At 41.9% G+C, this 144,179-nt stretch overlaps 1 protein-coding gene and 1 pseudogene across 2 annotated transcripts; one reads left to right on the forward strand and one right to left on the reverse strand.

Annotated features, from left to right (window-relative positions):
* Positions 1 to 10,305: 10,305 nt before the first annotated feature.
* Positions 10,306 to 11,516, reverse strand: LOC114212243 (SERPINE1 mRNA-binding protein 1 pseudogene; annotated as a pseudogene).
* A 17,656-nt stretch (positions 11,517 to 29,172) lies between these two features.
* On the forward strand, positions 29,173 to 109,671 carry SCN11A (sodium voltage-gated channel alpha subunit 11). 2 transcript variants are annotated; one of them, XM_088021405.1, is made up of 26 exons: positions 29,173 to 29,445; positions 32,097 to 32,215; positions 33,688 to 33,789; positions 40,545 to 40,673; positions 42,178 to 42,281; positions 46,798 to 46,971; positions 47,721 to 47,784; positions 52,295 to 52,436; positions 52,957 to 53,154; positions 54,003 to 54,176; positions 56,870 to 56,999; positions 58,048 to 58,286; positions 61,898 to 62,083; positions 64,098 to 64,466; positions 66,168 to 66,556; positions 77,168 to 77,288; positions 78,020 to 78,134; positions 80,344 to 80,498; positions 83,493 to 83,666; positions 88,767 to 88,868; positions 89,358 to 89,627; positions 90,317 to 90,370; positions 93,369 to 93,510; positions 100,754 to 100,854; positions 105,364 to 105,634; positions 108,641 to 109,671. In XM_088021405.1, exons 1-26 carry the CDS (start codon positions 29,173 to 29,175, stop codon positions 109,669 to 109,671), a joined length of 5,328 nt encoding a protein of 1,775 aa, XP_087877531.1. The 2 variants fall into 2 exon arrangements, with proteins under 2 accessions (XP_087877531.1, XP_027962911.2); XM_028107110.2 differs by having other exon boundaries at positions 29,179 to 29,445; positions 66,168 to 66,557; positions 77,175 to 77,288.
* The last annotated feature ends 34,508 nt before the right edge of the window (positions 109,672 to 144,179 follow it).

Here is a 144,179-nt window from a genome sequence, read left to right on the forward strand (position 1 = left end):
CCTTGCTGCTCCTTGATGATGTTCCCCCCTCAAGGTCTTTGCATTTACTGTTGCCTTCCTAGAACGCTTCTTCCCAATCCTTTGCCTGCCTTGTTTGCATACTTTATTGAAGGCTCAGCAGAAATGCCACCTCCTTAGAAAGGCCTTTCTTGACCATTCAATATAACCAACTGCCTTTCACCATCTACTCTCTTGCCCTCACCAGTGAGGTACCATATTGAAGCTAGGGTTCTTGGGTTGGAAGAAGTAAAACCAGTTCTTTCCCATTTTTTTTTATTTTTTTGGTGGGGGGTGGAAGGGGCAGAGGGAGAGGGAGAAAGGGAATCTTAAGCAGCCTCCGTGCCCAACATGGGGCTCGATCTCACAATCCTAACATCATGACCTGAGCCAAAATCAAGAGTTGGATGCTTAACCAACTGAGCCACCCAGGTGCCCCAACTCTTTCCTATTTAAACTAAAATAGCAATTATGGGAATCCAGGGGGCGCACATTTGATTAAAGGCAGTGTTGAAGAGCCAGGAAGAAGCAGGTATGGGGCAGCTCTGAACAGGCAGTTTCTGAATAGAGTACCTGCTTCAATACAAGGGCCTCAGTTGAAGAATGAGTAAACCCAACTGGAGAAATGTGGTTTGGGACAGCTGCTAATGAAAAGAACCCATTGGTCACAAAGCAAGACTGCTCCAGGATTCCTCCTATGGCTCGGTAGTAGAGGAGGGGAAGCAGAGAAGAAAGGAATAGAGCTTGGGGAAGGATGACTGCTGTAGAAACCTTCCCAAAACAATTGGACTAAAAAGAATTAAAAATGTGATGAGCAGGACTTCATTTTGCCCCATTCTTCTGGGAAAAAATGAGTAAACTGTTCATTATCTGTACCAGAGACCCATTTAGGAAGAGAGCAATGGAAAAAGCACACAGACCTGAAGGATTTGTAATGTGTCAGTTCATCTCTAAGTAGTTTCTGTTTCTAACTTCCTGGTGGGTGGAACCCAATACAAGCTAGCTTAAGCAGAAAGGGTTTATTATTTATTATTTATTTTTATTTTTTATTAGAGAGATATCATTCTTTTATGAACCCACAGGTATCTCATTATGGCCGAAGGACTGGGACCAGAAACTTCAGAATTTTTAGCAACCCATAGACATTCTTCCTCTGCTTCTTATATCCTCCCTATGAGGTAGGGACTGTTATTAACTTACAGGCGAGGAAACCAAGGCACAGAGAAATTGAGTAACTTGCCTTAGGATAGGAAGGTCCTTGTTCATCCTAGCACAGTCCTTGGGGGTTTCAGAATGTCCTTGTTCATTCTTCTGCTACTTCCTCTCCCCATTCAAATGAGATCAAGTTCCTGGCTCAGGGGAAGGCAAGCTGCAGAGAGCCCAGCGTCCACTGAAACTCCATTTCACAGGGCACAGTAGCACCCGCTCTCAGTCCCCAGCACTCCTGCTTCCTAAGAGTCCTCGAAGGGGGGACAGTTTCCAGCATCTGCTATCTGAGGGCTGATTGTTGAGGAATGGCCTGGCCACTCTGGGCAGGCTGACATGGAACAAAGAACATCAACTCTCAGGGGTAGAGGAGGGATCATTAAGACCATTGAATCCAGGGGCCACAAGCCCACTTGCTGCAAGAACCATTCAGGTACCATAAACAAAATAAACAGTATGAAAGGAGTGTGACAGTGACGGTGTGGCTAATGGTCTCACCTAAAACAGCATGGCTTCTATTCAGCTCTGAGTTTTTCTGCCGTGTTGGACTGGTGCCCAACATTGTCGGACTTCCTGATTTTTTTCAGAGAAGTCAGAAATGTTCTTCTCCTACCTCATCAGATCATCGTGACAATTAAATGAAATAACCTGCATGAGGTGCTTGGAGCATGTATCTAGCATTTGGAAGAAGCTTTCAATAAGCGTCGATTGCTATTATTATTATTACAGCAACTTCACAGATGTGGAAACCAAGGCCCAGAAGGGGCTCCCCCAAAATTACAGTTAGTGGTAGGGTTTACATGACAACCCAGGCTCCTGACCCTGGGCCAGGGTCCTCCTTCTTGGCTTCCCTCTCCTGCCCCGACCCCTTTCCTGAGCCATCAAACGTCTTTATTATATAGCAATGACACATTTCAGGTAATCAGGTAATGCTTTGCTGTTGTACCTTTCATGCAGTATTTCTGTTGATTCCCTACTTTCACAGAACTCTCCTTCCCTTAGTAGATGAAACTGTTCTTTAAGCTTATTCCAGTAGAACAGTCCATAGCGTTATGTCCCTTTAGGTTCATATGGGAGTAGCAGCTTTAAAGTAGCTCCCCACCCTACTTTATTAGCTCTGTGAGGTTGTATTCAATAAACTTAGACTTTTCCATTTAAATCAGGGGCTCACCTATTGTTTACCCAGGGCCCATTAAACCATTAAGAAAAGCGATGTTTAGCAGGCCAGGATGATTTGTGCACTTCGTTGGGAGTAAAGCTCTTTTCCTCTTGCCCTATAGAAAATACCCTTTACTCTCATTGAAAGTTCCAGGAATTCTGCATCCTGAGCTGGTCCAGGTGTGGTCCCAACAGAGCTGGCAGCAGGGCTACCATTTCTTCTGGAGTACTCAGCTTTTTGGCCCTCCCTCCCAGCTCTAAATAGGGCCTGGTGTTGACCCTAGTCCCTACTTTTGTCTTATATTCATTCCAATAGTTCTGAGTCAATGCTGTCTCACTTTGCACTCTGTGTCAGATTCATCTCACTCATTGGAAAGTCTGAGTCCAAGTGGGGCCATTCCCTGTCCCTCAGGTTTTTTGAACTGGAATTTTCCTGTTGATTGCCCTGTTGCTAACCTCATTCTTTGCCTTAGGATGGCCACTGTGGCACTTGACTTCAAAAATCTGCCATAAATTGATGGCCTGCTGCCCTTTCCCAAGACCGTGGGTGAGAATGCAGAAAGAGAGACTCAAGACTGATTCCTAAAGACACCCACATAGGTCTGGGCCTGGGAAGCACTGGCTGCCTTGGTTTTCAGTTCTCAGCTGACAGAGCTCTGATTCATACTAGAACTGACTCGAAGCCATTTTCCAGGTCTGAGTTTATGAACTACTTCTCGGAAATGTAATTAAGGTGCAAGGGGAGACAGTTGCACCCTATGCATTTGTCCATCAGGTGAGGAGAGACACCTCTGGGTAACAAGAATTTCCCTAGTAGATGGGAAGCCCAACTCTAGAGAAGGCTTGTAAACACATGGTTGATTTGAGATTAGGGTTTTTTTCTATTGAGGAAGATAAGGAGCCACATCAAATAAACTGTCACCTTGGAAACAGTGACATGGTAATAGACGCAGGCGGAAGGGTGGAAGTCTACAGAGGAGTAGACAAAGGAAGACTGGAGAAAACCAACATCAAGGTTTATTCAGTTGCAGCCCAGGGAGTGAGGCACTGTGTCTGGCATTCTGGTGTATCTCACCCTGGGTTTTAGGCACACCAGTTCTCTACTGCATCAGAATTTTCAGGCTCTGTGTAAGTTTTGGGTATAAAGCAAAACAAAAAATGTGCCTACAACTGTCTGGTCCCCTTTGCCTCACTTCCACCCCCAGTGAATAAACTTCTGGTTACTAATTTGGCTTCCCTGGAATCCTGATGCTGGGAAGAGCCTGCCCAGGATAGCAATCACAACTGTTGTATTAAATAAATGAAATGTTTCTGATGCATCGAAGCTCAGGACCACATTCTGGGTCTGAGCTGGTCCAACTGTGAGATCCTCCCTGCTAGACACCACCACCTACTAGAAACTCTGAAAAGGCCCCCAAATCTCCCGGGCTCAGAAGCCTGGTTACAGTTATAGCACCCTCTCACACATTGCCCCTTGTCCTCCTGCCTTTCCAATGGCATTCAGTTTACAATCTGCATGGTACAGTCTTGGAGAGGGTAGTGACCTGTCTGTGCTCCTGCAGTGAGAGCGTGTGGTAGCTGTGACCCCTAACTCCCATTAAGGACTAAGATCACCATGCCATACTTGCCTGCAGTGGTTCTGGGTCTTTTGTTGCACTGCTCGCCCATTAATTTCCCTTCCTGGAAAGATGTTTTAAAAACCACTTTGCCTCTGGAAGTGAGCCCCTTCTTCTTCAGTCTTCTGAGTACAGTGCTCCATGGTTTCTCCATATGAAATAAATGGTTCTGTTCTTTCAAAGTAAATTGGTCATTTTTTTTCCTCAAAGAAAGCAGAAAGAGATCCTTTCATTCACATCCAGAGTCAAGCTGAAAAGGATGCCTGCCCCCAGCACTTTTTGCCCTGAGCAGCCTGTTCTGCCTCTTTCTCTGAGCATCTCCTCAGGTGTGACTCGGACTCACACACAGCCCCCTTCTGCCTGGTCCCCAGTGCGGGACACTGCAGTGCACGTGGTGTGCACTGTAGGTAGGCTACAGGCCTGGGCTCTGTCTCAGGGTGACCACAGAACAGCGTTCTCCCTTGTGGAGCAAAGAGGCTGAATGCAAGGTTGGGGCCATGCTGAAGAGGACTTTAACTGTTTGCCAGGGAAGTTTTGAGATTTTGGAGGGAGCTGGAGATTTAGGTTTTTTCAGCTAAGAGGCAGCCTGCTCATACATGAATTTTAGACAGTCTAGAGAATCGGTTAAAGAAGACAGGGGCTGGAGGGATGTGTTATAATGGTCCAGAGGCCAGAGGACGGGGGCATGCTTTAGAGATTGGCAGTGGAGATGGGAAAACCAAGTCAGAAAAGGTTTTGGAGAAGCACCATGCAGACTTGGCAGAGAAGAGTTTTAGGAAGGGTGACATTTAAAGGTTCAGGGAAGTCCATTTTAAACTTTATTAGTTGTGTGTTTATTTCACATATTGAATTCCCTGCCTGTCATAGGCTCATCTGAATGACATGGAGCAGGTCTGCAGAGAATGAACATGGTAATGGCAGTACCTGGAGGATTCAGAAGGTTCAGAAAGCTCTGACTCTCAAAACCTGTTAGCAACAGGTCATGCTCTGCCTCCGTGATCCCAGAAAGCAGTTGTAGCCTCATTGGAGAGAGCTTGCAGTATCTCCCATGACTCATTGTCAAATCGAAACACAGAAGCTGAGTAAGGAAGAGAAGACTTACACCTACAAGGAATTGCAAGACTTTACTACTTGATATTTCAAAAATCTAGGAATCTAGGAACTATTCATTCATTCATTCAGAAAATACCATTAACAATGCTTGATTCTAGAAATTCAGTGGTGAGCAGAACCAACAGTGTTCATAGCCCTGGTGGAATTACATAATCCAGAGAGAAAGACCAGATGTTATTGGATCCCATAAACAAATGGAAAAGCGTGGCTGGGAGAAATGCTGAGGAGAGACCTGCAGTGCTCTGAGACTCCAGATTGGGGGGTTTGGTCCACTCAGGAGGTCTGTGAAGGTTTTCCCAAGGAAATATCTTACACTGGTATTTGGAAGGCTAGAAGGAGTTTAAATAAGCTATGAGGGTAGGGAAGAGTGTTCTGAGCAGGAGAACAGCATGTGCAAATACCCTGTGGCTTCAGGAGGCATGGTAAGCAATAAGGACAAAAAGCAAACTGTTGTGGCCAGAGTGGAAAGGGCAGGGGAAGAATGAAGGGACCCAAGGCTGGAGGCACAGGTCAGATACCTTCATGGTATTATTATTGAGGATTACTTTCTATTTATGGCAAGTGTTATTAGGTTTTGTTTTTGTTTTTTTAAAAGATTTTATTTATTTATTTGACAAAGACATAGTGAGAGAGGGAACACAAGCAGGGAGAGTGGGAGAGCAAGAAGCAGGCCTCCTGCTGAGCAGGGAGCCCGATGCGGGGCTCGATCCCAGGACCCTGGGATCATGACCTGAGCCAAAGGCAGACGCTTAACGACTGAGCCACCCAGGTGCCTCAGTGTTACTAGTTTTTAATGGATAGTAGTAACATTCAGATTTTTTTGGAAGAACATATTTGAGATTAAAAATTGACTTGATTTAAGTAAAAATAGTAAGTTAATAGCTATACAGGTGATAAACAGAACTGGCAACAATTGCAAATATGGCTCAGAGACAATTCTCGTGGAATGAGTATAGGTGCTAGGGGAAACAGACCTGATTTGAAATCCTGGTCCTCCACCACTAGCTCAGTGACCTTGGCAATGAGTATCAGTTTTTAAAATAGGGATGGTAATACCTGCGTTATGTGGGTGCTTGCAATGAGTAATGAAATATTGTAAAAGGTTCTGGCAGTGCTTGGCACATCATAGGTAATCAGAGAATGTTCTTCTAAGAAGGAGAGAATTTTTTTGGAAGCATCAAAGATGGTGATATTGGTGGGAAGAAGCTGAAGATGGTTTGACTATTCAAATGTTCCTGGCTGGAAATGATACAGATTTGATATAGGATAGTAGCAGGAAGAGGAAGTCTGGAGAGAACTTGAGTTAGGGAATTAGAGTAACGCTTGAGTTATGCCTTTAAAAAATGACTTATCTACTATTAACCAATATGTAGAGAGAAAACCTATGTATCCAAGTGGAAATTACAGAGTGAGCCAAAGTACAGAAATGGGAACTCATAGGCATATTTGGGGGGGGGAGTGGAGTCACAGTGGGAAATGAGTCTAGAAAGGCAGGTGAGGATAGGGCCATAGTGTGCAGCTTTATCTGCAGTGTGGACAGTTGTGACCAAAACAAGACAGAACAAAAAAATAACATAAACAGTAGTAACGACTGACATTTGTTGAGTGCTTATGATGTGTCAGGCAATGTTTGAAATGCTTCACAAATGCTAACTCTTCATTCTTATATCAACCTCATGCCTCATGTAAGTTATTGTTTTCTATAACTTACAGATGAAGAACCTGAGGCACAGAGAGGTTAAGTGACATGTTCAAGGTTGTGTAACTCTTATTCAATAGCTACCGGGGAGTCCTCCAAGCCATCTGAGCAGCTCTGGTCTCAGAACTGGCATGGGTAGGACAGATGGAGGGGAGGAGGAATGGAGGCAGGCTGGCCAGGGGAGAAACCGTGGCAACATTTCAGACAAACTACGAGAGCTGGACTAGCCTGGAGAAATTCACAGTGAAGCAGAAACCCACTCTTTTTGTTTTGTTTTGAGTAATCACTGTGTACTCAGCAATGATTTTATTCACGTCATTTTCTTTTTCTTTTCTTTTTTTTTTTTTTAGCAGATGCACATGGATCCAAATCTACCATAGGACATCTGATTAAGAGGGCCTGAAGGGAAATTTTCAGAGGGTTTGCTTCTCAACCCTGTTTAGGAACAACTGCTCTCAAAGGGTCCACACTCTGAGCAGTATTGGATATTAAATTATTTCCCCAGATACTTCTAATTCTACATGTAATCATAAATCACTTCCTTTCGAGGAGGAAGGCTCCTCTGGGTTTGGACAGAGGGACTGGAGAAAGCTGAGTTGCTTGGAATGAAGAGCAGGGAGAATTGGAGACCCTGGTTGTCAAAGAGAGGGGTGGGGTGGAGGGAGAAGGATTAAGCCAGTGGGGTCACAGGAGGCCTGGGGCTTTGAGGGGTGACAGAAGGACTGTTCAGATCAGGAGTGTACAATCTTTGATTTGAAGAGGTTTGTATTTCTGTAATGTACAGGCCCTGCCACCATCTCCCAGGCTTTCAGTAAGGTCCCCTGCATGCAGAAATGTCTTATGTGATGTGTGAGTGGATGCTTTGATTGTTAAAAAACTGAGAAACCTCATAAATATGGAAACTTGGTTTGTGACAGTATGTGTATTTTCGTTCTTTGACTTTCAGTATTTGTTTCCTTATGTTTTAATTATGTCTCATAACAAGCCTACAACTGGATTTTTAATTTTAAATCAAATATGACAACATTGTTTGAAAGTGGAGAGCTCTATTAACCTTTATAGTGATTACTGATATACTAAGATATATTTCTACTACCTTATTTTTTTCTTTTTATAATGTACTCTTTTCTAATTTGTTAAAACAGTCTCTATTCTTTTTTTCTTTTTTAAAAAAATTGTGGTAAAATACACATAACATAAAATTTTACCATCAACTACTTATGTATACAGTTCAGGTGTTAAGTACATTCACATTGTCATGAGACCAATCTCCAGAACTCTTTTCATCTTGCAAAACTGAAACTCTATATCCATTAAACAACAACCCCCTACTTTCCCCTCCCTCCAGCCCCTGGCAACTGCCATTCTTCTTTCTGTCTCTATGAATTCACTACCCTAGGTACCTTGTGTTTGTGGAATCTTTTTGTGATTGACTTATTTCACTTAGCATAATGTCCAACAATCTCCATCCTTGCCTTTTTTTCTTTTTCTTACTAAAATTTTCTTCTCAACTTGTTTGCAAGTTATGCACTCTGTGTCTATTTCTTAGCAAGTTATTTTAACGTGCCTACACTAGTTTAATGTTAATCAACATTTGAATCCTACTTAATTACAATCCAAGGATCTAAGAATGCTTAAATCCCTCTCCCTGATATCCAGTATTTTATTTCTAAACTACCTTTCACCCCTCAAATTAAGCATTTTATTGTTACTGTTATTATTACTAATTTTAAAGTCAGTGTTTGTTTAGCTTTACCCACATATAAACATATTTTTTTATGTTTGTAAGTATAAAATTATAGTAGACATTTACACTAGTGTGGAACATGCTCAGCATCGTAAGTTCCAAAACACCAGCACAAAATTTATCCATCATTAAAAACCAATTATTTCCTTCCTAAGATGTCAAACTAGCAGGTAACTAGATTAATTAATCTAATCCAAATGAATAAGTCTTATACTATGCAATTTCTCTTTTAGAAGTATATGGGAGAATGAATCAGCCAAATAGCAGACATTTTATGATTTAAGATCATCAATATTTTAAAAACTGGATATTACCGTACACAGGTAGAAAATACTGAGTGACAAAAGATCTTTAAAACTGTACATGAGATTCCTTTCTTGTTTACCAATAAGTGTGGCATAAGGCTAAAAAAAAAAGATCCTAGAAAATCTATTTGTTGATAATTCTCTCCATGTATGTTTTCAAAAGTGGTGATGCTCCCATTCAAGGAATCCATTAGCCTCATTTTCTAATGGAGGAAGAGGTAAAAGATACTTACTTAGCACTTTCTGTGGAACAGGCATCTATCAACTTAAAACCAAAATTAATAGTAATATAGGAAATTCGGAAACAGTCAGATTTTTGGTTTATATTTCATGGATGGTGCAGCTTTATAAAGTAAGGCTGCCTGCTTTCCAAATTCCAAAAATTAACATACTCCCCCATCCTACCATACAAACCAGTGCCCTTTGGTTTCTTTAGAAAAAGGAAGGGCTAAAGGGTTGTTGATCACGGAAGAACAATTTTGATTTGGGACCTTCCACACACACAGATCATGCTGAGTGGCCACTTATTTTACATTGCAATTTAAATATTATGCAGTACCCAAATCATCTTGTTCCATCCACCCTTTGGAGGGTTGAAAAACCCAACACGCATAAAACTACTTCTCTTGATAGGATGTGTATCGATAATAAGTAGCTTAAACTTTCACCAACAAAGTGTCTAATTTGGTTTTTAAAATGGGAAAGTCACACATTTTAAAAGTAAATGTAGTTAAAATTGTGAATCAATTATAATTTTGAACTTAATGAACCATGAAGGAGCAAGGGTTAATAAACCAATGTGCTTTGAATTTGTTCAAGTACTAATATTTCTGTATATAAAGATTTAGCATAGATAACAGCTATCATGAGAAGTGAAAAAGATTTTCCCCAGAAATGAAAATATTAAAACTAAGTTAAAATACTAAAGTAGTATTAAAGTAGTATTAGTATTCCACACAGCATAAAATTTGACAAATCAAAGTTTACATGAGCCCCCAATTGACCATGTATGAAAATGCAAAGCAGGTATTAAAACTGATATTATGTCCAGTATTTAAAACCAGTTTGTGATTGGGAGAACATCTAAATCCTTAATTAAGTAACAAGTGAAACAGAACCTTTAAACTGGGATACACTGTTCATGCATGTATTTCAAGTTTGGATATGCATATTTGCAAGCAGCAATACAAAAGTATTCACGAAGAATGCATAATCTCTGAAAATTATGAAAATATCCCTGCTACCAATACATTTCTAAACACAAAACTGACTACCATATTGTCACTTCTGTGTAGTGAGAGAAATTCATTTTCAAAACAGGTAAAATTCAGTCTTTAGGTGTGAATGGTATGAATGACAGTATTTTTTTTTTTTTTAATTCTTAAGGTGTTTGGGATCCTTAAGCATGCAAAACCTCAGATGGGAGGGTCTACAAGAAAACCAGGGTTGTCTTATGGCATCCAGTTAAGGCAGAGCTGAGAATGCCTCAGGGTCATCTACATCAGGAGCAGAAGTACTTGACTTGTCAGTTCTGCTGCTATGGTTTGGGGTTTAGATGTCCACCATGCCCAAGGCCATATCATCCTCCCCTGCCACCATGTTCTGAGTGGCCAAAGTCTCCAAAACTTACCTCCAGCTGAGATGTTGTATCATTTGCTGGCTTCTGGAAATGATGGTCCATAATCCAGTCTTCAGCATGAGCCTCTTCACTCTTTGATTTAGGAAAAACAAATCCCTTCTTCCACTACCCATCAGCACCTTCATTTAGTTTTCAGATATTAAATTCTCCTTTTGCCGGTTCTTATTCTGAACAGCTTTCCACTCATCCAAAGTCATTTCTTTTGGACCCTCTTCCTTTATTTCTTCAACTTCATTCTCCTTTTTGTCAGTGTTTGCAACTGGATGTTCTTCACCTTCTGGTGTTTCCTCAGTCACACTTGATTGATCCAAGTTACTGCAGTTATAACATATTTGTTTGAATGTATTTTGGGGACTCTATTAATTCATCTTGATGGTTCTCCTGTTGTGAGATCTGCTACCTCCACATTTGTCCTTGTGCTTCAAGCCACTGTAATGTCACTTCCATGGTGCTTATCAAGTTCACGTTTGTCACCAGAATCAAATCCATTTCCTTGGCCCATTCCATGTCCCCAGCCTCCTCAACCTCTTCCAAGACCACCACAGCCTCAGATAGGCCAGTCAATAATCTGTCCATCAACTGAAAAGTCTCCTCCTTCATCCTTTTCTTCAAGTGGCTTTTCAAATCGTCGTTCATGAGGTGGTCACCTTTCTGGTTTCCTGTTAATTATTCTCCCTTCATGCTGCAGTTGTTTATCAGGTCTTCTTCTAGCACCTCTTATTCCTTCTTTCTTAAGCGCCGTGGGCAACTGTGTCTCCTCTTTCTTGTCAACCATGCCAACATTGAGGGGGCAGTGGGTTCTTGCGGTCTTTGTGGGACTCTTTAGGCAGCTGTTTGCCTGCTGCCTTGGAGTTGGTCTGGGCTGTGGCTTGAACTGCCCTCTTGGCCCCAGGGCCCCCAGTACCATCCCTGCTGGCTTCTTTTTTCTTGTTCTCTGCTGCTTCAATACCTCAAAGGGGTCTGATTCTTCATCAAATAACCAGTTGAATCAGTTGGTGACCATGCAGCCAAAGCCTTTCTGTAAGTGCCCAGGCATGATGGTGGCTCAGTGGCACATTCCTCCACAGATTGCAACAGGCAGTGCTGAGCCAAGAGCACATGCTTGAGTCTTCTCACAAGATGGCTGGGCCCCGTATTAACATATTTTTACTCAGCATCCTTTCATGTGTCTCAGACTTTCCATCTGGGAAAATTTTTCTTCAGCTTGAGGTATATTTTTAGTGAGGATCTTTTGTTGATAAACTCTTCTTAGTTTTTGTCCAAATTGTCTCTATTTCACTGTTGTTCTTGAAAGATATATTTGTTAACATGGAATTTTAGATTGACTGTTCTCTCCCTCTCTTGTTCCATTGGACATTTTATTCTGTTCCTTTCTGGATTTTTTTATTACTGTTGAGGTGTCAGCCATCAATTTAATTACCATCCATTAGTACATGATTTGTCTTTTCTCCATAGAAGCTTTTAGAATCTAGTCACTTTTGATGTTCTGAATTTTTTTTATTAAAAAATTTTTTCCCTTCTTTGGGTTTATTGAGATTCTTGGACTTGAAGATTGATCTTTTCTAACAATCCTGGGAATTTCTCCACTATTATTATATACTTTGAATGTTCTTTTCTTCATTCTATTACTTCCTTATGAAACTTCAATTTGAACTTATATTAGGCTTAATCTATCTTCCGTTCCTCCTAACCTGTCTTAATAATTTTGTATCCTGTGCTGCACTTTAGTCTAATTTCCTTATATATATCTTCCAGTTTTAAAATTTTTTCTTCATATATGTCTAATCTGCTGTTTTATTGTGTATTGCATTTCTAATTGCAGTTACTAAATATTTTACTTTCTAGATATTCTTTTTGATTCATTTTAAAATTTGCAAAGATCATTATTTATAGTCTCTTGTTCCCTCATATTTTTAAGCTTTTTTATTAGTTCCTGAATTTTCTGTAAGATAATTCTAGAAACTAAAATCTTTGTGTTGTCTGTTGCTTTGATTGGTCCTCACTCATGGTGACTTATTTCCTTGTGTGTTTTGTGATTTTGATTGTGGACTGCTAAATTTTATTAAAACATTATTGTGGGAATTGCTTGAGGTCCTGGATCACAGTGGAATTTCTCCAGAAAGGATTTGTGTTTACTTCTGCCAGTCTCCTTCTAGAGGCAGATTATATTTCTTGTTCACCTCGCATTATGGGCATAAGCCCTTTGATGCTCCCATCTTACACAGTGGACTACTCTTAGATATCGCACTTTAGATGGGCCCTAGGCTTTCTGGCCTGTCCCACACACTGTGCAACCATCTATTGGAAACATAAGGTCTCTAAGGCTTGGCAGAGATCCATTAGGTAAAAGCTGGTTCCAACACTTTTCCATTCAAGGGTTTCTGTTTTGTCTTTATCTGTAGAGTTCTCAGAGCTTTTTAAATGTTTTAATTTTCCATCTTTTATTTTTATTTTATCTTTTTTAAGAAAGAGAGTAAGAGCGGGGGAGAGGCAGAAAGAGAATCTTAAGCAGGCTCCATGCTCAGTGTGGAGCCTGACACAGGGCTCAATCTCACGACCCTGAGATCATGACTCAAGCTGAACTCAAGACTTTGGTGCTTAACTGACTGAGGCACCCAGGTGCTCCCAATTCTTCATCTTTTATGATTTTATCCAGTATATTAGTTGTTTCAACTGCAAAAAAATTTTCAAGGTATCTAACTCTCCATACTGATGGAAATGCTGCTGCAGGGTCTTCTTTAAGCTCACATTTTCTAACACAAAAACCGTATTTCGTTCTTTGTTAGCAGTTTAATTCTGAGATGTATGTGTGTGTGTGTGTGTAGTGTATATATATATAATCACTTTTTTTCCTGTACTGATTCCTGACTCTAAGAAGAGCTTGTAAGCCTCTAATTAACAGTCTTGTGAAAAAGCTTTTTCTCCTGAGATAACATTTATTTACACAAAAACTTAATGAAAGGAGTATAGCAATTAAAACTTTTTCTTGTGGTAAAACTGAAGGTTGAGAATAGTCTTTAAACATAAGATTAAATATAAATTTAAATTCATGTTTAGGAAAAGGGACACGGTCTTCAAACTTACACTTGTGTTATATCTTTATAACCCTCTTTTGCTATTTCTGTAACCATAAAGATGTCTCTTGATAGTATTTGTTAAATTATCTTGTAGACATGTAGACTTCAACATTTGAATGTTGTCTTCCATATCATGTAACTATAACTCCCAAGCCTTGTTAATTAATTGTCATGTAAACATTACTTGTGAAATTCTAGTCTTTAATAGTTCTATATGTTTCTAAATTTCTTTCTTTGCTGATGTTATCAGGCTCACTTTGCCTGCTTCTTCTCCCTTTGGCCACAGGATTATTAATAAAATCCCAGCCTCTAACAGATTCTTTGTCTTAAATTAAGTGTTAGAAAGATTATTTTTTTTTTTCTATGAAGCCCACAGTGAGTTCAATGTCTGTTCTCTCAACTGAGTAAAGGCAGAAGCTGTGTCTTACTCATTTCTGGGTCTCCTTAACCCTCTCCCCCACTAAGTGCTTTATAATTTGGCAGGAACTTAAGATATATATATAGTGAATAGAATAGAAACATAAGAAAAAAACCTGTCAAAATCCAAGTTTTTGACCAGAGATTAAATCTGTTGTTGAGGCTACCTGGCTTTCTTTAGGGTGAGAGACATCTGAGTGGGGCCCTGTGGGGGCAAGTTTGGTGTTCAGAGCCTAAGGGATCATAAGGTAACCTCCTGCCTCTCAGACCACCCCTCTGACTCTCCCTCCTTTAGGACACTTGGCTGCAAACAGCTACAGCCCACAGGGGACCAGAGTGTGGATAATGGGACTGGGCCACTGCAGGGGGCTAGGGAGTGAGGTTGGCCCCATGCTTGTCATCCCTGTGTGATGGCTTTGTGGTCCTGGAGAAGCTGCAAGCCTGTGACTGCTGCCACCTCCCATCCGGTTCAGCCAGGCTCAGTGTTTTGTTCCCTCCAATTAACTGTGCATAACAACAAGGAGTGAAACCAAGTGATTTAAGCAATAATTTATCATATTCAGTTCACCATTAACAGCCATCTAGTGTTTCCTTTGCCCTTTTAAATGAGTCTTTGTTCTGGTGCTCAGCTCTTCTGTGTATTCCATATGCTTTTAGTGAGCCTTTCCCCCCCTCTCTCCCACCCTCCTCCTGCTTTCCTCGAGCTCTGAAGCACAAGTGTCTTTCTGGAAGCAGCTGAGCCATCTCTCATCTAGCTTCCTTCATTCCATTTAATAGGGAGCTTGAATGTTAATTTATGAGCATGAACTCCAGGCTGGGTGCTGCCTGATGCAAGGGAAGAGGACACAGTCTTTGCCCTGGACCAACCTTCAATGTAACTGGGGTGATGAGGCTCATCCAACATGAAATGGTCAAAGGAGGAAGTGGGGGACAGCTGATGTCACCAAAGTAAGACCTTGCTATGAGAAAAGCTCCCTAGAGGAGAGGGCTTCAGCTGAGTTCTGAATTTCGGTGTGGATTCTGAGGAGAGGGCAATCCATGCAGGGGCCTACAGGAGCACAGGTGTGGATTTGGGCATGAGCCTCCAATGACATAAGAGTAGGTAAGTAAGGTCAGGGAAGTGAACCTTGGCCAGGCCAGTGCCACTCAGGGTGGCCATTTGCCTGCTTGCTGGTTTGTCTCCTCTTTGGGATCACCAGGTCTGTGAGCCTCCCTTTCTTAACCCCATGGTGTTTGGGGGTGTGGGGAGCCCAACCTTACAGAAGAAATCAGGTAGTGGCCCCAATGAAACTAGGTTTTCTGGGTCATATTCACTTTCACATCTCTGTTCTGCTGGGTTCTTGCTCTGTGTATGTATGTATGTATGAGTGAGTGTGAATGTATACCTGGGTTCTCAGGGACTCTCATCAGCCACTTGTGTTCTGGATTTGGGCCTGGGGTGGTAATAATAGAATTGGGGCAACAGGGGCTATAACTTTGAGTCACTGAGGCTGTGAGACCCTCAGCCCCCCACAGGGACCCTGGTAGCAGCTCTGTCCTCATGTTGAGTTCTGTTGGGCTCCCTGATGGTGGAAGATGTACCCAAGGATGTGGAGGTAGGGAAGCCTGGGCCTTCAGAGGGGCTGAAGGAGACCCACACAGGCCCTTTCTCTTGAGCAAGGTCCCAAGGCTCTGGGAGTACATCGAAGTTCCCATGGTCAGGGTGTGCCTACTGCCCTCTAACCTGACCCACCTTCTAAGAAGAAAATTCATGCTGGGTGCTGTGGATGAGTGGTCTCACTGGCCTTAAGGGGCAGAGATGCTGATAGGTTTGACTGGGCAAGGCATAGATAATTCCAGAGAGTGGAGAGGAGCAGAGGGGGGGAAGCTGCAGAGGGACCCCAATAGTCTGACTCTCCAGGAATCTAGAAACCTGTACCTACATACTCACTTCATGGTGTCTTTTAAGACTAAACTGTCTTAAAAATAAGGCCTCAAAAAATTAGTTAAAATTTCTGGTATCCATTTTAATTTCTAAAATTAAATGTAAAATTGACAGCAAACAAAATAAGACAGTATTACCTTTAATTCCCAAATTATGGCAATCCAATCAGGTGGAGACATACTTCTTTACTAAACTTTCTTTTGCAGAGAACATATTATTTATTTGAAAGAAATACTCAGATAAATTGCCTGAGATGGCAGATGAGACCCAAGGGCATGCATTTTTAAAAAAATAGGGAACATCTTTCAAACTGTTATGCTCAAGGCATGGAAAGAAATTTGCCTCATTCTTGAGAGGAAAGATGGTAGGAAATTGAAGTGAATAAAAAGAATTGAGGGCCCAATGGGGCTGGGGAAGGCCAAGAGAGATTCCCCCAGGGCCAGAAGCAAGAGACAGCAGGAGTGGGTCCAGGAGACAGCAGAGGGACAGACAGCTAACATCTGTGCTACAGATAAAAAGATACATTCTTTAGATAGCCACTGATGGCCACAGGCTCAAGTACTTCCAGAGGTTTGGGTTAGGCCACCTTTTACGGAGGTAGCCAGAGTTGCTACTGGGCCCACGATTTTAAAGAGAACCGAGTGGGGCACCTGGGTGGCTCAGTCGTTAAGCGTCTGCCTTCAGCTCAGGTCATGATCCCAGGGTTCTGGGATCGAGCCCCGCATCGGGCTCTCTGCTCGGCAGGAAGCCTGCTTCTCCCTCTCCCACTCCCCCTGCTTGTGTTCCCTCTCTCGCTTTCTCTGTCAAATAAATAAATAAAATCTTTAAAAATAAATAAATAAAGAGAAGTGAGTATCATCAAGTTTAGGTTTTGGTGTGAAGCACTTAACCTGAGATGCAACAGAGGAGGAGGGTCTTCCAACTCCTCCTGTGACACCCAGTCATTCTGTTTCTGAACTTGAACCTCAGAAGACCTTGTTTCTCTTCTGTACACATTGTGAATTCATTTCCAGATGGCTTTAAATTTGCTCCAGAAATACCAACATCCATTTTCTGCTCAGTCAGGAAAAAGCATAGAAAAAGCTGAAATGACAAAACAACTAGGGCATCATGAGGCAAACCTGCCTGAATTCTTCAAGGGATACTCAGCTGTAGCCCTGAGACTACTTTCAGCCTCTAGGGTATTAAGGGCTCCTGGAGAGAAGCATTGAGGAGGGGGGCTGGGATGGGTGGTGGGGAGGGAGGTCAGGCAAAGCAGTTTCATAGGTCAGATATATTTCTTCCTGGCACTACAGCTCAACTCCCTTCCTCTCTGTGTTCTCTGAGGAGTGGCTACACAGAGGTCTGATGTCAGGCAAGCCACTGAGTGTTTGTTTAAAGCCTACACCGGTTCCTCTTGTTTACAGGCTTGGGAGTGCTGTCTCTTTAAGATTTTTCCTTGCCTTTTTCCTTTCCCTTCCTCCTCAACAAGGGCAAACCGAGAAGAATGAAGCCAGGGTAAATTGAGAAAATATTTGAAACCTATTAAGTGTGGCTACAAGTTTATTGTGATTCTTAAGTTAATTATATCCTTTTTGACTTCCAGCCAGTCCCTTTACTGGGCTTGCATATAGACTTGGCCACCTATCCCAGCCTCAGCCTGGCGGCATGCCTGTCTGCCTGCCTTGTTCTCTCCCTTCCTCCCTCCCTTCCTCCACCTATTCCCCTCTCCCTCCTACGCAAATAAGTTAGCAATCCACTGTAGCTACTACTTGCTGGAGCTTAAGTGTGGTAGGGACTATGGTGGGTATAAAGACTTTGGAGTGTGTGTATTTCTATCTGTGGGGGTGGGGTGGTAAGGACACTGTAGTTAGGGGGGGACCACATGTGTGAACACTGACTCTTACCACAACCACTTACATTTATTTTAGCTTATAATTTGCAGTTCACGAAGTGGTAGAATCCCCTGATCATTTAAATCTCATGAATGCTGTGGACAGTAGATGTTATCAGTGCCATTTCTGGATGAAGAAACCAAGATTTAGAGAAATTTTAAAAAGAGATCACATAGCTTTTACATGTAGGTAGGATTCAAGTCCAGGTCTTTTGGTTCCCAAAGAACCATAAAGTTGTATCTTTGTATAATATTTAAGAGTGTATGAAGAGAAGTTCATACATGTTGCCTCATTTAATCCTTAAAACATTGTGATGTTGGTGCTCTCCCCATTTGGGTGTCCTTTAGGAGTTGCTCTTCCTGGATCCATCCTCAGGTTGGCAGTGAGAGCTGCCTGATCTCCAACTCCCTGAACTCTGTTGATTGGTTCAGAGTCAGGCCCTGGAGCCAAGTGTGATGATTCAGGTCCTTCCCCAGGGATTTTTGTATCACAGAATGAAAGGGCTTTGCATTTAAACACAGAAGTTGAGAATGGCCATTTTCTGTTAGGTCCACTAGGACCACAGAAACGTAGTGTACAGTAGAAAAAGGGAGCATAGAGCTGGGGAATAGCAACAGAAACAGGAGATGAAGAGAGACAGAGCTTCCTGAGTTTCCTTCAGGTCTTCGGTTTTGGGTTCTATTCCATGAGGGTCCATAGCATTTCTTCCCTCGGATTCCATGTGAACACCTGTGATCCTTGCCAATAAAGTCTCTGCTTATACTGTATACTAGGGTTAAGATTTTGTTACTTGCAACCAAAAGACTCCTCAATATTACATATCAGAAATACACATCATATCAGCATACATACCAGAAAGTGGAATCACAGTGAACTAAATGCTAAATGCAGGTGCCAGGAAAGAACTGTGGAAGTTAGAGGATGGAGCAGTCTTCACTCTTGTGTTGCAAGAGACCTCAGGAACTGGACATTGAAACCTTTGCTCAGTCTCTACATGCATGTGCAAGCCTTTGGCTGACCCTGTGGCATCAGGGGAGGGCAGAACATGCAGGAACCAGCTTTTAGGAGGTTTCTGAGTAGAGCAGCTGCTTTTGGTACCACTGCTACAATTCCTCAGGCCATCTCTGACTTCAGAGATGACTATAAATCAGTCACAGCCAGTTAGTTCCCCTTGGTTGGTTTGCTCCCTCCAAATTTCCCCACAAACGTTCCATTCACTTCAGCTGCCACACCTGCTATGGTGTATGTCACTACCCTCGGCATTATCCATGAACATTGTTTACTTGCATGTCAGTGAGACACCAGTAGTAGTGCACATCAGGGAAACAGAAGACTTGGTGGTTATATATTATCAGAAGCTTAAGATTATGCCAGTACCATGCCTGTGACTCCATACAAGTCCAAATTTAAGCTGCTTAGTTGTGTTCAAGTGGTATGCAAGGCCATGCAAAACCTCCTCTTCTTTTGTGTTCCTCTCTTTGTCACCTGTCCATCCTCATAGAACCACTTGAGATTCTCTACACATGGCCTGTCCTTCCAGGCTTGTGTGTCCTTGCTCAGGCTTTTCCTGGAAAGTCCATCCCTACTTGCTCTGCATATTGAGTTCTCATTCATTATCTCAGCCTCAGCTCAAATCCTACCTCCTCTTGGAAATCTTCCCAAAATGCATTGCTCCCTGATCCCTTCTGTGGAGACCTCTGTTTGCATCTTGCTTGCAGCTCCCTGATGCCCTCTTTCTTGCTTATAGTTCTTTGTACATCTTTCTCATGCAGCAGACTCCATGCTCCTTAAGGACTCAGGTCTTGTTTTGGTATTTTCAGATGTTCTGAATAGTGGAGGTTCAATGTCATCTTTGCTAAATAAACAGATGGGCGTGTGGCTGCTGCTAAAGCTGATGATTCTGACTTGGCCACTGATGTCGAAGCTGGTCAGCTTATCAGATGGCAAGACTGAGACCACCAGGGTCTTGCTGCCTGCTAGCACCCAAGAGAGGTGACAATGCTGAATGGCTTCAGGAATGCAAATGTGGTCCATCCTGACCCTGTGCTGATGTTAGCATCCTCTTATTATGAGGACTCAACACAGGGATTCTGCTTCAGCTTTCAAACGCATATTTGCCTTCCCCAAGTTCTCCACAGGAGAGGTGAGTCTGGGGAAAGTCCTGAATGCAAACCCCATACTGCTCAGGTGGCCTGTGTTGGTGTGTTACTCTTCAGAAGTCCTTACATTTGGAATCATTTGCATTTACCTTGAAGATGAAGCTAGGATGTTCTCTGAACCTTCAGAGTCAGAAGTCAGAAAATGACTTAATAGCTGAGGAAAATAATATTTGCAAAGAGTTTATATTTAAAAAGGCCAGGACCTTTTAAGATAATGGATTTAGAGGCTTCCTTTACCTTTTCAGACACACACATTTTTATCCATATAAAAAATGCTTATTTATTGTGTAAGACTGTTGAATCACAGATCTGTACCTCTGAAACAAATAATGCAACATATTTTAAGAAAAAAGAAAAAGAAGAAGATAGCAGGAGAGGAAGAATGAAGGGGAGTAAGTCAGAGGGGGAGACGAACCAGGAGAGATGATGGACTCTGAAAAACAAACTGAGGTTTCTAGAGGGGAGGAGGGTAGGGGGATGGGTTAGCCTGGTGATGGGTATTAAAGAGGGCACGTTCTGCATGGAGCACTGGGTGTTATACGCAAACAATGAATCATGGAACACTACATCAAAAACTAATGATGTAATATATGGTGATTAACATAACAATAAAAAAGTAAAAAAAATGCTTATTTATTAACTCTAAGTACTTGTCCTATTCTTTGGTCTTCTGTTATTCTGAGAATCACTCTGAAATCAGACAGGGGTTTAGAATTTCTGATCCCTGCTTTAAAAAGTCAGGGCATATTCATTGTGCCAAGCCTGGTACTAATCCCATGCCTGTGATTTCAGTTTCTCTGCGTGGGATCTAGGTGTTGAGTCAGTTGGGGGAGAAAAGCAACCAGGCCTTTTCCCTCTTAAAAATGAAGATACTTATATCCAGTATTTGCAGAGTGTTTTTATAGCTATGATCACATTTGCTTCTTAAGACTAAGGAGGTTTGAAAGAATTATCCCATTTTATGCAAAGAAAATTAAGGCTCGGAGAAATTGCGTGCTTCATCCAATACCATGCAGCTTTAGTGGTAGAGCTGGGATTTATGCCCAGTTCTTTTGACTAGTGTTCAGTGCCACTTCTGGCAGGACCCAAATCTGCCTGTAATTCTACTTCAACACTCCTTTAAACCTACTTCCTACCTCCTGCCCCCATGTAAACACCCATCTTGCATTGTTTATCCCTGTTGGCTGTCAGCTAGCCTCTGGAAGGTGACAATGGCTGAAAATAGCTTATGGTGTGACACTTTCCAAAGAGATCTAAGTTGTCCTCGAGAATTAACAAAAACTAACTTGGGGGAGTTCAGGGCTTGAGGACAGATCCTTTATGGAGTTGCTTTGGAGGCCAAAGGGTTTTCTTGGTGTCCTTTATGACAACCACATAAGCAAGCCTGTGTTTTCATAGGTTGGAAACCCCAGTGTTGATGACACAAGAAAAAAGAAAGGAAGAGCAGCTGACTGGCTGCCTTATGAACAATTTCACATTGTGGGCCTTAGTAGGTCCTGGGGGGCGAAACCTCAGTGCGCCTGGGTTAGGTGGCCTACAGGCTAAGCTGCTTGCAGAAGCCCAGCATGGCTTTTCAGATAGACTCTTTGCTGTTCTCTCACCCACTTGGATGAGGCCAAAGAAAAAAAAACAACCTGTTTCTTTATTAATGATGCTTTCTGCAGAGTTAGATTAAGCGCTGATTAAAGGCAGATGCTTCCAAAGTATAAATGTAAGTACCATCTCAGTCACTTCTCCGGTTACAGGGTTTCCTACACGATTCTTTAAAATCACTTTGGCTGTGTTCCCATTTGCCTTCCTCACGCTCTCCACCCAGCTTCCGAGCCGCCCCTCCCAGAAGGCCTCCAACTGCCAGGAGCAGGAGCTCAGACTCTGAGAGACTTGCTCCGTGGAGAGCTTTGAGAGGTGCCACTGGGACTGCTGTCTGGAGCCAGCTTACCAAGGCAGGTGAGTCCTCTGGCCTGGGGGCAGCCCTATTCTTCTGTGCTTTCAAGGCTAGACCTGTCACTATGGAACTTGCTCTGTTTTTTTCCATCAGGATGGGGTACAGACCTTTTGTAATCATTCCTGCTCAACTCAGAGTCAGGAACCAGTCGCAAGATGCATGGCTCAGGTGATGGGGTCCGTGGGGGTAGTTCCCCTCCTTTCAAGTGCTCTGAGAAGGCCTGGGGCCATGGGGACAGGAGACAGCTACCTGGCCTGACAGGTGCTCACAACACTGGACTTCATGTCAGGTATTGGGTTTTTCTAGAAAAGATATGTTCAAGTCTTATATCCTGAGACTATCGTGCAAATCCTCCAAATAGTTTCTGAGTTCACTGTGGCCAATTAAACTTAATCAGAAATTAATGTACACTTAAATTTTTTTTTTTTTCTGACGAGCTAATCAATCTGGGATTGAATTTTGGATTGAGATCAATTGTGTCAAAATCTGTTAATGTTCATTTGCTTTCTGATTTTCTTATGGGATATTATTTTTTTGTAACCCGCGTTAATGGACATGGCTTCTGTGTCACCAAAATTAAGATCTTGTTGTTTAGACACCACCCAAAATGGACAAAGGGGCATCTTACAGCGTACATTACCGTTGGGCTGTCTGGGTTGGGTGGGTGGGAGGGTGTCATGGTGGGGGCGGTGGAATGCCTGTGGGAGTGACAGGTGCATGAAGAGGTGGGAATGAGGCTGATGTTCTGGGAAGCACATCACACAGTGAGGGTGTCATAGACCCCGCCCAGCCCAGCTGGGAGGTGTGTGGCTTTCTCATCCTGACTCCCTTGTCTCACTTCCATGAGATGTCTTAGCGTAGGCAGGTAGGTGTATTACATGGTGGTGATTACTTGGGATTGAGATTCTCTAGCACTTCCTTATGTGACCATAGGCAAGTCTCTCAATTTCTTTGAGCCCTTATGTTTTCTTCTGTAGAAGGTGGATGATAAAACAATATCCACCTTGTAGATTTCCTGGGAAGTTAAGAGAGATTATGAGAGATAATCCATTTAAAGCATTTGACCCAGTGCTTAGCCCATGGTTTATAGCTCTTATTAACCTCAGTGTGGTGTTTCAGGTTCAGATCCACATCGAAATGTTTTGGGCATGCAGTTACAAACCTCTGGTGACTTCCCCAGTGACTTCCCTTACTGGTTAGGGTAAAGTGTGAGGATCACGTTGTCCAGTTTGGCTTCTTACTGACAGAGAAAATTGGAGAGAGACACTAGTCTAAGAAGGTATAAAGTTAAAACCCCTGCCTCCTAAGAGAAGGCCACTAATAATTTACCTTCATTCCAGATGAGTATTTCGTTTCAGAAAGCCCCCAAGGATAATATTTATCTCATGAGGTTGTTCTGAGGATTAAATGAGATAATGTAATATTAACACCCTTAAAATTTTACCTGAAACAGGGTAGATGCCATTAAATGATAACTATCATTGTAAAAATGTTTGTAATATCGCATTAATTGAAAAGTTCATGAGGTAAAATTGCATATGTGTGACAATGCCAGCTATGTAAACATATGGACATAAAGACTGCTGAAAAGAAATATACCAAAATGTTAAAACTTGCATGTGCTAGGTGACTTTGGTTTGTGGGTAATCATTTCCTTTTCTTGTTTTCTAAATTTTATTTACTGGATGATTCCATCAGCCAGAGCCCTGGCAGGAAACAGATGGTACATTCAAAATGGGCATTTTGAAGGTATTTTATTAAAGTGATATTTTTTAAAAGCAGGCAGAGTTCAGTAACAGGAATCCGTGAGGAGGCAGTTTTCAGGTGTGGTGAGAATGGGGTGCCCTTACACTCACATCTGAAGGGGCCAGGAGAGGGAGGTTCTACAGAACCAGAGAGAGCCCTGTGGACGGGCCAGCTGGCAGGAGCTGTGGTGCATGGCAGCCACTGGGCGGAGGGGTGGGGAGGAAAACCCTGACCTCACTCTCCACCATTCCCTGGGTATCTTGCTGGTACCTTCCATCAGCCAAACCCAACCAGAAGCCAGAGTTCAGGGCATCCAACTGAGGGGTCCATGTGAATTAGCTGCATAGGCACTGAGCAGGGAGGAGAAGGATGGGGAGAGGTCTGGTGGGCAAACTGCCGATGTGTGGCATAGCAAAGTTATGCAACTTTTATAACAGCTGGTAGAGTCATAAATAAGAAACAAAAGCCCTTTGCTGCCCTCAGTGTTTTCACACATGCGCACACCTCCTGTTGTCCTACCAGCTCAATGATTCCTGATTCTTCATTACCACTGTGTCCTCTGGGCTCCCACAGCACCTGAAGTTCCCCCCTAGTGCAGCCACCCTCACTGTGTGGTTTCATCCTCCATCCTTGACTCACCTAATTCCCCACATCTTTTTAAGAACCTCAAGGGCTGGGACGGTGTTTTAAATCATTTTGCACTTCCAGCGCCCATTGCATGAATGAGTGAGCAATTGGGAGTTCAGATCTAATGCCTCTATAAGGCTTGTAGATTGGAAATAAAGCCTGGAGCTACCTAATCTTAACTGCAAGTGAATTCTCAAGGAATTTAGGGTCCCTGCTTAAGGATGTGAAGCCTCAGCCCTCTTTCTTGGATGAGTGCTTGTCTTCTGTCTATTCAGCAGGAGTGGGCCTGTGGGCCTGTGATCCTGCTGAGGGCCAGTCCTCAGAGGAGGAGGAGCAGAGCCCTCTCTGATGGACAACTCCCCACCTCCCCTGCAAGTCTAGTGCATCACCTCAGGGAGGCCTGGCAGGGCCTCCACATGGGCCTCCCAGTCTCTGTGGTTTCCTGTGTGAAATCATAATTCACATGTCGCTGGCCTCCTGGTTTGGACAGCGAGTTGAGATTATGCCTCCTTCCTTTATGACTCAAGGAGATTTAGAGCCTGTCATTGTACCCAATATTTTGACTCTCGGTGTTAAATCTGAGGATGTTTGGAGCCCTGGAAGGATTTTTACAGTCCTTTTGCAAATCTATAAAAGTAACACTTACATGCACATAATCCAAACAACTCAGAAGGAAGAAATTCTGGGAAGGGTATCACACAGAAAATAAAATGTCCGCACCTTCGCCTGTATCCTCAGTTCCACTTTTAACCCTTTCAGTGTTTCAGTGTTCCGGTCATTGTCTGGCTAACTGTAATTGATTCTCTTATTCTTCTATTTTTTTGATTCATCAAGAGGTTAAGTAGCAGTTATCGAATGGCCTCTATGCAAGATGAGGAATTTAGTGTACTGACAGTAATCCTTCTGCTGTCCCCGAGTTTCCTCCAGTTTCTGCTACTTAGTATATTTTTCATTTTGTCTTGCCCTTGAGTACCTGCATAATTTTAAGGGTTAGACTTATACTCGATTGCTTAATCCATTGACCTTCCATAGAATGTCTTGATTCTCTAGGTGTTTAAGATGAGGAAATTGGTGGCTCTGAGTCTCCCTTTGTCTTTGCTTTCCAACTCTAGTTTGCAATAACATTTATATAATTTGAATTCTATCCTGTAATTGTAATTAATTCTGCTTTATCTATAGGATGATTGTTAAAATTAAAAACTGGTATATAACTTATGATACAATGATTTTGTAGCTTCTAGTCTCTGAAACCAAGTACCATATTTGGACCCATAGAGAAGGGAATGGACTGTGATGTCACTGACCTTCTGTTGCATGAAAAAGCATGGCCTAAGTGTCAAGGTCAAGTGGACTTTCTTTTTTTCCTCCTCTATCAGCTGCTCAAGCCATTTAGTTGGCTTCATATGTAAAACCTGACTTTTCAAGGAGCTATTGTTTTGATGGAACTTCTAATTGCCTTTCTTTTTTACTTATAAAGAAACCAGCTGGTTAATCATATTCTTTGTTACAGAGAATTTACTCTATTCTCAAAGGGTTTTTCTCAGGGCTCTCTGACTTCTAATTCTAGTTGAATCAATTGCTTTTTTAAGCTGATTGTAGTGCAGTTACCTAGAATTTTCTTATTGCACTCTTGGGTTAGGTGTACCATATTTTGGATTTTTACCATCCACCATTTTTTGGCTTCTCTTTTCATTGTTTGGGAGCATATACTCAAATAATTTTTTTGTAAAAAGTCATTCAGTGTCTGAAAAATTTGCCGTCATACTTGATTATTAGTGAAGCTTGGGAAAGAATTGTATGTTAGCCAATTTAATTCTTCAACCAATTTTCCGTGCAATGGAATCCATTTTCTGTGCAGAAAAATTTTTCAGAATTAAATATTTGAGGTATAAATTTCACAATGAAGATTTGAATCATTCCAAATTTTTACCAATTATACCATATTGATTTTTATTAATTTAATTAATTTTGCATGCACAGCGTGTATCTCTATAGTCCAGTTATCCTGAGTTTGCTTTTATTAAAAATATTTGATTCTTTCATCAGTTTTTTCAGTTATTAAGAAAATTTTACTGCATGTGATTTTATTTTGTCAGATTTATTTGAGTTGATATTTTTATAAAGTCCTCTTATTCCCAGGTCAATTTTTGTAGTTTTCAATGTCAACTTTAACACGTGGTTCTTTAGTTATTTCAGCATTTATAACAAATTTTAATGTGCACAGTTTTTGGAGTTCTCAATTTTGTTTTGTGTTACTTATTTCCATCAAGCCTCTTTTCTACTAGAAACTGAGCAAAATATCTCCAGGGTCAGAACAACAGGGGCAGAGTGTCCAGTTTCTTCTTTAATAGTCTCCTTATTATGATAGCAGCCCTGCACTGGACTCCTTGCTATAACTTAGCATAAGGTCTGGTTTTTGCCATCCAGGATCTTTCTCGGCTCATCTGTTTTCTAGGATCACCTAACATTCATATACTGTTGACTGCAGAGGACTCGATCCCTGTCTCAAATGTCTTTCATGAGCTCTAGAACCAAATACAGTAGAGTCTCATTATATTTCCACTTCATTAATACCAATTCAATCATATATGTCTATGAGAGAGAGGGGAGTGGAATGGAAGGGAGGAGGAGTGGAGGGGTGGGGAAGAGAGAGAGAATAATTTAAGTAGTGTGGCCAATTCCATCATCCAGCACATTCATAAAGAGCTTGACCCTGAATGAATGGAACAGAATGCAGTGAATCTAGAATCCCTATGTCATTTCAGTTGACATATGACTCACACTATGGGCATCCCATTACCCATAGTATGTTTAAAGACACATACGTTGCCTTTATCATGGCCCTTAAACACAATCTGACCAATCTGTGGATTAACTGAAGAAAGGGTGACCGGTTCTAGCACCAGAAGAAAAATTTGCCATATTGACCTTGTTGACCACTGAGTTGGGGTGCCTCGTCAGTATGGTGCCTTCCTGAGGGATTTTCAAGAGAAGTTTATGTTGCTGTGTTTTTGTTTTTTTTTTTTTTGTATGCTTTTTTCAGAGGCTAATGTGTAAGCTATGATTGCTCTATGATGCCTCTTGGTTCTCTTCACTTGCAGGTTCCACAAACAGCTTCAATTCCATCTGTTCTAAATTCAGTTTATTCCCCCAAAACTTCTTCCTTCCCTAGTACTCTCTGTCTGAGTGAGCGGCACTGTGTTGACCCAGCTGCCCAAGCCAGGAACCACATCTCCTTCCTGTCCCTCAAATCTCTCCCTCCCCATAAATCACTGGTCAAGGCTATTTCTTAAGTGACTATCAGATCTACCCACTCCATTAGGTCATCCTTAGTGGTTATGATTGTTACAACAATCTCTGCTGTTCCAGCTCCTCACCTCCTTCAGCCCCTCATCCCAAGTCCTATCCATTCTCATCAGTAAGAGGGATATTTTTTAAAAACCTGATAGTGTTACTCCTCTGTAACAACAACAGCAACAACAACCAACTCTTTAGCAACTCCCTATTACCCTCAGGGTGAAATCCATGATATTTACTAAGGATTATAGGGCCCCACATGCTCTCTCAATGCTGACTGGAGCCTTATCTGGCCATCCATCCCACAAAATCTCCATCCGTGGCAGACAGAACCTGTTGACAGACACCATGTTCTTTTTCACCCATGGGTCCCTGTACATACTGTTTGTTTCTCCTACCACATTCTAATGTCCTCCTTTTTTCTTGTCTATGTCTTACATCCCCTTCAGGTCTCAACTGGGACATTAAAGGTTTGGCAGATCATCCCTGATTCCCCAAGACTCGTTAAACACCTATCCCATGCACAGACATAGCACCCTCTACTTCTTCCTATATTAGCATCTGTCTTACTCTGTTGTAATTTCCTGTCTTTTATCTGTCTTCACCACTACAACACCAGGGCAGCATAACTTGTAGGACCAGGAGGAGGGGCTGTTGTTTCTTCTCCATTAGTGCCTAGCAGTGTTCCTAGAACAGACACTGAGCACATGGGTTGCTGAATGAACAAACCAATGCTATGTTGGATTACCCATTGTAATTTTCTGGAGTGCCTTGGGAATCAATATTAGATTGGCATTCAGGTATATAAGAAAGGAAGAGGATGCTTGGCATGGGGAGTAAAAGCATTTAACCTGAGCACTACTACATTTTCTCAGAGCCTATTTTTAAACTTGAGGTTGTAGAGGAAGTCCCTATAGAAAGGGCTGTCAGGGATAGGGGCCAGTACAGCTATTATCCCATGGCAGAATGACCCTGTTAGCTTTGGCAAATCCTTTCTGCTTTCTTGGGGTCTCATTTCTGCCAGATCAGGGTCTCAGAAGTAAGAAAGTTGGCATAGAATCATAGGTATTAGTGTAAATGTTTGTGCCTGTGTGTATAGCCTTTTTGTTTCTATTCCATCACATTTTAAGAACTTTGCTGACCAAACAGTGAGAAGACGCATGCACTTATAGTTTTGATTTTGCAACCCAGAGCTATGTCCCAATTAATACCCTACTCTTTCTGCTCCTGTTCACACTGCAGCCACTGGGCCACCATCTGCAGGCCCCGCTTCAGTAGTTCAGTGGGTTCGGTCTTACTGTCTTGCTCAATGCTTGGGTCTCAGTTTTAGAGACTGGGCTTCTTCTGCCCATTTTTCCTGAACTTAACTTACCATTTACACCCAGGTCCTCCAAGAATGATGGCCTCCTTTGGTTTTCCCTGTGCCCCAAATTCCTGCTGTATTTACAGTGGTGGTCACCTCTTCTGACCTGCTCCACAGCCAATGAGCTTCCACGCCCCCTCACTTCACTTAATTCTTATAGCCCCCCGTGACATCATCCTTGGAAAGTGGAATTCCAGGGCAGGCTGTGTGATTTCTACCTTTCAGAGCTCTCTGAGGATCTACTGCTTATCTCTGTCTCAAGGATGAAAATGGATGACAGGTGCTACCCAGTGATCTTTCCAGATGAGCGGAATTTCCGTCCCTTCACTTCTGACACTCTGGCTACAATTGAGAAGAGGATTGCCATCCAAAAGGAGAAAAAGAAGTGCAAAGACCAGACAGCAGCAGAACCCCAGCCTCGACCTCAGCTTGACCTAAAGGTCTCCAGGAAGTTGCCCAAACTCTATGGTGACATTCCCCATGAGCTGATAGCAAGGCCCCTGGAAGACTTGGACCCATTCTACAGAAATCATAAGGTAGTTGAATGAGGTCTGGGGTGTTCTAACCATGCAGTTATAATGGCTATTATAAGAATCTCCAAACACTGATCTTGGAGTTTGCAGGGATGTCTGTCCTTCTCCTTTGCTATCACAGTTTAACCTACTTGAATGTAGTTCTTGTAGGGAAATTCTAGTAAAAGTTCCTTAAAGGGGCTCCTGAGTGAGGAAATGTGAGCTCTGGGCTCTTCTGATGGCTTTTTTGAAGGCCTGGGGCAGTGAGGACAGTACTCCCCTTTCAGGAAAAGCTCAGAAGACTTTACCATCATCATCTCACTATATGATCCAGCAGAGAATGGAAACTCACCAGACTGAGTTCAGAGAGGAAGGAAATTTGGGCAGAAATATGAGCTGCTGAGACCATTTTCTGCTGGCAACCATAAGAAATTGATCTCTCCAGAGAAATGTTGCCTGGTATGTCCTTGTATTGGGACAGACCTAGGGTTACCAGGCCAATTGGGAACTGTGTGTATAAAGGAAAGTGGGGTGTGAGTGGGAAAAACAAGAAAGGGGTGAGAGATGAGGGAACAAAAACAGTCCAGTATTTCTCCTTCTTATGCCCCAAAATTCCAAGGCCTTCTTGGAGGCAGAGTTGTTAAATGTGAGTTAACTGCTGGAGGTCTTCTGCCTTAAGCCTGGAGCAGGCAGCAGCTTGGTGTGCTGCAGACAGTCCTGGGAGGATAGCTTCTGTTCTAGAATCATCTCTTCTCAGCTTGGGCTCTCCCTGTAAATCAGAAGACATGATACTTTTTTAGAGTTCTGCACACCCATGACCCCATGTGGCTGGTACTCTCAGTAGTCATGTGAGATATATGTAGTAGTTACCACTCCACCTTGCAGATGAGGAATCCAGCGACTAGATGGGGAAGTGGATTGGGCCAGGCCAAACAACCAGTAAGGAATGGAGTTGTGACTCAAACCCAAGGGCTCTTTCTGTAGTTGAAGGCTACTTCCTATCTTTAGAAATTTCCACTTTGAAGAGCTACAGAGAAAGGGGTGGTTTCAGCAAACAGACAGAAGGAGCTGGTACCTATCATTTTAATAATTAAAACCCTGGTGAGTATAGTTAAATACACCATTAGTTGAAATATTTAAAGCAGTTAGAGATAGCATTAATAAAATATCAAGGGACACAGAGGCAGAGCCATATCATGCCACCTGTTAATCTGGGTGACCCACCTCAAGGAGAGGTTTGCTCTCTGCCCTAAAATTGCCTTTCTATCCAAAGGAATGGCCCAGAATCCCTAAAGTGGGTCTTGGGCTCCTGAGCTCATAGCTTTCAAATAACTCTGTGGCCCATTTCCTTTTGTTATAGAGGCAACAGAAAATATCCTACTCCATTTTTTGCTGCAGCCAGATGGCCAGCAGACAAGTAAGTTCCAGCAGCTCAACAAAGGATGGTTGATGGTTGGCAGTGACTGAAGTTCTGGTACCTCAGCCAAGGCAGCATCCACCCTGCTATATTGGGCATGGGTGATAAGGCCTGTCTTTTCTGTATAAGAACATACTGGATTACATGTCAAGTAGTATTTTGTAAATCTTAAAAGGAGCAGAGACATGGGGAAACAGGAATGACCCTCATTCTGTGAAGGCTTTTGTAACTAAGACCTTAGGGACATATAAGGGGACAGCCAGATTATGGCTAGCTGGAAAAAAGGAGGTCTGGGAGTTGGTGTTAGAAGCTTGTGAGTGATGGGTTGCTGTCCAGGGACTGCTTCATTCCCAAAGCCCAGGAAGACCTACTAGGAAGAAATGGGTGCAGGTGTGGTATTCTTCAGTGGAGTCCAGTGGGCATTTTGGATGGGACAGGATACCATTTAGCAGTTCTGTCCCGGGTTTGGCATCCCGAGAACTACCCAATAAAGGCCAGTAGGGCCTCCAGTAATTGTGACAGACAATCAAAAACACCCACATGCACTTCCAGATGCCTTCTGTAGGGCCTCTCCTACCAGTTGGGAACCACAGGCAGAGTTGCCTGAATGTCTGTGGGGAGAACGGGAGAACAAGTCTGGGAAACTTGATGACTTTTTTGTTGATGATCCTCAAGGTTAGAATTGATTGATAGACTATCTCATGTAGAACTGCTCAGGTACAACAATATGGACTCTCTAGGTCCCTGACTATTCTAAGATTTATTATGAAGTTTTCATTTGTCATCAAAATAATTTAAAATAATCTGCTGGATGTGAATGTTCAGTACTACTTCCATCTCTCCAAGTTCCCTTCTAGTTCTTATCTCCATAGATATATACCACGGAGTACAATATGAAGGGTTTTACTTGCCCCGGTTACTACTCTCAACCCTTGTTTATCTGCAGGGTCTATATGCTCCATTTCTGGAGCCTCCAGAGTATTACACTGGGTAAACAGTCCACAGCCCAGTACTTATCTTGGGACTCTGAGTGAGACCTAGGCCACATGGTAGATCTGTTGGTGTCCAGAGTCACAGTGTAGGCTGGCCAGAAAGTATCTCAGACTTCAGAATGACAGCACTTCAATTAGAAACTGGCATGATCATAATAAAACAAGCCACACCTCAATCTGTGGTTCCACTGAATTTTCTCTAAATGAACTCATGAGAAATATTGTTTTGTCACTACATGTAATTCTTGTTGTGTTTGTTTTTGCAGACATTTATGGTGTTGAACAAAAAGAGAACAATCTACCGCTTCAGTGCCAAGCGTGCCTTGTTCATTTTTGGGCCTTTCAATCCAATCCGAAGTTTAGCCATCAAAATCTCGGTCCATTCATATCTTTTCATTGCATCTTTTACTAAGTCCAGGTCATGTGAAAAGTGTAAGAGCCCCAGATGTTCACATGCTGGTTGAGTGGAAGTAGCTCATTCTTGGATCAAATACTGGCTGAGTGCCTACTGCTGCATGGCGGGGGCTGTGCTGGTGCTGTTGTGTGAACAAGACTTAGCCCTGCTCTAGGATCCTGTGGCCCCAGAAGGGGACAGGCCCAAAAGGCAGGCGATTTCGTTAGTGAGATGGGCCGTTTGGGAGTGGTAGTTGTGCTTTGGAGGCATCCAGGATGACTTCCTGGAGAAAGGATCATCTAAGTTGAGACCCAAACAAAGTTGCAAACTGTCAACCTGGGCTCTTTATTTAGCTGCTAAATGTGTTGTGTTGGACCTACACAGTGTTTAAAACTTTATGGAAACACCTTATAATGTTAAAAGTCCAGATTTCCAACATCTTTTGAAGATGGAACCTCTATAAAGTCTAGGCTTGCATTCCTACCTGGCAAAACCTGGTGTAGTGAGGAACCACTGCCTCTTTCAGAGGGGCTCTGCAAGCTCTGCTTCACCACATCTCCACCCCTCTCTGTGACCCAGCATCTGCCCATTTTACCCATTTAAATGACTCCCCAAACACTTAAGACTTTGAGTTTCCAACCTCAGTCTTTTTTTTTTTTTTAAGATTTTATTTATTTATTCATGAACGACAGAGGGGGAGAGAGAGAGAGAGAAGCAGAGGGAGAAGCAGGCTCCCAAGGAGCAGGGAGCCCAATGCGGGACTCGATCCCAGGACCCTGGGATCATGACCTGAGCCGAAGGTGGACGCTTAACTATCTGAGCCACCCAGGCGCCCCCAACCTCAGTCTTAAAGAGTAAAGACAGGCAGCATTCCTGATGTGTGCAGCAGGGAGTGGTGACACCAGGCAGTTTTAGACTGGGAGAGGTGAGAAAGACATATAGACTGGTAGACATAATGAAGTACTGGGGGCATGGGAAGGAATAACCATTCAGGTTGTAATCCCTAGAAGCAGAGCCTGAGATGGGGATTCTTATTTAAGTAATTTAGTTGAGGAGTGCTCTCTGGAGAAGGAAAGAGGGAAGCAGGATGGAGCAGAAAGAGCAGGCTAGTAAGAACGGGGTCTCAGCTGATCCCACATCACCTTGAGCCCACCGGGAGCTCTGGGGCACTAATTATGTCACAGAGCTGCCCCTCTGGAAGCAAGGGGCCAGCTTTTTCTAAGTCTCAGACAGTCAGACACGAGGAAGGGGGTTGTAGCCCTCCAGGTGAGGAGGCTGCCATTCGGCTGAGGACAGTTCTTCGGAGGAGGGGACAGCTATGAGTTGTTCTTCGCCAACACTCATGGTAAGCAGACAGGTGCACCTGCAGAAAAGGAGACCTGGAGGTATGCCCAGTCATAGTGAACTATGACTGATGATGTGTGCCACCCTGTAGTGTACCTGCCTTAACGGACAGCGGTCACAGTGTTCAGCATGTTCATCATCTGCACCGTCATCATCAACTGTGTGTTCATGGCTACTGCCTACGGGAAAGAAAACAGCAATATAGATACCGACAATGCTGAGTAAGTGTGTCCTGCACATGTCCATCCTAAGGTTTTAAACAAAAACACCTAAAAGACTTATGATTCCATCAGAGTTCCGATATAAAGAGAAAGACAGACTCACCCATAATCCCAATTCCCCAACACAAATGCTGGCATATTTTTTATAATTGTTTTTAAAAGACCTTTTAAAATAATAAACAGCACACATACAAATTTTATGTTTAGCTTTTAAGTGGTTTTCTTTGTGTTTACATAGTCTTTATAGGAATCTACTTTTATGGTTATATAATATTCTATCAGGTGAATAAACAATAATTTACTTAACCATTCTAGTATTTTACTACTATAAATATCGCAACAAGCAACATTTTTGCATATAGCTACTTTTTAAAAATTACTATTTTCTTAGGATAGTCTTAGAAATGGGTTTGCTAGATTGGAAGGTACATTTTAATGCTTGAAAAATATATGGTGACAAAATATTTCCCAAAATGTTTGGAAAAGTTATTAATTTATAGAGTTGAAAATATTTACATTTCCTTAATTTCTGGATGGATTGGACTTTTTTGTTTTAGTTTGTGAATTGTGTATTCCCATCTTTGCCCATGTATCATTTTTGCTTTTATCCTAGTGAGTTTGAGTGAGTTCTTTGTATAATTAAAATATTAACTTTTTGTAATTTTTAGTTGGCTATTCAGACATACAAGTTAATTTTTCAACTTAGAAAGTTCTGTATTTTGATAAATATTCTCTTATATATTGTTTTAGTTTTTCTAACTTAACATATTTACTGCTTTAGTCTTTTAGGAATATATTAAATAATAAATTGACAGAATAATAAGAGATCTCTTATTTTGATCACATATTTAACTATGTGATAGAAACTACTACAATCAACATTACAGAACATTCCAGACACCCTAAAAGTTTCCTCATGCCTCTTGGCATGTAAATCCCCTCACCCCAACTCCCAACGCAAGGCTTGATCTCCTTTCTGTCACCCTATGCTAGTCTTGCCTTTTCTAGAATTTCATATAATGGACTCATATGGTGTGTATGATACCATACTTTCATGTCTGGTTTCTTCCACTTAGCATGTTTTGAGATGCATCCATGTTCTTGTTTATATCACTAGCTTTTCCCCTCTTTGTTGTTGAGTTGTATTCCTTTGTATGGGTATACCACAGTTTCTTTGCCCATTCACCTGTTGATGGACATGTGGGTTGTTTCTAGGTTTTGGTTATTATGAACAAACTTGCTATGAACATTTCTGTATAAAAGTCTTTTTGTGGATATATGTTTGCATTTCCCTTGGATAAATACCCAGAAGTGGAATTGCTGTGTGTTATATGATAAGTATATGAGTAACTTTGTAAGAAACTGCCAAACTTTCCCAAAACGGCTGCACTATTTTATATTTCTGCCACCAATATATGAAGGTTTCAAAGTCTTTATTAATAACAGCCTTCAATTTACTTTGAGTTTAATTTGCTCTTCTATTTCTAGCTTCTTAAGGTAGAAACTTAATTGGTTTGAGATCTTTCTTCTTTTCTTGTACAATTTTATAAAGCTATGAATTTCCATCCATGCACTGCTTAAGCTTCATCCCACAGATATTGATACATTGTTTTTATTCCCTTTTGGTTAAACACATTCCCTACTTCTTGTGATTTCTTCTTTGTCCCATGTGTTATTCAGAAGTGTAGTTTTTTTATTTCCAAATATTTTATATTTTTCTAGTTGTCTTGTTAATGATTTCCAATTTAATTCAGTTGTAGAGAATATACTCTGTAAGATTTCAATCTTTTGAAATTAGGAGAAACTTATTTTATGGTTCTACTCTGGGAAATGTTTCACATGCACTTGAAAGAATGTGGGTTCTGCAGTTGTTTGGTATGATATTCTGAAAATGGTCAGTTAGGTTAAGATGGTTGATAGTGTCATTTAGATTTTATCCTTTTACCATTTCTGTTAGTAGTTCTATGAATCACTGAGGAGAGGCTTGAAGTCTCCATCTATGATTGTGAATTTGTCTATTACCCCTTTCTTTTTGGCAAGTTTTGCTTCATGTATTTTTGCAGCACTATTATTAGGCATGTACAGATTTATGGTTATTATATCTTCCTGATGTATGCATTCTTTTATCATTATGAAATGTCTTTCTTTATCTCTAGTATCATTCCTTTTAGTATTTGTTTTGTCTGAGATTACCATAGCTACTCCAGCTTTCTTAGGCTCATTGTTTGTGTGGCATATCTTTTTCCATCCTTTTACTCTCAACACTTTTTTGTATTAATAGCGTATTGTATTTTGGTATTTTAGTGTTTTTGTAGTAATAGTGTATCTTTTGTATTAATAGTGTATCTTTTATAAAGAGCACATGGTTGGTTCTTGTTTATTATGTGGTCTATTTTTCAATCTCTGCCTTTTGATGGAATATTTATTTCATTTGCATTTAATATAATTGTGAATATGCTTGAATTCAGGTCTGTTTTTCTGTCCATTTTCTGTTGATCTCATCTGTTTTTTGTTCCTTTGCTCTTCTGCTGTTCTTTCATTCCTGCCTTCTTTTTTGTTAATCAGGTATGTGTAGTATTTCATTTTAATTCCCTGCTGTGTTTTTTGTTTTTTGTTTTAGCTTTCCTTCTTTGCATTACTTTTCAGTGATTGCTTCTTCTCTGTTGCTAAGTGGGACTTGGGATCTAGTTAAAGGCCAGTGAGTTCAGGGCTGTGCCTTGGAACAAGGGGCGTGGACACCTCCGGGAATAGAAACCATCCTGGCAATATCACTGGGGAAAATGGTCTCCCCTCTAGAGAGTTGGCTATTCCTTGTGAGGAGCTAAGTGATAGTACAGGGGCTGCTGCTCATTGTTTACTGCAGTGTCTCTGGAAGCCTTTGTAGTCAACCAAGTGAGATCTGTGGAGGAGGCAGATCCAGGAATGGGGATTGCTCCCATAGCAGTGGTCTGCCCAGCCAGCACTTCTGGTGAGATGCAATGAGTTTTCTTTTTTTATTAATGGAAAGCAGTAGCCCAATTGGATGCTAATCTGCTCAAAGGCCATTTTCATTACTAAAAGATCCATAAGGCAGAGATATGCAAGGACCCTTGTCTAGGCTGTAGGGAAGATGCTGCTGTCCCCTGGTGGCATTTAGACTGGCAATGGATTCATGAAAGTGGGGGTGGGAGAAGGCTGTTGAAAATGGTTTTATAAAAGAAGGCATGTAGCTGAGTTGTTAGGTCCATGCGGGGAGAATTTCTTTAGTTTTGACAGTGTCCTTTGGTTAGAAAACTTTTAAATGGGAAATTGATTCCAAGCTAGTTTTCATAGAATGAATGCCAAAGTGCCCTAGGATCAGGTCATGGTGTTCTGTTAACCTACCTGGACACCATCCATGGCCCTGACTGGATACCCTAACCATGCTTGAACTGACAGTGACACACTCCAGAGGGCCTTATTTGCCTGGTGGGTTTGGGTTTCCCCATCTTGGAGCTCCCAAGCCCTGTTCCCGGTGGTGGGCATGGCTCTACTCCGTATCACATGTCATGTTGGTCTACCTGTCCCTCTTTTGGCCAGGCTTCTGCTGGAAAAGAGAGAATGAGGGGGATAGGAGGTGGGAGACCAGGTGGTCAGGCAGAAATGGCAGTCAGAGGCTATTGCCTCAGTTGTCTGAGATCTAGATGGAGACTTGCAAAATCCCACAAATATGCAATTACAGCCTTTTCCCAAAATACCCTTAACTTTGTAAATTATACCTGAGTTTCAGGGCAGACATGAATTAATTAATCAGCTGTGTCCATTTGTCACCTAAAAGGTGATCAGCTTTAACAAAAAGACTGAAGCAGAGAGCAACTCATAACCATTTCTCCCCTTGGATTTGGTTACTTTGGATTTTTCAAGTTCCCAAGACCTTAGTTCTTTAGGCATGTGGGCTGACAGTGGCTGGATATTCTACCAGAAAAGGTCCACTTCTTTTACTGTGAAATGACAACTTTTTTAGATTGTTTGAACTGATTGTTTCTGTCCCTGAAGGGGAACCTGTGTGTGTGTGTACAGAACCAGCATTTTTGACAGCTTGGGGTTATAACAAAAGAGATGGAATATTGTGGGGTTTTGTTGTTGTTGTTTATTTGCTTATTTTGTTTGGTTTTGAAGGAGGAAGGGGCAGAAGGGAAATAAATTAAAGTATAGATCATGATGAAGGACTCAAGGAAGAAAATGGAAATAGGTTTTTCTTTTTAATTGTGGTAAAATATAGGTTACATAAAATTTACCATCTTAACCATTTTTAAGTGGTATTAAGTATATTTACAGAGTTGTGCAACCAGTTACCACCATCCATCTCCAGAACTCTTTCCATTTTGCAAAACTGAAACTCTGTGCCCATTGAACACTAATGCCCCTCCAATCCCTGGCAACCACCATTCTGCGTTGGGTTGCTATGTATTTGACTGCTCTAGGTGCCTCATTTAAGTGGAATCATACAGTATTTGTCTTTTTGTGACTGGTTCATTTTCCCTAGCAGAATGACTTCAAGGTTCATCTATGTTGTAGCATGTGTCAGGATTTTCTTCCTTTTTAAGGCTGAGTAAGTCTAGTTACCATACAAAATTCTTACAATATTATTGATTTTATTCCCTATGCTGTACATTACATCCCCATGTCTTATTTATTTTATAACTGAAGGATTGCACCTCTTAATCCCCTTCACCTATTTCATCCATCCCCCATCTCCTATTCCCCCTCCCCTCTGGCAACCATCAGTTTGTTCTCTGTTTCTAGGCATCTGTTTTGTTTTGTTTGTTTCGCCTTTTAGATTCCACATATAAGTGAAATCATACAGTATTTGTCTTTCTCTGTCTGACTAATTTTACTTAGCATAATACCCTCTGGTCTATCTTTGTTGTCATGAATGGCAAGATTTCATTCTTTTTTACGGTGGAGTAATATTCCATTGTGCATATATACCACATCTTCTTATCCATTTATCTACTGATGGACACTTAGATTGCTTCCATATGTTAGCTATTGTAAATGATGCTGCATTAACATAGCAGTATGTGTGTCTTTTCAAATTAGTGCTTTTGTTTTCTTTGGATAAATACCCAGAAGTGGAATTGCTGGGTCATATGGTACTTCTATTTTAATTTTTAAAGGAACCTTTATACTGTTTTCCATTGTGGCTGAAGCAATTTACATTCCCATTAACAGGGCACAAGGGTTCCCTTTTCTCTGCATCCTTGCCAACATTTGCTTCTTGTCTTTTTGATAATATTCATTGTGATAAATGTGAGGTGATATCTCACTGTGGTCTTGATTTGCATTTTCTTCGTTACTAGTGACCTTAAGTGTCTTTTCATGTGCCTGTTGGCCATCTGTATATCTTCTCTGGAAAAATATCTATTTAGGTCTTCTGCTCATTTTTAATAAGATTGTTTGCTTGATATTGAGTTGTATGAGTTTTTTATATATTTTGGGTATTATCCCACAGGGGGCTATGGGATATAGCATTTGCAAATATCTTCTCCGTTTTGTAGGTTGCCTTTTCATTTTGTTGATGGTTTCCTTTGCTGTGCAAAAGCTTTTCACTTTGATGTAGTTCCATTTGTTTATTTTTGCTTTTGTTGTCCTTGTCTGGGGAGACAGATCCAAACAAATACTGCTAAGACCAATGTCAAAGAGCTTACTGCCTAAGTTTTCATCTAGGAATTTTATGGTTTTGGTTCTTACATTTAAGTCTTTAATCCATTTTAAGTTTATTTTTGTATACGGTGTAATTTTTGTTGTTGCTGTTAAGTTGTATATTCTGGGTATTTACATGATTTGCAAATATTTTCTTCTAGAAGTTGTATAGTTTCTGCTCTTGCACTTAGCTATTTAATCCATTTTGAGTTAATTTTTGTACATGGTATAAGGTAGGGGTCCAGCTTCATTTCTCTGCATGTGGATATCGAGCTTTCCCAGCACCATTTGTTGAAAAGACTGTCCTTTTTCCATTGAATAGTCTTGGCATCTTTTTTGAAAATCATTTAACCATACATGTTAGGGCTTATTTCTGGGCTTTCTGTTCTAGTCCAGTGGTCTATATGTCTTTCTTTATGCCAACTCCACACTGTTTTGATTACTTTAGCTTTATGATAAGTTTTGATATAAGAAAGTATGAGACCTCCAACTTTTTCTTTTTCAAGATTGTTTTAGCTATTCAGGGTCCCTGGAAATTCCATATGAATTTCAGGATAGATGTTTTTATTTCTGCAAAGAATGTCACTGGGATTTTAATAGGGATTGCACTGAACCTGTAGATGACTTTGAGTAGTACAAACATCTTACTAGTATGTCTTCTTATCCATGAACATGGGATATGGAAAGATCCAGCTTTTACCCTTGTCATTTATTCTCTTTGTTCCTTTGCCATCATCTGCTTCTGTATATCAAAGTGACAATCCTAGAATTGTGGTGACAAAATAGCAGTGACAGCCCCCAGTCCTAAGGTCCCATGTTGGCTAAAACAACTCTCAAGAATATGGCTGTAGAGGTAGGCATTGAAGAGCAGCTTTACAATTTTATCTGTGGGCCTGTTTCTCAGAAATTCTAACTACTAGAACTTGCTTAAGGAACCTACCACTCTGAACTCTGGTTTGCTGAAAATCAGAATGTTAAATGTCACATTGAAATGGAATAAAACTGCATAAAGGCCAGATAAGACAGATGGGCTCCCTGCTTTTCATATCACTTATCATGTTCCTTCTTGTTCTGAATGATTTGCTTTATAGGTATGTCTTCACTGGGATTTATATTTTTGAAGCTTTGATAAAAATATTGGCAAGAGGTTTTATTCTGGATGAGTTTTCTTTTCTTCGAGATCCATGGAACTGGCTGGACTCCATTGTCATTGTAACAGCGTAAGAATGTCAAAGATGTTTATTGAGGAAACTCAGGGTGGGAAGGAAGTTCCTTGGCTTCCACCAGGGCTTTGTGTGGGTCCACGTGAGTAACTGTGTCCTAATAATGCCTAGAGCTCTGAGTACAGTGTTGGTTGGCCCTGAACAGCATCATGCAGCTGATTGGCTAGAGACCTCCAGCATGAATTCATTTCTAGGCCACATTCATGCTCTCATTCCTTCAGCCATTCACTTCCCAAACACTGGCCTATTATGGGCCAAGTTCTGTGCAAGATACAGGGGTTGTGATAATGAAAACAAAACAAAACAAACAGACATGGTTCTCACCCTCTTGAAACTCACAGTCCAGATGGGAAGAGAGAAAATTAACAACCATCACAATCTGGTAGGGTGAGTGTTAGGACAGGAATTGGGCATATATTGGGCTGTCAGAACGTGTAGGAGGAACCACAGAGTCTTAAAAATCTTTGGCTACTGCAAGCTCTCAAGGAGGTTTTTTTTTTTTTTTTTTTTTTTTTCATTTTCTCCTAGGAATTTTATAGATTTGGCTCTTAGGGTTAAGTCCATGGTCCATTTTGAGTTAATTATTATGTATATTGTATATGACATGAGGTGAGAGTTGAAGTTCTTCTTGAAGGAAAGGACATCAGTTTGGCATCTGAATGATGAAACAGAGTTAGCAAAATAAAGAATAAGAAGAGTAATGGCCCACTGCCAGCACAATAATAATAAACCTCACATTACTTATTTGTGCCAGTCATTGTTTTAAGCACTTTGCATATATTTTCCTGTTTAATATTCATGAAAGCCCTTTGAAGTAGATGCTATTAATATCAGAGTTTTACACTTGAAATTCAATGATTGGGTGCTCCTGGCTATTGAAAAGTGGTGTAGTGCAGTGATAAGGGCTCTGGAGTCAGACTGCCTGGGTTTTTTCTGGGCTTGGCCACATAGTGAGACCTTAGGGAAGTGCACTGGGCCTGGAGCTGGGTAGTCAGTAAGTGTTTCAATTGATTTCTATTATCAATGGATGTAGCCACAACTGTATACTATTTCAAGGAATCCTCATCTATGTCCAAATATGAAAATGAGGGGACGCCTGGGTGGCTTAGTCGTTAAGCGTCTGACTTTGGCTCAGGTCATGGTCCCAGGGTCCTGGGATCGAGCCCTGCATCGGGCTCCCTGCTAGGCAGGAAGCCTGCTTCCCCCTCTCCCATTCCCCCTGCTCGTGTTCCCTCCCTTGCTGTGTCTCTCTCTGTCAAATAAATAAAATCTTTAAAAAAAATATATATATATATATGAGCACAGCCTCTTGTGCAATCTGTAGTCCACAGCAATAGAGAATATTACCAGACCCCAAGATGAAGGTGAGGCTCAGAAGGTGAGGCCCCAGATTTCACCATGATAGACACAGGGCCCATGTTTATTTGTGGCGTCTGTGGAGATATACTGCGTGGCTGTAGGACTGAGTAGGCCCAGACATTTCCTGTGCTTTGTCTTATAGGTTTGCAACATACATACCAGAAGCCAGGGAAAGCATCTTCGGTCTGTCATCCCTGCGTACCTTCCGAGTGTTCAGAGCTTTGAAAGCAATTTCAGTGGTTTCAGGTAAGTCATTCTGATTTTCAACATTGCCTTTTAGCAGGAGGAATGTTCTTTTATATATAAAATTTCTCAAGATGTCATATAAACCAAAACCAAACAAATTCTGCTTTACTCATTTATTTGATCATTTAATAAATGTGTATTTGAGCATATGTCTAGACACCATGCTAGCTGCTTGGGGTATATCATAACAGTGAGTGAACAGACAGAGGTCTCTGCCCTCATGGAGTTCACATTCTGGGTTGGGGTGGGGAGACAGACCCTAAGCAATAACAATAATTAAGAGGTAATTATCTGTCCTGTTTAGAAAGTGATATGTGCCATGGAAAAATAAAAAGGAAAAGTAAACAACATGAGGGCTACTGGAAGTCACAGGGGTTCAGGGATGTAGGATGCAGCTTTCAATAGAGTAGTCAAAATAGGTGTCATTGGGGGATGGGAGATGGGAGTGGATTTGAAGGCAGTGAGGGAGTTTCATAAGCAGGTATATGGGAGAGAGTGTTCTGCGCACGGGCAACAGCCAGTAGTGCAGGCTGAGGAATAGAAAGGATGTAGGTGGGGCTGAGCAGACAGAGTGAGGGGCTGCGTGGTAGAAGTGGGACCGCATAGGTGAAGGACTGGGAGGTGAAGGACTCCCATGACCACTGGGAGGACTAGGGCTTTGCTCTGAGAAAATGGGGGCCACGTGAGGGCTTTGAGCCACATGAGTCACATGATCTGGCAGGGGTTTTGTTTTGATTTGTTTTTATGGAAGTAGAGGTGACACACGTTACATTAGTTTCAGGTGTAGAGCATAGTGATTCCACAATTCTATAAATTATGCTGTGCTCACCACAACTGTAGCTCCCATCTGTCACCATGTGATGCTATTACAATACCATTGACTATGTTCCCTATGCTGTACCTTTCATCCCCATGACTTATTCATTCCAAAACTGGGAGCCTGTGCCTCCCACTCCCCTTCACTCTTTTGCTCATGCCCCTCCTCCCATCCCCCTGGCAATCACCAGTTTGTTCTCTGTATTTATGAGTTTCCATTTTGTTTTGTTTGTTCATTTGTTTTGTTTTTGAGATTCCACATGTAAGTGAAATTAGGCAGTATTTGTCTTTCTCTGTCTGACTTATTTCACTTAAGCATAATACCCTCTAGGTCTATCCATGTTGTTGCAAATGGCAATATCTCATTCTTTTTTATGGCTGAATAATATTCCAGTGTGTGTGTGTGTGTGTGTGTGTGTGTGTGTGTGTGTGTGTATAAATATATATATACACACATATTTATACATACACTACATCTTCTTTATCCATTCACCTAATCTGACAGGTTTTAAAGGGACTACTCTGGCTGTTGCATGGAGAATAGAATGTGGGGGAGCAAAGGTAGAAGCAGAAAGATCAGATAGGAGGCATGGTGATCATCATGGAAATGTGCCACTCAGATCTCCTGCTGCAGGGAGCATAGCTGACTGATGATCCCAGCTGCCACATCTCTGGATTCACAACTGCATTCATGTTCATGCCAAGATCACACTTTCCCTGCATGTCAGGAGGACTAGTGCAGGCCCATTCCTAAAGGATAAAGTCCTGAAGGACTTTAGCTCAGGGGCTCCTCAGGAATCTGGTTGAGACTCTCTCACAGTGGCACTACAGTCTGAGGCTCTTCTTGTCCGGTCCTGCTTCCTTACCACTCTCCTTTCCTGGGTGTCAGCCCTGTGTCATAGTCTCATGCTCTCCCGGCCAGCTCTACTCGCTTCCCCTTCTTCTTCACAGGCATGTCACCCAACAGATCTCTTGCACTTCTGGTTCCAGTGGGTCTGCTTCTCAGAGAACCCAAAATGACACAAGAGGCCACTGTCATAATCCAAGAAAAGAGATGGTTGTGCTCTCAGATCAGATGGTGGTAGGGGAATTGGTAGACAGTTGTCCGACTCTATGAATTTGAAGGTAGAAACAATAGGATTTCCTGATAGGCTGATTGTATGTGTGATGTGAGCGAAAGAAAAGAGTCAAGGATGAGTCCAGGTTTTTGGCCTGAGTGACTGGAAGGGTGGAGTCATTGCAGACTGACACAGGGAAGGCTGCGAGAGGAGCAGGTCTAGAGGTCAGATGAGGAGTTAGCTTTGGACGTGTTCTGTTTGAGATAGCTGTGAGACATCAAATGGAAGTATCAAGTAGGTAATGAGGTATACAAGTCTGGAGGTCCAGGCAGCAGCCTGGGCTGGAGATATCATTTTGGAAATCATGAGCCTATAGATGATACTTGGAGCCATGAAATCTGATGAGATCACCAAGAGAGTGAGCCTAGATGAAAAATAGAAGAGGGCCAAGGACTGAGTCCCAGGGCACTACCACCTTAAAGGTGAAGGGAGAAGGGGAGAAACCAGCAAAGGGGATGAGCAGGAGCCACCAGAAAGTAAGAGGGAAAGGTGGATCCTGAAAGCTATGTAAGGAAGGTGTTCTGTGAATCAGAATGAAGCTAAGGATGGGTTGTGAATATGAACCAAAGTTTATAAAAAATGAGGTTATTATGGCATGCCCTTCTGCTCTCCTTCCTCTTTCCTTTACATTAAAAAACCTTTACTAAAAGATATTCCCTCTCTGGAGTCCTTCGCTTTCCCCCTTCTTCTTCCCTTCCCTTCTAATCTCTTCTATCAATGCTCAGCTCCACTACCAAAACTCTAGGCAATTTGGATCCTTTCAAACAGAGGCAGTGGGTTATTTTTTGAAACCTCAGAAAAAAAACTACATAGTGATAAACTGGCAGCCAAGGACACTTTATGTAGAATTTGTCCCTCTCCTCCTTTCCTTCCTCTTTTGCAAGGTGGACCTTGGTTTTTCAGGTAAATTTAGGGCCTTTTTGCCTTGTGTTTCCAATGGGTAATATATACATCAGGCTGTCCCCTAGCAGCTATAGTGTTTCCTTCTTCATCTCTAAGCAGGTGAACATAGTCTCCATTTTGACCCATGAAACTCATGAGATCCTTGGATACTTTTTGGAAGTAAGGATGTGAGGTAGGATAATTTAAGGGACTTTATAAAAATTATTCAGGAATCAGAGCCATCTTTCATCCAGATGCTCTTGCTTTGAAGAAGACTCAAGCATGCTGTTATAGATGAGAGTCCGGTGTAGATGAGGTTGAAGCATCTGCTTATTTGGCTGCAGCTGGGACACAGTGAATGTCCCAGCTTGTCCTCAGGCCTCCTCCTTATGTGGCATCGCACTTTGTGGAAGGGTCATTTGCTGCATGGCCTCCCATTAGATGTTGCTTTCTGTTCTCAAGTCTACCAGTCATGGTTTACACCAATTAGTTGAAACGTTGCCACTTTGTGTCATCTCACACATTGTAAGTCATGTCTGGTTGTTTATCTCTCCAGCTGTGCTGAGAGCAGAGCCCCTGACCAGTGGTGTACTGGTGGAGTTGACTTGTTCTGGCTCCTCAGCAGCAGACTGTGCATGTTCTTTTCCAGCTCTGCATCCAGGGATGTCTTGTAGTTTAGCTTGAAACCAGCAGGGTGAGAGGGCTCTCTGGAGGGAGAAGAGGGATCTACACTACATAATTCAGCAAAGAAGTCTGTAAATGCTATAGATGGGACTTTCTCGGCACACACACTCCTCCCCCCCACAGAAAGCTGATTTTTTTTTAAGACTTATTTATTTTAGAGAGAGAGAAAGAGGGGGAGTGGGGAGGGGCAGAGGGAGAGAGAGAGAATCCCAAGCGGACTCCGTGCTGAGTACAGAGTCTGACACGGGGTTTGATCTCATGACCCTCAGATCATGACCTGAGCAGAAATCAAGAGTCAGAGGCTTAACTGACTGCACCACCCCGGCACCTCCAGAAAGCTGATTTTAAACATTTACCATTGTACCACAAAGTTATGTCTTTCTTATTTTGTATCTTGGCAGCCTAGCAGTGTGCCATGGACACAGTATTAGCTTAGTAAATATTTCTTGAATTTAAAAAAACCCTATTATCAGTAATAATCTGAGTTTTTTCCCCCTAGAATATTCTCATTATCTGGGTCCAGACAAAGATCCTCCTTCTAGCTCCCTGCCCCCCAATTTAGCACTGTCTCATGGCACCTTGCATACCTTGTAGTAGGTGGTGACTACTGAATGTTAAATACCGGTCTGTCTCCTCTAGGGTGGCTTCATTTTGGCCTTGGTGCTGCATGAAATCCCCAGCTGTGAGGTGTCTGTACAACTGTAATCAAGTTGTCTGTATGGGATGTTTCTACTGAAAGTCTTCTCACTAACTCTTCAGAGCAACCCTGTGGCAGACACAGGGCAGGATGAAGAGGCTGAGCTCTAGACTACTGGACTACTCAATGCCATACAACTTCTCAGGCAGAGTTAGAACCAGAACCCATGGCATCAGAATCATAGGCCAGGCCAGTTTCTGGTTCCAGCCTGCAGCCGGGCGATGTTTGAGGCCTTGGCTGTTCCCTCCCTGACCCTTGCCCTTGTCTGCTGTGTGTGTGAGTGGGGGCTTCTCCCCATACCAGTCCTTCTCCTCCCCAGGTCTGAAGGTCATTGTTGGGGCCTTGCTGCGCTCTGTGAAGAAGCTTGTTGACGTGATGATCCTGACTCTCTTTTGCCTCAGCATCTTCAGCCTGGTAGGTCAGCAGCTCTTCATGGGAAGTCTGAACCAGAGATGTCTCCATAATGACTGTAGGAATATCGATAACCCTGATGGTAAATATTCCACCTTTCACGCCTTGGTCTGTGCATGGTTAACTTTTATTGTCATCACTCATACTGTCTATAGATCTGCATTACAGAGTCTCTTAGGAGCAAGGATGACTTCATCCATCCAGAGTTCTCGTGCAGGCAGATGCATTCTTAGAGAACTGCCTTGTTCTTTGGGTTTCCATGGAGAAGGCAAAGCCTGCAGCCAAATCCACACAAGTGATGTCAGCTCCTATCTCTTCCCCTATGGATCTGCCTGATCCTTTGTCATGTTTTGCAGAAGTCTACAGAACGCCTGCATTTGTCCAGCAACTTCCCAGCCCTCCTCCTTGGGTATTTTCTCCAATGATATCACTTCTTTTCCTGTTGCATCCTCTCCACACTGAAGTCAACCCTACAGCAATTTCATGTGTCTGGGATCTCATGTGGCTAAGCCCTCTCCATGACTGTCTTGGGCTGAGTCTGTGTCCAACTTCCCTCAGGGCATGGCCTCTGGTGTAGTTTTATGCACTGAGGGGCCTCAGGGGTGTGGTGAGCTTGCTGCTTGCTCCTCCCCCTCCTTCTTCCTTCTTCCTTTCCCTCCTTTTCTCTTACTCCTTCCTGAGGGGTTAGGCTCTGGTTCCTCTCTGGCCATCCACTTTGATCATTTCAGAGGATTCCAAACCATTTGTTTCAAGCAAATCTGGCATATTTGCTATTCTCTTTCCTTTCAGGTTTGTTTTTTTAATCTGAATTTATGATTCTTTCCTTCTCAGACAGTTGCTTTGAAAAGAAAAATTCCTCTGAATTCAGAATGTGTGGCATCTGGATGGGTAACAGGTAAGAGGTTCATATCTCCGTTTTTCTCCCAAGCAGAGCACCGGTAGACCTTTTGGGGTAATGTGGCAAACAGTACTGATTATTTCATGTGTTTAGGCAAGTTTAGACATGCATTATTAAGTTATTAATAATTCATTATTATAATTATTAATAATAAAATTAATCCATTAATTTAAAAATTAATAGTAAGATGATACACTTAATTATAATTAATATTATAATAATTATTTCCAAGTGTTTAGAGCAGCTTTCTCCCCCAAGTCGTGTTGAATTTATAGCTGAAGAAACCTACTGAAAATGTGATATTTTGACTTTGTGGAATGGGTATTCAAGACTTTCAAAGGGTAGGAAGAACGTTATGACTGAGAGCCCTGTGGAGTCCTTATTTCCTGTCCAGTGGCATGGACCTGATGCAAGACTATCTGAATGTCTTCCTCTGTTTGCTCATGTGTTGACCACCACTGCCTCTAATTTCATATACAGTTGTATGTGTGTTCATACACATTCACCCTAGAGACTCAGAGCTCTCTGGCCCTTTAGGGATACCCTTCTTTCTTCCAGAGTATCAGTGCTCTCTGTGGTGAGAAATTCAATTCGGGATGATTTAATGAGTGTATTTCAAATTAAGATAATATGCTAGTCACTCTGATAAAATAGGCTAAATTTGTTTCTCAATAACAAATATGTATCAAAGGCTAATAGCATGCCAAATTCTGTGCTAGCCCCAAAGAATGCAAATATGAACTAGAGATCACTTTCCTCTTGAATCTGGCATCTCACAGGAAGGAGAGAAAGTGTGTTTGACTCCTTGAAAGTGTGATGAGTGTTTTGAGAGAGAGATGTAGGTACTGAGAGAAATTGAACAGAGGGTATAACCCTGTCTGTAAAATGAGGGAAGTGTCCTCTAATGCCACCTGGGTGGTCATAGGTTCAGATTTAGTCAAACTCACAAGACATCATAGACTTTATTCTAATAAAAGGTTTACTGAGTTCTCTAAAATGATCTCCAACAGGACACACTGCATCCACAGTGCTTTCATTTAATGAGGGGACCAACAGCTGTCACATACAGTGCTTCCTTTACCCCACGCGGGCAGGTACAGTTACTGTAGGCAAAATCCAAGGTGGGGTCGGCCACTTGGACACATAGACACAGTAGCCTTGGCTTCTAACTGGTCCTTATCATGTCCTCATCTCTCTAAGCTTGTGTACCAATCATAGCTCTCTAGTCTGGGTGTAGTCTCAAAGCTCAGGAGTTTTATAGAAGACCAACTCCTAGTACATGACCTTCCCCATTGATCATAACAGTAGTTTCCAAGGAGATGGCAGGTCTAAGGTCACTTTCATAGGCAGCTCTCTGTCCAGGGCTGATGCCTCGTTTTCAGCCTTTACTTGCTGCCTCCTTGCCTGAGAACCAACTGACTGGTGACCACAATGTGGATCTAAAGCATGAGTAGGAGTTTCTGGTAGGTGAGGATACAGAGTAAACAATTTCAGTCTATAGAATAGTAAGGGGGGAGGCTTTGGGCCTGAAGGCATGAGCTCAGGGGCAGTAAGAAGCCCAGCAGCTTGTGAAGCAGAGGCAGGAGACAAGAACTAACACTACCTGGGGTAGCCCATCAGTGCCAAGGATTTTGACATTGATCACAAAGGAAACAAGACCTGAGCAGATTAGTTGTTTGTAAAAGTCACTACAGATGCTATGTGGAGAATGGATGCATAAAGCAGATGAGGCAGCCACTTAGAAGACTAGGTTGATACACATGAAAGTCACAAAGCAGTGCAGGGGAGATGATGAGAAAGGGATGGATGAATTCCAAAGACATTTAGGAGACCAAAAGAACAAGATTGTGACTTGAAGAAGGGGGTTGACATGTACACTGTGCACGAGTGTATGTGTGGTAGGGTGGTGGGATGTGTTGAGGGGAGAAAACTGTTAGAGGTGTTTCTCTTGCTTCCAGGGTGAATGACTGGTGATGTTTTTGCCGAGATGGGACCACTGGAGGAGAGACTTAATTACCTGTATATGTTGACAGGAAGGCATATCTAGACAGAGGGATATTGGACAAAACAAGCTAATATCTTGAATGGTGACCAGGAAGTAAGATAAATCAAGTATGTTAGGTTCAGCCCCAGTAGGTTCCTGGAAGATAAGGGCGCTGGGACTTCACAGGGTTTCACTGAGGTCTGGTGGGGAAGAGGGCACAATGGATGTCTTCCTTCTGAGTCACCCTAATGCAAAGCCTACCACTCACTGAGTCCTACTCTGCCCACCAAGCAAACTCCCAATCAACTTGTCAGGACCTCTGATTAAATGTGACTGAACAGCCCAGGCTCACCAGATAGCTGAAGAAAGTCTTTGGCATAAAGGGAGCCGAGATAAAGAAACAGGAAAAATGAACATTGTCATAGTTCAGGCAGCTATACAAAATACTGTAGACTGGGTGACTTATAAATAACAGAAACTTATTTCTCACAGTTCCGGAGGCTGGATGTCCAAGATAAGGGCACCAGCTTGGTTGGGTTCTAATGAGGGCCCTCTTTGTGGCTGTAGGTGGCAGTCTTCTCTGTTGTGTCCTCCCATGGCAGAAAGGGAGCTCTCTGGGGTCTCTTTTATGAGGGTGCAAATCCCATTATGAGGGCTCCACCCTCCCACCCTAATCACTACCCACAGGGCCCACCTCCCAACAGCATCACATTGGAGATTAGGATTGCAACTCAAAAATTTCAGGAAGACCCAAAAATTCAGGCCATAAGAACCGTGGACAAAACAACAGTTCAGAGAGAACCAAAAAGGACTTTTAAAACTTTAAATAGGGTCCTCAGGGAATTAAGAGAGATATTGTATGCATAAAAACAAAAGTAGCTCATTATGAAAAACGAATAGTCACTAAGCGAGAGAGATTTTTTTTTTTTTGGTAACATGATTACAAAATATCAATAATAGAATTAAAAGGTCAAGTAAAGGAAATAGTCCAGAAAGTAGCAACAAAAGACAGAGACAGAAAATATGAGAATAAATATCAAACCAGAAGTTCCAACTTTTGACTAGAAATTCCTGAAATAGGGCACAGAAAAAACAAAAGGGAGAAAACTAGCAATGCCACAATACAGAGAATTTTCCTGAGCTTAAGGATGCAAGTCCCTCAGCATCCCACAAGGGGCCCAACACAATGAGTGAAGAAGGTCCATGCCAAGTGCATTATTGTGGACTTTTGGGGAAAAGATTCTAAAACCAAAGAGAAAAAGGTCACCCACAAAGGAACAAAAATCAAAATGGCATCAGAATTCTCAACAGCGACACAGGATGATAACTACACAGTGCCTTCATATTTCTAAGGAAAAATTATTTTCAAACCAGATTTCTACTTCTGGCCAAACAATCAATCAGCTGTGAAGGTAGAATAAAGATATACTCACATATGCAAAGATCACCCAGTCTTCTTAAGAAGCCACTTGAGATTTGTTCCAGAAAAATGAGAAAGTAAAACTTGGAAAAAGCAACACACAAGAGCCAAGGAAAAAATGTATCCAACCCCAGAGAGCCATTGACACAGGCCACAGTATTTTTTGAAAAGAGGGATATAAGTAGTGATAAGTGGGATGGGATGTTGAGGAGCTAACTTTCATCTTAGCAGGAACTTAATCACCAAGGACTAAAGTTGGTATATATCAGCATAAATGTTATCTTTAAAGATATGGACATAAAAGAGTTGAAAGTTGTTGACTTGGCAGTGTGTAAATGATGATTAAAGAATGATGGAATGGTTTTCATTACAAGCCTCTTGGTGCCACATGATTTTTAAACCACATGCATGTATTACTTTGATCAAAATGGTATATTTATTAAAAATGAAGAAAGTACCTACCCTTAGTATTATCTGGTAGATGCACTTAAGGATGTGTGCTTTGGTGATGTGGGCAAAGACCTATGTGCAAGAGATCTACTGTTTGTAAAGTAAGACCCAAATGGTAATGAGAACAAAAGACTGTTAACAACTGAAACCCTAAATCTTCACCACTAGCAGAGCAATTAAATAAATCATAGAACTATAAGACATGAAAAGAAATACTTCCTTGTATGCTTGTGTGGAAAGACCTCCAAGCTATATTGTTCCATGATAAAAGCAAGGCGCAAGAGAATGGTCAAAGAACAATCCCATATATGTATTGTAAAAGATGTGTACTGGTGCATATGTGCTTCTCTTGCCCTTTATTACCACTAATTGTTCACTGTATCACTGCACTTAATTTTTAATGAAAAACTGCTAATATGAGCTTACTAATCAATCCATCTGAAAAGAGTCAGTGAGTGCCCTCAGTAAGGGATAGGCTGGAAGGCTTGGCAGGTGGGGCATGGCCCCTGTATAAAGAGTCTGCACCCAGGACTTTCCCTTATGAGCCCGTGGCCCTCAGAAGAGCTGGTGCCTTGGCTGGGATGGGTGGGGGTGGGAGGGAAGCCAGCCTGCCGGGAACGTAATTCCTCCTCTATTCCGTTGTTTCCATCTAGCGCCTGTTCTGAAAATTTTCAATGCACACACACCAAAAGGAATCCTGACTATAATTATACCAATTTTGACAACTTTGGCTGGTCTTTTCTTGCCATGTTTCGGCTTATGACCCAAGATTCCTGGGAGAAGCTTTATCAACAGGTTGTCTAATTATTCTCTCTCGTTCTTCTTCCGCCTCTCTCCTTCCACCCTTCCCCCCACTCCTTCCAACTCTCTATCACTCATCTGTCTTTGATTTATTCATAACTTATCATCTGCCCTCCTCCTTTGTCATCTGTTCATCATCCTCAATAGTTGTACTGTTAAATTCTACCTTAGATAGTCTGTTAGAAACATAAAAACCATCTCCTCTTCCTAGAAATGTTAGCCCTCTCCGGATTCCACCACCAGTGCTTCAGTTTTCATGAAGCATTCCTTTCTCTCCTGGCTTTTAAATTCTAAAATGCAACTACCCTTGAGAAAGTCATAACACAGTACCATGTCTTAAGTGGGAATATAGAGATGGCATCTGCTCACTGATGGGCATCAAGAGTCCCTGGGTGATGGGAGGCTATAGACGAGGAGGAGGACTGATTGCTACTGTATCATGTCTGCTTGAGGTGACGGTACCCCCTCTGTAGAAAAAGGTTTTAGAGGCAAATGTGTGCTCTGTCCTTTGCAGACCTTGCGTACCTCAGGACTCTACTCAGTTTTCTTCTTTGTGGTGGTCATCTTCCTGGGCTCTTTCTACCTGATGAACTTAACCCTGGCTGTTGTCACCATGGCTTATGAGGAACAGAACAGAAATGTAGCTGCTGAGACAGAGGCCAAGGAGAAGATGTTCCAGGAAGCCCAGCGGCTGCTGAAGGAGGAGAAGGAGGTAGGGGCATGCAGTGTCAGATAGTGGGGTCTGCTTGGGTGGCGGGGGGAACTGCAGAGGCCATGAGACCTGGTCTCAGAGCTTTCTCTGCTGGTGCTTTTCTGGGAACTGAAGCCCTGTGAAGCCTGGCTCTGCTTCTGTCTCTCACTACAAAGTCCAGGCATAGAGCTCTTAAGAACCGGGAACCCTAGATTTTCTGAAATCCGGGCCTTCTAGGACAGACCCCAGACTGCTGGCTAGAGGATAAAATGTACATATATGTAAACTAAGGCTCTGCTCCAGGATTTCTTACGGGAATCTGGAGATGTATGCGTTCAGGGCCTTTGCTTGGCAGGGTTTGGGAAAGCAGTAATGGTGTTCTACCATTAAAGACAATAGCTGAGATCACCTCTCCCTTCTTGAAATTCCTGTCGTATTTATAGTCCATTCTCATTGTTTCCTTGGTATCGTTTTCCCAATTCTAAGATTTCAGGAACATGTTTTATGCTCTTTCTCATCCTGCACAGAGATTTGTCAGTGGGGAGCCCATCCTGTTTAATACCTGCATCATCAGGCACAAATATTTATTGAGTGCCTAGCACATACTGGACTCTGTGCTCAGAGTTAGTGATAGAGATATGAAAGAGTTAACCTTGCTTTTGAGGCTGCAGTTTCTGTGGATAAACAAACAGGATATGTGCCTCTGATAAATAATAACAAAGCTAGCATATTCCAAGTACATGATGAACAATCTAAATGGTATGATGCTTCCAGAAGTGAGGAGAGAACACTTGTGAAGTTTGGGTCATTTGCAGTGTTTTATGGGGAGGTATAATGTGTTTATGAATTGCTTTTGTTCACTTTCTAAGGCTCTGGTTGCCATGGGAATTGACAGAAGTTCACTTAATTCCCTTGAAGCATCATCTTTTTCCCCAAAGAAGAGAAAGCTTTTTGGTAAAAGGAAAAGAAAGTCCTTTCTTTTGAGAGACTCTGGGAAAGACCAGCCTCCAGGATCAGATTCTGATGAAGATTCCACAAAAAAGGCAAGTTTTGACCCAGAAATTAATGATACTATAGTACTGTTAGGGGAACAGGTCAAGTTGTCGGTCTAATTGAAAGGATCCATTCATTCATTTATTCATTTATCCATTTGTCCATTTGTGCCTACTTGCCTACATCCATGTATCTAGTCAATGACCCATTTATTTACAAGCATCTATTTGAAGTGTTGACCGTGTTTTCTATCTGCTTGGCACTGGGATAGGTCCTGGGGATGCATGAGATGTAAGAAACAGACAACTAATGATGAAGACACACTGACAAGGAGGCAGTTACTGTTCAGTGTGATTACTGACATGATGATCGCTATGGGAGAGCAGAGGAGAGGCAGTGTCTTAGTGGGGGTTCCCTCCAAAGGAAACCCAGAGACATTAGAGCACAAGCAGATTATTCAGGAAGTGATCCCAGGAAGCACCAAGAGGAGAGGGAAGAATGGATACATGGAAGAGCAGGTGGCCAATTAAGGTTCCTTTTCAAGCCAGTGACCACTGAAGGTGGTTGGAGTTTAATCTCCATGGAGTGAGGGCACTAGAGTATTAATACACCAACTTTGCTCCATCACTGGTTCCAGACTGCTGGGTTCTGGACATAATCATTTTCCTGGGTTTTTTGACTTGGAGTGCATTAGGGAAGAGGGTGATCAAGTCGCCAGGGAAAGCCTCAGGTAGGACCCAGGGACATACAGATTCAGCCAACAGCAGCATCTGCTTCAGACAACCAACCCAGACTTGTGGGAGTGGGAAAAGAGCCATGGACTGGAAGCAGTGTCTGCGCCGAGAGGGTGAATTAATGTTTCATCCTTTAGTAAAAAGTGAATGGAGTCCCACAGGTAGAGGGAACAGCACATACGAAGGCCTGGAGGCAAAGGAGAGCAGGAGAACACGATCCAGTGGAACACTTGGGAGTGTGTGTGCACACGCACATGTGTGTATGTGGTGAAGCTGGAGGGTGGGTCGTGAGAGACTATAGCAGTAAGATGGGGTCATCACAAAAGGCCTTGAAGCCAGCTCAGGGGTTTCACCCTTTACTCAGAGAGCAAGGGCTAGGCAGTTTTGAAAGGTTTTAAGCAAAAGAGTGACAACCAGATTGACAGTTTTGAAATCCTAGATGCATTGAAGAGACGGGGCAGGAGTAGGACAGAATTGGAGGCGACCAATTAAGAAGCTGCGACAGTAATCAAAGAGGCGCAGGGGCTTCAACTGTGCTTAGGGCAGGAGGATGAAGAGAGAATAACAGGGTGCAGTGATCTCCAGAAGATAAGACTCAGCAGTCGACTAGACGTACGGGGTGGGGAAGATGCCCGGTTGATGGCTTGGGTAGCCAACTTGCTAGAGGGTAGTCTACTGAGACAGAGAAGGAACATGTCTTGGTGGTGGGGAAGAAGGAGAGTTCAGTTTTGAACGTGGCAAGTTTGAAATGCCTGTGGGGCATACTAGCAGGGATATTGAGTTAGGCCATAGGATATGCAGAAATGAAGCTATGGGGAGATGTGTGGTAGGAAAAAAAGCCCCCCCCCACCTTTTTTTAATCAATGAGGTGGGGGATGTTCAAACATGTTTTAATTGTGGAGAGAAACTTCAGAGGAGAGGAAAATTTTGAAGATACAGACCATGGAGATGGTCTAGAACCACTTTCCTGAGATGGAAGGAAGAGGTGAAGTGGTCAGAAGGGGGCTGTGCACACCTGAGGGTGGGGTGGGGAAAGGGGGTCTGGGAGTCTTTGCAGAAGTAGGTGGACAGACCTCATTCACTGCTGTGAGCAGCTCTCTGTTGGAATGACAGGGACAGATCTCTCGGTTTGGAGACTTCTTTAATGTCAGGTCATAGCATATTGAAGAAACTGCAAGTGTTTTTTTAATATTTTGAGGGTTTTTCCTCATTTCACAAAACAAAAGACCAAGAACAGACAGTTAATAAGAAGTCTTTTCCCTAAACCAAAAGAGAACTGCTATAGAAAGACTATAGATTGCCTTTAAAATAGCTTATCACAAGGGATAGTTCCCTCTGGGGCCCTGGTTGGTCAGAACTTTGGGGAAATAAGGCATTGTGGATAGTTTTCTAGGTATCTGGAGATTTATGTCTTTTCACCTCCAGAGACTTTAGAATTGGAGGTAAGGTGAGAGTCAAGCTCCTGGGCACAGCCTGAAGGAGTGCTTGAGGTTTAGTATATAGAAGTTGTTGTATGTACTTTGGCTGTTCTTTTTAAGTTACTGACTGTTTTCAAATCAGTTTAGGCGGCCATTCAGGGCACTTCACCATCTGGCCCCAGTCCACCCTTCTAAATGTATCCCCCACTTCTGCCACTCAAAAACGTTGTTTCTAAATTCAACTTTTTATTGCTTTTGTACCCTGAACTGTTGCTCATTCGTTTTTATAAAATTTTGCTTGCTCTTTGTTGACAATGAATAAATCACAGAGAAAGAAAATTTTCTGTAGCTGGGACCCTGAAAATGTGCATGCATAAGAAATATGAATGGTCAAACTATATTGTACTTATCTACTAAATATGAAAGACAAAAACTGAACCTCCAGTGTGCCATGAAATGGGAGTGAGTGGACCTATATAAGATATGAAGTGTCTTTGAGGCATGTGGCATTGAAACAAAGTAGCCTGTGAAGTTTTGAGGAGAGGCAGCCTCTTTGCTCTGAAGGTCCATCATGCCTGCCTTCTCTTACAGCCACACATCCTAGAGCAAACCAAACGACTATCCCAGAATCTGTCAGTGGATTACTTCGATGAGCATGGGGACCCCTTCCAAAGACAGAGGGCCCTGAGCGCCGTCAGCATCCTCACCATCACCGTGCAGGGTAAGCTCTGCCTCCCAGCCCCAGGGAGAGCTGAACTGCAGTGATGTCCCTCCATTCTCCTCCCCCAGAAGCCCTCTGAAGCCCCCTGTATTTCCTGCAGAGTCACTTCTTGTGCCTCATTGGAGCGTGTGAGCTAAGTGACTCGGAAGAAGTGGGCCCACCCTGAGTTGGCCCTTGGGTAGTGGTGCGAACTGGCTAGCCTTGTGATGGGACTTGGGACCAAGAGTACAGACAGGACCTCCCAATCAGGCCAGGCAGTCACAGTCACATGAGGTTGCAGTGACAATGATAGTGACCAAAGAAGAGAAGACACAGAAGTTTCCAGTAGGTGACAGTTGTATTTGAGGTTAGAGTTAGGAATCTGGCATGGACAATGGAAGATCTATGTAGATAGGCTGGAACCATCTGATGGACCTTATTAACAGCAGGTAACCAGGACCCAACTAAGGGGTTGGGTTCAAAGGCAGGACTCAAGTCCTTACAAGGGTGGGGTCAGATTGATCCTTAACACTTTTGAGCCTGTTTTATCAACTCATTTGGCTGGCATGAGTCCCTGAAATGGTGCCAGGGAAATCAGGGGTCCAGCAGCCTTATGGCCTGAACTCAACCAGCTGGAGAGGACATTTTCTTTCAATGCATGTAGATGCCCCTGCCTGAATACCTCTCCTTCCCTTGAGACCTGGTAGCTCTATGTGACTCTGTTACAGCTGTCACCATGGTCTGCCTTGAATGAACATAACTTGAGCTTATATTTCTCTCTCTCATGGGTTCACATCCAGTGTTGGCTTCCGTATCTGTATCTCTAGCCATGCAGCCCAGCTCCCAGATGCTAAATACAAGTATAAAGACTAGATGTACATGGCTATACCACATGGAAGTTGCATATGGGAAAACTTTCCAGCTACACCCATCAGTGCCCTTCTTGGCTAATCAGGTTGTTCATAGGAGACCCTAGGGAAGTGGGAGGAAGGAATGCACTCAGGCCAATAGCAGTCGGATGGATTCAGATCTAACTACTCAACTGCTCTTTCACGTTCTCCTTCTCCAGAACAAGAAAAATCACAGGAGCCTTGCCTCCCATGTGGGGGAAACCTGGCATCCAAATACCTCGTATGGAACTGTAGCCCCCAGTGGGTGTGCGTTAAGAAGGCCCTGAGAACCGTGATGACTGACCCATTTACTGAGCTGGCCATCACCATCTGTATCATCATCAACACTATCTTCTTGGCCATGGATCATTACAACATGCACCGGAGTTTTGATTCTATGTTGCATATAGGGAATTTGGTAACTTTAGGCTTTTTAAAATATAAAAATATTTCAAACTGTGAGTTATAATTCTTTCAGAGTCTAAACATGTTGTGAGTGGCCTAACCTAGCCTAGGTCTTTGGTCCCATTAAGGAGAATTGAGGGAGAAGATAACTGTTAGGATTTTGTTTTTACCCAGTTCAGTAATTTTCCATGGGCCCTGCTGGGGCGCATGGAAAACCAAGTTGGCTCTCTGGTATGCTAAGGCATCTCTTTAGTCATCCAGTGGGAAGCAGGAAGCCAGCAGACATCTTAAAAGTTCAGCCATTTGGGATGATGATCAAGAAAACATTAACCATATCCAGAGACCCTGGTAATGTGTCCCATTGCCCCTGGTGATATGGATGACATCATTTGTCACAAAATAATGTGACTGCCATTACTAGCTATTATTCCCCCTGGAAAGATGGGTCAGGGCCTGGCAGCTGTGGGAGGCGTACTTTCCCAGGAGGAATTGTGCAGAGCTTATGGAGTGGTAGTGGGGCCTCCAGACTTCAGCCTGCTTCAGTATGTTTCTCATTGGATGGATTTAGTCCCAGTTAAATTGGGAAAACTAAGATAGGAGAGCAGACTTCCCATGAGCTGTTCTATTTATTGTTCCTGGAGAAGGCATTCCCCGCCCCCCTGCTGAGCATTAATTAGTCTCCCAAATATCAGAAATAACAAAAAATTACCCACTGAATGTTCTACCTTAATTAGCCAATGAGTTAATCTTACCAGAATATCTAACCATTTATTCTTAAAGTTTTATTTTATTTTTTCAACATAAGAAGCAATACATGCTTTTTTTAATTTTAAAAATAAGGAAAAGTACAAATAAGAGAAATACAAAGAACTCATTTCCTATGGTCCTATTAGCAAAGATGATCATTTTTAGCATTGCAGAGGATCTCTAGTCAATGTATACGCATGTATTTTTTAATTAATTAACCCACTATACCTATTGAATCAGAAGCTGGTTCACAGAGCTGCTTCTATGCATCAGGTTGAGGTTACCCTCAGTTCCATGTCCCTCTCAGGAGGTGCAGGGATACAGCGGGACCACAGTGCAAGGCCAGAGTGGTTCTCCTTACAGACAGTCTGCACTTAAGTTTCTTTCCCCAGACTGCCCTTGGGAAGAAATGCTCTGTAGGTGTGTGTGGATCAGATTAGATTTCATGCTGCATGACGAACCTAACACACATGGTACCTTCTAACAGGCTGGTATCTTCTGGGCTCCAGGCCATGGTATTCAGCTGTTTCCTGATGATGTATTCCAGAAATGGGTTGACAGTGTTGTTTCCCTTGAAGACAGAAAGCTGTGGCTGCAGGTTCCTCCCTCAGCAGAGTCAGCAGACCCATCTTTCAGCACCTCCTGGTAGATGGAGTTATTAGATAAGTTCCAGAGACTACCCAAGGAACCCAGAGTCATGCCCCTAGGCAGGGCTTCCCAGTTTGCAAAAGTGGTCTGTCCATCCCTTCATTTGCTGATCCAGCTGTGGGAAATGACAAAAGCCACCCTCTCAGATTTCCCACTGACTAGTTGTTCTGGGTGTTGAGGTGAAGCTGCATTTTGCAGTCAGAAGCTGGATAATTAAGTGACATTCTTCTTCACTCTCCCCAGAAGTGGTACAGAAGGAGGCACAGGGACATTGTTGGTGTCTGAGTTTACAGGGAGCAGCTATACCCCAGCCCCTGAAAACTGACGAGAAACAGGCAGAACTGGCCTTGTAGCCTGTGCTTCCATTCCATGTACCTCATTCCCTAAACACACACTACCTTGGGGCACCTCTGTGGCTCAGTTGGTTAAGCCGCTGCCTTTGGCTCAGGTCGTGATCCCAGAGTCCTGGGATAGAGCCCCGCATGGGGCTCCCTGCTCAGCGGGGAGTCTGCTTCTCCCTTTCACTCTGCCCCTCCTCCAGCTCATTCTCTCTCTCTCTCCCTCAAATAAATAAGTAAAATCTTTAAAAAAATAAATTAACACACAATACAAAGGTGGTAGTCATCTCGTCTACTGTACCCCCATAGCAGTGGTGGAGGGAGGCTTTGGAGCCTTGAGTTCCAAAGAACGCATCCAAACCTGCCTCCTCTGACAGGTGGACCAGGATTCAACTGGCCTGTGCAGTTCTGTGGGACTAGTATTGCTCGAATCAGGGGAGTACAGTGAGCTCCCAAGAAGCCATGAGTAGCAGTTGAATTGGATGGCAAAACCAGTGGTTCGAAGGCATGTAGGGTTTTGCCGTAAGGCTAGACACCTAAAGCCTGAAGGAGACAGGAGGGAGGAGGAGCTCAAAAGGGGGCGGGGATCAGTGCAGCACAATTAACTACAATAGGTAACACTGCATGCTTTTAGGCACTGGTCGTGGCTCTGGGCAGAGGTAGATAGCAATATTTAAAGGGAAAAGACAGACACAAGCTTTGGGTTTTCTTTGCCCCCTTGATTTCTATCTTGGATCTGTCTTTGCCTATCCTTTTTTAACTTGTGTCACTTTATTTTAGGGATTTTTAAAATGAATAGTAAGTCATCAAATTATTTATAAAAATGGATCATCTGTTACTTTTAATAAGGAGATTTTTTTTATTATGGAGATGTAAAAATCATTTCTGAGTTGTTTTTCTTTCCCAGAAGTATAGAGGAGAGTCTTATTACTGATGACCTTTTTATATTACCTGATTGTTTTCATACTCTTGTTTTCTCATATCTATTTAGTGTGTCTCTGTCAGAATGTGCTATTTGCTATGAAGAAATGCTTTGTTTTATCTTCTCCAAAGATGTTGATGATAGAGTTAGTTTTGAATTTGGCTACCATTTATTCAACATTGTGCAATGTTTTTAAGCCTGTGTTTATCTAAGTTTCAAAGACAAAAACAAAAACACTTATTTGTGCCCATGGAAATCACATAGTTTAGCACTTTCTTAACTCTTGCCCTTCCTTTTAATTCTTTGGTATTTTGTTCTGGAATAATGAACCCTGCATTCTGTGGGTGAATTATAGGATTTAGGATTATATTCCAAATCACTAACCCTCCTTTCCACCTTAACCAACCTAGGGTTTATCCCAAGATATTCATCATACGGGGTAAGCCTATATATTGAGTTGCTTAAAGATGTTTTCCTGTTTCTAGCAGTGTTTTCCAATTCTTTGCTCTCGGCCCGCTTTAAGTGTTTTTTTTTTTTTTTTTTTTTTTTTTTTCTGATCAAGGTGTTGAGATTGAGTGGTTAGGTGAACTCCTTCTGATTCTGCTTTATGGAGGATATTTATTGTCAGTTTTCAGAGCTGTTATATATCCTGCCCCTCCCCTCATTTGGGAATGTTTATTGGCATTTTAAAGGGAACTTAGAGGAAGAACTGCTTGATACTTTCTATCACTCTGCCCTCTATCAAGAAGCCAGTTGTGCCTTGGGAAATAATATTTATTCTCCACCCTGATGTCTGTGAGCTTGGTAATATTGTAATGGGCACTATGATGGGGAGGGGGGAGAGCAGCAAAGTAAATAAAAATGCATTTTATTTCTTTGTAACCTTTGCAGTTCCCTTGGACCATTTTTAGAAGTGTATCTTCAAGGAGGGGTAGCTTCCGTTTCTCATTCTTCCCTGTCTCACTGTAGGTTTTCGCTGGCATTTTCATGGCAGAAATGTGCCTAAAAATTATTGCGCTTGATCCCTACAACTACTTTCGCCGAGGCTGGAACATTTTTGACAGCATTGTTGCTCTTCTGAGTTTTGCAGATGTGATGAACAGTACAGTTGCAGGGAAAAAAAAAAGCCTGCTGTTTTTCCGTCCCTTACGAGTGGTAAGGCCCTTACTGTTTTATTTTACTGAATACCTTAGCTGCCAGGATTGATAAGAGTCTCAACTGAGTTCAGTGGCTATTTTGCATCAAACTTTAACTCATCTTACCTTAACCTGAGAATCAAAACTGCGCTCCTCCTCCCACCCAGGTTTTGCAGACTCTCGGGAGTCCTGGGAGGTCTCCTCCCAGCTGAACCCCTGCCTCGCCCATCCCAAGATGACCCCTTAGGCAACCTGACTCAACATGGTATCTTCTGGTGTCAGGATTCTTCTTCCTGCTTAGTGTAGCCCCCTCCCATGATCTCTTCCCCACCACTTACCCCTGAGCTCTGAGCCAGGCACCCTCACATCTAGGCTTGCCAAGGGCGTGAAGACTGCAGAGTCCAGGAGGGGCCCGGGCACTGCTGGCAGGTGCTGTCTCAATAGGTTCCTCCTCACTGCTTCCAGTGCCACATTCCTGTCCTGTCATCTTTGCCCTCCACCTACTGACCATGGAGGCATTCTGGTGACCTTTGCAGAGGCACTTGAGAGGAGCTGACCTGAAGGAGCACTCAAAGATGAGGAAAGTACTGTCTTCAAGGAGTTTGCCATCTAGAGATGAGACGAGACAGGGCCAGAAATGAGGCAAAGTAGAGTGTGTGACAAACCCCATGAGAGGTAGAGATGGAAAGCTACAGGGAAACCACATGTGACAGGGGGATTGGGAAGCCATAAAAGATGACCTTTGGTGTCCTTTCAGAGATTTACTTTTTCTTTTGGCAGGGATAAGATTTCTAAGCCTACAGAGTACAACATTTGTTTCAGTTACCTAAACATACATTTTATACTTGGGATATGTTAGGCGATCACACTGCTCAAAGTCAGACATTATTAAGTTGCTCTCCTAAAGTTTCATTGGCACTCAGGTGAGCAAAATTACATTTGCTTCATGATTGTTTAGGCTTATTACAGCCATGCTCTGAGGGGAGGAACTCTGTGGCATTGTCTGTGTATAACAGAACCGTGATTTCTCCCTGAGGTGCCCCAAGCTCCCTTCTGAGGACACAGTGCTGTTCCCTCTCTTGGGCCATAAGTCTTACTGACCTGCAGTATCTCCCCCAAAGAGTTGATACTTAACACCATTGTACTTTGGAGTGAAACAATTGGTTTACGCTGGAAGCTAATAGAAGAAATAACCTATGAAACTAGTTGTTGTGCTGTCTCACACAGGGTCTGTAAAATTCCATGGACAAAACTTCTTTTTGAAGAAAGTATGTGTGTGTGTTTTGAGTAGCTGATTGCTTTTTCTCTCCTGGGTATAAAACACTATATTTCTCTTATCATTGTTAGAAAGTTCAGATTCAGACTTATGACCTGAATTATATAATGCAGTTTTTTTTCTATAAAAGGTCAGATGGTAAAATATTTGCAGTCTTACAAGCTGTATGGTCTCTGTTGAAATCACTCAACTCTGGTGTTGTAGCACGGAAGTAGCCATAGACATTTGAGAACAAATGGGTGTGGCTGTGTTCCAATAGAACTTTATTTACAGATGCAAAAATTTGAACTTCATACAATTTTCACGTGTGATGAAATACCCTTCTTTCGATTATTTTTCAACCATTTAAAAGTGTAAAACATTCTTACCCCTCAGGACATACAAAAACAGGCAATGGGCTGGATTTGGCCCTTGGGCCATAGTTTTTTGACCCTTGGTATATTATATAGGATTCCAAAACATTCACTTTATGCAGTAAACACGTATGCTTAATTCCATCATCATGACTCCAAAGTCTTTATCATTTAGCAAAAATTAGAACAAAATATTTCCATTTTTAAAACAAAAAAGTAGATATAGTTGTTATCATGGGCCAGGGAGTTGATGAATATGTTTAGGATGGATTTGACTTTGAAAAGATTTTTGAAAATCACAAATGCTGTGGTTTGGGAGCATGTCATTTACTATATAGCTGAGGAGATGGAATTTGTCTTTAACTGGTTTTTCTTCCATTTTTGCTTATTGTCTGTTTTTACAGCTGAGAGTCTTCAAGTTAGCCAAATCCTGGCCAACTTTAAACATACTGATAAAGATAATTGGCCACTCCGTTGGAGCCCTGGGAAACCTGACCGTGGTCCTGGCTATTGTGGTCTTTATTTTCTCAGTGGTTGGCATGCAGGTCTTTGGCTCTAAATTCAATTCTATAAAGAGCAATAAAACATCCTGTGGCCCTACAGCCCCATGTTTACGACGGTGGCACATGGGGGATTTCTACCATTCCTTTCTGGTGGTATTCCGCATCCTCTGTGGGGAATGGATTGAAAACATGTGGGAATGTATGCAAGAAACAAATCAAGCACTGTGCATTGTCGTCTTTCTGTCAATCATGGTGATAGGAAAACTTGTGGTGAGTGTCTTCGATTTTTTTTAAATATATGGACTGCACAAATGTATTAGCTTCTTTTGCAACACTTCACTGGTAATAATTACTCTAAATATAATATTATACATTTAATGTTTTATGATATTAAAAATCTGCATTTGAATTTGACTTGAGGAAATTATAAAAAGCATGAAACGAAACCTCCTTTTCACATAGTGCTCATATTAACTGATGACCCAATATCTATTTTATACCAGGTGATTATTCTAAGATAATTGTATTCTCTTTGTTGGTGAATGGTTGACGTAGGGGTTTGTGACTTAATTTGGTCAATAAGTTGTAAAGAGGCATCTAGTGAGAAGGTTTCTTGTTCTTAAAAAAAAAGAAGGGAGGAGCTAAAAAAAAATGGTCCTTTTATTTTCTCTGGGCCTTTTTATGACCATGATTCCTGGTAGAACTGCAAACATTATGCAAGCATGAGAAGAACTAGCCTAAGACAAAGCCAGCACTGAGGAAGATAGAGGAAAGAGGGGGAACAGACTGATCTTCATGTCATAATTCGTCCTTCTGTTTTATTTTCAAACTTCCTAAGTTACATTTTCTTATTGTGTAAGTTGCTTTGAGTCTGTCACTTGCAGCTGGAAACATAGATATTATTAGCTAATTGGGTACCCAGTAAGGGTATGAAAAGACAGAAGACACACAGGTTACCTGAGCGCAAGTTCTTAAGAATCAAGTTGGGGCTATCGTGCAAATATACTGAACCGTCCACACGCACACAATGGCTTTATCCTATGTGCCTGATCAGCAATGTTAGATAGATAGTAAGTGGTACAAAAGTTCAGCAGAGCAGAATATAACCAATGGGAGTGGGAAGAAAATGTTGGCAAAGGATGCGTGGAAGATACAGTACTTGAGAAGGGCACTAAAGAGGCAAGGAGGACTTGGCAAACAGAGGAAAGCTTGAGCAGAGGTCCACAGCTGGAATTCTTGTGGTGAAGCTGTGGGAGAGTGACTAGACCCATTCACACTCATAAGACACTCCTCCCCGAAGCTGTATATTTTTGAGCTGGTGACAGCCACAAACAAAGGAGTTTGAGGAGATGAAGATGATGAATTGGAGGGTGTGTAAATGTAAGCAAAAAAACCCAAGTAGGATGCTGATGAGATGATCTGAATTTAAAGTGATCCATGCTTCAACAGAAGAGTTGCAGATTCGATCCAAACCCCTCCAGTTCAGCTCCAATACTTTGTTGTGGTTTGGGCAACAGGACCTAAAGAGCCTGCACAAAGCACATCATGTCTCAAACTGTGCCAACAGGGGAGGACCCCATGGCAGTATTAGACATCAGACCCATATCCCATTCCAGCAAAGCCACGCTCACTATTCAACTGATCCTCAAGGAATATACATTTTTTATTTTGCCAGTGATCACACAGTTCTGCTTTACCCTGGCCAGAGTTTACAACACCTGTTGCTTGTATGTAGACAAACTGGTCTTGGCTGTTGGCACTCTTTCACTTCAGTTTTTCTTTCATCTTATCTTGCTGCCTTCCTCGATCTTGTCTCCTTTTATTCATTTTATAAATGAACTTTCTCATGTACATGATCTCATGTGACTTAGTTTTGGGTCTTGGGGGAAAGTTGTTCTGGAAACCCACTGTATCTTTCCCTCTGCTAAACTTTCCATTCTCCTTGTGTGTTCCCCCTCCACCCCACCACAGGTGCTCAACCTCTTCATTGCCTTGCTGCTCAATTCCTTCAGCAATGAGGAGAGAGATGGAAACTTGGATGGAGAGTCCAAAAAAACCAAAGTCCAGTTAGCCCTGGGTCGGTTCCGCCGTGCTTTTTGCTTCGTAATACATACTCTTCAGCATTTTTGTCACAAGTGGTGCAGGAGTCAAAACTTACCAAGGCAAAAAGAGGGGACAGGAGGCCCTGCTGCCAAAAGCAAAGACATCATTCCACTGGTTACAGAGATGAAAAAGGGCCCAGAGATGAGGGAGCAGCATGACCGGACCTGGTTGGCCCCACTTGCAGAGGAAGAGGATGGTTTTGAATCTCCTGGTGAAAATAATGCACAGCAGGCCACACAACTTGAGGCTGGAAAACAGGTATGAAGTTTCATACATAGACATGGAGGTCATAGGAAGCCAGAGCTACCACGAGACACTGGTTGCCTGCCCTCTTCTGAGCACCAGGCAGGGAAAATAAGGGTACACAATGTGGAGGCTGCCCTTCAGTACTCACGTGCATATCCCAGTGCTGTTTCTAATCATGGTCCTGCACATATGGAGGTGGGAGATGGCAGAGGCGTTCAGAGGGGAGCGAGATCAGAGTGGGCCAGGGCAACAGGGGAGTCGAGTGACTTTGTTTGAGCCCTAAAAGAAGTATAAAGTTTAGACTAGCTGAAAGGCGAGGAAAGTGAACGGAACAGCACAGAAAAGGAGACAGTGGTGGGAAGAAACTCAGCCTCTGAAGGGACCAGTGGATGAGGCGTGGTGAGAGATGAGAGCTGTCAGGGAGTGGCGGTGTGATAGATACCCCAAATTAACAGCTACAGACTTCATTCTGTCCGTATACTCCTGCGTTTTCCACAATGGTTGTAACATATTGCACTCTCCCCGCAATAATTTTAATCATTCTAATGGGTCTGTGTGGTGACTTGTTGTGGTTTCAAGTTTTATTTCACTGATAAATAATGATGTTGCCTAATGTATCTTCCTTGGTAAAGTGTCCATTGCCCATTTTTATTGAGAGATTTCTTATGATTGAGGTGTAAGAGTTTATTACATATTTTGATACATATCCTTTGGTATGTGCACCGCACATATTTTCTAACTGTGGCTTATCTTTTACTTTCTTAATGGTATCCTAATGAGCAGAACTTTTCAATTTTGGTGAAATATAATTTATCAATATTATTCCTATGGTTCATGTGTTTTGTTTCCATTCTAAGAAATCTTTGTATAATCCAAAACTGCAAAGGTTTTCTCATATGTTTTCTTTGAGAATTTTATAGGTTTACCTCTCAGAATCAAGTCCATGATGCACTTCCATTTAATTCAATGCGTTGTGTCATTTTTTCCCCTGTATATATAGCTAAGTGATTCTAGGATTATATATTGAAACGACTGTTCTTATGCCACTGAATCAACTTGATATGTTTGTCAGAATCAAATTGGCTATATCTTATCTATTTATATTATCTATCTATATCATCTATATCATCTATCTATCTATTTATCTATCGGGACTTTTTCTGGATTCTTAATTCTGTTTCATTGAATCTGTATATCTATTTTATACCAATACCACACTGTCTTGATTACTGTAGCTTTATGATAAGTTTTGAAAGCACGGTGTATAATTTGTTCTTTATCAAACTTGTTTTGGCTATTTTAGGCCCTTTACATTTCTTTATGCATTTTAGAATCAGTATGTTACCTTTCCATAAAAAAGATTGTTAGGATTTTGTTTGGTGTTGCACTGATTATTTTGTAAATAATTGGTATCTTCACAACATTGAGTCTTCTGATTCATAAACACGTATTTTTCTCCACTTATTTAGATCTTTTTAATTTTTCTTAGCAATGTTTTATAGTTTTCAGTGTATAAGTGTTGGCATATTTGGTTACATTTATCCCTAAGAATTTAATATTTTTATCCTATTGTAATTGTAATTTTTAAATTTTCAGTTTCCAAATATTCATTATTAGTACATAGAAATGAATGGGTTTTTGTTTTTTGACTTTGTATCCTGCAATGTTGGTAAACCAACTTATTAATTCCAATAGCTTTTTTGTAGATTCCTTAGAATTTTCTACACATGTAATTATTTCATCTATAAATAAAAACAGCTTTTTTTTTTTAATTTGTATGGGTTTTTTTTTTTTTTCTTACATTGGTTAGGACCGAAATTTCATATAATGTTGAATAGGAATCATGAGAGTGTATTCCTTGCCTTGCTCTTTATCTTAGGGGGAAACATAAAAACTTTCCCCATTAAGTAAGAACTTAGTTGAGGAAGTTCCCTTTATTCCCAGTTTGCTAGGAAGTTTTCTTTTTCTTTTTTTTATAATTTTTTTTTTAAGATTTTATTATTTGACAGAGAGAGACACAGCGAGAGAGGGAACACAAGCAGGGGGAATGGGAGAGGGAGAAGCAGGCTTCCCACGGAGCAGGGAGCCTGATGTGGGACTTGATCCCAGGACTCTGGGATCAAGACCTGAGCCGAAGGCAGACGCTTAACAACTGAGCCACCCAGGCGCCCCAGGAAGTTTTATTTTTCTTCTAAATTATGAATATATATTGATTTTTCTGAAATGCATCTCCTAAATTTATTGGGATAATCATATCATTTATTTTGAATGTTAAATCACTTATGCATTCCTTGGATTATCCCTATTTGGTCATGGTATATTATCCTTTTATATATATTTGGATCCAACTTGCTGATATTTCATTAAAGATTTCGCACCCCTAGGTTTTTCCCTTATAATGTGTCTGCCTTGTTTTGGTATCAGGTTAATATGGGCCTCATTAAATGAGTCGAGAGGTCTTCCTCCTCTTCTATTTCTATTCTTTTTATCCCTAGCTTTATGAGATATAATTGACATATAACATTGTTTAAGTTTAAGGTATACAACACGTTGATTTGATATTTTTATATATTACAGTATGATTACCACCATAGCATTAGCTAACACCTCCAGCATGTCACATAATTTTTTCTTCATTGTGGTAAGAATATTTAAGGTTTACTCTGTTAGCAACTTTCAACTATATAACACAGTATTATTAGCTATAATCACAATGCTATACATTATATCCTATGAACTTACTCATCTTCTTACTGAAAGTTTGTACTTTTTGACCAACATCTCCCTACTCCCCTCCACTCCCAGCCCCTGTTAACTACCATTCTACTCTCTGTCTCTGCAAATTTGGCTTTTTCAGATTTCACACATAAGTGTATCACACTGTATTTGTCTTTCTCTGACTTGTTTCACTTGACCACAGTGTCCTCAGGGTCCATCCAAATATTATCAATTATAATTGACCTAAAATATTGTATGGAAAATTCTCAGTAATTTTTGTTTCAAATATTTGTTTGGTTCTTCTTTCTCTTCTCCTTCTGGTATTCCAGGTCTTGAGTATTCTATTCTGTTTCTTTTTATCTGTACTTCTGTCTCTTTGTTTTCAGTTTTGGAGGTTTCTATTGAGATAACCTCAAGCAGAGATTTTTCCTGTCCACTAATAAGCCCATCAATGGCATTCTTCGTTTCTGTTACAATGTGTTAGATCTCCAGCATTTTTTTGTCCTTTCTTAGAATTTCTATCTCTCTGCTCACACTGCCTGTGTGTTCTCACATGCTGTCTACTTTATCCATTAGAGCCATGAGTATTTTTTTTTAAGATTTTATTTATTTATTTGACACAGAGAGACACAGCGAGAGAGGGAACACAAGCAGGGGGAGTGGGAGAGGGAGAAGCAGTTTTCCTGCGGAGCAGGGAGCCCGATGCGGGGCTCAATCCCAGGACCCTGGATCACGACATGAGTCGAAGGCAGATACTTAATAACTGAGCCACCCGGGAGCCCCAGAGCCATGAGTATCTTAATCATAGTTATTTTAAATTCCTGGTCTGACATTTTCAACAACTTTATTGTATTGAATGTGGTTCTGACGCTTGCTCTGTCTCTTAAAACTATATTTTTTTGCCTTTTAGTATGCCTTCTAATTTTTTCTTTAGAGTCAGACATGATGTACTGGGTAGATGGAAATGCTCTAAATAGGTCTTTATTAATGTGCTGGGGAGGTGTGAGGGGAATGAAGAAGCCCTGTGGTCCTATGAGTAGGTCTCAGGTTTTTAGTGAGCCTGTGCTTCCGGAGTGTGAACAGTGCTTATCAGTATGTCTAGTGTGAACTGGAGTAGGAGATCTGCCTCCCTCCAGGTAGAAATCTAGAGCTGGCTAGAATTGGGTATTTCCCACCCCACAGGTCAGTCAGGTGCTGAAAAAAACCCACCAGGTTAGGCTCTGGTTAATTAGTTTCTCATCAGGGAAGGCCTTGTGAAGAACGGAATGTGTGTGCCTGTTTCAAAATGGTTCCTTTTATTCTCCCCCTGCTGGAAGCAAGTGGGGATTTTCCTCCCATACTCACTGTGAGAACCTGGTAGAGCTCCAAGAGGTAAAACTCACAAAAGTGTGGGGGCCCCTGTTGACTGGGTCCCCCCAAGCTTTTATCTCTTAGACTTGTCCACACTGAGCCTCCAGGAGTTTGTCAATTATAGTTCAGGTTTCCTTACTCTGGAATTGGTTCCCACGGAGGTTTTTGCTCCTGGGTTTCTGCTTTGCTAAGTTGTAATTCTCTGTATCAGCCTGTCTTTCTCTCCAGTTTGGAGGGGCAGCAGTTTGCCCTGGACCTCACTTCTCTTATGGCTCTAAGAAGAGTTATTGGTTTTCCAGTTTGTTTAGCTTTGTATATGTTGGGATGGAGTGGAGACCTCCAGACTTCTTACATGTCAGACCAGAAACTGGAAGTTTCCGTGGGAAGTTTTTAAATTACATGTTCAATCTGTTTACTTGTTATAGGGATTACAGGGCTATTCAGATTTTCTCTTTCTTCTTGAGTCTGTTTTGGCAGTTTTTGTATTTCTAAGAATAGGTCCATTTTACTGAAGTTGTCTAATTTGTTGACATACAGTTGTTCATAGTATTTCTTTAGAATTCTTTTGATTTTCTGCAAAATTGATAGCAATGTTCCCTCTTTCCTGGTTTTAGTAATTTGATCTTTCATTTTCTCTTGGTCAGTCCTGTTAAAGTTTTGTCACTTTTGTTGCTCTTTTAAAATAATCAGCTTTTGATTTTGTTGATCCTATTATTTTATTAATCTCTGCTCATATACTTACTGTATCCTTATTTCTGCTTGTTTTGAGTTTCATTTTCTCATCCTCTGCTAGTGCCTTGACATAGAAGGCTAGGTTATTGATGTGAGACATTTTTTTATTGTAGATATTTATATCTATAAATTTCCCTCTAAGTACTACTTTATCTACATGCCTCCAACAAATTTTGGCATATTGTATTTTTATTTCCATTTATCTTAAAGTCTTTTCTAATTTCTTTTGTGATTTATCTTTGACTTGTTGGTCATTTAAGAATGTTTTGTTTCATTTCCACCAATTTTGAGTTCTTCAAATATCTTTTTGTACTTCTAATATTATTTCATTATGGTCAGACAACACACTTTGTACAGTTTCAATCCATGTATGTGTATTCTGCTGTTTGGAGTTGAGGGTTCGGTAGGTGTCTTTTAGGTTTAATTGATAGATAATGTTCAAGCCTTCTATTTGTATCTTCTACTTAGTTGTTATATTCATTTTTGAAAATGCATTATTTTTTTTAAAGATTTTATTTATTTAATTGACAGAGAGAGAGAGAGAGAGAGAGAGAGAGGGAACACAAGCAGGGGGAGTGGGAGAGGGAGAAGCAGACTTCCTGCTGAGCAGGGAGCCCGATGTGGGACTCTATCCCAGAACCCTGGGATCATGACCTGAGCCGAAGGCAGTCGCTTAACCAACTGAGCCACCCAGGCGCCCCTGGAAATGCATTATTGAAGCCTCCAACTATTATTGTTGAATTGTCTATTTCTCCTTTCAATTCTGTCAGTTTTTGCCTCATATATTTTATGGCTCTTATGTTAGGTGCATATATGTTTATAAATGTTATCTTTCTGATATATGATGTTTTTGTCATTGTGAAATGTCCCTCTTTATTCCTAGTAAATTTTTTTGTTTCAAAGTCTATTTTGTCTGGGACACCTGGGTGGCTCAGTTGGGTAAGCATCCAACTCTTGATTTCAGCTCAGGCCATGACCTCTGGGTCATGAGATTGAGCCCCTTCTCAGGATCTGCACTGGGCATGGAGCCTGCTTAAGATCCCTGCACTCGTGTGCTCTCTCTCTCTCTAAAAAACCAAAAAACAGGGCACCTGGGTGGCTCAGTTGGTTAAGCGACTGCCCTCGGCTCAGGTCATGATCCTGGAGTCCCAGGATCGAGTCCCGCATAGGGCTCCCTGCTCAGCGGGGAGTCTGCTTCCCCCTCTCCCGCTCCCCCCTCTTGTGCTCTCTCTCTCTCATTCTCTCTAATAAATAAAATCTTAAAAACAAACAGGAAATCACAAAGTCTATTTTTTCTGACATTAATATAGTCACTCCAGCTTTCTTATGGTTTCTGCTTGTATGATAGCTTCTTCCATTCTTTTACTTTAAAACTGTTTGTATCTTTGAGTCTAAAATGTGTTTCCTATAGACAGCACATAATTGGATCTTGTTTTCTTATCCAGCCTGACAGTTTCTGCCTTTTTGTTAGATTGTTTAACCCATTCACTTTTAATATTATTATTGATCTAGTTTATCTATTTCTAGTATTTTACTTTTTGTTTTTATTCCTCTTTTCTTCTTTTATTGCCTTACTTTGCATTATTTGAATATTTTCTAATGAAACATCTTAATTCCTTTAATGATTTTTCACAATATTTTTTTAGTTATTTTCTTATTAATTGCTTTGGGGGCTGCCACATACATCTAACTTATCACAATTGATGTCTGGTAAGTTAACTTAATTCTAGTGAGATACAGAAACATTACTCATGTATAGCTCTATTCCCTCTACCACATTTTTGTACTATTCTTTATTATATGTATTATATCCATATATGTTAAGAACCCAACAATACATTTTTATCATTGCTTCATATAATTATATGTTTACTAATGAAGCTGAGAAAAGAAAGAAAGTATATATTTATAGAGTTTATTTTATTAGTCTTCTTATTTACCATTTCTAGCTTTCTTCATTTGTTTCTGTGAATTTGAGGTATCTTTCAGGTGTCATTTCCTTACTACAACTTTGCTCCCATTCACCTCTTTGGTGCTGTTATTACCACATATATTTTATTTTTATATGTTCCATGTCCAATAATACATTAATTTTAAACTGTTTTAGACAACTTCTTTTGAAGTCTGCTTTAGAGAAGAAAGGAAAATAAATATGAATTTTTCTCATCTTTTATAATTACAGACTTACCTTTACCTGTGCTCTTTGCTCTTTTGTGTGGACTTTTATTACCATTTAGGATCACTTACTTTCAGCCTGAAGGATCTTCAGTATTTTTTGTAAGGTGGGTCAGCTAGCAAAGGATTTTCCGTTTTTGTTTGTGTGCTATTTTATTTCATCTTCATTTTTGAAAAATAGTTTTGCTGGATAATAAAATCTTGGTTCACATTTGTTTTTTAATTTCAGCACTCATGGTATCTCATTCCACTGCTTTCTAGTCTCTGTTGTTGGGGTGCCTGACTGGCTCAGTTGGTAGAGTACATGGCTTGTAATCTTAGGGTCATGAGTTCAAGTCCCACATTGGGCACAGAGCCTACAAAAAAAAAAGAAAAAAAAGGAGAAGAAGAAGAAGTCAACTGTTAATTTTCTTGGGATCCCCTTGTATACAATGAGCAACTTTGTTCTTGTTACTTTCAATATTTCCTCTGTCTTTGGCTTTCAGCATTTTTACTATGATATATATATATATTTTACTATGATTGGATCTCTTTGTGTTTATCCTACTTTGAGTTTTATGAGCTTCTTAGTGGTGTGGATTAATACTTTCAGTCAAAATTGGGCAGTTTTCAGCCATTATTGTGCTCTCCTTTCTCTCTTTTCTTTCTGATTGATATGCTTCATGGTGTTCTACATTCCTTTGAGCTTCTTTAAGTTTTCATTCTTCTTTCCTGTGCTCTTTGGATTGCATAATCTTTCCTGATCCCTCTTCAAGTTCACTGATTATTTCTTCTGCCAGTTCAGATATATTGTTGCTCCACCTAGTGAATTTTTCATTTCAATTATCACACATTTCAACTCTAGAATTTTTATTTGTTTTTTAAATAACTTCTATCTCTACACTGATACTCTCTATTTGATTATACATTGTTATCATAGCATCCTTTATATTATTAAATATATTTTTTAATTCTTTGAACATATTTATAATGACTGCTTTGCATTCTTTGTTTATTAACTCTGGCACCCAGGCCTCTCACGGGCAGTTTATGTTGCCTGCTTTCTTCCTATGTGTGGGTCATACTTCCTGGGTTTTTCCCATGTTTTATCATTTTTGTTTAAAATTGGGCATTTTAAGTAATATATTGTAGCAGATCTGGAATTGATTCCCTTTTCTCCTCTCTGGGGCTTGTTTGGTGACTTGGCTAGACTATTCTAGTGAAGTCTATTCCCCTACCTCCCCTCACCACACACACACAAAGGTGAAGTCTTTGGTGTAACTCCTCAGAGGGCACACCCTTGGGTTTGCAGACAGTCACTGCAGGATCACAGTTATTTTAGCAGGGCTCTCTTTGACTATCTTTCCATGCTCTCTCTGTTAATCTGTCCGCTTTATTTGGTATCACACCCAGATTTGGGGCTGAACTAATTGCTGGCTAATTGCTCTATTGTCTTTGACAATACTACAGGGCATTAATTCCTCCACAGTCTGATCTAATTAATTTCAGGGAGGGATACTTATAAGGCCAGTCTTTGAGATTTGTTCTAACCCCAGGGAGATTCTTTTTAGCTGTCTCTTTCCATGGTTCTCTGTAGTGAACTTGCTGACCTGTAGTTTAGTTTGTTGCTTTTAATGAAGAAGAGCTACTAGTCTCTTCTTATTTGCTTACCATCAAAGTCTCCATTGTTTTCAAGAATACCCTTAGGCTTGAGCCCCCCCCCCCCACATTGTTCCAGATAAAGTCAGTTCTTTTGGGGAGAGCTTCAGAGTTCTTGTTTCTTATGGAATGCCTTCCGCCATAGGCAAAATCTCTTAGCTACTAATCCAAGTACTTGTAGGGGCAGTGGCCTCTCATCTTCTCAGCTTCCTTCTTTCTGCATGGAACCTCTTCCTTATAAACTAGCTGAGGTGAGGGTGATCAAGACCCCAGTATTCTCAAGCTGGTGAATCTGGAATAGAGTCTCTATCCTATGAGTAGAGGCTGGATGGAAAAACAGAACCCAATTTCTTGGCCATATTCATGAGGAATGTAGCCTCTTCAACTCAGAGTTGGAGAGGACGAGAAAAGTTGGTGATCTACACCTCCTGATACATATGTACATATGTACATATCATAAGATACATATCTCTTGATTGGGGGCTGAGGGTAAAGGGAGCCCCATCTTCTTGATCACAGCTGCCTAGAGTAGGGCTTCCAGATTTTTTTTGAATACGTTTCTTCATTTGCTGTATGCCTTAGGACAATTTCCAGAGCCTTTAAATGATTTTTTAAAAATATTTTCACCACTTATGCTTATTTCTCTGGAGATCATGTCCATGGATCTTCCTTTAAGTTGCCCTCCAGGAAGTGAAATTCTATATATCTTTTTCGTTAAATCCCAAACTTATTCATTTTAATGACACTTTCAGATTATTATACTAATTTCATTTTTCTTTCTCAAGTAAATTCACCTCCTAGTAGTTAATTTTTAGGGCTACTGATTTTGTTTGTCTCCTCCTATATTTTGGAGTGTTAGTTTAAATTTCTCTTTAGTGAGAAGATCTGTCACTCTCTTTGCAGTCTAGATTCTATGATGTCTTTAATAAACCTTCCTAGGGCAGCCACTACAGAACCAAGTTTTACATTGACAATTTAGGATTCTTGTCTAATAGTGATCCTAGGTGTATTTCAGATCCAGTGGGTACTTTTACTCAGATCCTATTTCTGAGGCTGTACTTCCTCCTGGCTCCATGCAGCTGTGTATAATTATAATTCCAAACATTGGCCACAACTTGTTTTGGCTTTCTCTCTTAAGTGCAAGAACTTCAGCCCAGTCCATAGTTTCAAGCCTTGAACATAGCTGTTCACATGGGGCATTTTTAGTCATCATTACCTGCTACATGCTTTAAATTGTCACTACTTCATATTTCTGTTCTGTGTCTGGTCCACAGCTATATTTACTTGTTTCGTGTGTGTGTGTGTGTGTGTGTGTGTGTGTGTGTGTTTGTAATATATCAATGCATGTGCTCAAATGGGAGAAGTATTCTTAAATTATGACCTTATAGTGTCAGAATCACAGGAACACTCACATAGATTTTAGGATGAAACCTTCAGCTAAGGCATGACTTTGCACATCTTTCTTGGGTATACCTGCAGGTCATCAGACAAAATTTATTTTTTATTTTTATATAGTAATACATTTTCATTTTTCTCTTTATGCCCTTTTCTATTTCACTAAGCTAACCCTCTATACCCCAAAGAATAAAAAAATTATTTTCCAAATTATTCTTCTAACATTTTAACTCATGTATTTTTATATCAGTATATCAAATCATTATGGATTTTATTTTTACTATATTCTGGCATTATATTATATTTTCAGGGATAGCTAATTATACCACTTATTAAATAATTTATTATTTAGCCATTGAAGTGAAATGATACAGTAAGTTTCACCTCTGAATTATTTGGTGAATTTTGTACCAAAACCATATTGTTTGATTACATGACTTTTGAGTAAGTTTCATTACCTGTTTCCTATAGTAGTTTTCCCAGAATTATTTTATGTTGAGTTTCTCCAGGAGCAGTTTTAAAAAGTAAAAAGAATGTAATAATGTCACAATTCAAACTTGTTTTATCTCAAGTGGAATGCCCGGGAGAATATTAATTCTACTCTGGGCTTTTTGGTGTCAGGCCTTTGAACTCCATCAGGTGACCAAGAAGTCCATCAGCCCAGGAGCTCAAAGTGTGGAAATTGATGTGTTCTCTGAAGATGACATATGTTTGTCAGAAAAGGATCCCCAAAAGGTAATTTTCCCAGGGTGTTCCAGAGGGAACATGTAGCTTATCTATACACATTTTCCAACATAGCCATTATGGCTATCGAGATTAAAATATCAGGATTAATGCAGCGCAAAATGCCAGAATTGGATCTTAAGCAAAGGCCAGGGTTTCTTAAACTCTCCACTATGACGTTTGGGGCATGATAATTCCTCCTTGTGCTGGGCTGTTCTGTTTGTTGTAGGATGTTTAGCAGCATCCATGGCATCTACCCACCGGATATCAATAGTATCCCCAGTTGTGAAATTAGAAGTGTCTTTAGACATTGTCAACATGTCTCCTGGAGGGCAAAATCAATGAGAACCACTAGTCTAGACCTATTATTCTGGGAATTGAAAGAGCTAAAAATTAGTCTCAGTAAAATAGCCTTCACATCACCCAGCCTCTCTATTTGGAGTTAGGTAGTATCAGAGATATGATTTGTAGGGAGGAAAAGGTTGAGATACTGTGTCTTTATATACCTCACCTTTTTTAAGCCAGGGGAGAGCAGTTAGAGAATTCTCTCCTAAAGTCAGAGCTCGTCAGAGCATTTTCAAAAGCACCCAATGAAAGGGACATTTTCTAGATACACCTATACCTAGAATCTTTTGCCTAGCTAGCTTCATTCCTAAAAAGTCATACACGAAGGTATTAGGTGCTACCATTGTGAGAGTCATTCTTGGTAAATGATTCCCCTTTTCCTTTGTTCTGATGGGTAGAAGTGTGATACTACCAGTGTGCTTTCAGAATGTAGCACCATCGATCCACAGGATCCCTTTGGACGGGTGCCTGAAATGATTCCCAAAAAAGAACCAGAGAGATGTTTTCCCAAAGGTAAGTGGCAGTATTCCTGCATCCAGTTCATAGAATACTGGATGAGATTCTGTTATTCTTTGAAGCTCTGTGATTTTGATAGATGCCTTCTTTCTACTTCTACTGGAGAAAGAAGTAAAGAGAGGGCATCCATAGATTCTTGGGGCCATTATCAGATCCAGGTAAAGGAGATTTCAGGAAATTCTTTTTTTTTTTTTTTAAGATTTTATTTATTTATTTGACAGAGACAGAGATCGTGAAAGCAGGGATAAAAGCAGGGGGAGTAGGAGAGGGAGAAGCAGGCTTCCTGCCGAGCAGGGAGCCCGATGCGGGGCTCGATCCCAGGACCCTGGGACCATGACCTGAGCCGAAGGCAAATGCTTTAACGACTGAGCCACCCAGGTGCCCCAGATTTCAGGAAATTCTTGATTTAGGTGGGCTCAACTAACACAGCCCAACAACCAGGGTAGAAACTCTAGAAAACTTTCCTCTAGAAAACTTTTCCCACTGGGCCAATATGTCTCCCACTTTCTATAGTCCCTAGTACATCCATTGTCAAGATGTAGTTGAGGTGGTAGACCAAGGGAAGCTGACCATAAGTCCAGATCCTCAGCACATCCCTCAAGATTTTTCTCTGGAAGAAGGATAATATTGTAGTTAGGAGCTTTGGCTCTGGAGCCAGACTGCCTGAGCTCAATTCTGGCCTTTTCATTTACTAGCTGTATGACTTGATCAATTTGCTTAGCTTCTCTAGTGCCTCCTTTATAAAATGGCTATAATAATATCTGCTGCAAAGGATTATTGTTGGCCTTAAATGAGTGAATGTAAATCACCTAGAAGAATATCTGGCACATAATAAGCAATCAATAAATGCAGTCTTTCCTGATTCCTTGAGTGGATATAGTGGTTCCTTCTTACGTGCCTTTATTATTTCCTATATTCATTGTGGGAAATTTATTTGTATCTGTCTCTCTTGTGAGGTCCTTAAAAACATAGGCAGTGACTTAATCAATATTGTATCTCTAGTGTAAGAATGGACTCTTGCCCAGATTGTGGGCTCAACAAATTTAGATGGATAGATAGACAGGTAGATAGAGACTTAAATGAATGAATCTAAAATTAAAAATTTCTTCATAAGTTTGACACTAGTCTGGTCTCAGAATGGACACCAAGAATGAGTTTCAAACTTTTTGCAGGTTATTTGACAACCCTCAAACTGCCCATGGGGTCAGAGGTCAGTCTAGGGATAGATTATTGTTAATTATCCTGACTTACATTTGGACTGGTGCTTGAGGTGTGTATAGGATGTCAACAATGAAGTTGGAGAAGAAAGGTTGGTTTCTAGAAGAAGGGAGGAATGGCATAAAAGATAGAAAAAAAGCCTTTTAGGGAGATTAACCTATTGGTGTTCTGAATGATGGAGGAGGGCAGGAGCAGACTGAGGAGACCTCACAGTAGCTTAGGAAAATGATTAGGAAAGGAGTGGAATGTTAAAATCACCATGAAATTAACCTCCTTGGAAGTTAGAGGATGAGTGGAGGAGACAAGGTAGAAGGGTGATGTGATTCATGCTGAAGGCTGGTGTGTGTTGAGGTCAAATGCTTACCTATGTGTATCTTGACAGTTGATCAGACTGTGTGGTTTGGGTGGTTCACAGAGCCTGTGCCCATCTTTACCTCCTTCCCCTCAGTCCTTAGGACACTGTTTACTGTTGCCAAAAGAAATTGCTGCATGACAAACAGCCATGAAGCCTCAGTGGCACACAATAATAAACATTCGTCTACGTGACTCCACTCATCCAGGCTGGTTATTTCTGCTGATTTTGGCTGGCTTTATTCATGTGAGTGGTAATGACTGGGAGTCGGCCAATCTGGTCTGGGCTTACCTGGGCCCCTTGGCTCTGTACCACATGTCCATCCTTCTCCTGAAACCAGTGGGCTGGCCCAAATATTCCTTTCTTTATGGAGATGGTGCCAGAGATCAAGTGGAAACATGCAAGGCCTCTTAAGGCCAAAGCTCAGAACTGGTGTGTGTGATTCCCACTCTGCTCTATTGGCCAAATCAAGTCATATGGCTGAGCCCAGATTCAGGGGGTTGGAAAATGACTCCACCTCTTCAGTGGGAAGAAAGCAGAGGTAAGGGACATGCATAAAGGGAGGGTGAAGAGTTAGGGTTATTAATACAGCTCATTACAGACACTAAGAATAATGCTACTGCTCATTCCTTGCAGGCCTGGGTCACTGCTTTCCATGCTGTGCCATGGACAAGAGAAAGTCCCCCTGGATCATTTGGTGGAACCTGCGGAAAACTTGTTACCAAATAGTGAAACACAGCTGGTTTGAGAGCTTTATTATCTTTGTGATTCTCCTGAGCAGTGGGGCACTGGTAAATTATCACAGTCTTGTGGGGACGTTGGGCATCAGGTGGCTAGGCTACATTCTGACATGGGGCTGTGAATATGGGGATACCAGGCAGAAGTGGGATCTTTGCTGCTGGTTCCCCTTGAGGGCAGGATTTTGCACAACTTCTGGAGTCCTGCTCCAACTGGGAAGTCCCAAGCCAAAGACACTTTACTTATGGGGAAGCATGATTTAAATCAGCACTTTAAAGTGGCTACTGGAGTCTGACCCTGAACTCCATGCCTGTCCCTCATTCTGGAGAATTTCTAGACATTTTCACTGTGTCCTACATGTTTCTTCCTCTAGACAGCAATGTTCCTACCTCTCTTTTCTGGGAAACCATAATGCTGCTTTCCTAAAGGTAGAACATTAGGAGGAGAAGCCTACAGGGACCAGGTTTGGATATATAATAAGTTGTCTTAGTATTATCCATCAGTCATGGTCCTTTGAGAGGAGAAACAAACAGATACTGCTTTAATCACAGAGCAGGTCCTTCCAGATCGAGGTGTAGTGGTCCCAGTGAGGTTTGGAAATAACTCTAAATCCATGCCTCCATAGCCTATAGTTGTAAACTCCTTCCTGCTCTCTCTCCTCATCTTTTGGTCCTTCTTGCCTCCCTTACTTGAGTGATAGCATCTTCTCTCTTATCACCTACATGTGTCTCTCTTTTTTCCTCCCTCCCCTTCTATCTTGTATTTTCCCTTAAAATAGCCATAATATAGAACTAAACTCTCTTACTATTTGTTGTATAAATGAATGGAGTCTTAGGTTCCCCCTTATTGATTTAGAATCACAGAGCATTTCACAGCAAGTCACTAGCAATTAGAAGCGACAAGGAAATGTCTTGCTTCTTCACCATTGCCTTTCTGGTTAGTTCTGTACATTTGTGTGATCTCTAGGTGAAAGTAGATGAGCACACACTGGGGCCCATCAGAGCCTATGATCAGCACACATCTCCATTTATCTACTTACTGCAGTGTAAATTATTTCTCAAGCAAAAAAAAAAAAAAGTAAATTTCTCTAAACCATGCCGGAGAACTCTCTTAATTAATTTTTATTGCTAATCCCTGGTCTAGGATTCCCTGTAGCCTTCTGGTGCTTACATTTTCACTGGATGTTTACTCTAATTCAAGTAATAGGGTTCTTTAATTTATTCCACAAATGATAATTGGTGTCTACCAAGCCCTGTGCTAGTCAGTGGGAAAGCATGGTGTTGTCAGAAGGTCAGGGACACATGATACCATCCTCCTAGTTCTCATCTGCCTTCTGATGAGGCAAGTGTAGGTTGGGCAGAGGAAGACTGAGCACACACTGCAGAGGGAGAAGGACTCAGGTCTTATTTCACTTTACATATTTATAGACAAATGGAGACAAGAAACATCTAGTCCCTTGCCACTGTATGTGGTATATGGATCAGCAGTCTCAGTATCACTTGGAAGCTTGTTAGAAATGTAGTCTTGGGCCCACCCCAGACCCGCTGAATCAAAACCTAAACGCTTTGGGACTCATTAGAGTTTGGGAAGCTCTGGTCTGAGCAACTGGGTAATAATGAGAGCTTTCTGGACAAGGAAATGGTCTCATTATAATGTGGGAGCCTCCAAAGTTCAGTTGCTGATATTGACCTACTCTTCAATTGAACAAAGTCAGATCTGCTGAACCGGGCTGTTGCTCATCTTCCAAAATGAGAGAGGAAATGAGCTTCCAATACCATTCAGATTTGTCTCTGTTTAAGAGGCACAAAGACAAGTCCTTGACTTCCAGGAGCGTGGAGTCTATTAGGGAAGACAGATGGGGTTCAAGCCATTATAGACCAGGGCCATAGTGATACACTCAGAGAAGCAGTGGATGACATGGGTCCATGCAGAACAGGCACCTAATTGCCTTCGACAAAGAAGGACAGTTTCCAAAGAAAATATCAACTGAAATGAGACTTTAATAATGATGAGGAGCCGGCAGGGGACAGGAGGAGATGGAGAGCCTTCTCCAACCAAAAGCCCACTTAGGAGTTGGAAGTCAGATTATTTTATTCTTTTGCATTCTTTTTCCCCCAGGGCCATGGGGCTATGGGATTACCTAAATACCCAACAACAGGACCGATTTCTTTCTTGTCTTCAGTGTTTGCCTAAATGTCTTGATAGGTTCAGTACCAGGGACCCTTATCTTCTTCTTTTTTTTTTTTTTTCATTCTCAGTAACTCTGTAAAGGCCAAAAGGACAGCTTCTACCTGAGTTATATAGACCCCGAAGAATCACATACAAACTTCAGATGAGGGGGATGTTTGGATGTAGCATGAAAAAGGGTCTCTCCAGAAGCTAGGATGTCTCACTTTCATGATCACACTCAACGAATGTTTAATATTCAAAGTAATTTACACTGGAAGCTCCAGCCCAGAGCTTCCCCAAGTTTTGCATGTCTTGGTACACAAAAAATGGGCACATAACATTGGAAGAAGCACTGGGGTAAGTTGTAAGGCTGTTTGTTATAGATCATTGGCCTCAGGGTTGGCAAAATCTAGAGTGTAGACCAAGGTGTTTGGAACTAGGGTGTTATGAGCAATGGAGAGCCACTGAATAGAGCCACTAAGGTAACTAGGAGGATGAAAGAGATGGAATTTGCCCCTGGGTGGTTCTGGAGAAGTTGGCAAGATATTGTTAGCATGAATTGGAAGGATCAGGAAGACCAGGAAATTGTGTGGTGATCTGTTAGGAAGATATTTTCATATTTCAGGGATCATTGGTGAGAGCCTAGGAGATATTGTGGCAATAGAAGTCTAGAAATAGGATTTTCCTTCTTCCAGTTTTACTTACTCAAGGAATTTATTCCACTGCGAAATTTCATTCTTAATAACTTTTGAGCAAAACCTTGTCACCAAGAGAGATGCTAGTTTATTCAAATAAGGAAGAAAAGTTAAAAAGTAAGGTCAGCAAGTAGTTCTAAGCAAATATTCAACCTGGCCTATGGCTATGCTTTATCATTTCAGGTATTTGAAGATGTTCACCTTGAGAAACGACCCAATATCCAAGCATTACTTAATTGTACTGACCATATTTTCACATACATTTTTATCCTGGAGATTGGTCTAAAATGGGTGGCCTTTGGATTTGGGAAGTATTTCACCAGTGTCTGGTGCTGGCTTGATTTCATCATTGTGATTGTAAGTTTACCATCTCTGTGTTCCATGCAGGAAGGGGTTGGGGTAGGGGAGGGGAATATATCATAAGGAAGCTGTGTGCCTTATTTGGGTGCCTCTCCAAAATATTTTTCTTCACAGTACTTGTAAGTAGTTGTTATTTATCCATCAGCAGTCCTGCCTGTCCTGGGTCCCATTTCTCACACTGCACTTCATATTCTCACTACCCCAATACTTTCCATGATGACGCTCATCCACTTCTCTCCATAAGCACTGCTTATGTCTGATGTATACCTAGAATAACCTTGAGTGTCCACCTGTCTCCTTCCAACTTTCTATTTTCTCTCAAGACTTCTCAAAGAAGGTCAGCAGCCAACAGACCAGGCTGGTCTCCATCTTAATTGTCAAGCAACATAAGAGGATTATTCACATACCTTCTTTCATTTAATCTGCACAACAGTGTTCTGAGTTAAGCAGAGTTATACATTACCTACCATGTTACAGATAAGGAAACTTGATGCTCAGATGGTCAGCAACTTGTTTCAGATGAAACTGGAATTCACACCTTGGTCTGTGTGACGCTAAGGCTAATAATAGTACATCACATTATCAAGTGCTTTCTCTATGCCAGGTATTCTGCCATATGCTTCATAAGCATTCTTTCTTTTAGTTATCCCAACCACTCCATATGGTAGGTACTATTATTTTTTCTCATATACACAGGGAGAAACTAAGTAATAGAGAAGTTAAGAAACATGTCAAAAATTGGCCAGCTAGAAGTGGTGGAGATGAAACTCAAACCCAGTAAGCCTCACTCTGAAGTCCTTGATTTTAACATATCAAAATGTAAAACTTTTGGTTTTTTATTCAATAGAATTGTAATTATAAAGACAGGCTAGAGCTGGAGACAGTTCTTGCCATATGCATAACAGAAAATTATTACCCACAGTATATTAAAACTCTCTACCATGTGCTAGTTAGTTAGACTTTGTCTCTGCTGTTTAAAGAAGTAGACATGACAAATGCATAAGCATAAGCCATGTGGTCAACCTAGCAACTGGAAAACCATAATGTTGCTAATGTTGTTGATGGACACAAATAGGCATGTCATTCAGGCATTTTAGAAAGGCATCAGTGCCATGGGAGCTCCAACAGGAATAATAAAAAAGAATAAAAATATCCACATGTCTGTAAACCCTATCAGTTAACATGGTGCAAATCACTTTGCACCCATTATCATATAGTATAGTGAAGAACCCATAAGACAGTGGACAGATGGTTGGTATCTCCATTCTAGAGACCTGTGGTCTACTGACCTAAACTCAGGAAACTGATCCTAAAGTTATCTTGTCTGCTCTCTTTCTGTGTAACCTTAGGCAAAGTACTAACCCCTTTTAATAAGTCTTCACCTTAATAAAAATGAGAGTATAGACTACAAATTGCCCAAATTAGACCACACACAAATGGAAAACATAAATCTAACAATAACCATTTAAAATATCAAAACATAGTTCAACACCACACTGTCAAAAAAGGGCGCCAGGCCCAGATGGTTTTACAGGCAAGTTTTCCCAAACTTTCAAGAAATAGTGCTATATACTGAATGTTTGCATCCCCTAAAATTCATATGTTGAAACCTAACCGCCAATGTGTTTGTATTTGGAGGTGGTACCTTTGGGAGGTGATTAGGTTATGAGGGCAGAGCCCTCATGAATGGGACTGGCGATGTGTAAAAGAGACCCCACAGAGCTTCCTCACCCCTTCTGTCAGTGAAGACATAGAAAGAAGAAAACTATCAATGAGTTAGGATGTGATCTCTCACCAGACACTGATTCTGCTGGCATCTTGATCTTGGACTACCCAGCCTCTAGACTGTGAGAAATAAATTTCTGTTATTTATAAGCAACCTAGGCTTTGATACTCTGTTATGGCAGCCTGAACTAAGATAAACAGTTAACCCCAACCTTATTCAAATTGTTACAAAGAATAAAAAAAGAGGAAGTTTGCATACTTCATTTGATGAGCCAAGTATAATCTTCGAAACAAAATGAATGGAACAAAAATGAGTACAACATGAAAAGAAATAATCTTGAAATTATTTATTTTTATAAATCCCAGAGAAAGCACTTGATAAGTATGGTCCACTATTACTATTATTAGCATTAATATCATATCGACCAAGGTGTGAATCCCAGTTCCACCTGAAAAGAGTTGCTAATCCTCTGAGCTTCAACTTTCTTTGCCTATAACATGATAAGTTATATATAATGCTACTTAATTCAGAACATTATTGTGCAGATTAAATAAGAGAATGTGTGTAAATAATCCTTTTTTTTAATTTTTTAAAAAAAATTTTAGAGCAGTGTGTGAGTAGGGGGCGGGGGAGGGGCAGAAGGAGAAAGAAAATCCTAAGCAGCCTCCATTCTCAGCACAGAGCCTGTCATGGGTCCGGATCTTACAACCCTGAGGTCATGACCTGAGCCAAAGCAAGAGTCAGATGCTCAACCGACTGAGTCACCCAGGCACCCCGTGAATAAGCCTTTCATGTTGCTTGTTAATCAACATTATATAAAATGATCTTTATAATTTTGAAGTAGAAAAATATAAACAGAACCACAAAAAATATGTACCTAAATTCAACTATATCAAAATGTAAAACTTTTGGTTTTTTATTTAATAGAATTGCAATTATAAAGACAGGCTAGAGCTGGAGACAGTTCTTGCCATATGCATAATAGAAAATTATTATCCACAGTATATAAAAACTCTCTACAGATGAACAAGAAAAAGAAAACATAGTGTAAGAATGGGAGAAGGATGCAAACAGGCAGTTCACATAAGGAACACAAGTTACTAATAAATATATGAAGAAATACACTCTAGCTTTATTACCAGTTAGCATAGAAGTGCATATTAAAATGAGAGACTTTGTGTTATTCATCAGACTGACAAAAATTTTAAAGTTGGGTAATTTCTAATATTGAGAAAGATATAAGAAAATGGAATCTCTAATCACTGCTAACAACTTAATTGGTAACAGTTATTTTAGGGAAAATTTTGCACATTAAGTATAATTACAAATGAGCCCAATTTATTATCCATAAATACCACTTCTAGTTATGCATCTATGGAAAACTCTTGTGTATGTATGCAGGAAAAATGCACACATCTGTCCAGTTTGTTGTTCATAATAGCAAAGAATTGGAAAAAACCTAGATATTCACCAAGGGGGAATGGATCCATAAAATATGAATATTTCTATGCTGTAATATTTTGTAACAGTTAAAAGGAACAAACCACAAGAATATGTCTATCAAAATGGTGAATGTCAAAACAGTACAGAGTAACAAATGCAAGTTAGATAGAAAAAAAGATAAAACCAGCAGAAGACTTCCCACCTTAAGAGTACTGTAGAGTGGGAAAGAATGTGGGTATTTTTATGTCTGCATGTATCATCAATGTGCCCCAATTTGGTGGAATAGAGACTGGGGATAACCTTATCAGGTGAAAGGTGTACAGTGTCCCTCTAGGGACCCTTCTTCCCCACCCGTGATAAGAGTTATTTGGTAAAGCCAGAAGAACTGCTAAACTGTGCCATCCTTTTCCCTCTGGCTAGGAACAAGGTAGAAGGAGATATTTGTGGAAAAGCTGCTGAAATAACTCTCCCAACAGGCAATGCTATTACAAACAAGAGAACAAACAAAAAGCCTATTTTATAAACCTTTACAAAGAGTTTATTTATTTATTTATTTATTTGGCAGAGAGAAAGAGAGAGCACAAGCAGGGGGAGCGGCAGGCAGAGGGAGAAGCAGGCTCCCCACTGAGCAGGGAGCCCAATGTGGGGCTCGATCCCAGGATCCCGGGATTATGACCTGAGCTGGAGGCAGACGCCCAACCCACTGAGCCACCCAGGCGCTCCTGGAAAACCTTTATAAATAAAAGCATTTTGAATTGATGGTGATTTTTTTTTTTAAATTGATTATACATTTTAAAATTTTGTTATTCTGCCATATTAACTCACTTAATTTCTCTCAGTTTGCTAGTATTTTACTACTACAATGAGATTGGCAGGGGAATGATTTTAGATAATAGTGAACTCTGATATCAGCATAGTCAGTCATAGGATAATTCACTTCCTGTCCTGCTGAGCAACCCTTCTTTCAAGTTGAACCTCTGAAGGCTCTGCATAATCAGTAAGAATGACTAGAATCTGCAAATAGTGGTCTTTAACTCAACCTCATTATATTTAAGTTTCAATTTAGTGTATTTGCAGAGCTTTCCAGTCCTTAGCCCTGACCCACTGGGAAGAACTATGTTGGGAGAAAAAATTGGATTTAATTCCCCCAAAAGGAGGCATCTGAGTGAGGGGAAATATTAGCAAACAGTTTATTATTTTGTTGTAACTTTTTATTATATCATTTCAAACTTATAGAAAAGTTGCAAAAAATAGTGTAAAGAACCTCTTATAGTCTTTCCCCAAGTTTACCAATTATTAACATTTCACCCCATCTGCTTTGTCATTTTCTCTCCATTTTTTCATTCTAAATTGCTTGAGATTAGGTTGCAGGCACCACAGCCCTTTACCCCTAAACATTCCAGTGTGTATTTCCTAAGAAAAAGGATACTGTCTCACACAGTCACAGCACAATTATCAAAGTTAGGAAATTTAACATGACTCAGTAACAAAACCCATATCCATTTTCAAATTTTGTCAATTGTTTCAACAAGGTCTTTTATGATTAATTCTTTCTATCCATCCACCGTGGCCTCCCCTCACCAACCCCAATCCAGGATCCAATTCAGGACCCCAAGTGACACATCATTATCATGTCCTTTTGGTTTCCTTTAACTCACAGCAATTTCTCAGCTTTTCTTTGTCTTTCATTAAACAAATAATGTAAATGCACTGTCCTCACCTATATGGGCTGTAGCTTTGGCAAACAAGGAGAAAAATAGTCTCTTCACTTGCCCTCCCACTTCCTGCAGGGGCTGGCTGCTTTCTGTTTCTGGATAATCCACTGAAGGCACCATGTGTCTGCCTCTCAGAATGAGGGCTGCCAGTCCCCCGCTGGCTTCCCTGGAAACCAAGTCAGGTACACTACCTGTGGCTTCTCTTCCCACCAGGTCTCTGTGACCAGTCTCATTGACTTAAAGAGCTTGAAGTCCTTCCGGACCCTAAGAGCCCTGAGGCCCCTGCGAGCATTGTCTCAGTTCGAGGGAATGAAGGTACATTCTTCAGGCAGATGGGAGGAAGGTCAAGCTGTCAGGGAGAGGTGGAAAAGCCAACTGCTCTTCTTGGGCTGGGCTTCCCTTAAATTGCCAAGCTTTTCCTGGGCTCCTTCCTGTCCAATCCACTGCTTAGAATTTGAGAGATGGAGAAAAATTTAAGATAGCATCCATTCTGTGGTAGCCAAGATGGGCTCCGGTTTCCTTTCAATCCTAGGGCAGGTGTCCCATAAGTCTGTAACACTGTCATAAAATGACATTTCTCAAGTGATCCTCAATGACAACAGAAAGGACCCATTATCTATGGAGCTGAAAGCAGGGCTTGTCATAGGATGCAGGGTTGGGAGGTTGGAAGTAGAAAGTAAAGACAGAGCTCCAAGAGGTCCAGTCCCACATATCAGGCACATCCTGAGATCCAGAATTTGGTGAATCCCATGTATCTGTTATGTTTTTCTTCTGTTTTTTTTTTTTTTGTTTTTTTTTTTTAAGGTGGTAGTCAATGCTCTCATAGGTGCCATACCTGCCATTCTGAATGTTTTGCTTGTCTGCCTCATTTTCTGGCTGATATTTTGTATCCTGGGAGTAAACTTCTTTTCTGGAAATTTTGGAAGATGCGTTAACAGAACAGATATAAACTCGGTTATAAATTACAGCACTGTTGCAAGCAAAACTGAATGTGAAGGTGGAAATTTATCTTGGGTCACCCTTCCAGTCAACTTTGACAATGTGGGAATGGCTTACCTTGCCCTGCTGCAAGTGGTAAGTGCTGTTGGTATGATTTTTACTGTGAGGAGAGAAACCTTAAAAGAAACATAAATCATTTCTCAGTTTAATAAAAACACAGTGACTCCATTAAGATAGTAGAATCAAATCCTAATTCCCCATGTGGAAGCCATTGCCCTCTGGAATTGTTCCCCATTGAGCATCTCCAACTTTATTGTCTACTGAGCCTCAACCTCCCAACAATGCCCCTTTACATCTCACCCTATCTTGTATGGTGCCTTACTCTCCAGAGCTCCAGCCAAGAAGGACTGGAGCCTCAGATGCAAAACTACACCATTAGCAGCAGTTCTCTATTGGAAGTCAGTCCCCTGTTCAAACAACAGTTGCCAGGTCTTAGGCAGACAGTGTAAACATGTAGCATCAGGAAAGCCTCAGCCAGGCTCTTTCCAGTAGTTGTTACACAGCGCCTCTAGAAATTTTTAAGGCAGAAATTTCCTTTTAAAAAAAAACTTTTTATCTTGTAGAAATGAAGAAGAAAAAAAACCCCAAGACACCCATTTTTTAATTACCTTCTACTGTTCTTTTAACTGGACGTTTTGTCCTGGGCATTCATTCCTGTCTATCTTATATACATCTGCCCATTGGGTCTTGCTTGCTGTTGTATGGCACTTGTCTGTTGATAGCAAGCCTATAATTATGTTCATGTTTATTTGCTTTTGTTACAGGCAACATTTAAGGGCTGGATGGATATTATGTATGCAGCTGTCGATTCCAGAGGGGTGAGCTTTTGTTCTACCATGTTCTAGAGTGCTAGGGTTAAATCAGGAATATCATGACTGCATAGACAGTCTAGAACTTCCCACATCATAGTTCCACGAGCCAGCGTTCTTTGCCTTGTTTTCTTGGGACAATAACTATGAAAAAGGGACAAAAGAGGTTCTTATTCATCCTTCCATGAGTATTACATCCTATCTTGCTCCAAAGTCCAGTCCTGTTTCCCCATAGTGACCAGGGAGAAACCTCTCAAGGAGGAGATGGAGCCAGAAACAATAGAATCACAGGATGCCTTGATTTTCCTCTCTTACTTCTTTTCCAAATGGGTATTCGGGCAGAAACCAAATTTCAAAAGGTAATAGCCCTGAACTGTGGGAGAATATTACAGCTGGACTAGCGTCTGATAAGAGAGACCTTCCCATGGCTCCAGGCTCAGAGACTAAATGGGTTTCTGGTGATTGCCAACTGTAAAATTCTAGTTAAGTAAAAAGTAATCATGGATTCTGAAAGTTGGAGGAGTACTCAGCCATCTAGTCCATTTCTATGTCCCATTTGGGAAAATCGAGAATTGGAAAGGAAGAGTATTGCCCAAAACCATGGAGTAAGCAAATGATTGAATCAAGAATGGAATCAGCATTGTTTATTTTTTTCCTATAAGCACACACATGTTGTTGTTCTGTTTGAGAGTCTGCAGAGCCTGGCACATAGTAGGTATGTGAGCTGGTAGTGGCAGTGGAGGTGGTATGAAAAGTGGGTTATTTTTTTTAATGTAGGCTCCATGCCCAGTGTGGAGCCAAATGTGGGGCTTGAACTCATGACCCTGAGATCAAGACCTGAGCTGAGATCAAGAGTCAGATGCTTAATTGACCGAGCCACCCATGCATGCCAAGAAATGTTATAGCAGTAGTAGTAGAGGCAATTTATAAAAAGGACAGCATTTTAAAATATTAATGTGCTTTTTTTTTTTTTGTCTTTTGAATATATGACCTTCATCTTAGTTTAACTTAGACATCCTTGTGCCTTGAAGTGGAGATGGGAGATGGGGAGGAAATCTTATGCAGATGTATGCAGGAAGAGGTGTGTGGCTTACATGTTCCCTGAATGAATGATAGATGGGTGGAGGTGTGTGGAGGGATGCCCATCCTGATGCTGGTCCTGGAACATTATGGCTGGTGTGTATATACTGGCTTCTAGCATGATGATGCCCTTGTCTGTGTAGTCACAGAGAATCTTGCTGGTCTCAAATATTGGTGAAACCATGGGCCTTTCTCCCCGCTCAATTCCTCCTGGTCTCAAACACTCACTCTATGACATGTCCTCTACATGGTCCCCTGACCCAGCAGTCTACTCCCATCTCTTGCCAAAAGCTCATCATGGCAGGCCTATGGCTATCGACTCCATGTCCAAGCCTCATGAAAACCAAAAAATTTGAGAGACTCTCTCTAATTATGCTACTCTAACCTCTTAACTCATCCTGCCTGTGCAGTGTATCCCAGGCCTTCCCAGCAGCAGCTTCCTCTTAGAAAAATACAGAATTTGAGGAAGAATATCCTCTTTGTACCCCCATGTTCTCTTCAATTTACTGAATCCCAAGTCCCTTCTCCAAACCCAAAGAGGGTAAATCAGGACACACATCTCAAGGCTTTGATGTTCTCTGTCTCTCTCTTTTTCTGACAATTCCCTAGGTACAACAGGGGTGATTTTTTGTCCTTTCCTCTTCCTATTTGAACCTCTCTTTGTAGGACTGTTAGCCTGCTATATAATCTTATTTTATTTTATTTTTTTTATTTTTTAAGATTTTATTTATTTATTTGACAGAGAGAGACACAGAAAGAGAGTGAACACAGGCAGGGGGAGTGGGAGAGGGAGAAGGAGCAGGGAGCCCGCAGAGCAGGGAGCCCGATGTGGGGCTCGATCCCAGGACCCTGAGATCATGACCTGAGCCGAGGGCAGATGCCTAACAACTGAGCCACCCAGGTGCCCCTGTAATCTTATTTTAAATATCAGATGCTGATAGTAATTCTTTCTTTCCATCGTATCGTTTCTGTACTAATGCCTACCCCTAGTTCAAACAAATGGACATCTCAAGCCAACTGGGACTAAGGTCATGTGCTCTTCAAGACAAAAGACAAAAGTATTTTCAAATATTACCTTCATTATATTAGTCTGTATGGTGGGTGTTAAATAACAAATATCATAAAAACATTCAAGGGGTGACAGAGCTATCAACACTCATACCTGTATCTTTGAGTGTGATCTGGAGAAAGAAGAGAAATTGTCCTGACACCTATGCCCAAAGTGTATAAAGCCAATGTCAATGTAAAGAACTTGTATGAAAGGGATTTTGGATGCTTTTGGTCATACTTTGAGTTGGGGGAACTTGGTTATAGTCTGTTCTATAGCTTGGTTGGTGTCTGTTCTATAGCTTGACTATTCATTCACTCATCCATCCATCCATCCAAACATTCATTCAATGTGTATTGAGAATCTACATGTCACAAAGTATTTTAGGACCTAGGAATTCAAGAGTGACAGGACACAAGCACAGACCAAATACAACAGTGGGCTCTCATATGAAGGATGTTATCATTCATCAAGCTGGTAGTTAGTCACCGTGCCTGATGGGACTGTGCCCCTTCTCCAGTGGCCTTATTTCCAGTCTGGCTCCTTACAGTTATGTGTCCATATAGACATCCTAGACACCCTCTCAAAGGACACGTGATCAGGCCACTCCCCTCTCTTACAATCCTTTCATGATTCTCCATTGCTTAGAAGAAAAAGTCTAACCCTCTTGTCACATGCCCTCCCCATTGCATGGTACCAGTCAGGTTCCTCTAGGGGAAACTAAAAGAGGGTTTCCCAGCAGGGGCCATGGCTGTTCAGGAACCCAAGTAGTTAATGTTACTGCTGAGAAACACTTTGGTCTTCTAGATAAGCCAGTTAAGATGGCTTATAATTTTCTCCAGTAATTGTTTTCTTTTCTTTTTAAAAAATCCCTAACAGAAAGATCTACAGCCAGGGTTTGAGGAGAAACCAGAAAACTACCTTTTCTTCGTGGCTTTTATCATCTTTGGTTCATTCTTTACACTGAATCTTTTTATTGGTGTTATTATTGACAACTTCAACCAACAGCAGAAAAAGATAAGTATGGGGGTTGTCCTGATTTGGTATTTTCACCTCTCTTTTCCAAAGGGCTTGGATGGAACACAGTTCTAATCTAGATTGCTGTGCAAAGTAACCTTTATCATCTGTATGGGAACAAAGCCACCTGGAGAAGATTCTGGAAGATATGGCTAAAAAGAGACTGAGAACAGCTGGGTTTTATTAAATCATTGTTTTTACTTTCCATTCTACCTTCTTAAATGGGGGGCATTGTTAAACCCCAACAGAAAAACAAGTACCAGGATTAGTATTTATGACACTATAGTCATATTTTAATAACCTTTCAAGTGTACCTTGTTATCCAGGATAAAAAGAAAAACTCTTCTCTTCCAGCAAACTTGTGTCCCAGCTTCCAGCACGTAAGTCTAGCAGGTTTATTGAACTTGGAAAGATGTTTGGGGGAGCAGCAGGTTTTTTCAGTGAGATTTTTTTCTTCATACATTATAATAAACAGATGTTTATTTTTTTCTGATTCTGTAATTCACAGGGGATCTGTAGTAAATGTGGAAAATAAAGAAAGATTAAAAAAATTTAAACTACTCATAAGGTGACCATCAAATGATAACAATTTTAGATTAAGCTTTGTCATTTTGACATAATCTCTTCCAGTTACTTTCTCACTGAATATGTATGTATTCCTTGTACATGGTTGAGATTACATGATACTTTTAATTTTGTAGCTTCCCCTCCTTCCCATGAGTTATGGGCCCATGTGATGAAATCATCTTTGTTATAAGAATTTTTCAGAGCTAAATTGCATCCCATTATTATGGATAAATAATAATTTATCTTAATCATTCCCTTATTTTTTGGACATTTAGATCATTTACAAATTTCTTGCTCTTTTAAAACAATCACGAACATTCCTGAAATTCTCTGTGTATCAGCAATTATTTCTTCAGGATAAGTTTCTAGAATTTAAGGCATTAAAGATATATTGTCAAATAACCTTTCAGAGCTGCTGTGCTAGGTACTCTCTTTTGCAAGATGTAAATATGCCTGTTTGCTCTGTTCTCAGCATTCTTATTTTTATAATTTTTATGATCTTTTCCAGCTTGATGGTAAAAGTGTTATCTCATTGTTTTATATTCATTTATTTGGTCATTTGTGAGGTTATACACTTTTTCACAGATTGATGGCTGTATTTCTCCGTTTGTCTCTTTTTTAAAGTTGAGATTGTCATCTTTTTCTTATGTTTATAAGCAGTAAGTCCAACTTGTAACTTCTTATATTTCTATAATGACATTTTTTATTTATAGACATTTAGTGTTTTTATGGAGTCAGATTCCCAATCTTGTCCTTTTTGGCTTCTTCTCTTGCATGTAGGAACTGAATCCCAAAATCCTAAAATAGGATAACTAAATATTCACCTTTGGTTTTCCTAATTGTTTTTATGACTCTTTTTAATTTTTTTTGAACTCTTGTAATCTATCCAAGATGTATCCTGATACTGATCAGCCTTCTTAGTATCTGCTGGGAGAGTCACTCATTGTCCTTCTGTAACTACATTGCTGCTGTTATTTGGAAGTGTGCTGTGTGCTGTGTAGAGTCACCTTTGTAATATGCAGCTTGATTGCAATCAATCCCTGCAATTTGGATGTTAAGGCCTTGTGATTTTAGCTGGAAGCTTACATTTGAAATCACTGTTTTGATCAGGCCATGGTATTTTGTTTTGTTTTGCTTTACTAAAAAGAACCTACAAGACCTATCACCCAACATGTTTATTGACTTAAGTACATATTTATGGCATCTATGCCCTTATCCAATCCTGTTACCAGATTTTTTAATAGAGCAAGTGACATCACACTGTTTCACCCACATATATTTCAAAACATATCTCTTTTTAAAGATAACCACAATTCCATTACCACACCTAAGAAGTTTAACATGAATTCTCTAAATCTGTCAAATATCCAGTCAACATTCAAATTTCCTTGATTCTTTATTTTCTTAAAATATTTATTCATTTATTCATTCTCTGATCAATTGATATGCTTTTGAGATCAGGATTAAAATCAGGTCCTCCCGTCTGACAGATTCCTTGCTCTCTGGAATGACAAGATATTCCAGGGCTAAATCATACTTTTGTGCCAGATCAAGAATCAGCCATTTCTCTAAGGAGTTCTGGGTTTTTTTGTGGGGTTTTTTTTTGTGGGGGGGAGGTGGTATTCTGAGATCACAACCTGAAATACTCATTGTTATTGCTTCAAAGCTTTTTCAGTGGACAGAGCTACTTCAGATTTAGGACTTCAAGGAAATGTGTGTGGAAATATGAATACTGTTCATTCAAGTTCAGAACTACAAGGTTTTCACTTAACTTCTTCTCTAATAATAATCTGTATCTCCTCTTTTCCACGCTGAAAAAACTGATTCTCACGGGCATAGGAAGTAATAGAATTAAAAATTTCCATAATTAATCATTTTTGTTTTATCCCCTAAAACACACATAGGACAGTCTCAGAATAATAGTATTAATACACACTGCTGTGATGAATGTAATTACTAAAGACACTTGTATCTGCCAGGCATCCTGGAACAACCTGGTTAACTTCTAGGGCTGCATTTTTTTTTCACAAAATTTTTTTACTGTGGTACAATATACACAACATGAAATTTACCACCTTAACCATTTTTCATGTACATTTCAGTGGTATTAAATACATTCATAATCTTGTGTAACCATCACCACTATCCATCCCCATAACTCTTTTCATCTTGTAAAACTCAAACTCTATACCTAATTAGACAATAACTCCCCATTCTCCTTCCCCCTAGCCCTTGGCAGCCACCATTGTACTGTTGCTATGAATTTGACTGTTCTAAGTATCTAATATAAATGGAATCATACAGTATTTGTCTTTTTGTGATTGAGTTATTTCACTTAGCATAATGTCTTCAAGGTTCATCCATGTTGTAGCATATTTCTGAATTTCCTTCCTTTTTAAGGCTGAATAATATTCTATTGTATATATATACCACATTTTGCTCATACATTCATCTGTTGATGGACACTTGGGTTGCTTCCACATTTTAGCTATTGTGAATAAAGCTGCTATGAATATGAGTGTTCAAATATCTCTTTGAAACCCTGCTTTCAATTCTTTTGGGTATACATCCAGAAGTGGAATTGCTGGATCATATGGTAATTCTATTTTTTAATTTTTTGAGGAACCACTGGATTTTTTCCAAAGAAGCTACCATTTTACATTCCCACCAACAGTGTAATTCTGATTTCTCTTCATGCTCACCAGTGCTCGTCTTCTCTTTTTTTGATAGTAGCCATCCTAATGGGTATGAGGTGGTACCTCATTTTGGTTTTTATTTGCATTTCCCTAATGACTAGTGATATTGACTGTTTTTTCATGTGCTTGTTGGCTATTTGTATATCTTCTCTAGAGATGTCTATTCAAGTCCTTTGCCAGTTTTTGAATTGGAGTGCTTTATTTATTTATTTATTTATTTATTTATTTATTTATTTTGAGTGTAATTGACACATATTATATTTCTTTCAGGTGTACCACATAGTTATTTGACAAGTTGATATGTTATGCCATGATCATCACAAGTGTAGCTATCATCTGTCACCATACAACACTATTACAATATCACTGACTATATTCCTTATACTGTGCCTTTTGTGCCCATGACTTATTCATTCCATAAATGGAAGACTGTACTTCCCACTCCCCTCAACCATTTTACCCATCCCCTACCTCCCTCCCCTCTGAAAGCCCTCTGTTATTCTCTGTATTTGTAGGCCTGGTTCTGCTTTTTGTCTGTTTATTTGTTTTTTAGATTCCACATATGAGTGAAATCATATGGTATTTGTCTTTCTCAGTCTGACTTATTTCACTTAGCATAATACCCTTTGGGTCCATCCATGTCTTAAATGGCATGAACTCATCCTTTTTTATGGTTGCATAATATTCCTCTCTGTGTGTGTGTGTGTGTGTGTGCGTGCAGAAGTGCACATGCATGTGCACACACACATGTGTACCACATCTTCCTTATCCATTCAGCCATCAGTGGACACTTAGGTTTCTTTCATGTATTGGCTATAATAAATAAGGCTAACAATAAACATAGGGGTGCATATATCTCTTCAGATTAGTGTTTTCATTTTCTTTGGGTAAATACCCAGTAGTAGAAGTACTGGATTGTATGATATTTCTATTTTTAATTTTTTGAGGAACCTCCATACTGTTTTCCACAGTGACTGAATCATTTTGCATTCCCACCAGTAGTGCGTGAGGGGTTCTTTTTCTCCACATTCTTGACAACACTTGTTGTTTTCTGTATTTTTGATTTTAGCCATTCTGGCAGGTGTGAGGTGACATCTCATTGTAGTTTTGATTTGTATTTCCCTGATGATTTAGTGATGTTGAGCACTTTTTCATGTATCGGTTGGCCATTCATATGTCTTCTTTGGAAAAAGACATATTAGGACCTCTGCCCATTTTTTAATTGGATTGTTGAGTTGTATAAGTTATATATTTTGGATATTTACCCTTATTGGATATATCATTTACAAATATCTTCTCCCATTTAGTAAATTGCCTTTTTGTTTTGTTGATCATTTCATTCACTGTGAAAAAGCTTTTTATTTTGATGTAATCCTGATAACTTGTTTTTGCTTTTGTTTCCTTTGCCTCAGGAGACCTATCTAGAAAAATGTTGACAAAATTCAACAGTCATTCATGATAAAACTCTTAACAAAGTGGGTGTAGGGGGAACATACCTCAACATAATAAAGGCCATATATGAAAAAACCATGGCTAATATCATACTCAGTGGGAAAAAACTGAGAGCCTTTCCTCTAAGATCAGGAACAAGACAAGGATGTCCACTCTTGGCACTTTTATTTAACATTGTACTGGAAGTCCTAGCCACAACAATCAGACGAGAAAAATAAATGAGTCTTCCATATTGCTAATGAAGTTACACCATCACTATTTGCAGATGACATGATACTATACATACAAAATCCTAAAGACTCCACCAAAAAACTACTAGAAGCAATAAATGAATTCAGTAAAGCTGCAAGACACAAAATTAATACCCAGAAATTGGTAGCATTTCTATACAGTAATAATGAAGTAGCAGAAAGAGAAACTAAGAAAACAATTCCATTTAGAATTGCACCTAAAAGAATAAAATACCTAGGAATAAATTTAACCAAAGAGGTGAAAGACCTATACTCTGAAAACTAAAACACTGATGAAAGAAATTGAAGATGACACAAACAAATGGAAAGATATTCTGTTCTTGTGGATTAGAAGAATTGATATTATTTAAATGTCCATACTACTCAAAGCAATCTACAGATTCAATGCAATCCCTATCAAAATACCAGCAGCATTTTTCACAGAGCTAGAACAAATAACACTAAAATTTGTATGGAACCACAAAAGACCCTGAATAATCAAAGCAATCTTGAGAAAAGAAGAACAAAGCTGGAGGTATCACAGTTCCAGATTTTAAGATATACTACAAGCCTGTAATAATCAAAACAGTATGGTATTGGCACAAAAATAGACACATAGATCAATGGAACAGAATAGAGAGGCCAGAAATAAACTCATACTTATATAGTGAATTAATCTATGACAAAGGAGGCAAGAATGTAAAATTGGTAAAGAACATTCTCTTCAATAAATGGTGCTGGGAAAACTGGACAACTACATGTAAAAGAATGAAACAATCACTTTCTAACACCATATACAAAAATAAACTCAAAATGGATTAAAGACCTAAATGTGAAACCTGAAACCATAAACATTCTAGAAGAGAACACAGATAGTAATTTCTCTTACATTGGCTGTTTTTGTTGTTGTTAAATTTTAGGAGTTTTCCATATATTCTGATTAATCCCTTATCAGATATATGATATATAAATATTTTCCCCATTCTGTGGGTTGCCTTTTTACTCCATTGATAGTATCTTTTGATGCACATAATTTTAAAATTTTCATGAAATCCAATTTGTCTATTTTTTCTTTTGTTATCTGTGCCTTTGGTATCATGTGCAAGAAATCATTGCCAGATCTAGTCTTATAAACTTTTGCCCTGTGTTTTCTTCAAAGAGTTTTTTTTGTTTTAGATCTCACATTTATGTCTTTGATGTATTTTGAGCTATTTTTGTGTATGGTGTTAAGTAAGAATTTAACTTTATTCTTTTGCATGTGGATTTCCATTTTCCCTAGGACCATTGTTGAAAAGATGATCCTAGGGATGTATATTTTGGTCCATACTGGTAGCGGGGAAAATTTAAATCCCACACCATCATCAAGGCAGGCCCAGATTCCCAGATTGTCAGGGAAGATGGGGTTATTACCCATAGTCCAGACTAAGACAGTTTCCTACTTGTCTTCCACTGCCCGTTGACAGATTCTGTTTTCTTCTTCACCCTTTCATCAGCAGCACTTAAGGAGTCTCGGATTCATGCAGGGACCTTGGCATAAACCTTTTCCACATGACTCCCTTATAGTTATTAAGGCCCAAGATTCTAGTTTTTACAGAGATTAGCAAATGCTCTTAGGCCAGCAGTGGCTTCAGGCTAATTTGCTACTCTTTGATCACTGTTGATTTTCAGACCCCAGAGATTTTCCTTACTTTTGTGCAAATTTAACTATACATTTTAAAAGAATTCTGTTCTAATTTACCCAGCATTTCTAGGTATTTTACTTCCTCCTAAAATTTCCAGAAATGAAAATTCTTGTTCATATTTCTATTTGTTCTTGCTCAAAAGTGAAAACATTTAAAGCTCTCTAGTTCTTTATTTTTTCTCTGAGAATGGGTCTGGAAAATTTTATTAATAGCAATATATGCATTTATTCATTTATTTAGGAGAATTTTAATTGCCATTTGGTTAGATTTTTGTTTAAATTTTTGTTACTAATATCTGCTTTTCTTGCATTGTGATTTGATTTATGCAACCTAAAATATACTCAATTTTTTAAAGATGTGGATGTTTGCAAAGAATATGTAATCTTTATTCATATTCTAAAAAGTAAGATATAGCTTATAAAAGTAGCATTTTTCCTTTCCTTAATTTAAATCTTGTTTCAGCCCTCCTATAGAGTCCAGCCTCTTTTGCTTCCCAATGGAATTTTAGGAATTGTTGATAGAATGTAATGTAACTTTGAAACTATTTCTGAAAATTCAGAACTTGTTTCCAAAAAAACCCTGTTAATGATAATTAGCTCTCATCTTCTCCAAATACTTAGGTGGTGAAGACATTTTTATGACAGAAGAACAGAAGAAATACTATAATGCAATGAAAAAATTAGGATCCAAAAAACCTCAAAAGCCCATTCCAAGACCTCTGGTGAGAGCAATTGATTCGTTCTAAATACATAGATCCATTAAGTGGTCTTGAGCTCAGATATTTGCAGTGCTGTTCTTTATTTTTTAAGTTTACAGACATTATCTAAGAACTCAACAAAGACCCAGATACACTGGTGTCTGGCTCAAGTCCTTAGGAAAATTAGACATTCAAATTCAATAATAACAACTTGAGCAACAACTTTCATTTGCTTTTTAGTGAGCACACAATAGGTGCTTAGTATATACTCATTACAATGATGTAAACCTAATAGTTTGTTTTAACTAAATCTTTTTTTTAAATTTAAAGTCCAGTATAGTTAACATACAGTGTTATATTAGTTCCGGGTGTACAATGTAGTGATTCAACACTTCCATACGTAACCCAGTCCTCATCATGACAGGTGCACTCCTTAATCCCCCTCAACCACCTCCCCTCTGGTAACCATCAGTTCTCTATAGTTAAGAGTCTGTCTCTTGGTTTGCCTCTCTCTTTTTTGCCCCGTTGTTCATTTGTTTTGTTTCTTCAGTTCCACATATGTGTGGAAATCCTATGCCATTTGCCTTTCTCTGACTTATTTCACTTAGCATTATTCTCTCTAGCTCCATCCATGTCATTGCAAATGGCAAGATAGCATTCTTTTTATGGCTGAATAATATTCTTTTGTATATATACCACATCTTCTTGACCCATTCATCAGTTGATGGACACTTGGGCTGTTTCCATAATTTGGCTATTGTAGATAATGCTGCTATCAGTATTGGGGGGAATGTATCCCTCTGAATTAGTATTTTTGTATTATTTGGGTAAATACCCAGTAGTGTGACTGCTGGATCTTAAGGTAGTTCTATTTTGGGGTTTTTGAGGAAACTCCATACTGTTTTTCACCAGCTTGTATTCCCACCAACAGTACGAGTGATCCTTTTTCTCCACATCCTCACCTATACCCATTGTTTCTTATGTTGTTAATTTTAGCCATTCTGACAGGTGTGAGGTGATATCTCATTATAGTTTTGACTAAATAGTGACCAATTTAAAGTGCATTTATAATATCATTTTCCAGCCTTTTCTGGTGTGAAGTCTAGGTCACGCATACTGGTTTCCACTTCCCCAGTATTTATGATAAAATGTTTATATCAGGACTTGACAAAAAAAAGGGGCAGATAGTAAATATTGTAGTCTCTGCAGGCCATGCAGTCTCTGCCATGTAACACAGAAGCAGCCGTAGACAGTGTAGAGCAAGTGTGCACGGCTGCGCTCTAATGCAACTTGATTTATAGACACCAAACCTTGGATTTCTTTAATTTTCACATGTCAAAATTTTATTTTCCTTTTGAGTTCTTCTTTCCCCAACATTAAAAAATGTAAAATCACAGGCTGTACAAAAACCAGTAGTGGGCCAGATTTGGCCTACAGGATATAGTTTGCTGACCCTTGCTCTCGATGAATCTTGCTTCATCATGTACTCCAGAGTTGCTTCATGTTCGCAGTCTAACTGAGGAGCTGGAACCTGCACGCATCAGATTATAAAGTAATATGCTAGGCATAGTTGGTAGCTCTGACAAGTAAGTTTGAAGGTTTTCAAGGCAGAGAGGGTCAATGGGAAAGTTCAGAAAAGTAGTATGGGAGAGGGGCTTGATATCCGAACCATGTATAGGATTTAGAGATTTTCTTTTGAACATGAGACCCCAAATTATCAAAGGTATGTTTAGTTTACTGCTATTCCTATGACTCAGAAAAGAGCCTGGCTTAAAGTGTATTCTCAGTAATTATTAGTTGAATGAAAGAGGATGTTTTAGGGTACACACAGGGTCCATCCCACTAGGATTAAATATTTGTATTGCACTAAAAATATCTGGGAATGTTAGGGCAAAGTGTTTAGAATTTATACAATGAAGAATTTTTTACTGAGCGGTTAATGAGACAATTATATCTGGAGAGGTTCTTATTTGAACTTGAGCCAACAAAAAAGACAAAGAGAATTTTTATTTACACGTGCATGCTGTGCGACCGCTGGCGCAATACCAGTTGGTCCTAGATTTGAAATGAACTAAAAGAATCATGAGACACAATAGATTCCCACATATTTAACCATTTATTTCATAAAGAATATGAATCAAGCAAGGCAGCACATAGCCAAACAGAAGTTGCAATGACACAGCTGCAGCTTCGAGGCCTCTCCCCTGCACTGGGCATGCTAAGCTGCAAGGGATGAGTTTCAGGTGGGCAAGGACTACTTTACCCGAGGCAAGCTTCTACCTCCATGCTTTAACTATGTCTTCTGCCATGTTCATCACATGGTTCATCTGGAAATAGGTGTCATGCCATAACTCTCCCTGTGTAGCTACAGCTTACCAGTCAGGGCTTCACAAGGAGTAATTCCAACAAGCAGTTGTCATCTCCCCAGTTATGTATCATATTTACCTTAACTGCTATGTTCCAGAGAGCAGTGTTGCATGAGATAAATACACATTCCAGGTGTCCCTAGTTTGAGTTTAGATTTTTAAATCAGCTGTTAACCCTTAACTCACAGCTTTATCTCCCCACAGACTTTTTTTTTAATCTCTAAAATCTAAATCTTATTTTTGACCTTTGGAACAAATGAATAGCAATTGCATGGGGGTGGAGGGGAATCTAGCTGTTTTAACCTGAGCAGTGATGCATTTTATTTTATTTAGCAGTAGAGGAAGGGATCTGGCATCATTTCTGATTCTTTCTGAACCATCCACACAGATGATACTGAGGTGTAGGTTTCACTGTACATTCTAAAGTGATATCGAATGCTTTTTGATATCTACCAGTTTAGGTAACTTGTATTCTTGATCTCCTCTGTTACTCTAAATACTGGAGTTAAACTATTAGGCCTAGGCTTACTCTCCCTCACTGTTTTTCTTGCCAATCACTGTGATTCCCTGGAGAGCACTCTTAAAAGTATCTTTTCTCCAGGCCCTTTCTGACTTCCTAGAAGCTTTCTCACACAGCAAATGCAACTGACTTTCAAGTTTCTTCTCCAGACTCCTTGATGAAAGTTTTAATGATTCTGGGACAAGATTTCAAAGACACCGACTTAAATGTAGTATCCCTCCAGTGCTGTCCCTACCCTCTTTCTTCTCATGGTCCTTGCTCTCCCTGACCGATACCGTCCACTCTCATGGTTTTAACTCATGTCAGTATTGGTGCTATTGAACTGCACATCTGCATTTCAGCTCTGCACCTGAGCTCCAGACCATACCTTTACCTGCCCAAGGTCCTCAGATTCCCCACTGGCCCCTCAAACTCAATGTTCTCAGGACAGATCGTATCATTTCCCTCCAAAGTGCCTCATTCTCTGTTCTCTTGAATGGCTCCACCAACCAGAAACGATAGCCTCAGCCTATCATTTCCCCATAGCCATCTCCATTCAAACACTCTCTTACTCCTTCTGCATCTACTTCCATATTAGCTCTTAAACCTAAATGCTTATATCCCTCTCCACTATCACCACCACAAACCAACATCATCTTTTGTCTGATTACCATAAGAGATACCTAGGGTTCTAAAAATGATTCTCAGGAGTTTATGAGTTTTCTAAATAGACTAGTGTATGTATATTTCAATTAGATGATAATATGATATAAAATACCTTAATGTATACATATATTGTAAATCAACCCATTTACAGTCAAGAATACCATACAAGATTTGTGTCTGAGTTTGTGTTTAAGAATAGTTTTCCACTAAGTAAAGAGAAGTAGTGCTTCACAGCTGTTAGATTACAGAAAATATAGCTAGACAATTGAGTCATTTCACTGTACGTGGTGGATTAGGCATGCTAACTTGAGCTAGAACCTGAACCAGAGCAATTAACATATACTTACTTTGTGAGCAGTATGACCATCTATGTACCAACCAATATGTAAGTTCACCATCAATAATAAAATGAAATAATCAATTTTTCTATTTCTGTTTTTAGTCATCATTACATCACAATCCCATTTATCTAGCCTTATTTTCAAGTGAACCACATTTAGAAAATTGGCATTCAAGAAATGCTTGAATACAGAGTTTTGGTTAAGTATATTTAGGTCTGATAATTCTGAATTAACAAGTGGAGGCTTGGAGATGTTAATTCCATTTCGTCCAACATAATTATGTGAGTAGGTATTCTCTGCGTTAATATTATTGAAGCCCAAATAAAGAAACAGATGAAATATAGAAACTGAAGTTCATCTTTTTATTATTAAATCCAACAGGAGCTGTTTTATTTCAGTAAAACATCATCACAACAGTTTTTTCGTTTTAAAATGGAATTAAAGCTGTAAGCCTACAACTTCAAAAACAGTTATGTAATTAAATTTAAATGAAAATGTAAATGCAAGAATTTCTTGTTGTTTAAAAAGGGTGTGCATTTTTTAAGAAACTGCTTCAATTTTAAGAGAGGACAAATTCTGTTGTATGTGCCTTTTTTGTGTATGTGATTTCATTCTTACAGTGCAAAATGATCTAAGATTCCTTTTTTCTTTTCCCTCTCAGAATAAATGCCAGGGTCTCGTGTTTGACCTAGTCACAAGCCAGGTCTTTGACATCATCATCATCATCCTCATTTTCCTCAACATGCTTAGCATGATGGCTGAATCAGATGACCAGTCTGAAGCCACGAAACTCGTCCTTGAGCGTCTCAACCTGGCCTTTGTGGTCATCTTTACAATTGAGTGTCTCACCAAAATCTTTGCTTTGAGGCAATACTACTTCACCATTGGCTGGAATTTATTTGATTGTGTGATTGTGGTTCTTTCTATTGTTAGTAAGTAATATCAGAAACCCAAGAGGCTTTAATCTGAGAGCTAGAAGTAAATCTTACCATTTGGAAGTATGTCCAAACTATCCACAAAGCAACAAATTAGGCTTAATGTGGTTTCTGAAAAAATAGACAGGTGTATTGATGCCATTCTCTACTGGGAAGTTGCTAGGAGATACAGAGCAATTTTCATTCCCTTGACTGTTTACACTACTGAAATGGAGTTAAATAATTGTGTGGATCCGTTTATTCAATGGAGATAGACAAAACTAAGATGACCTTAAAGTGTTTGTGGGGATACCTGGTATATCCAGGTAACTGAGTCAAAGGTCTACCTTTCATGGGCAACTATAAGCTCTCATGAGCATCTTTTAGTCTTAAGGATTTGGTACTTAGTTCCCATGGTTTTCTTTAGTTCAAAAATCCATGTGCATGTCAGATCACAATTATTGCTCCCCTGTGACATTGCTAGGCCTTCTCTCACCTCCTATATAGGACCTCCATAGCCCAGCCTAGACTGGGTTTCCAAGAGTGTGTCATGAGGGCAAGCAGTGCTTTCTCTCTATTCTGTATCCCATGTTAACTTAAACCACAGCATGAACTATGTTTGTCTCAACTGCTTGGAGCCCATTCACCAACCAGTCTTGCTCTATAATCAGTATATTTTTCTTAACATAGGCAGGATTAACTCTAAGATTTGTGGAAGAAGAATAGAGAAAAAAAGGGTTGTTTCCATATACCTTTTTTATAACACACACACACATCAACTTTCAAATTAAATTCTTCATGGCTAAACCATAAGAGTTTCCACTCTGGGTTTTTACAGTTTGCTTTTAACTAAACCGATAATCTGACTTTTTATAATTGTGTGCAACCACCCAGGGGCCATTCTCATAGTTCAAAAAGCAATGAAGACAATGAAAACTGATTTCACAATTGGAAGCTTTTGTACTATTTCAGAAAGAATGTGTTAAACAGATATGTGAGATCAAAATATTTTGGTTCCTATCACTACAGCAGCAATGCAGATGTTTCTAAGAACAAGAAAATGGTACAGTTCATAGTCTGTTCTGGTTTCTAAGCCATGAAGTTTATGTAGATAAAGTTCAGAAATAGATCCTTCCACACACCTCCAGTGAAATAGACTGCTAATCTTTATCAGTCAATTCCAATTCCAAGTCCTGGTGAAATTGACAGCAGCAATAAGGTCAGAAAATGATGGTAGAATGACTCTGGCACAGCCCTCTGAGAACTTGAAGAACCCCTTCCTCCAATATGCAGAGAGCAGCTCATTTTTTCCACTACTTACTGAACTCCTTCCAGGCAGTGCCAGCCAGCATGCAGGTTGTGGAAATATCTCTTACTTCTGTCCTTTGAACAACTGCTAGGCAATTGCAGTTACACAGCAGAGCACTGGATAGCATTTTGCTCCAGTGGATGAGAAAATCCACACACTGAGCCAAATCCTACTCACCAATGTGGGCAGCATTTTATTTATTTATTATTTATTTTATTTTATTTTTTATTTATTTATTTGGGCAGCATTTTATATACGTTTGCCAGTAGATCTGCCACCCAACACTAATCCTCTACACTTTCCCAAGGTCTTTCCTAAGCTTTTAGAGAAATACAAAATGAGTATGAGTCAAAGTGAATCCTTCTCTAGGAGTTGACAATGCGGTTTAGGTATTAAGACTTATTCACCTTAAAGAGTCAGAAAAAGACAAATTACCTGCACACCATATCCCATGGTACACAAAAAAACTGAGTTCAGATAAAGGACAGATTACTGTAGGCTCCTATTAGTCAAAGAAATATTTGTGAAGGAGGTAGCCTTAAAGGGTGGACCTCCTCCAGTTGTTGTTAAGTTGGAACTTAATAAATTTACATCTCACTAGAGTTGGCTGTCCAATTAACATATGAATTCAACTTCGTTGGCACAATTGGGCAGTTGGTGAAATATATTATGAACTAGTTCTCTTTAGTCATTAAGGGATAGCAGACAATTTTGGCTGCCCATCACCTCTAATGCCTTTGAGGACCCCACCACCCAGAGCAAGAGCAAGGCCATGTCTACACAAGGCAAGCATGTTCCAGCCATTCTATAATGTTTGGGCCAAAATGTGAATTGTTTCAAATCTTGTATCAGTTGCTTACAGAATAGGCAATGAGAGAACAGGATGACATTTTAGGCCAAATAATCAGCTGTTTGCAGAAAACTTTGCTCGAGATGCTATTTTTAGAGGCGTCTATAACAATAAGGAAAGTATCTTCAACTTAATCCCTTGAGCTTTTTGAGTGGATCTCGGGAGTTCTTCCTTGGGATGAGCGTATTGATAAATATAAGAGCTCTGTGGCAGGTTCCACCTAGAGTTGAGCATCCCAACACCACCATCTCCCTCCAGCCCTGTCCTGTCCTCACCTGTAGGAAGCTGTGTTCAAATTCCCCTATGCAAGTAAAAACCTGCCTTTTTAAGGAGCTTTGGGGTTAGAAGTTCCACAATTTCCACTGAAAGCTCAGGCTTAAGCCAACCATCAATCAGTATCAGAAGTTTCTCCTTATGCTAATCTGAAGGACTCCATCCTTAGTTTATCTGCTTTCCATTCTATATATACAATAAATATGGAAAACTATTATATTTGTTATCTCATGAGTGACTTTCAAAACCCAATATAGATAATGCATTTCAAGTGTTTGAGATAAGTCACAATATAGCCTTTCATAAGCTGCATTCTCTTTCTTTTCCTTGGGTGTCTTCAATATTATAGACATCCTGTGTCATCTAAAGTTCCATCTAAAGTTGTACAGTGCTTGGAAATTATTTTCCAAGTTAGGGCACAGATAGATATTTTCCCTAATATTGATAAAGAAAGTTCTTAATTTGTGTAGTGCACAAATTACAAAGTACTGATAAAAGTTGATCCCACTAAGATTCCAAGGCAGGAGAGAGAGGCTGGATCTGAAAGCAGGGTGCCTGCTGGAAATTAATTGCCTTATCTCCTTCTCCTAAGGTACAATGGTTTCTGCCTTGGAGAACCAGGAGCACATTCCCTTCCCTCCAACACTCTTCAGGATTGTCCGCTTGGCTCGGATTGGTCGGATCCTGAGACTTGTTCGGGCAGCACGAGGAATTAGGACTCTCCTTTTCGCTCTGATGATGTCTCTTCCCTCTCTATTCAACATCGGTCTTCTACTTTTTCTGGTTATGTTTATTTATGCCATTTTTGGTATGAGCTCTTTTTGCAGAGTGAAAGAGGAGCATGGAATTGATGACATATTCAACTTCAAAACTTTTGTCGGCAGCATACTCTGTCTCTTCCAGATCACCACATCAGCAGGCTGGGATGCCCTCCTCAAGCCCATGCTGCAATCAAAGGATTCATGCAACCCCAACTTAGACAGCCGTCACCTCCCTGCCATAGCCATCACCTACTTCGTCAGTTACATCATCATCTCCTTTCTCATTGTTGTCAACATGTACATTGCTGTGATTTTAGAGAATTTTAACACAGCCACTGAAGAAAGTGAGGACCCTTTGGGTGAAGATGACTTTGATATATTCTATGAAGTCTGGGAAAAGTTTGACCCAGAAGCAACACAGTTCATCAAATATTCTGCCCTTTCTGACTTTGCCGATGCCCTTCCTGAGCCTTTGCGCGTGGCAAAGCCCAATAAATTTCAATTTCTCATGATGGACTTGCCCATGGTGAGTGGAGATCGTCTCCACTGCCTGGATATTCTCTTCGCATTTACCACTAGGGTACTCGGTGACTCCGGTGGCCTGGACAGCATGAAAGTGATGATGGAGGAGAAGTTCATGGAAGCCAACCCTTCCAAGAAGTTATATGAACCCATAGTCACCACCACCAAGAGGAAGGAAGAGGAAAGATGTGCTGCTGTTATTCAAAAGGCCTTTCGAAAATACAGGCTGAAGATGTCCACAGGTGCCTTGGAAGACAGGCCCCGTTCACCACTCCACACACTCTGCAATGGAGACCTGTCCAGCTCTGGGGTGGCCGAGGGCAAAGTCCACTATGACTGAGCCCCTACTTCCACTCCTACCTCACAGCCTCACAACCTGGCCTCTGGCGTCTGAGCTCCAGGGGTCCACAGCTCAGTGTGTGAACAAGCAGTTGACTCCCTGAACTAGCCATCCCATTTTTTTCTGCCTAAAAGAAGTGATATTTCAATGTTTATTTCAAACAGTTCTTACAGGGATAGAAGATAAGGCTGTCTATGAATCACTGGTACTGTTTTAGCAAGGAAAAAGACACTCGAAGGGCTATAAAGGACACACCAATGTCAGGATTAAAACACAGTTCAAATCATGTCAAAAAAGAATAAGAAACAAAAAACATGTTAAAAATTTAGATAGTGTTTTTCCATACTGTTTCTAGGTACATTGCTCGAAACCTTTGTTCAGTGTTTTCCCCAATGCAAGTATGTGGCTTATCACATATAACTCTCTTGTATGCTGAGTAAAAATTCAAAACCTGCCAATAAATAAATGGCTTATTACAGATATTTTTACCAACATTAGTATTTTGGGTTTATTTTGAACAAAAGGTGTGATCTTGACTTGTCATTTACCACCCTATCTTTCACCAGCTACAATCTCCGTTATATACATTTGGAAAAAAAATAAATAAATGAGACTTTCAGTTTGTATTTTCATTCAGATGGTATATTCATTTAGATGTATTTCATTCAGATGGTACATTTCATTCAAAAAATCTTCTTTGGTGGCTACGTAAGTAGCCATTCAAAAGTGGTGCTTTGTTTGGAATTAAGATGGGAGCCCATCATATGCTGATAAGTGTATAACAATTGGCTCTTCAGGAAAAAAAGGTGCCACGATTTGTAACATGTATTGATTTCTGTGGTGAATACACCCATCAGGACTGACTTCAGTCTACCACCATGATATTCCTGAATGTGAAGTTGGGAAGAGATGCCCAGTCAGTTCTTGTGAGCTGGCCCTAGCTGACTCCAGCACAGCACTGGCTGGAACCAATAAGAAAGCCTCATTTAAAAAATCTGTGGTGGCCACCTTGGACTGAGAGAGCACCTTCTTAGCCACACCTGGACCCTGGTGTTGGAGAGCCAGAGAATGTACTGGTCAGCCAGTGATCTTAGCTTCATGACCCCTGTATTCGGTTCTGGCTGAATGTCTGCGTGAAATGCAGTCCAGAGAACAACCCAGGCCCATCAAAAGGCCCAGGACTTCCCTAAAACCTGGAGATGCCCAGAGACCAAACAAGACATCAGGCCTGGCAAGAAGCTGCCCTGGAAGTAAAAAACCTACATCGTGATAATTGAAATGTGGAGGAAAACCCTGTGCAAACCAGTCCCGCAGATAGGCTGGAGGGGCTGGCATGCCATCAGCAGCCCAATGTCTGAGGTCTGAGCCTCTGAGCCTCTGACTGGCTCCTCCTTGCCCAGCACTGGGTGCTCTGGTGCACTGAGTCGGTGATTATTTTCAGTGTGTATTCACGTCCAGGACTTGAATTTTATGAGTTTTGTAGGCAGCTTTATGCTCTGGAGCATTGGCAAAATATCAATACTATCATTATCAATACCTAATTTTTACTTGTGGTTGCTGTGCGTCAGGCACTGGCTGAGCATTTGTCACGAATAATCTCAATTGTACCTCACAGTAACCCAATGAGTGTGCGGTCACTCAGCTGGTGGTGCCTGAGTCTCTGTGCCATGCTGGGGAAGGGGAGTGGGTGGTCCCAGAGCCAGGAAACCTTTGAGACAGGGCCACAGGGGCTCCCCTGCAGGGCTGCAGGGCCTCATAGAAATCACCTGTTCCAAAGTCATGGCCAGTTCCACCTGAGGCACTGTGGATGACTGATGACTTCCCTAAAAGATGCCTCTGATTATGAACACTGGGTGTTTTACTGATGCCTACCAAAGTTTCTGAACAAGGTGGCTGGCCATCATTCCAGCAGGAATACCTTCTGGCTGGAGGTAGGGGAGGCTCTGGAAGGATGTGGTCTTGCCCATCCCAGATTACAGTTTAAGGGCCTGGGTGTGATCTGTTCTGTGCAGAAGCTTCGCCTTTCCCATAAACACCTGTCCATCCCCAGATGGTCCCCTTTTGCCAAGGCTGGGTTCCTGAAGCCAGCTCTCGGAGAGCACGAGATCTGCTTAGCTTTAGCAAGAAACTGAGCCACACTTCCTTCACTAGATGGCAGCAAATGCCCAACATGCTTTTTTCTGAGCACTGCACAGCATCTGTGTGTGAGCCTGGCCCCCTCAAAGAGCCAGAGGGCTAAGGGAGGAAAGTCAAGGCAGGAAGTGGTGAATTATCTAAATCATGGATGGGTGCTAGAAAGCTCTCCCCCGCTGAGAAAGCTCTCACTGTTTGAGGATCCAGGATACCCCCCCAAGACAGAGATGATAGTCTGAGCTCCGTCCTCCTGGGGCCATGCTGAATGTCCAGGGCAAACAGCCCTACAGGCACAAGAAGCTAGCTGTCTTGTCTTCTGAGTCTTATTTCCAAGCACATCAGCCCCTGCTTAATTCAATCAACAAACATGTTCCTGAGGGTCAGTGCAGTACCATCCTGTGTAAACTGCTCAGAACCAATGGCCCTTAACCTCCAGAGCATATATGCTGATTGGGAAGAGTATTAGACAAGCATTCATGTGATGATAATACAGTGCAACAGAAAAGGTGCAGTAAACCAAGGACACCCTTCTGCTCTGAGAGTGTCACTGTAGGCAGGCTCCCGGGAAGGCTTCATGAAAGAGAGTGGGGCACCCGAGATGAGACTGATAGATGTACAGGATTGTGGCGGGGCAGGGGGAGGTTTGTTCGGGAGGGTGTTTGAAGTGGAAGGGACAGCAGAGTGTAAGGAGTATAAGGAGAAAGTGTAGAAAGTGTAAGGAAGTACCAGCTATCCAACTGACCAATTGGGACTTAAGAATATAGTTGGTGGAGCAGCCCCAATAGAATCTTAGGAATGGGTTGTTTTGTGAAGAGCCTTAAATGCCAGAGTGAGGAGTTACAACATATTTAGGTAATAGGGAGGCATTGAAGGTATTTGAAAGAGGGAGAAAAATTAATCAGACAGAGCATGCAGGGTGGAATGAGGTGGAAAGAGAGCAGAATACTGGTCCTGGAGGGGAAGAGGCACTGAGTGAGGAGAGAGGCAGGGCCAATGAAGTGTGACCAACGTTTGTGCCAACTAACTGGCCATGGCAGAAGGGTCTAAGGGAAACCTTAGGATTTTTGTTGGGGTGACAAGATAGGTAGCAGTACAAGTTACCAAGTTAATGAGTATAGAAGGGCAAGGGTTTTGTTTGGTTTCATGGCTATGGTAGAGGAAAAATTTAAAATTAATTCAGTTTGGAGCATTTTGAAGGTTTAAGACGCCCTGTCCAAGTGACAGTATCCAGCCAGGAACTTGAGGATACGATATGAACAGGAGTCCTCAGCACAGGGATGACATTTGAAACCACAGGAGCAGATGAAATCATGGGGAAGTGGAGCATACCCAGATCTGGGAGGAGGCAGAGGACTCGTCCCGGGGGCATACTTTCAGAGAGTAAAGATGATGAGGAGAGACATTTCAGGGAGGGGTGTGGGAGGGTAGGTGAAGGCAAACACCATGACATGCAGTTTGGGCATGGAGCAGTCTTCATGAGAAATTCCCAGCCAACAAGATGAGTGACATGGTCCCACCTTTTCATCCCTTCCACCAAGAAGCAAGCAAGGAGCCAGGACATGGCATAGTTGTGTTCCAGGGAAGGATCCCACTCCCTGTGTAAGGAAATGCCTACTCTTCCACCTTTTTATTGAGCAAGCATGAGAACTTGCCTTATAAACAATCCAGGCTCAGGAGCCAGCTGTCCTGGGGAGCTGTCTTGGAATGTCATCTACTAGTGCTCAGTGCCCTTGGGAAAGTTGAAATCCTGTACAGCTCCTCCTGCTCAAGGAGGGGGAGCCACCGGTCCCAGATAGCTTGTTGCCTGGCAACCCAGAGAGAAGCTCCAGGGTCATTCGCTGGGCAATCCTGTCCGTCGCTGCGCAAGGAGTAATCATAGAGGCGGTGAGAAAACAGGTGCTAACATTTATTGAGCACTTACTCTGGACTCGGCTGCCACTTTAGCAGGATTACCCCGCTTAATCTGCACGACAGCTTTATTAGACATAGCCTATTTTTAATCTTCATTGTTCTGAAGAGAATACTGAAGCATGTGGAGGAAGTAAGAGGCTAGTTCAAACCGAAGCAGTCTGGCTACAGAGCTGAAGCTATCAAGCACTGCACCACACCAGCCAGACACGAAGGGGTAGTGTGACTGCAATTGAAGGAGGACACAGAGTTTCCCTGGTAACGTTCTGTGAACCTCTCACCATCCATCTCCTCTCCTCTGGAGATGATGCATGTTTTTGAAGTTCTTCCGTTGTGGAAGCATCCACTACATGGGGAGATGCAGATGCTGTGCCCCCTCTACAAATTCTGCATCCTCAGTTCTGTCAATGTACTTGGTTCTCTAACATTTTGACCTAGTTTCCATCCTTTTATCATTCTCTCCCTCCTCCAGGCAAACTCCTTTAGCAGCTGGTGGAAAGAGAGCACAATACTGGTCCCCTCTAGCAGGGGGCAGGAGCAGAATCTCCCCCACTTTTTGGACAATATATGTATAGCTATTAATGCAGGCTTCAAGTGTGCTAATGTAATAGTGGTGGTACAAGAGGTATGGTGGCCATGCTGATTTCGTCTGTCTTAATCTCCATCAGTCCCCCACCCAAGCCACCCGGAAGGAGCATACAGTCCAACGAAAACCACTGTGTCTGCTCAGCCATTGCAACTTCAAGTGCCTTTACCTCCTCTAAGCTCTTTCTATATTTAAAAATCGCTTCTGGATACAAGTCACACTGATGGTGCATGCATACTCTATTTCCCCCCAGCTTTATTGAGGTATAAAAATTGTATATATTTAAGGTGTACAACATGATGGTTTGATATATGTATACATTGTGAAATGATCGCCACAATCAAGCTAATTCACACATCCATCACCTCTGTTTCCTTTTTTTTTTGGCACGCTGAGAAAACATAAGGTCTACTCTCTTAGCAAATTCCTAGTATACAATACAGTATTATTAACTATAGTCACCTTGCTGTACATTCAATTCCCAGGACTTATTCATCTTATACCTTTATATACCGTCTTGTACCCTTTAACTAGTATATCTGTTTCCCTCACTCCACCCCATGCCCCCAGCTCCTGGTAACCATCTTTCTACTTTCTGGTTCTATGAGTTTGACGTATTCTAGATTTCATATATAAGTGAGGTCATGCAGTATTTGTCTTTCTGTGTCTGGCTTATTTCAGTTAGCATAATGCCCTCCGGTTTCTTCTGTGTTGTCACAAATGGCAAGATTTCCTTCTTTTTCATGGCTACATGGTATTCTGTTACCATTCCAAATGATATTCCATTCACATTTTAAAAACCTGTTTATCTGTTGATGGACACAGGTTGTTTTCACATCTTGGTGGTTATGAAAAAGGCTGCAATGATAATTAAAGGGCAGATACCTCTTCGAGATAGTAATTTCATTTCCTTTGGATAAATATCCAGTAATGGGTTTGCTGGATTGTACAGTTAGTTTTATTTTGAATTTTTTGAGGAACTTCCATACTGTTTTCCACAATAGCTATACCAATTTACATTCACACCAACAGTATATAAGGGTTCCCCTTATGCCACACCTTAACTGACACTTGTTATATTTTATCTTTTTGATAATAGCCATTCTAACAAGTGTGAGGTGATGTTTATTGTTTTGATTTTCAGTTCCCTGATTATTAGTGATATTGAGTACCTTTTAATGTACCTGTTGGCTATTTGTATATCTTCTTTGGAAAAATGCCTACTCAGGTCCTTTGTGCATTTTTTAATTGGGTTGTTTGGTTTTTTGCTATTGAGTTGTTTGAGTCCCTTATATATTTTGGATATTAATCCTGTATCTGATATATGCTTTGCAAATATTTTCTTCCATTCTGTAGGTTGCCTTTTCCTTTTGTTGATGGTTTCCTTTGCTGTACAGAAGCTTTTTAGTTTGATGTGGTCCCACCTGTTTATTTTTGCTTTGTTGTGCTTCTGGTGTCATATCCAAAAAATCATTGTCAAGACCAATGTCAAAGAGCTTTTCCCCTATGTTTTCTTCTAAGAGTTTTATGGTGTCATGTCTTACATCTTTGGATTGGAGAATTTAATCCATTTGCACTTAAAGTAAGTATTGCTAAGTAAGGACTTACTGTTACAATTTTGTTAATTGTTTTCTGCCTCTTTGTAGTTCCTTTCCTCCCTCTTGTTTTCTTCCTTTGTTATTTATTTTTCATAGTGGTATACTTTAATTCCTTTCTTTTTATCTTTTGTGTATCTCCTGGAGGTATTGTGTGTATGTGTGCGCGTGTGTGTGTGGTTATTACCATGAGGCTTACATAATACATCTTATAGCTGTAACAGTCTATTAATTTAAAAAACACGTTCAATCACATACAAAAACTCTATACCTTTACTTCCCCTCTCTCTACATTTCATGATATTGATGCCATACTTTACATCTTTTTATATCGTGCATCCATTAACAAATTATTGTAGCTACATTTTTTATAACTTGAAGGATGTTTATTAAATTGTTCATCACAATAAAGTGAATTGAGTAAATATGATTATTAAATAAATGACAAAATACCACACTAATCTCTGACCCACTGTATCTGAGTATATGTCCAAGATATTGTTTATTTTTGTTTTTGTTTTAACATTTTTAAAATTTTAATTCAATTAATTAACATATAATGTATTATTGGTCTCAGAGGTACAGGTCTGTGATTTGTCAGTCTTATATATAATACCCAGTACTCATTAGAACACATACCCTCCCCAAAGCCCATTACCCAGTTACCCCATTCCTCCACTCCTCTCCCTTCCAGCAACCCTCAGTTTGTTTCCTATGATTATGAGTCTCTTATGGTTTGCCTCCTCCTCTGGTTTCTTTTTCCTCTTCTTCTTTTTTTAATTTATTTATTTGTCAGAGAAAGAGAGAGCACAAGCGGGGGGAGCGGCAGGCAGAGGGAGAAGCAGGCTCCCCGCTGAGCAAGGAGCCCGATGTGGGACTTGATCCCAGGACCCTGGGATCATGACCTGAGCCGAAGGCAGATGTTTAACTGACTGAGCCACCCAGGCATCCTTCTCTCCCTGGTTTCATCTTGTTTTATTTTTTCCTCTCTTCCCCTAAGATTCCCTGTTTTGTTTCTTAAATTCCACATATCAGTGAGATCATATAATAACTGTCTTTCCCTGAGACTTATTTCACTTAACATAATACCGTCGTTGCAAATAGCAAGATTTCTTTTTTTTTTTTGATGGCTGAGTAATATTTCATTGTATATATATACCACATCTTCTTTATCCACTCATCTGTCAATGGACATCTGGGCTCTTTCCATCATTTGGTTATTGTGAACATTGTGGCTATAAACATTGGGTGCAGGTGCCCCTTCAGATCACTACATTTGTTATCTTTGGGGTAAATACGCAGTAGCGTAGCTACATTACTTTTTAAAATTTATTTATTTTTTAAAGATTTTATTTATTTGACAGAGAGAGAGAGTGAGAGAAGGATCACAAGCAGGGGGAGTGGGAGAGGGAGAAGCAGGCTTCCCACTGAACAGCGAACCCGATGTGGGGCTCGATCCCAGGACCCTGGGATCATGACCTGAGCCGAAGGCAGACGCTTAACGACTGAGCCATCTAGACGCCCCACTACATTACCTTTAACACTACTGATTTTTAACTTTTTTTTTTTTTTGGTGCAAAAAAAAGGTGATTTTTTTAAAGCATGGGGACAGGACCCTTGGGCAGAAAGCCACTGCAGACTTTTAACTTTTATATTGGAGATAAAAGTGATTTATGCACCACCATTATAGTGTTAGAATATTCTGAGTTTGCCTATATGTTTACCTTTTTTTTTAAAGATTTTAAAAAAATTTTTTTTAAGATTTTATTTATTTATTTGAGAGAGAGAATGAGATAGAGAGAGAGCATGAGAGGGGGGAGGGTCCGAGGGAGAAGCAGACTCCCTGCTGAGCAGGGAGCCCGATGTGGGACTCGATCCCGGGACTCCAGGATCATGACCCGAGCTGAAGGCAGTCGCTTAACCAACTGAGCCACCCAGGCGCCCTATATGTTTACCTTTACCAGTGAATTTTATACTTTCATATGTTTTCCTGTTGGCCCTTAGCATCCCTCCATTTCAACCTGAGAACTCCATTTAGCATTTCTTATGGCAGGTCTAGGGATGAACTCCTCTAGCTTTTGTTTATGCCTTTATCTCTCTTTATTTCTGAAAAACAGTTTTGCTGGATATAGTATTCCTGGACTTCAGACTTAAACACATTTGTTCTTAAAAGACGCTGTTAAGAAAATGAAAAGGCAAGGCACAGACTGGGAGAAAGTATTTCAAAAACATATACCAGACAAAGGACTTATATCTAGAATATGCAAAGGGTTCTTGCAACTCAATAATAAGAAGAAAAACAATCTAATAAAAAAAATTGGTAAATGATTTTGAAGAACTGATAAGAAAGTACGTGAAGAGATGCTCAACATCATTAGTCAATAGGCAAATGCAAATTAAAATCTCAGTGAGATACCACCTCACATTTATTAGAAAAGTGAAAAGAAAAGAGAAAAGAAGGGGGAAAGTTGGCACCAAGTTTTGGCAAGGATGTGGAGTAATTGGAACTGTCATATATTACTGGTAGGAGTGGAAAGCAGGGCACACAAGTTGGAAAATAGATTGACTATTTCTGATGAAGTTAAACATAAACCTATTACACAACCAGGCATTCCAGTCTTGGAAATTTACCTAATAGAAATTAAGGCATATGTCCACACAAAGACTTATTTACAAATATTAATAGTGGCTTTATTTTTAACAGCCCCACACTGCAAACAAGTCAAAGGTCCGTTAACAGGTGAAAGAATAAGTAAATTGAGGTATATCCAACCAAGGCTATACTACTTGGTACAAAGGAGTGAACTATTTATACAAGTGATGACATGAATGATGCTCAAAAGAATTATTCTATATGAAATAAACTGAATGGAAGCAGATATGCACTGTATGTTTCCATTTATATAAAACTCTAAGAAATGTAAACTGAACTGTGGTGACAGAAAGCAAATCAGTGGTGACCTGGAACTAGGGGAAGGAAGAGTTGGTAAAAGGGTGGATAAAGGGGCATGAGGAAACTTTTGGGGATAATAGATATGTTCACTATCTTGATTGTGGTGATGGTTTTATAAGCGAATAATACATATCAAAATCTATCAAATTGTACACTTTAAAAATGTGCAATTCATGGTATGTCAATTATACGTCAATAAGTCTGCTTTAAAAAAAAAAAAGCACACCTCTTGAGTTTTTCGGATCTAAATGGAAATAAATCTCCATAAGCCTCCGGACCTTCATTTTAGCACTAAAGCCTGAAGGGAGTGGCTCCTGCTGTTCCATGGATGGCTGCTAAACCTTGGCGCCTGCACATCAAAAGTGACACCCTGCCTGGGGGGAAGGAGCGGCTGCCTCAGTATTTGGAAAGAAGCTCTTGGGATAAGAGCTGGGGTAACTCCCTCATTAAGGAATGACAAAGCTCAAAAGACATCCACACATCGTCTTGACCAACTAACTGGTCTTTACCGTGTGTGGATAAGAAAACCATTGCCCTGAGATTGGTAGTGATCCAACCCGAGGTCCATGATTGATGGTGGGACAGGTTTAGGGATGAAATGGTGGGTGAGCGTAGTCAGGGGAGGGAGGGATGCTCCCTATGAGCTGGAACTGAGTTACCTGTCTCTTCTCCCCTACCCCTGCTGTAGGCACTCACTGCATAGGCTTGACGGCCGAGGGCTGTTGGGTGGGTACTTAGCTCCCATCCTCCCTTCCTCCCCTAGAGTTAATAAGAACCAGTTGGCCACTGAACCCTGTATCCGGCTCTGCATTCTCTCCCGGGACCTCACCCCTCTTCTCCCACCCAGGGGAGGGCTCCATACTGCAGCCCCGAGGATGAGCTTTTCTGCACCCCAGACGCTGCCCCAAGAGGCAGGAAATGCCAGGCACTTTCCTTCTCCCTAAAGACCTTGTGAGCTCATTCTGGTAAAAATTTAATGCCTAAAAGTCAATTACACTTAAGAATGCTCTGATGAGCCCCACGGCAGCCTTTTCTCAGAGCCACTGGGGCCTGCAACTGCTTTCCCGCTCCCTCTACACGATGCTGAGAAAACCTCCCTGCCCTTGTTCACAGTGCAGCAGGGTCCTGACCTCTGCTTTGCCACCAACTTGCTACGTGACCTTGAGCAAGGCACCTCCCCTCTGTGGGCCTAACTTTGACGTGAGTAAAAAGGAAAACTGCGTGCTCACCGGGTCATTCTCACAGTCCTCTGTTGCTGGGTGAGCAGAGCAAGAACAGGAAGACACATCAGTTTAGAGATCTGGAAGGGAATGGCCAGGGGCAGAAATGCCACAAAACATAAGTGTTGGGAAAGAGGGAGAAATTCTCGATGGGTTTCTGTTCTTTTTGAGGGTAAATACATTACAATTAGCACGCAGAGATTTATGCAAAGCACAGTCCAGGTAGCAGTGACCTGGCCACCTTTCCTGTATGGCATTCAACTTCCTGTGCCATTCCAGGCATCTCATCAGCTGGTCCCAGATGTGCCACAGCTGGCTTCAGGCATGGGCGCCATGTCTCAGGCAGGCCCCAGGGCCTGGGTCTCCCTGTGCAGGCCATGATGAGGAATTTACCTCTAATCTACCCACTCATTACTTCCTATTCGTGTCCTGCCGTCCCTTAGCTGGCCTTTGCCTAATCCTGGTGGTTCCTGCCCACCACATCCTGTTGTGCTTAATTCCCTGCACTGGAATGCCCTCCTCTTCTTGTTCCCTTCCAAAGCAGCTCTGGGCTCCACCTCAGAAAACTCCTCTGTCTAACTTCACTCTGAGATGCCTTAGAAGATTCCTAGCTTTAAACTCTATATATGCCATCACTATGCAGGGAACAGTTCGGACACAGTGTGGAGGAGACTCTGTCTGGAAACATGGGGTTTGTGTGCTCTCCCATCACACCACTGGGGCCCCACACTGCATGACAAACAATGGGTAAAATGCCCTAGTGGCCCTGAGAGATTCATTCCATGTGCTAAAAGGCAGCTCTTTTGAGCCAGAGGAGCCCTTCCCCAGGGACCCAAGAGCCCGATGCTGCTCTGGGTTCAGGCTGCTTCAGAAATGTGAGACAGTGAGGCTCCGCCTTTTCTAGATGGAACTCCCTCATTGAACTCTCCTTGGGCCATCATTCTCTGCTTTGGTTCCAATTATTTCCCTTGCTGTCTGTTCTGATCAGAGGTGGTATTCAAAATATTTACACTGGTAAGTCTTGGGCACTGACCAGACAGAATGGAGGTCACTAAGTACTGGAGGGTCCCTGAGAGTGGTCAGTGTACAGGCAGTAAGTGTGGGGATTAGAGGTATGGCCAGTGTAGCCCTTGAACTGTTGGATCACAGGATATAATTGGGGTTGGGGGTCACGGGGAAGAAGCCAGGGTAGCTGGGGTAGCCAGAGAACATTTGGGGGTGCTGGTTAGAATCCATTTATCCACATGCTCACCTTAGACCATTCTCTGCCATCCTTCTTTGATCCTTCCAGGCTGCATCAGTTGGACTCACTTGCCACCTGATTTCCAGTTGGGTTCACTTCACCAGAGGCACCAGGAGGAGACTGAAGGGAAGGAAGAAGAAGAAGTCAGGCTATTTCCCCTGCTTCCTGCTTGCTCCTGTGTTTCCAGCAGTGGCTGTATCCTGCTCTGTGCTCCTCTTCCACAGGTCTAGCTCCACTTTACCCCTTTGGGTCTGGGGGTGGAAAAGCTTCCTGCTATTGCTGGGCTCTGAGTGCTTCAACATCCTTAATGCCTACAGGGGCCAGCCTCCAGGATGGCCCCAGTGATCTCTCCCTTCTGGTACTCATTGCCTTGAGTGCCCCTCCCCCACACACCATGCCAGATTTGTGTTGTATGGGCAATGGAATAAGCAGAAGTGATGATATGCCTCTTTTGGGAATAGGCTAGGAAAGACTGCAGCCTTCTGTCTTGGGTACCCTCTTGCTTGCACTCTCTTGGTCACTCATTCTGGGAGAGGCAGGCCACCAGGTCATGAGCAACCCTAGGGAGAGGCCCACATGGTCTAACTAATAGCCAGCAAGGAACTGTGGCTTGCCAACAGACAATCCCCTGAGTGAGCCCAGCCATGGACCCTGCAGCCCCAGGCAAGTGTTGAGATGACTGCAGGCCTTGCAAACAGTTTGGCTGCCACCTCATGAGACACCCTGAGCCAGAACCACCCACCTAAGCCACTCCCAGGTTCTCATCCTTCAGAAACTCTGTGAGATCATAAATGTTCATTAGCTTAAGCTGTGAAATGTTGGGGTAATTTGTTACACAGCAGCAGATAACTAGTACAACTGCATATCCATACCTCTGTAAACAGTCACTCCATTCAGGTTTCCTGAACCATCTGAGGTGGATTCTGCTTTCTGACTAATACAGAGGCTCAAGGCAGTAGTCACTTAACAACTGGCATGGAAAAAATTCAATATCTTAACAATGCTGTGGTTGTACCAGTGTGTTCCATCTGAATATCTTCCTCTTCATCCATCACCTGAGATCTGGAAGACTGGGGTAGAGCCGCTGTCCTCAGTAAGGACCTTGGACAAGGCAAGCCTAGGTACTGAGGCAGGAATAGGACAGGGGGGAGAAAGGAAGGTGGGGGAGGGGTGGATGACAGACTAGAAGATTCAAGCCGGAGTTAGTCCACAAGAAACCAGGAGAGCCATCTCCCTGTCTCCACCTGCTCATCAAATAGCATCAAGGTGAGATCCAAAGAGAGTCTACCATAGGTAAGAGTGTGGGCTGGCAGCTTAGTGTGGTTAGTTAACGCTATTTCTAGGTGAGTTTTCTTGAAGGAACAAATGCTGCTTGTGTGTGGGCTCTCAGCCTCACATGCTGCTCTGTCTCTGTGGACCAGCATACTGGCAGTTCCCAGGCCCCACAAACAGACCCAGCCCTGAGAAGACAGCATGGGCATGGGCGTGTGTGTGTGTGTGTGCGCGCGCGCGCACACACACACACACACACACACACACACACACACCCGTGGGCGGGCGGGGCACCTTCCTCCTGCAGCTGCCTCACATTACTGCACAGGGGGCCCCTTTGTAGAGCGGAGCTGCCTCGGGGTGCCCTCTGTGAGTCATTTCCTGTTATTCTCCTCAGAGAAGTCCTGCCATTCTTTAAAGCAAGATTTGACATTTTTACAGGACTAACTTCTGGGGCCTTCTGGTCAAGAAAAAAAGCAGGGATCCTTTCTTTTATATTTACAAAGCCATTAATCGGCTTCTTTATAAAATTAGACTCCATTATAAGCTCAATTGGAGTGGGAGCACAGCTTTATTTAGTCCCAAACAGCAAAATGCCTTAAAGGATTCTTTTTAATAACCAAGTGTTGAGTGGCAAGAAGATGGGCAAGGTAGGCTCCGCTTCCTTCTGCTGCTGAAAGCCAGTGGCATCGACCCAGTTGTGTGCACACTGCCCACCCCTGTACCTCAGCTGCGCCCACCTACCCTGGACAGAGAGAAGGGGAAGAGGGAGGCATGGTTCTGAGCCATCTCCAGAGCCTACCTGCAGCTCCTGCCTCGATCTCCAGGTACCCATCCAACTCCAGAGGAGAAGTGCCAGATGAGGAAGCCCCAGCTGGTCCTGCTCCAGACCTAGTCCAGGCATCTATCTGCAGTACCAGTGGTGGGGCTCCCTACACTCCCTGACCCTGTGGTCTGCCAGTCACTGAGCTTTCCGAGGGAGTTTATCTGCGCTCAGCCCAACCTGTGCAGTGGCAGGTATCAGTGTTCTCTCATCATCCACATCAGTCCAGGCCCCTGGAGACACTTGCCTACATTACTTTGATTTCTCTCACTTCAAGGCACATAGAGCACCTAGTGCAGGGTTTCTCAAACTTGAATGGACAGATGCAGTATCTAGGGAGGTTGCCAAAACGCAGACGACTTATTCCATCACCCTGTGGTGGGGCCAGAGATTCTGTATTCCTAACAGTGATGGTGATGCTGTTGGTCCAAGACCACACTTCAGGGAGTAAGGGTCTGATGCATACCGCTGCTATAACAAGCAGGAAGACTGAGCCCAGATGGGGAGAATGACTCTCTCACGATATTTAATCAGGCTTGAGGAAGTGTCCTGGGTGAGCTGACTTGTCTCCTGTCACCTGGCCTCCCTCAGGAAACAAGCCCTCAACTCTTCAGAGCAGTGCTTCTTAAGCTTAAATATGCACCTGGATCACCTGGGACCTTGTTAAAATGCAGATGCTGGCTCATTAGGGCTGGAGTGGGGCTGAGAATTTTCAATTCTGGCAAGCTACCAGGTGGTGCCAATGCTGTTGGTTCTTAGACCCCATTTAGTAGTGCAGTCCTAGAGACCTATGTGTGTCTAGTGCAGCACTATATGAGGTGCTGTTACGTGCGTTAGCTCCCCTGAGGCTCATAGCAGCCACAGGCATAGTCAAACCAAACGTATTTTTTTTAAAGATTTTTATTTATTTATTTGAGAGAGAGAGAGAGAGAACATGAGCTGGGAGGAGGAGCAGAGGGAGAAGCAGACTCTGCTGAGCAGGGAGCCCGATGTAGGGCTCAATCCTGGGACTCCAGGATCACGACCCAAACTGAAGGCAGATGCTTAACCGACTGAGCCACCCAGGCAGCCCCCAAATGTATTTTTTCTCCATACATAGGTGCTTTCCTACCTGAGGCCAACTCAGAGACAGGCTGTGCTACTGAGGATGCTGCTAGAAAGAATTTAGAGCTGGCCAGGCTCGTCTCAAATTTTCTGACGCTCAAGTCACTTAAAGCTTAGTTTCTATAAAAATGCTTCTCAGGGCTGTCGTTTACCATCGTGACCTGAGTCAGGCCAAGACAAATTAAAGTTCTAGCAGACGGTGTAAGGGGCTCATCCAATATCCACTCTCCTCTTTTCTCAGTCAAAGAAATCAGATTTTATTAGTGGCACCAAAGTGCCCACCTTAAAACAAATACAGTTCCAACCCACCCTTAATCTAAGAGTGGACTTGCACTAAATTCTGGCCACTGAGGTATAAGTGACCATTACTGGATGAAGCTTTTAGAAAAGCTCCTTTAAAAAGAGGGCTAATTCAGTTGATATGTGCTTTTTTTATCCTTTCCCACCTCCTCCTTCTTCCTGCCTGGAATACAGATGTGCTGGTATGGGTTAATAACCATCTTGTGACCTTGAGGCACGCTAAAGAATGGAAGTTACAGCCTAAGGATGGCAGAGCAGAAAGATGCAAAAAGTGTGAGACCCAATGGACTCATGCATCTGCTGTACTGGCTCAGAATCACCTACTTCTGCACATTACATTACATTAGAGAAAAAGATCCACATATTCTTCAAGCCGCTCTTTAGTGAATCTCTGTTTCAAGCAATGGTGGGGATTTTCTAACAGATACAATGGTTCTGTCATCAACCTTGAAGGGTACTACAACATTTCCTATGTATTCCATTCCCAGAACAAAATAATGGAGTTTAAATTGGATTTAAAATGACCAGATCCTGAGGCAAGGGAAACGAAAGCAAAAATAAACTATTGGGACTACATCAAAATAAAAAGCTTCTGCACAGTGAAGGAAACAATCAACAAAACTAAAAGGAAACCTATGGAATGGGAGAAGATATTTGCAAATGACATATCTGACAAAGGGTTGATATCTAAAATATACAAAGAGCTTCCAAAACTGAATACCCAAAAAACAAGTATTGCAATTAAAAAATGGTCAGAAGACATGAATAGACATTTCTCCAAAGAAGACATCCAGATGATCAATGGATACATGAAAAGATGCTCAACATTACTCATCATCAGGGAAATGAAAATCAAAACTACAACGAGACGTCACCTCACACCTGTCAGAATGGCTAAAGTCAACAACACAAGAAATAACAAGTGTTGGCAAGGATGTGGAGAAAAAGGAACCCTCTTTGTACTGTTGGTGGGAAAGCAAACTGGTGCAGCCACTGTGGAAAATAGTAGGGAGGTTCCTCGAAAAGTTAAAAATAGAACTACCTCATGATCCAGCAGTGGCACTACTAAGTAGTTACCCAAAGAAAAGAGAACACTAATTCAAAGGGATACACATATCCCTCTGTTTGGAGCAGCATTATGTACAATTACCAAGATATGGAAGCAGCTCAAGTGTCCACTGATAGATGAATGGATGAAGATGTGGAATATATATACAATGGAGTATTACTCAGCTATAAAAAAGAATGAAATCTTGCCATTTGCAATGACATGGATGGAGCTAGAGAGTATAATGCTGAGCGAAACACCAGTCAGAGAAAGACAAGTACCATATGATTTCACTCATATGTGCAATTTAAGAAACAAAACAAACAAGCAAAGGAAAAAAATAGAGACAAATCAAGAAACAGACTCTTAATTATAGAAAACAAACTGATGGTTACCAGAGGCGGGGGGGAACATGAGGGGTGGGGGAAATAGGTGATGGGGACTAAGGAGTGCACTTGTTGTGATGAGCACCTGGTGATGTATGGAATTGTCGAATCACTATGTCGTACACCTGAAACTAATATAACACTGTATGTTAACTAACTGGAATTAGAACAAAAACCTAAAAAAATAAAATGACCAGAAATGGATAAATTTAGGTGGAGTGAGCTAGAGAGGGTGGCACTGGGTCTGTGAGTGCAGTCTGCCCCCAACCCTACACCATCCTCATCACAAGGATTCTGTTTTCTCTGGGCCCAAAACATGGCAGACAATGGAGGCCGCTTGGGTCTCACATCCACACACCAAATAGCTGGGGTGACCTCGGATCCACTCCACAATCTCTCTGAGGCTCTAATCATCTAAAAAATGGAGCTGATAATGACAATACCTACTTAATGAGATAATCATGATCCTTAGCTGAGATATGGCTCAATTTGTATTATTATTACTACATATTCAATATTTATTGCATGTATATTTGCTAGATTTTGAAGAGTCAGAATGGGGCTACAAGGGTGACAAAAGGGTAGTCCTATTTCCCTCAAGGAATTCCCAATTTCATTCCTTGAAGAGAATTGTTGCATGCCTTTGTTAGGAAATTAATCGGATGCTGCCAAAGAAGTGACTTTGTGGGGGAGCCTGTATCCTGGTGCCTGGTCCCCCAGGTCTCCCAGTCTCCCAGAGTTCTGTAGCCAAGTGTTCCCAGGGACTCTGAAGGGTGAGTCCCGAATGGGTTTCTCTGCTGCCTCCAACAGTGCAGAGATCTTCAAGGAACTGGCCACCTCAGCATCCCACCTGGGCTCTCTCTTTGTGACTTGGAAAAATTTGCCCCAACTCACTCAGGTTGAGTGAGTGGCATTAAAATGGTAAAGAGAAGACCTCTAGGCTCTCAGGGCTACTGTCAGAGCTCCATGAGACTTGTAGGTGAGGAGGTTGGGCATGCTGCCTGTCACCTAAGGTGACAGTCTGTGTCCGTCCTCCCTCCGCTGAGTCTGGCCCCACTCGGATCTCCTTCTCTACTCCTTTCTGGCTGAAGGGTCGGCCTGCCAGCCCCACCCGCTGCTTCCCTGAGGGCTGGCCATGGAGACCTGGAGTAGGCCCCCTGGTGCTGAGCCTGGGGGAGCATGAGGAGGGGCGCTGCCTAAGTACTTATGGCAAACGGACACTTACCCACTAAGGGAGTCACGTGCTCTGCAAGGCAGTGAAGGCAGCAGCTGCCTCTGACATCTGACTCTCCGAGGTCTGACTAACCCAAGCTGCACTCCAGAGAAACAACTGGACTAAGTGAGCCTTTCTTCCCCTCTTCTCTGAGAGCGGCTTCCTCCTGTCTCCCGCCTCACACTGGCTGCCTCGCCTGGGAGCAGCAGGTCGGAAGAAGACAGTGGATCCCAGGAGGAGGGAGAACACGGTTCCAGGGGCCAGAATTAGACAGGGCAGGGCTCCCGAGAGCAGCCTCTTTCGCTTGCTCCCTTCCCACCCTTGCTGTGGAGCTGTGGCCGGCAGGACACAGACACTCTTGCTTTCACTACCTGGGGTCGCTCCCAGCTAGAGGCTGAAGAGTTCAGGGCTAAGTTCAGGGGAAGACCTAAAACTCACTTAGCATATTTTATCAGAAGAGCTTGGCAGTCATCCCAGCTCCTCCCTCTCCCCTGTGCTCCACGTTGCTCCAGGAGCGAGCCCTGGCAATCCCAGCCTTCCCAAAGGCACTCATCAAGCCCCCATCATCACCTGCTGCTCCCCTACCTTGTCCACACTCATTCTGGGACTGAAATGAGATGATCCGTGGGAGGCTCTTGGCACATAATAAGCACCAGTAGGGTCAGCTGGTGCCATTGTTAGCATTAGTGCTGTCCTCCCTTGCTCTCACCATCCCTCGTGGTCAGAACAGCTCGCTGCAGAGGGTCAGTGCTGATTAAGGAATCTGGAGCTGCACCCAGGTCCCCTTCCCACTCTGCCTCAGTGGCAGCATGCCCAGATCAGGAGGCAGGGCTGCCAGATCTCAAATGCAGTAAGGGGCTCCCCACTTTCCTGATGGTTCATGGACTCTCGGCCAAGCATAGTGGGTTTAGCACTCCTCAAAGGGAGTCTCTGGATCTTCACCCTGACTCTGTGGTCTGGTGGTGGTCCCTCTATGGACACCCATTCCCATTCTGAGCTTGGGGAAAGCTGGCTGCGGCATCCACACTCTTCATTAGTGTGGGGAGCAAATGTGAAAGCTCTCTCCCCTAGCTGCATGCCAGAGCTCTGAGCTGGGTGTTTGGCCCATGTTCTGGAAAAACAAGTGTTCTTGTGCTAACAGGGATTACCTTGGAGCAGTGGAGTGTATGTATATATGAGTGTGCATGTTACATGTGTGCCTGCGTGGACATGAGTGCACGTGTCCCTAGGGCTTCTAGAAGTACTGCAGGTTTTCTGATAAAGCACCTGGCAATGTTACGGTCAGCAAAACTAGGTAAATTATAAGACCTAGTTGTAGCAGAGGAATCAGGCCCACACCAGATGAGGAGAAGAGCAGGGCGAGAGTGAAGGGGGTCTCGGGGATCTGCTCCTTCCCTGGAACTAGCCATCTGTGTAACCTTAGGCAGGTCTTTGGGTCTCTGTTCCTCATTTGCAAAACAAGGAGATTGATGAGGTGAGCTCTCAGTTCTCTCTCAACACTGATGTTCTATGGTCTGCTCATTCTTGTGGATCTCTTTTGGCCACATTACTTTTCAGACAGGAGATATGCCCCCTGGTCTTCCCTGCCCTCTAGGCCTGGGTGATTCTGCATATTGTGTTCCAGATTCCAGAGGCCTGAACTCTTCAAGGAATCTGCTAGGGATAGGCCATTAAACACTGTAAGGCACCAAATCATCAGCTTTCCCCTGTTCTTCCCCAAGACCGATCCCAAAAGGAGGGTCAGCTTTGTTCCATCACAGGCCTACTGGGCCTCTCCCACAGCAGGAAGGCATGGGGCAGTGCATCCACTGCCTGGGTCTAGGGATGAAGTAGGCACTGCCTGGAACTAGGAAGAGGATTTTCTTGCATGCCAGAAACCTCAACACTTTGTGCACTTTAATTCACTTTGGCTAGGGAGAAATTTTGTGCTAGGACTAGTGGTGGTGTCCAGGAAAGATGGCAGAACCAGAGCAAAATAGCCTCATGATACAACAGGGAAGCTGCATTCCAGGCCCTGGGTGCCTCAGCCCTGGCAGAAGATGTCCCATCAGGCAGGGCACCAAGTAGCCACCTAGCACCTCTGAGAGACCAGGCATGTTTAGATGATAAGCATGGCTGCTGTGACAGGTGTGTCACCAAGGCCAGAGCACCTTCCCCAGGTGTTTTGGACCTTGTAAGGAGGCCTGGAGGACTTCACTCAGTCCTGGGAGGTTGTAGAGAGAGGAAGAGCCCCAGGGATGATTGAGATGGGGTTCTCATTTCCTGGATGGATGGGGGCTCACAGACACAGGGCATTTAATTTTAGAAAACTAAAGTAATGTAGCATTACTTATCCCTGAACATGTGAGCATGATTCTCCCATGATCTGAGACAGGTAGCCTTGGCATCAGCCTCCTGCTTGCACAAGATCTTTTGCCAGAGTCTTGGCCCCTGTCACTGAGTGTCCTCCACCATCTTCTACCAGACAGTCAGGCCCCATTATTCTATGGAGTGGCATCTGCTATGGACTGAATTGTGCCCCACCCCACCCCCCAATTCATAGTTTGAAACTCTGACTCCCCATGTGACTGTGTTTAGAGATAGAAGGTAATTAAGAAGATAAAGTTAAATGAGGTCATCAGGATGGGGCCCTCACCTGATAGGACTGTGTCCTTATAAGTAAAGAGCACAAGACACCAGAGATTGTGGGCAGAGCAGAAAGGCCGTGTAAGGACATTGTGACAAGGTGGCTGTCGACAAGCCAGGAAGAGAGGTCTCAACAGCAGCCCAACCCTGCCAGACTTAATCTAGGACTTTCCAGCCTGCAGAACTACAAGAAAACAAATTTCTGTTGTTTAAGCCACCCAGCCTGTGGTATTTTATGACAGCCCACACTAATACATTACCCGAAAAGTAATGCCGGACATCCTGCACCAGAATCATCCAGAGTACTTATGAAAAATGCAGATTCTTGGAATCCACTCCAAACCTACAAAGAAAAGAAAAGAGAATAAAAGAGTAAAGAAAATATCTCTAGGAATGGGGCTCTGGACTATGCATTTAGGATCATCCAAGGCAGTTCCTAAGGTTGACAGGTGCTTCTGGACAGGATACTCCTGCCAGTGACATTTGGCCACCCTCTGCCCATCCATTGTTGGGTCTCCCCCTGCTCCCATCCCACCTCTCCACCTCCCCATATAGAGGAGACCTACCCCTTCCAGGAAGTCTCCAGCCCACCCTGACCCACCTCCAGTGAAATGCTCAGATGAATTTTCTGCTCTGAGTGCCAGGAAGCATACCCTTGGGAGATCTAAAGTGGTTTACCATGTTGTAGTCATTTCTGACCAGAGAAAGAAGCTGTGGGCCAGGATGCACACTTCTCCTTTGCATAAATAGTAGTTTCTGAGTACACACAGTCTCCACCCACCTGCTAGGCATCCTTCTTCAGCTTCAGACAGCACTGCCATCTTTATTCACCCCAGGCACAGATTGTTCTAGAATTACATGTGCTCAGTGCGTGCACCTTCACAGCCCAAAACGTGGGCTCACTGAGGGAGAGGCCATCTGAGTGTCCTCCCCTGAAATGCCAACTCTGTGCACAGCTCCTGACACACAGAGACTTGGGCCCAGCTGGTTCACTGCCCCAGTCTTGCTGCCCAGTGTCTGTGTTCATCTTTCACCCCGTGGTTGGTTCATGGGCCAGGAGGCCCTGGGAGGGCCGACATCCCACTGACCCCCTCAGGAAACCCTCCCTTGAGAGAACAGACTCCTAACCAGCCTCCCACTCCCCATTCTAATCTTATCCTAATTATCAAAGTAATATCTTTTCACCATAGAAAACTTGGAAAGCATAGGAAATTAACTGCATTATTAAAGTCCATTTTCAAGAACCTCTGACAATTTCAACTTCACTCATTCGTTTAATCAATCGTCCATTCAGCCAATTCTTGAGCTAAGACTTCTCTCCCAAAATAAACATTAGAGAGGGAGAAAATAAAGGTCACAGAGCAATTCCTACTCTGCATGGAATTGCTAACATCATTTTGATTTAAGATATGTAGTTCATTTCAATTAAATATACATTATATTGAAATGCTCCTAGGACTCCTATTTCATCTTAGATTGAGATACCCATTAACAGCCATCCCGTATTTCCTTTGTCCATTTAGATGAAGTTGTATTCCGAGCTCCCAATTCTCCTGGGCATGTCATAGCTCTTAGGGTGCACCCTGCTCCTCCCAGCCCATCTCTGAATTTTTCCTCCAATCAAGGGCTAAGGTATTTGAGATCCCAAATGTTCTCTTCTTCTAAAAATCTCTTTGGCCACCTTCTCCTGAATCCATACCAGGCAATGCATTTTCCTTTGAATGGCACTCTGTCAGATGAGAGGCTATTGTCTCGCCATGGTACCTTCAGGTTTCTCTGCCACTGCTGATTTAGGCACCTTTTCTTCCATCTATTGTTTTCTCTCATTTTGAAGTTATGAAAACAGGTATCAATTATGACTCTAAAACAATTGTCATTCAAACAAATGTGAATCTATTTCAAAGATAATGTAATAGTGCATCTCTCCTGCACCACCCCCATCTAATCCTATTATAACCAGGAGCTTGAGATAGAAAATAAAATCACATCTCTTTTAGTATTCAAATTCATATCACTCCGAGCCCCATTCTGTTCCCTGCAAGAATGTCTTTCTTCCCTAGTGCTGCCTGCTCATGCACAGTTCAATGATGTTTACTACACTTGGTCTATTTGTGTCCTGTACGTTGGAACCACAAGGGGGAAAAGCCATGGTATCACTCCATCTCCTTCCAGATGACTCCTTGACCACTGTGCAGTGTCCTTCTTTCACGCCAGTGACCTTCCTGTCTCAGGAGTTTGGGATGGGAGGTGGTTCAGTGAATCTCATACCTACAGAGCCCCAGGCCTCTCAAACAAATGTCTTTTTATAACATCCCTGAGAGCAATGGACATTCTAGGTCATGGTACGTCTCAGATGAGTCCCTGTAGTGTCTATGCCTCGTGCCCTCAGGTCTCAGCTAAACTCCAGGATTTAATCTTGGCTTTAGCACTTTCTGGCTGTGTAAACTCTGGGATCACCTCTCTGAACTGCAGGCTTACTATCTGTAAAGTCGGCATCAAAAGCATCTACCCAATGGCAGCCACTCTCAATCATGGCTCCTGGAGCAACAGGGACCCCTTCTCCCCTGCCTGAGACAGCAGTGGCCATCCTTAGGGAGAGGGAAGCTGCTGGGGAAGCCCATTTCAGAGTCTCAGGAAGCTGGGATGCCAGGGTTAGCAGGAGCCCACAGAGGCCATCACACCTGTGTTACCCACAGTGGAGTCAGGACCTGCAGCATCAGCATCCGCTGCACTTGTTAGGAATGGGGAACCTCACCCTGCCCCACCCCCCATGTTTGGAGACAGGGTAACTGGGTGGGTCCAGGGATCTGTTTTAACGAGCTCTCCAGGTGATACTAATGCACACTGATGTCTGAGCACCACTGCTCTAAACCATTCTATCTCATCTTTCCCCACCCTCCCCACCCCTGAGGCATTTTTGCCTCAAGGAACCCTGAGACCCAGATGGGAGAGACTAGGTCTCCTGCATCCCCAGTTGATTGTCATTCAGCACTACCTTTTAACGGCCCTCCAAGACTCACCACGCCAGCTCATCTGCACTGCCTTTTTCCACAGCTCTGAATCCCCTCCCAAGATGCTACTTCAGGAACTCCCTTGTACGGCTCCCAGAACAACCAGCCCCCACCTCCCTCTGGCCCCGCATGACTCCGCGTCCTTCCTGCTGTAGCCCTTGTTGTTCCATCCTCCACAGTGCTGGTCTTCATCCAGACCCTCTCCTGATCCCCTGCCCCACGGTTGTTCAGACAAACTAGTCCAGGGTCAAGGCCTGCCCCAATGACCACATGATGCAGACAAGGGACCTAACTCACCTGAGCCTCAGTTTCCTCTTTTGTGAAGTGGAGAGGACAATGCCTGCCTCCCAGGGCTGATGGGAGGGTCAAAGGAGGTCCTGGTGCATGCCTGGCAAGTTCGGAGCCTCAGAGAATGAGGGTGACTGTCTTATGCCTTCAGGAGGTGGAGAGGGAGGAACAGAGTCCACCTCAGGTGCAGCACTTTCACTGAATGGATTTCTGCTTCGAAATCAGGCACAAGCATTTCTCAAGACTGAAGGCAGTGTCTTTTCTTCTTGTGTCACTTCTCCACCCCTGAGGCCCTGAGGACAGTCCCAGGCCCTAGACATGGACACTTAAGGAGGCAGTGTGTAGGTGGAGGAAGGGTTGCTGCCAGCCTCATCCCTGAAACATGGGGATCCTGGCAGGTAAAGACACCTTGTTCACTGACTCATACTTATGTGACAGTCACATGCTCATCCTCCAAATCTTCCTGCAACTCTGGGGCCCCATCTGCAGCATCCTCTGGCACAGAGCCAGCAGCAATGAGGAAGGATGCCATCGTACCTTAACTGACATACTTGGCCCTGGGGCCAGACTCTGTTCCCTGGGTGCTGGGGGCCTGGGCGCTTACTTCCCCTGTCTGACCCCTGCATCCTCCTCTAGAAAATGGTATAATACATGTATTTGTCTCACAGGATGAAACAAGATGATATGAAGTAAAATGTGAAGGCCTGGAGTCTATGCATGTAGTAGGCACTCAGGACATGGTAGCTATTTTTGCTACTATTACTATCTCCATAACATTAGAGGCATACAAGATTAGAATCAAGGCTGAGAGGACTTTCTAGACCAAATAATCCTGATAACCCATCAATTTTCCAGCTGAGAGAGCTGCCCAGACCCCATGCAAGCAGGGAGAAGTTATAGATATGGTGGACACAGTAAGTACTGTGCCAGATTCACTTAGCAAGGACTTCCTGACCAGCTCTGGGAGTGCTGGAGGTAGACTTCAGCTGCCAGCCTCTCAGGGATGCCTCAGCTACTGGCAGTTGCCTCCCCGAAGTCATGCCCTTCTGGGCATGGCCCACATTTGATCACCAATTGAAGAAGGGTCATAAAGGCCTGGCCATCCCACCCAATGCAGGACAGCTCTGACAGGCCCCTCAGCACCTGAGCTGCCCATGTCATGGTTGACTTCTCCCCTGCCCTATCTTGCCACCACCCCACTCCCTTCACAGATGTTGACCCAAGGGATCTCCCTAATAAACCTCTGTAGGCTAACTCCCCCCTCTGAGAGTCTTCCTGAGAACCTGACACATGACAGCAGCTGGGTGAGGCATTGACAACAAATAGCCAGATCTCCTGGCTCCTGGTTCCTGCCATTTCCACACAAGGGCACAGAATCAATGCCCTTGGCCACACCTCACGTGGAAGGAGGCCCCTGACTCTGAGAGAGATTAGTTGCCTTGGGCTCTCGCCAGGATTTCTGCAGCCACCTCACTGTACTCCCCACCTTTCATCCCCTCTTTAAACCAGTCCCATCCTAGCCTCTATGGTGACCTTTCTAAATCGCACTAATCCAGCCACTCTGTTTTCCTGTGTGAAATGACTCCTCTTTTCCCACAGGACACAGCCCAAGCTCTGCGGCCTTCCACAGGGGAGGCCTGCACATACCCCCAGCCCCACCTCCACCTTCCCCTTTTCTACAGCACACAAACTTTGTTATCTCACAGAGCACATTCTTTCTGTGCTTGGAATTCCTCCTGCTCCCCCCTCTGAAACTTCCCCAGAGTTGGTCAGTCCCTCCTGTCTCTTGGTCCTAGTTCCACTGTTGCCAGGCCAAGATGCACTGTAATTACCAGCCCACGGGCCATTTTCCTTGCCCCTTCTTAAGGGTGGGAACTATGCCCCTGCCATCTTGGTGCCCCTAGGCCCTGGCATGGGAGAATGCCCCATGCATGGCAGAGAAAGGCCCACTGTGCTGTGTTCTTAAATCTACCCATGGTTGGGGGACAAGGGCACCTGAAACTCAGTCTTTCTTCCAAAGGCTCTGAGCAGGAGCTGCTTGAATTGCAGGGCAGTTTTGATCTGGGGATCTGACCACAGGCAGCATGTGCCCACAGCCGTCCCCATGGGAACCACGTCAGGCAAAGCTTCAGCTCAGAATGAACAGCCTGCCTCGGGCCTGAACCCGGTGGGGGCTGACGTGAGCACAGGGCTCCTCCTGGCCACCTGCAGCCCCTGCCTCAAGGGCCCCAAGAGGGACTGCAGCTGCAAGGACTGGGTGGGCAGGTTGCCATGGAAACCAAGCTGCTCGCCTTTCCTGGTGCTTGGAGTTCTGACAAGGAGTCCAGACTCCACAGGGCACCCTCGCCCTGGGCTCCCCCTCGCCCATACAACCTGTGTCCAGGGCACATCACAGGCACAGAGATGGATGACAGGAGCTCAGAGGAGCAGGGAAAGCAGAGGAACCATGACACTGGCAATGATTCTCTCCCTTCCACTCATCTGACCACTGCCATGATTCCAGGGGACAGTCACTGCCTGAAAAGAGTTGGTTTGCCCCAGGAGCAGTAATCAAAGAGTCACATCTGGGAAATCTGTGTTGCCAAGAGCCTTGGAGTAGGAGACTTTGAGTTCTCTTCCTTGTCTTCATACTGCATGGCTGGGTGCTGCTCATGAAGCCTCTCAACCACACTCAGCCCAGTTTCCCACATAATATAAAATAAGGACCATTTGATCCACCAGCCATCATCAGGTATCAAAGTGTAAGCTATAAAGCCATTTTACAGATAAGGAATTGTTGCTACAGCAGGCTAAGACCATAACCTGTATTCAAAAGAATGAGATAAATGCATGCATAGCAAATAGCTGATGGATTAAAAAGAACAATTCCTTTTAAGTATTAGCTTGGTGACTCTATAGACGGGCATGGTGTCACGTGCTGGAGACCCAAGAGTAAGTCATGGGCCCTTCCTGGGAGGGAGTCCTAGCAGCACAGAAAGTTTCCTTCTTGGTGCATTGTGCACCTAGCACTATGAGGTGTGCCAGAATAGGCATGGACACAATTTTCTCAAGGAACATAAAAAGAACTTCTAAGGGAGATGAACACAAGACGTACACCTACAAGACACAGAGGGCGGTTATAACTTCCTGGGGAAGAAGACTTTCAGAGGTGTCTTTACTAGGGACGGGAAGGTCCCTAGGTTGAAGCACAGGAAGTTTGCGTAAAAGGAAGTAAAATGGGTCTGCATCACCAAATAATTCTTTGGTTGTCTGAGGCAGAAGAAATCTTTGCAAAATATGTTGCTTTCTGAAAAATTATTCTTTTCCTTTAATATGCTAAGAGTGTCCTGAGCCCCCAATTCCAACCACTGGGGGTGTGTGTGTGTGTGTGTGTGTGTGTGTTGGGGGGGCTCCCTCACATCCAACAAGCAAGCCTCCAACACTAGCTGGGCGTCCCACCGTTCAGCTCAGTTCTGATAGTACCTGGGGTTGGCAGCAGATTCTATGGCTCAGGGGTCAGACCCCCAAGACTGACGTTAAAAAACAAGAATTCAACTGAGTTAATTTAAAGATCTAATTGGCTTTATTCAATAGTTCATGAGTAGGGCAGCATCCCATCTCACAAACAGAAAGGATCTCTACTAACCTATCCTTCCACCAGAAAGGTTTTTAAAGGCAACAAGGGGTGCAGAAAATAGAAATTATTAGCAAAGAATGCACTGTTTCAAGCAAGGTCAATTTCCTAAAGGGAACAGAAGGGGGTCTATCTGGCAGATTGTCTCACTAGTGCTGACCAGGTAATTCCATGTTGACTGGCTAAAAGTTACCTTCCCAAGGGGCTGAAACTGCAGTGAGGTTAGGTGTTAAGTCTCAGCTTGCTGATTTGGAGTTTAGCAAAAACGACTCCATTGTGGGCCTCCTGTCTCCTTTTTAACACCGTCCTCTGCTTCAGATGCCAATCATGAGCCCAGCTTGTCATCTGTACTTCTGAAGAACCAGCTATAAATCAAAGGTTCCCACAAACCCCTCCTTTTTAGAGTGGCTCACAGAACTCAGGGAAACTGTTTACTCACTAGATTACCAGCTTATTATAAAAGGCTATTACTCAGGAACAGCCAGATGGAAGAGACGCATAGGGCAGGGTACATGGAAGCAGAAAAAAAAGCATGGAGCTCCCATACCATCTCCTAACACATCACTCTCCCCAAATCTCCAAGTTCGCTAACCCAAAAGCCTCCCAACATCACCCTTTTGGGTTTTATGGAGACTTCATTACATAGGCACGACTGATGAAATCACTGGCCTTTAAATCACTGGCAAGTGGTTCAACCTCCAGATCCCCTCCCTCCCCGGAGGTCAGGGGGCAGGACAGAAATTCCCACCTTCCACTCATTGGTAGGTTCTCCTGGCAACCAGTTCCCGTCTTTGGGGAGTTCCAAAAGACATGCCGTTAATATTATAACAGACTCTCATCACCGGAAACTCCAAGCCTTTCAGGAGCTCTGTGCCAGAAACAAGGGAAGACCATATATGTATTTCTTCTAAACCACATCACCATGTATGTGTTCATTAATTTTTTATTATAGTTTTATACAGTTTTTAAATTTTTTGTTTTAATGAGAAACTTGAACCTCCTTCTGTGAACATAACTTTTTACATTAGGTTTAATGATTGAAATAACTGTCCTGGTGGTAGTTGTCTGGCATAAACACCATAGTATTTCGACTTAGCATTCGCTAATTTTTAATTGCTTATTTTCTACCTCCCCTTCTAGAATGTAAGCTCCACGAGAGGGGACTTAATCTTCATTTTTGTATCCTCAGCACTCAGCATAGACACAGAGTAGGTTCTTCTTAAGCACTAGTTAAATAAGTAAATAGTAGGTAAGATAGACATTAAACAAATGGCTTGAAGAAGTGCTTTATATCCTTGGTCATATAAGCAGTTCATTCCCTTTGCTTTTTCCTATTATAACTGGTTGCACAGTAGAATCTGGCCATAATGCCTTAAGTGAGGCCCCAAAAATCCATTCATGTCAGATGTGTGATGCATTATCATGAGGCTCATGAGCCAGCTGCTAAGAATGAGAGCATTCACCCATTGCTGTCTGAATTTGCATTATGGATATGTCATCACAAGACACATTGTCATGGTCATTATCAGAACTATTTGCTCAATATCTCTCTCCCACACTAGACTGTGGGCTCTTGGTACATAGATGGCTCTCAGTAAAAATGTGTTGAATGAATGAGAGAATGAATTCATGTGAGGGTATAATGTGAGTATCAGGGAATGTATTCTCAAGGGAGTGATGTTTAGTCTGAGGAGTAAAGGATAACCAGATATTAGTAAGTGAAGGAAAGGGGAGGAAATTAAAAGAAAGGAAACAAGAGAGAGAACAACATCTGCAAGGACACCTGAGTTGGAGGGCAGCATTGTGTGTTCAAGCATCCAAAGGCAGTCCAGTATCACTGGGGCACAGAGATGGAGTGGGTGGACCATTGTTACCACTAAGCTAAGAGAACACAGAGAGTTCACAAGCTATGTCTGGGATCTGGGATTTCATTGTATCATCAGTGGCCTTCATTCAGGGGTTTCCGGCAGAGGTGACTTCTGATCAGATGTCTGTTACAGAGAACATTCTAGCTGCTGTGTGGAGAGTGTATTGGAGGGTAGGAATCAGTAGTGGTGAAAATGAGGCCCAGAGAAATCAGGTGACTTGTCCAAGGACACAAATCCTCCCTGACATCAACCCCAGGGCTGTTTCCCTTAAGGATGGCACCCCTGAGAACACTGAAGATGCTCTCCTGCAGTGATGACAGGGTGTAACACACACCCTGGGGTGCTCAGGGAACACCCCCTAAGTGCAAGGATTTCCTTCTCCCAGCCAGTGTTCCCAGCAGCCCCTCCCTCCTACCCGCCAGGACTTGCAGAACAGAGATCCTGGGAGCTGAAGCCCTAACCATGCTCTTTAAATATTGTCTTTAATTACCATGTTTATTGTGGAAAAAATTATACAAAGAGAGGTTTAAAAAAGGAAAATCTTAAATCATTCCTAATTCCACTATATACATATATATGTGTGTGTATATATATATATATATATATATGAATAAATAAACTTTTGGTGTCTTTCCTTCCAAACAATATTTTCTGCAGAAAGCTAGAGTATTTCTTCATAAATTTTAGGATCACTATAGTGTCATAATCCACTTTTCATGTAAGAGCCTAGAGTTAATACCTTTGCATGAGCATCAGGTTTTAAAAACTTTTTGTTGTAGAAATTCAAGCATCTACCAAACTGGTGAGAATAGTGTGATAAATCCTTACCTACTCCATTTCCACAATTATCTACTCATGGCCAATCTTGTTTCATTTTTACCCCACCCTACCCACTCCCTTTAGATTATTCTGCAGCAAATCCCAGAGAGCATGTCATTCCATCCATAAATACGGTTGACACTTAATCAACACAGGTTTGAACTGTGAGGGTCTATTTATACACAGATTTTTTTTCGGTTAATACAGTACAGTACTGTAAATGTATTTTTCTCTTCCTTATGATTTTCTTAATAACATTTTCTTTTCTCTAGATTACTTTATTGTAAGAATATAGAATACAATGCACATAATATACGAAATATGTGTTAATAGTCTGTTTATGCTATTGGGAAGGCTTCAGGTCAGGCTATTAATAGTTAAGTTTTGGGGGAGTCAAAAATTATACCTAGCTTTTCGACTTCAAGAAGGGGTGTCAAGCACCCTTAAACCCTCTGTGTTGTTCAAGAATAACTGTATTTCAGAAGCATCGTCTTTGGAGGTACTGCATATTCCATTGCTTGGGTGGACCACAAGAAGAAGCGTCTTGAGGAGTTTGCAGGGAACCAGTAGCAAGGAAGGACCATCCTCCCTCCCCTCCCTCCCATGATGTTGTCCCAATGCCCAAACCCTCCAGCCTCCACCCTTTCTACTGAGCTCTGCCTTGGAGTGGGGGTGCTGGCCCTCCTTGGCCTGGCCCTTTGAAAGTTGTGGTCCCTGCAGAAAGAGGTTGACATTTCATATGATCTGAATCCTGACCTGAAGAAGCTGCTTTTTGTTTGATTTGGGAGATTTTGAATAAAGCATCCAGCCAGTTAGCCTTCTGTGATATAAACTGGCATTGAGGGACACTTCCTGTGCCAGCCCACATTGCACCAGGCAGACACAGTGGGGTCAGGACGGGCTGTGACCCTCTGCATTACCTCCCCTCCCTCTTGGTCCCATGGCCATGTGTACAGGTCATTTTCTCCTGCTCTTTTCTTCTATCAGATGTGGGGTTTGAGACCTTTTCTATAATTTCATTTCAAACTATTATTTCATATGACCTAGTCTATTACTGAGTACGCATGAAGAATATGAAAATAAATGCAAACATGAGTGTTTGTTCTGGAACAAGGACCTAGAGACAAGGAAGGCACTGTATGAATGGGTGCAGCTATGCTCTCTTGGGTCAATGGTGGGAAACAGCCCACCCAGCTCTTTTTAGGCAGCCCTGCTCCAGGCTGGGAGTCTATTGTGCATGCTGGAGGCATCCTCATCTAAGTGCAGCCTCTTTGCTTCCTCGGGTTTCAGTGTTTCCCATGAGACCATTTAAAATCACATTTGTTACTTTACCATCTAATCACACATAAGCTTCTCCCCACGCCCCCTCCCCCCACCCCCGCCCTGCTTCCGTCCAAAGAGTGCACTTTCTGGAGCACCAGCAGCCAGGGTGGGACTCGTGACGGGAAATGGGAATGACACCCAGGGAAGCATGAGTCCTTGCAGTTCCCTGAACACCAGGGACATTCCTATCAGACAGGCCGGAGCATATTCACTGAAGGCACAAACAAGTATAAGTCTTTGCAGAGCTGGGGGGTCTCCGACTCACTTCCCCTACCAGAGCTGCTCACTAGTCTCGCTGGCAGAAGAGGAGTTTCTTCTTGCTCTGCCTGAATATTAAGCTGAACGTGTGTTCCAGGAGCTCATGGATTCCAGTGGCGGCGAGCTGGGATAAGAAGAGAGGATCTCTTACCTAGAAGACAAGCAAGATTGAGCCAGCAAAGGTTTGGCTGCGGGACTCGGGGGCCAGTCTATGGCTAATGGTGTAAAGATATATGCTTGGGGTTATATGGGAAGAATTACAGGTTTTTCCCATGAGCCAAAAATGAAGCACAGTTGTGGGCTGTTTGAATATATGACCTTCCTCAAACACCCACAGTTCTTAGAAAACTAGTATTATTAATCTATTTCTATAGAAGACTCCCATTATCTCCCATCCTCTGAAAGATAAGGAGAAAAATTATAGCCAAATCCAAAAATTAGCAATCTCTACATGCCAGATCAATGTCAAGTTTATGTTCTTCAAAGAGCCATATTGATACAAAGAGATATTTTATTAGCAGGTGCTATTTCAGAAATTTTACCAAAGCTGTGGTAACAGAGGCCAAATATCCTAGAGGTATTGATGAAAACGTTACAGCTAAATAAAAAATGGACATAGAAAGCAGAGAAACCATAGTCTGCAGGTAGGAGGTGATATACTCCTTCAGAGGTAAGTTTTGCCTCAAACTCAAGGCAAAAGTACTCTTGTTAGAAAAGTGTGGATAAGACTGAATGCAGTGGTTCCCACTTTGGGTCACACATCAGAATATATTGGAGAAACTTTTAGAGACACAGACTCCTGGACCCCACTCTAGGCCTCCTGAATCTAAATGTCCAGAGGTGACAGCCAAGAATCTATGTTTTTTTTTTTCAATGCTTTCCCAAAAACTCCAATGGGCAACAAGGTTGAGGGGCTCCTGTTTAAAGATATTGTGATGAAACAAAGACAAATCCAGGTGACCAAGGGTGTTTTCCAACCTGCAGGGAGCATTTATACATATGCAGAAAGATTACAACGGGTAGGGCCAAAGCCATCTATCCTTTGTTTTTAGCCCAACTCTGAAATCCAGAAGAATGATTCATTGAGAGATGAGATTTCTGTGGTTTTGGCTTTGCTTGGCTTTTCCCTCCATAGCTCAAGTGCACTTAGTATAAATTGATTCCTGATCATGATTTTGCTCTTTGAGATTACCTGATTGGTTCAGTGCCAGAAAAAGAAAAATCTGCTATGATTTTTTCAATGTAGCTAGAGTCACCTTCCCTGGACTTGCAAAATGAAGCAGGTAGAGTCAACTGCACTTATGTATTTTGAGTAGCAGAAGCCAAAATGTTGGGCTTTCTAGCCACATGGTGTGGGAAGAAGGTGGAAATGATGCAGAGAAATGAATTGCTTTTAGTCTGATGGAAAAAAATTTGTTTTGAAATGGCATCAAGTTGGTTTGAAACGTTAGGAAGATTTTAGAGTGGTCTTAAAAAGAAATTTTCTAGTTTCCTGTCCACTCACTTAGCAGTCAACTAATTTTGATAATAATAATAATAAAAATAATGAACGAGCATTGAAAATGAACACTGGCATATGAAAGAACATATATGCGAAAAGATGGCTTTGAGAAAATCATCAGAAGAAGAAAATGGAAAAGGACGCTGAGGATATTCTGTAATCATAAATGGTGGATAAAGAGTCTTTCACAAATAAATATTGCCAAGGAAATGCTATTTTAGGAGGAGGAAAACCAGTGACCACTGACTCTGGGCAGGTTCACGGCCATGCATTCCCTTCTATCAGAAGCCCATCAGGTCCAGAAGACTCCTAAGACCCCAGATCCTTCAAGAGCAGCAGCCCCATGCTTCCCATTCTCTCTCCTTCCCTCCCAGAGTCCTTAGAGTCCTGGGGTCCCATGAGCTTAGAGTCCATGCTTCCTGAGTCCATGAAAGACACACTTTCCCTTCCCCCTCTGGGGCTGTTGTATCCTTTCTCATACATCCTTCACCCACTGGGTTCACCCTTTCTGCATAGTCACTTCCTTCCCAGACTTTACCTGTCCTTCAAAGTCCTGGAGAGACCTCATTCTCCCGCAAGACCTTGTGCCCCCTCTCCCTTCTCTGCCCTGGCATCACCTCTTCATCTATGTTTGTGTGTATGAGCATGTCTCCCATTGGAGTGGTGCTTCTGCTGGTGTCTGTCCCCACCAAACTGAATTTATGAGTGGCAGAGGCTCGGCTTCCTTGATTTTTATACCTCCATCAAAACTTAGTACACATTAGCAGTTCACTAAGTGCTTCCTGAATAAAAATCATGGCTTGGTGTCCTGGATCATATGGGAAGGAGTTTCAAATATGACAGACAGCACCTTCTCTCACCTCCCCCTTCAAGAAAATGTGATCTCTCCCTTCCCCACTGGCAACAGTTCTGAGAGGCTCAGAACTCTGTCCTGATTTAAGATGTCACTCCGGTCCATCCTGCTCATTAGAGCCCATGGTCACTCTTCTTACCTTGCTACTTGCTGTTGTGCTTTCCCTGGCTTTCCAAAGACAACTAGAGCCAGGTTTTATGAACTGGTTCAGAAGAGCAGGAAGAAGAGGCATGCCCACCGCCAGGTGTATAGCATAGTGACGAAGACCATAAGCCTGTGGGCTGGACCGGGCCTTGGTTAACATCCCAGTTTTGCTATTTATTAAACCATTAGGCAACTCTCCCACAATCCTTTTGTTTCCTCAACTGCAACTCAACTGAGTTTCCTCAGATTATGGCCATAATAATACCCAGTTCACAAGACAATTGTGAGATTTAAACCAGGGGATGTATGAAGAGCTTAGCCAATTATCTTCTATTCCCATTATTATTTAATCTGATGCCCTCATTTTATACATAAAGAAACTTTGAGACCTAGAGTTTCAGTTCCAGTGAGCTAGTCAAGG

This window comes from Eumetopias jubatus, unplaced genomic scaffold (assembly GCF_037043125.1).
Source record: "Eumetopias jubatus isolate StellerSeaLion01/CBP00866 unplaced genomic scaffold, mEumJub1_p1.0 scaffold_1, whole genome shotgun sequence".
Taxonomy (NCBI): Eukaryota; Metazoa; Chordata; class Mammalia; order Carnivora; family Otariidae; genus Eumetopias; species Eumetopias jubatus.

What these genes read in the sequence shown, in the direction of transcription:
- SCN11A (XM_088021405.1), top strand. Translation starts at nt 29,173, where the DNA reads ATGAAAATGGATGACAGGTGCTACCCAGTGATCTTTCCAGATGAGCGG. An exon ending in ATCAAAATCTCGGTCCATTC is followed by an intron (nt 32,216 to 33,687) that starts ATATCTTTTCAT and finishes GACAGCGGTCAC; the next exon opens with AGTGTTCAGCATGTTCATCA. An exon ending in CCAACAGCAGAAAAAGATAA is followed by an intron (nt 93,511 to 100,753) that starts GTATGGGGGTTG and finishes CCAAATACTTAG; the next exon opens with GTGGTGAAGACATTTTTATG.